The sequence below is a fragment of the Strongylocentrotus purpuratus genome, unplaced genomic scaffold (assembly GCF_000002235.5).
Source record: "Strongylocentrotus purpuratus isolate Spur 01 unplaced genomic scaffold, Spur_5.0 spur5_scaffold_6, whole genome shotgun sequence".
In the NCBI taxonomy this organism is placed as follows: domain Eukaryota; kingdom Metazoa; phylum Echinodermata; class Echinoidea; order Camarodonta; family Strongylocentrotidae; genus Strongylocentrotus; species Strongylocentrotus purpuratus.
The window spans coordinates 4338810-4455643 of NW_022145612.1; the positions used below are offsets into that span (position 1 = coordinate 4338810).

General features: G+C 35.3%; 6 protein-coding genes across 8 annotated transcripts; 3 read left to right on the top strand and 3 right to left on the bottom strand.

Annotated features, from left to right (window-relative positions):
• Nucleotides 1-12553: 12553 nt before the first annotated feature.
• LOC105443737 lies at nucleotides 12554-16294 on the bottom strand. The gene is made up of 3 exons (XM_011677290.2): nucleotides 16281-16294; nucleotides 14546-15850; nucleotides 12554-14378 (listed from the first exon to the last, which is right to left on the bottom strand). Exons 1-3 carry the CDS (start codon nucleotides 16292-16294, stop codon nucleotides 12554-12556), a joined length of 3144 nt encoding a protein of 1047 aa, XP_011675592.2.
• A 2583-nt stretch (nucleotides 16295-18877) lies between these two features.
• On the top strand, nucleotides 18878-29347 carry LOC579894 (DAZ-associated protein 2). 2 transcript variants are annotated; one of them, XM_003726107.3, is made up of 4 exons: nucleotides 18878-19072; nucleotides 22973-23196; nucleotides 23889-24005; nucleotides 26285-29347. In XM_003726107.3, exons 1-4 carry the CDS (start codon nucleotides 19063-19065, stop codon nucleotides 26411-26413), a joined length of 480 nt encoding a protein of 159 aa, XP_003726155.1. In that variant the 5' UTR covers nucleotides 18878-19062; the 3' UTR covers nucleotides 26414-29347. The 2 variants fall into 2 exon arrangements, with proteins under 2 accessions (XP_003726155.1, XP_011673611.1); XM_011675309.2 differs by lacking the exon at nucleotides 18878-19072 and adding an exon at nucleotides 21626-21757.
• An 802-nt stretch (nucleotides 29348-30149) lies between these two features.
• Nucleotides 30150-38222, bottom strand: LOC763100 (D-ribitol-5-phosphate cytidylyltransferase). The gene is made up of 8 exons (XM_011675310.2): nucleotides 37827-38222; nucleotides 36219-36495; nucleotides 35583-35732; nucleotides 34830-34934; nucleotides 34309-34354; nucleotides 33859-34016; nucleotides 33011-33229; nucleotides 30150-32532 (listed from the first exon to the last, which is right to left on the bottom strand). The coding sequence occupies exons 1-8, from the start codon at nucleotides 37982-37984 to the stop codon at nucleotides 32428-32430; spliced, it is 1218 nt and encodes a 405-aa protein (XP_011673612.2). The 5' UTR covers nucleotides 37985-38222; the 3' UTR covers nucleotides 30150-32427.
• A 2284-nt stretch (nucleotides 38223-40506) lies between these two features.
• LOC763089 (hepatoma-derived growth factor-related protein 2) lies at nucleotides 40507-50357 on the top strand (the record flags this gene model as incomplete). Its single annotated transcript, XM_030972708.1, has 10 exons — nucleotides 40507-40615; nucleotides 42441-42538; nucleotides 43126-43202; nucleotides 43927-44065; nucleotides 46653-46829; nucleotides 47239-47292; nucleotides 47812-47931; nucleotides 48586-48796; nucleotides 49228-49318; nucleotides 49784-50357. Coding segments are annotated over exons 2-10 (1521 nt in total), but the record flags the coding sequence as incomplete, so codon positions are not given.
• LOC115918281 (glutamic acid-rich protein-like) lies at nucleotides 50335-58407 on the top strand. The gene is made up of 8 exons (XM_030972360.1): nucleotides 50335-50456; nucleotides 50803-50867; nucleotides 51481-51503; nucleotides 52426-52490; nucleotides 52847-52954; nucleotides 53206-53365; nucleotides 54120-55446; nucleotides 55908-58407. The coding sequence occupies exons 1-8, from the start codon at nucleotides 50358-50360 to the stop codon at nucleotides 55963-55965; spliced, it is 1905 nt and encodes a 634-aa protein (XP_030828220.1). The 5' UTR covers nucleotides 50335-50357; the 3' UTR covers nucleotides 55966-58407.
• A 3383-nt stretch (nucleotides 58408-61790) lies between these two features.
• On the bottom strand, nucleotides 61791-115818 carry LOC100894133 (multiple epidermal growth factor-like domains protein 11). Of its 2 annotated transcripts, XM_030972358.1 has the most exons (29): nucleotides 115449-115818; nucleotides 111549-111747; nucleotides 110182-110283; nucleotides 104478-104578; nucleotides 102462-102554; nucleotides 97919-98029; nucleotides 96553-96688; nucleotides 87057-87177; nucleotides 85974-86212; nucleotides 81479-81519; nucleotides 80982-81051; nucleotides 78965-79147; nucleotides 77924-78036; nucleotides 75225-75388; nucleotides 74573-74678; nucleotides 73895-74041; nucleotides 72550-72687; nucleotides 71953-72081; nucleotides 71239-71367; nucleotides 70506-70640; nucleotides 69976-70104; nucleotides 69374-69502; nucleotides 68751-68879; nucleotides 68164-68320; nucleotides 67566-67777; nucleotides 66454-66543; nucleotides 64555-64680; nucleotides 63770-63958; nucleotides 61791-63239 (listed from the first exon to the last, which is right to left on the bottom strand). In XM_030972358.1, the coding sequence occupies exons 2-29, from the start codon at nucleotides 111680-111682 to the stop codon at nucleotides 63028-63030; spliced, it is 3765 nt and encodes a 1254-aa protein (XP_030828218.1). In that variant the 5' UTR covers nucleotides 111683-111747; nucleotides 115449-115818; the 3' UTR covers nucleotides 61791-63027. The 2 variants fall into 2 exon arrangements, with proteins under 2 accessions (XP_030828218.1, XP_030828219.1); XM_030972359.1 differs by lacking the exon at nucleotides 66454-66543 and having other exon boundaries at nucleotides 115449-115817.
• Nucleotides 115819-116834: the final 1016 nt, after the last annotated feature.

Genomic DNA, 116834 nt, shown 5'->3' on the forward strand with positions numbered 1-116834 from the left:
TTTTAGTCCAGGAAATCTTTAAGAAGATATCCTTACCCATAGGGATCATCTTATCCATAGGTATAGGTCTTTGTCAGACCTAAATAGGAAACCACGAGATGACCTGATGATGAACAAAATCCGCGTTGAGACTTAAAGCTTAATCATAATGAAACAAGTAGCATATGGGTAAGCATGGCCAAACAAATCTCATCTACCATCTCCTCATTAATCAATTTTCCTGCGTACACTGTCTACATTATAAATAATTTGTGCTAGCCGGTAGAGTTCATTGTCTCATCGGGATCTGCACCTTCCAATCCCGATCTCATCCCTAAACCAATTCCCAGAAGATACAGGAAGGTACGTCACACTCTTCACTGATGGATACTCTCACCCAGAGGAAGGTTACCTTGGTAGAATAATCTCCTTTTGATCTCTGCAGTATTTCGAATCAGACATCTTCTTCAGGAGCGCTTTGGACTTTGATGTACTCTGGACATTTTTGACCGTTACGGTAGCATTCATTCTGGGGTTTTTTTCTCGGTGTAAATGAAAATGATAGCTATAAAACATCTTAACACCATAACCGAGGGACCACGCATCGTTTTTGAAAGTGCGGAGGCTGACCAGGGTCGGCCCAGATGATATTTCCGGGGCGATGGTGGTGGTGGGAGGGGTGGGGTGGCACCAGGGGCTCCAATGGCTTCTGTTGCAAATAAACGCCAGCGATTTTCTTCCGGGGGATGCGGACAATGTAACGTAGTTGCTTAACCGGGAAATTAAATGTTGCAATCTGTAGTTTAAATTTGCTTAGCTCACAGGCAATTTTAAGTCCATTTCGCCGTCTTCCAAATTGGGTTAGGCAGCTTTAAATCTTTCAGTGAAAAGCTTCATATTATATTCTAAACTGTTAAAAACATTATCATAGAACGGAAATAGTATATGATATTCGGGTTAAATTAGTGAATTTAGGTGATTAGCTGTAAAATCCTGTTTTTCGTGTAATCAAATTGTTATAGATACAGTATTGTAATATAATGTTGTGTGATATTGAACATTCTGACAAAGTATTTCACCAGAGAGCAGAAATGGGGGGGGGGGGGGGTTAAGTATAATGACACCTTGCATAAATAGTTGAATACAAATTTATAAAAGACTTGCAATAAATTATTACATGAATGCATTCTGAAATCAACAAGGAGATCAGTTGCATCCTTTTAAAACAAATTTCGATCTTTTTTTTTTGGTCATGATGTATCACGTTCAATAGGAAAACACGATAAAATCCTTGGAAGTACTATGATGGTTAACTTCAGGCACTACGCAGACATTGGTCGCACTGGAAGGGGAAAACAGTTATAGTTATTTAAGGCACCGTTGTTCTTATTTTATTACACGAGATGTAATGAAAGTAATCAATTTCCTTTCTTCCCTCGAGACAATTGGCTCGTTATATCATTCCCGTAATTTTAGGATTGCATTTTAAAGAAAAATCATAATATCTGTAAGGATTGCAGATTGTCATCTCCTTTTATCTAAATAAAATAATCACATTCCTAGGATAAGTGAGACAAATTCAGGTTGCGAAGCATTTTATCCGATTATGTCATGCGAAAATATCCCATGAGACCTAGGAAAAATATGTTTGTCTTTTCGATGCATTTGTCTGACTTATTAAACCTTCTTTCAAAGCTTTTTGGTATTATGTGGAAAACTTGTTCTTTAATATCCTTGTTTTGCAACGGATATTAAAACGTAGGCATAAATGTTAAAAGTAAAAGAATAAAGATTTTCGGTAACACTTTTCACCTTCGCGTTTTGTTTGAAGGCAGTGTTATTATATTATCACATTGCCTATCGCAATGGGTCTTCATCATATTGGGGTTTTTTTGTGACTTTTTGAGGGAATACATGAATGGGCTTTTACTGCAAAAAAGACCCCATAAAATGTAATTTACATTGGCAGTACAGGGAATAATGAGCAAATTTATGTTCTTATTAAACATCACCCACCATAGCTAAGATGTAGTTCTAAAATAAACACGACCTCTGCCTTATCATCAATGAAATGCATTTAAAAAAAAATCTAATGACACAAATTGTTAGTTACATTTAACATTAACAAGATGATCCTTCTGCACATTCAGGTTGCAGGTAATGTACTAGTGTGCACTTTAAAGACATTAAAGAAGCTCCCAGTCTGAACGATTCCAAAAATCAATAGCAAAATTTCCCCTTAGCCGATATCAATTACCAAGAAGTGAACTCTTGGAAAAAGTGGAAAGTCCTTTTTTTCTTCGTTTCCTCCTTATTATAATCCTGTATTTCCCTTGTTTTTCGATCTTCAAGGATATGCTACATTTCATTTCTCTGTTGTATCGAACTTGCATTGCTTTCTGTTGGATTACACTCCGTTCCATACAGGCCTTTTCATATAGGTCATAACTTTTTATTCCTTCTATTTATTCATTTCCTTGATATTGTTATAATTAAGATTAATGTGTAAGAATAACACTAGATAGATTCCTAAAATTGATTGTATCTTTCCTAACACAATCATGTAAGGTATGTCAACCGGTCATGACGATGTACGGTACGCCAGAACGCGTCGGGTGTGGCATATTAAAGGTGATAGGGATTATGTTAAAGATAGATTCTCAACAAAAGAATGCAAAATAAAGATGTTGAAGAGGTTTTGTGAATCTTTCATTCATGTATTCATTCATTTATCCATCGATCCAGTCAGGATAGTAATCCATACGCGTGCCCCTCTTTCGTGATCTTCGCACCGATCGGTAACGTTCAAATGTCTTGTAAACCAGCATGGATCATCATCTTCCCATGGCTGACGTAATACATTAAAAACAAAGCCTTTGAAACTATCTCATTTTTGTGAAAGCAGAAAACTTAGAAACACATAATGGTGAAAGTTTGAAATAAATCGGACAAATAACGATAAAGTTATGAATGTTTGAAATATGAAATTACTACTTCATGACAATCTGTTCAAATCACTCATTGTCAATTTAGTCTTTGGATTGTGATGTAGTCGTAAGAAGCTCGTCCCTTTGTCGTGGTCTACAAAAACATCATTCATTTTCTCTTTATCTACTTCAGTTTATAATGATTAGCATATTAGTATAGGTACTTTAAAAGAAAAGACTCTTCTGGGTTATTATTTCTTAAAAATGACATTTTTTTAGTAATTTGTGTGTTGGACCATGGTTAGAACAACTTGGAAAGTCTTCCGCTATTAACAGCATCCCGGTGACATTTCCGATTCAGCCATTTTGACGTTCCCGTATGTACAGTATTAAAATAGTGAATAAAAGATTTAAACTATCATACATTTCTTATTGTTTGTTCAATTTTGTTCAAACTATCACCAATCTGCTTCTCTATATTTTCTGCTTTATTTCAGAGCAATTTGCTATGAAGGTTGGATTTTCAACAGTAAGCTAATACACCGTTGATTGGTGCCTATTTTTTTAGGGGGGTCAAGTGGAGTCTGGCTTACTGTGGCATGTAACAATTTGTTTCTACCTCTATACTTTATATTTCTCGCAGTAGCATCCACTTTCATAAGCTATATAGGCCAATCTTATTTTCATTTCATTACACACACGCGAAACATACATACTCACACGCACATGCCCCCACGCACCCTCACACAACCGCTTACACTTACGCACACACCATTTTATTACACACACACGCACGCCCACACACCTCACACAAGTGCCTACACTTACGCACACACCATTCTTGACAACATATCATTTTGACATAAAGACTCTCAATGAAAAATAAGTTATAGAAATATTAAGGCCAATCTTAAATCTTCAATTGAATGTTCACCCACAAACCCTCAAACGCATATATAAAATTTAGAATGATAAAATGACAAATAATGATAAATAATTTTAATGTTAAAGGATTCAAAAGTATTGCATATTATGATCGAGCAGGGAGATATATATGAAATCAATTTAAGGAGTTACTAAAGAGAAACACGATGTTGCTATGACGTCTATGAACTGTCCACATTTTCTTTCTGAACTCTCAATCTCCATTCCTCCTTCTAGTCATCTGTAAATCAAACTAACGAGTTTTCACTACGAGCGTTAATCATCTCTGAACATAGTTTCCATTTGCCATGGTAACTTTTGCATGTTCAATGAATCAAACACTTAGAATATGGCTTATTGTTCCGGTAGCCTCTATTCGGGCGCTTCTAGAAGGAGTTAATGAATATGCATGTTTGTTACGTCATATCCGATATAATAAAAATTTATGTACTGTTCTACGCGCGTGTACGTATGTGCAGAATAAAGCCAAATTAGTTTTTAGAAGTATATATTGAATTTATTTTTTATTCATTTTTCCTGGAAGGATAACATGTTTTACGCGGTCAATTTCCCCTCCTGCCGCCCGCCTACCTGTATATGCCCGATGACAGTGAAGTGTAATAAGGCATAATTATAGCTAGTGTTGTTACTGCAGGTCATTGTGCTGTGCGCTCAAGAAAGAAACCAAGATGGTTCTATAGACAGATAGAAAAAGAAAATTGTGGGGGAAGAGAGTGGGAGAAAAAAATGAAGAGAATTTAATAATAATGTAGAAATAGGCATAATAGCATTTTCAGTGCGAGAATGACAGATGTACTAAAAAAGAAAAATATTTGAAAAAATAAGCACTATATTGGAATATGATGAAATTCATCTGTCCGGGTAATCGGCTTGCTGTGAGCTTGTTTGCGTGTGTGTGTGTGTGTGTGTGTGTGCGCGCAGCGATTTTTGTTCTTCTTCTTTTTAAACTATGATATTACAGCTAGCACTATTACGTATAACATGAAAATGAGCAATTACAACAACAAATAACAACTCCATAACAGTAAGAAAACATAAATGGCCATTAAAATTTACACTTCCTGTTAATCATAAATTTATGAACTTATCAATTTCAATTTTCAGCAACCATCGATAAATATTTATCCATTGCATATATATGTGTGTGTGTGTGTGTGTGTGTGTGCGTGTGTGTGTGTGTGCGTGCGTGTGTGCGCGTGTGTGTCTGAGGATGAATGGATTATATTCATTAATAAATGATGAGTGTCCCATATGGAAGCGACGTGTGAATCACAAGATGCAACTGCGGTAACATATCGGGTTTCGACGCGTTGGCGAAAGCTTGAAGAAACTGATTTCCCGTAAATCAGGCCATGAGCCATTTTATTTGTCTTGTTAGGCAAATATATCTGAAAATGGATCTGCAAATTATGGCTATAGCCATGATATGTCTATACGGTGGATGGAGATAATCAGCTAGAGTGTGTTTACACAGAGCACAAAAGACGTGTATTGCAACTCTAAACGAATATAACAGAACCACTAATCCCGTTAGAAAATTCCGTTTCCATTATAAATTACGTGTGGAAACCTTGAAACCAAAACAATATGTGTAAAAGAAAACAGAAAATTCAGTCACTCAGTCGCGCGTGTCTTAATATATGTAATTTATTTAATAAAGAGTAGGAATCGAAGGAATTGGAAAATCAAAATATATCTCGATATCTTCATCGTCATACAAGTTCAATACACCTTTTGTTTTCCTTCTGAAACTCAATTCCCGTTCAATGCCCCAGCTATAGATCAATCAAATAAACCTGTGGTTATATTGGAGTTAAAAGAGAAATTACATGCCTTCGCGGTCTAAAAATACACTTCGTAACATTCTTAAAGTGTCTTCTCATTTCCATGGTGGTATTTGGATAGATGATAGTCTTATTATCTAGATCCAAATGAAACAAAATTGTGATCTACTGGAAAGACCTGGGTTGTTACGTTTTGAACCAAGCCTCGGTTTCTTTCATTTGAGTCATTGATTTAATTTAAGTCTCATTCATATATATTTTTGTTCTTTTTAAAGATCCATCATTTAACCTCTCAATAATTCCACCTATCATGGTAATGGATATTGTGTGCTTGGATAATGTTTGCAAAATTGTCTATCACTCAACTAATCATCATTAGTGCCTTGAGTGACTTTTTGAAAATGCACTATACAAATCTATAGCGTTATCATAACGTAATGCCTTATGACGATTGTCTCCATTATACAGCTGTAGAATATCATGATCAATGTAAAATCAAGGGAAACAGTCCACCATCAAATCATTTTGATATCACACAGACACGGGCTATATTATAAACAGCAACATTTGTTATGTACACGCTTGTTTCAAAATATTCACAACCATGTCGCACTATAACATGTTACAGTATCATTAAAATGTATCTTAAAAGTCTTTTAGGTCCTTTAAAGAAAATTAATTAAGACATTATCCTTGTTTTATCCATAAAATCTTCCAGTGTAGTCTATTTAGCACCAAAGAAATCATTGCACAATTAAGTGTTAAATTTCATCATTTAAAAAAAAAATTCTAGGCAAGTTGGTATCATCCCTACATATAAAGCGATTTAAGTTACAGATGCCATCACTCTCCTAACGCTTTAAGCAAATATATCACCCTGCTAAATAAAACAGATTTGTTGCTTGGGGATGAGGAACACTATAATCATGAAATATGGAGTGTAAAGGCAGGCATAATAAATCAAATTGATGGCAATATATACTAATCTAAGTAGAATGGCAAAGTCAGATGCATCCTTTAATGGGTGTACAGCTTTTTTAAGACTGCCAGGGAGAGAATAAAGTGACCATTAAGCTTGTGTTTTACACTGGTAATGGTCAACAGAGGTCTACTTTAGATAACAAATTGACCACTCATACATCCACTTTAGGTGATTGTTTGCAGTGCATCACCTGTGGCATTTTAAAAGGCCCTGACAGTGGCAAGTTAGAGAGATAGAAATGGTACAATAAAATAAATCTTGCTGGGCACTTGACCTTTAACTCTACTTCTGTGACCTGAAGAGCAAATTAGAATCGATCTATACAAGCAAGGTGTCATATACATTTGTTTGAATGTTCATGTCACATGTCCAAGTACACGTATAACACAAATTGTGTATGTAAGTGATTCCCAATTAATTATCAAAATGTCTAACTACCTTTAAACCTCTCGTTATTTAAATAAAATCATGCAAAGTAGTGAAATTAATTGATACTCCTTGGAACAAGAAAGGTATTAATGGTGTTTTGTTGGGGTGCGAGGGAATATATGAAGACCTTGATAGATTGATACAATGAATCACATATAAGCCTTATCCTCCTGATTTCAGTATTGAGCCTATTTATTATTCAAACATATCTATATACAGATTACAAGAACTGAAACCAGTAAAATTTTAGGTTGAAGTGTATCAAGTACATCTTCTTGAAGATACAGAAATTTAATGTTCAAGCTCAAAGCACTAGAAATAAACCAAGAAGTTCATCATTGGGAAAAAGATATTTGCCCAAGTCCATGGAGTGTTTCAGCTTTTAAGATTTGCACATGATATACAACGGAAGTTAGGATGTGGTTTGGCTTGGCTTGGCTAAGCACCCGGATAACATTCAATGTATTCAGTGGTTACAAGTAACATTAATCATCCTATCATTCTACTGACTTTCTTTAGAATACATTTTGACAGGATAAAGATAAATTTAGTTCTGGTCATGCAAGTGCACTGTAAAAAAAAAAAGTTCATATATTTATTGGAAATTCCAGTTGTATAGTATAAAGGATAATACTGAGGTCTGTAAAAACCCAAATGATAAAGGAATTCACTTCATCTTGCAAATAATCAAATGTAGAAAAGTTATTGAACACAAATATCAGTACATGGACATCACATAAGTGACAATAAAATTTGTACGTTAGATTAAAACTATCTAGCCATTTTTTATATTTTACTCTAAGGGTGTTTTAAAGAGAGTCTTTTTATGTGACTTTGCTACAATTGTTTTTTTACATAAAAGCGAATGTATTATGGCAATGCTTCAGATTACAAATAATGTTCTACTTTTAATCGAATACAACCTTCTATTAAGCTGTTAATGGCAATAGAAATTAGTGTTTTGAAAAACATAAATTTATCAACAGGAAAAATACAAGAAGTGATCATGACGACCATGATACAATAGAGCAAGATGAATGGACACATCCAAATATACTTTGGTGAGATTATTATGAAGTATTACAAAAAAAAGGCTAATAAATAGGCCTGGATTTCTTACTACTAAACCAGTGAGCCAATTTTGTTAAGTTTTCTTCAAACACGTGTGCAGTGTGACGTCTTTATTTCAAAGTCATGCAAGTCTGATCTACATTTATGTTAAAAGCCAGTGATTTTGAAATAAGGTTAAAATCCTGCCAAATGACATTTATTTTATTTTTAAAAAATATCATTATTTCGAGTACCTTCAATCCAGAGAGTACACACATTGGGCAGGTTCTAGGGGTCAATTACAGTAAAAATTTGATAAATGATGGTTTGAAGGCATATTTTTCTTGAAAGACAAGGAGCTTATTTGATTGTTAAGTTTGTACTATGAATTGGAAACAAGTTCGTCAAGTGGGATGAGGAAAATTATTTAAAAATAGTATTCATAACCACTCCAGGATAACCCTTGGAAAAAGGTGTGTACATCATGTATATGGTAGCATTTCTCCCGTGGCTTCTTATACTGATATAAATCTGTTGGGGCCTAAAATCCCTCCTACACATACACACTCGCCCACACATATAAAAATCAATGTTTACTTAACATCCTTTCGGGTCCTACTTCCCAAGGGCCTTTGAAGCGCTATGTCACTTTAGATCTCAAGGAAAATCTAAATCCGTAGCAAGTATAATATTAGCAATGAATTCTTGGGCTAAAACAGTAAAAACGTAATTTTAAAAAGAAAGTAGGGCAAAATAGACCTAATTATAGTTATACATCTACTGTAGATCGAGACAAGAGAATGACAAAAATATGTATATATATATATATATATATAGTCTTTTTGAGAAATATTTTTCACATATCGATTCTGAACATTTTGCTATGTAAGTATGCAACCAATTATCCGACAAGATGACCACATATTTTTCAATTAATCTCAAAAGCTGTTCTTCCCTTTTTCTTTCTAATGACAAATGAACCTTGTATTGCTATTACATGTAACAGGCGATGATACTTGAAACAAGTGAACTCAAAACTGACCAAACATCATGCAGTTACAATGTACATTTATAAGTTATCTTATAGAATCTCTGGCTCAATGTCCTACAACTAATCCTTTCTATCGTAGTAAAGTTTTTAAAAAAATATATAAAAAAAAAAAGTTAGATTTGCAAGCAATACAACGGAACAATGGATGTTTGTAAATATTCAAACTTTATGGAGCTTCATCTATAAGAAACAATATGTTTAATAGGATATAATTTTGGTCCCCTTGCATGTACAGTTGTTGGTTGTTATTGTCATGTTGCTTAATTGATTGTTATTCCCACTAAAAACTGTGGACGAATCTGAGTGTAATGGCACAGAACTATAGTAGCTATGGATGACCAGAAAATACCAGTTTCCCGGCAATATATTTTCATGGGATTAGGGTATCATTATTTTCATCAATAGAGGAACTCGTCAGAAAAATGGCACAGCAATGGCGTCTTAATGTAATCAATTTCTTAGGCATTGGACTCCATTGACAATGGAGTAGACACAATGGACGGAACAGTTTATGATGATTTGATGATGAAAGGGAGGACGACATGACAAGAAGAGAGTAACGAGTAGGAAGAGAGAGAACTTTAGAAATACCAACAGTGATATTGACAGCAGATGGCAGCATATAAGAACAAGCTCTTGTAGACTTGGATGACGACATTTTGGTAACTGGGATCTCATCAGTTATACTCAATAATATTTTATTTTTTTGTAAACATGACATAACAACTATGTGACGAGTTCTGCTTTATCCTGATATTTCCAACCCATATAAGATGAGGTGGTAGACTGAGATATTTTAGATAAAACGCTTTGAGCATGTTTATGTAAAGGCGCTATATAAATATCAATATTTATGTATGTATGTAAAACACATCTACTAAACACCCTTCGTTTCTTCCTAAAGCACTTGCAACTAAATTGGTGCCTATTTTTATGTTCTTTAAACATGCTAGCAAGGAAAAGATTATGATTACTGGGCATCCTAGTATACATCTTTACATCTAGCTTTAACTTACGCCCTGGAGAGGCCAGAATGAACGCTACCAGTAAAAAAAAAATCTCACAATGTATTCTGGATGAACATGAGATACGTTGTCATTACAAAAAGAACATTGTTGAATTAAGTTAAAATCGAAAGGTTGTCTATGTCTTTTTTCTCTTCTGCTTTCCTGTTTTTCACTTTTCTTTTTTCCTTTTTCAAGAGATCGGTGACACGAATCAAGAAGACGCAGAAATAAATCATCATAATTATCACTATCTTTTTTTTTTTTTTGGGGGGGGGGGTTAAATGAAAAGAGAAATGATAAACTTGTAATCATAAATACACGCAAGGGGCATAAAAAGTAGACTCAATATAGATCATGCACTACTACAAAGGGAAATGTATGCCTGAATGAACAAAGAACTGTAAAAAAGACGACATCTGTAATCACAGAGAGTAACGGAGGAATGGAAGGATACAGGATCTCATTCTTAGTGATTCTTGAATAAAAAACAGAAAAATAACTTCTTTGTCAAAAAAGCGAGCTCTGAAAACAAACAACAAATATAAAATTCAATGCAAGCAATTGTTTCTACCTCATATGCTACCATCATCATAACAGATAATGCAGATTTCAAGAAAATGGTAAGGTTGGTGGAGAGAAAGATATCAACATAATATAATTAGACACTATACAAGCAGAGAAGTAGAAAAAGAACAACAGACTGCCATGTGTAGGCAGAAGCTTTCTGTCACAGAAAGCTGCAAATTTCACCCCAAAATTGAAATACATGTGGCATTGATAACCCATAATGTGCTACTGTAACAACTGTAGAGGGAGAGAACCTTAATCAAGCGTTATTCACCCTGACATGGAATGCTTCTTCACTACACGAGATAGCTTTGAACGTTCAACTTGGCGCCATAAAAACATGGAAGTAAAAATGAAGAGTAAAGAGGATCTGTAGATGAAGATTGTGTACATGGAACTTGATGGATCATACCATCATACGGCCCACACTGTCTTGAATGTCTGAGTGTACATTTTAAGCAACTGAACAACAAAGCCCTCTGCATCTGGTAGTGTCCGTGTCAGATGGTCCAGGGAAGATAGCAGGGATAGTTAGATAAGCTGCCAGAATTGTCAGGAAAAAATAGAGAGATGCTTAAAACCAGTAGGTGCTAAGGATGCCGAGTCGATCTCTCTACATCAATTATCAGATGCAAGTGAAGTGGAATATGACACAATTTCCTACTTTCAAATGCTTAATGTCAAGAGAGCCAAGATGTTCTTTTCTAATGAGCAAATCTAGGGTGACACTATTCGAAGATATCTCAATTCCAAGAATGGAGTTAATATTAGTATGTGTTGCAATCGGAGTGAACATGATGCTGAAAAGGGAACTTGAGATACCAGTGAAGAGGACCTACTCATAGTATGACAGTACTGGGTTTCATTATGAGATGAGATATCAAGGTTTCAGACTTTTGTTAGCAATCGTTTGGCAGTAATTCATGATGGATCCACGCCACACCATGTTATGTATGTTGAGTCATCACTGAATCCTACTGATATTTGATTAAAGCCCCACTAATTCTTCTAGCTACCTCTCAATGCCTAAGCGGTGCACGTTGGTCCCCCATGTTCCCTTTTTGTTATATTAATTAAGAGCTGAGTTTGTGAGATAGCCACCTGTCAGTGACCACGCAGGATGGTTGGTCTGATCCCCCCTGGCCGAACTAGTACAGACGGGCTTTAAGAGGAACGGAATTGAAGAAGTTTTTTTTAATCGAAAACATGGAAGGAAGGTCCTGATTTCCTTCAAGCAATGAAGAATGACTTGCAAGGAGGGCTGCCACACAAGCTGGATATACAATATCTAGAAGTGAAAAAGGCAAGCAAAGCAGCCCAAGTAGCCAGCCAAGGGGAAGCTTCTAACACTATTATGAGGTGAATTGAATTATCATGATCTACACATCTGATGTTCCTGATTTAGATGAATGCATATTCCCTGTTTGATAAAAAGCCTAAGGGATTTTATTGTGCCCGAATTTCATACACAACTTCTAACCCCTGTCATCCCTATTTAATGGGGAAAAAAATCTACATATTTTGGACAAGTCTTTTTAAACTTAAACTACAGAATGCACATATTTTCAAAATCATTATATTTCACTTTTAGCAATGTAGTATAAACGACAATCCAGCCCCCCCCCCCCACACACACACACTCTCACACACACTTGGTACTTGGTTGGGTAATCCCTTTGGCAGCTCACTCAGGAAGCTATACTGGGATGGTAGGTGAGGCAAGTGACTACAAGGAGTGTCATGAATTGCTGGAATGGTGTGTGGACAAAGCACTTGTCAATTTACAGTAAAATATGCTAAGTCCAGTGCAAGTAAAAACCAAGCTATTAAGCTTATATGATGTGAGAACCAATGGGGGGCTGCATCGTTCTGATGGAGGGTAGAGCAGCCTCCTGGAAGTTGGTTATTCCTGTTGCATTGACTGCAGAGCCTGGCAGATGGTTCCAGATCCTTATTGCTCTTGGGTAGTATGAGAACTTGAAGGAGTCGATAGTTGCAACAGGAATTACATACTTCAGGTTGTGGTCATGTCTTCCGAAGTATGTAGCGGGGATAACAATAGTTGGTGCAGGTATGGAGACAAGTCGGTGATGGATCTTGTAGAGAAGGGTGCATTGGTCGAGGATTCGACGTGTGTGAAGCGTGTCCCACCCTAGAGCTGCCACAAGAGCTGATGGTGATGTGGTGTATCTGTAGTCACGGTACACAAAGCGAGCCGCTGTTCTTTGTACTTGCTCTAGCATTTTTGTGACCGTGACGCTGTGTGGGTTCCAAGCCTCCGAGGCATACTCCAATTGGGGGCGCACTAAGGCTGTGTAGGCCCTGGACTTTACATCCCTGGTACAGGGTGAGAGAGTCCTGCGAAGAAGACCTAGAGTACGGCTTGCTTTATGCCGGATGGTTTGGCAGTGCTTGTTCCAACGGAGATCAGCAGCAACCGTTACTCCAAGGTACTTGTACTCTTTCACTCTCGGAATCAGTCCATTTGACAGGTGGTATTCTCGGATGCTGGGAGTACGCTTCCGTGTGATGGTGAGGATAGCGCACTTTTTCACGTTGAAGTCCATCATCCAGTTTGAAGACCACCTGGACAGCTGTTGGAGATCGTCCTTTAGGATTTGATGGTCCTCAGGGCATCGAATCTCACGATAGAGGGTGCTGTCATCTGCGAAGAGACGCATTGTGGACTGGATGTTGTCTTGGATATCGTTGATATACAACAGGAAGAGGGTAGGGCCGATGACGGATCCCTGGGGGACTCCAGATGTTACATCCCTCCATGTTGATTTGGATCCATCAACTACAACTGCCTGCTGTCTATCAGTGAGGAGAGACATTATCCACTGGAGTGAGTCACCACTTATTCCATAGTACTGAAGTTTGGTTGACAGGAGAAGGTGTGGTACTCGATCAAACGCCTTCTTGAAGTCCAAGAAGATTATATCAGCTTGGCTACGCTGCTGTAGGATGGAGGACCAGTCGTGGACGGCTGTTGTCAATTGAGTGGTTGTTGACAACCCTCGTCGGAAGCCATGCTGTGCATCAGTGAGGATATTATTCACTGCAACATGCTTCGACACATGGCTCAGGATGATGTGTTCCATGACTTTGCAGCAAACGCAGGTAAGTGAGATCGGTCTGTAGTTGGAGGGGTCACACTTTTCTCCCGACTTGTGAATAGGGGTAACCAGTGCTTGTTTCCATTGGGCTGGAACGATGCCACTGTTGTAGCTTTGTTGAAACAGGAAGGACAGTGGAGAAGCAATCTCGCGAGCTACCAACTTTAGGAGCTTGGGTGGAAGTTCATCAGGTCCGCTGGCCTTTGAAGGGTCCAGTTGTTGGAGGCGTTTCTCGACACCAGTCCTGTGAACATGCAGGTGACCAATAGTTGGAAAAGGAGAAGGTCCTTTCTGTACAAGAGGTTGGAGCTGGTGAGGAGTGAAGACAGACTGGAAGTAGTCGTTCAGTGTCTCTGCCTTGTCTAATGCTGAGGCGCATAGTTTAGATGGAGTACGCAAGGTAGGAATACCAATGTTTTCAGAACGACATGTCTTGATGTAAGACCAGAAAGACTTTGGGTTGTCCTTAAGGCTTGCCCCAGTGATGTTGTTGACGTACTCACAACGTGCTCTGTGCACATTCTTGGCAACTTGGTTCCTGAATATTATTGTCGGTAGGCTGTCCAAGCTGTGGAGCAAGACTGGCTGTGTGCCTTCTTGAATAGGCTATCTCTCTTCCTCATCTGGCGTTTCAAAGGAGGAGTAATCCAAGGAAGATGTTTCCTTCCTTTGCTCATTTTGGAAGGAATAAGCTCAGACAAACACCTGTTCAAGAAGTTGACAATGATAGACCAGTTTGTCTCCACTGATCTTCTTTCTGGATCTGATTGGAGGAATTCCGTCGCAAATTCGGCTGCTGCATCTCTCAGTTGCTGTTCGTCAGCTTTGTGGAACTGGTAGATCTTCCTCAGGGGCTTGACAGAGATCTTTGGATTTGCAGCAAGAGTAAAAGTGACGATGTTGTGGTCTGATATCCCAGACTTTACGCACACATTCTCAACCAGGGCGGGATTTGACGTCACAACTAGATCCAGGATGTTGTTGGATGAAGGTCGGGTGACTTCCCTGACTGTTTGAGACAAGGAGTTGTGCAAAAGGATATCCAACAGCTTCTGGTGACAAGTAGAAGTGGCTGGATTTGTAGTCGACTGGTCATCCCAGTTGATGTCTGGGTGATTAAAGTCGCCGGCTATCAAGATGTTAGGGTGGCTGCGCCGGTGCCTTGTCATAATCTTGGACAATGACTGGTGCAAGCCTTCAAGACCTTGTTGTCTGTTGTTGGGGGGGCAGTAGTAGCTACCAATATACAGTGGCTTGGCATTTGCAAGTTGCACGTTGCACCACTGTATCTCACAGTCTGAGTCAAACTCTGGACATTCAGTGACAATTAGCGTGTCGATGATTGCTATGAAAACACCACCTCCATGGATGTTTCTGTCCTTACGGTAGATGGAGTAATTGCTTGGGAAGATCGAGTATGATGATAAGCTGTCATCCAGTTTTGATTCACAACCAAAAACAAAATCAGGAGTGTGGTGAGCAATAGCTGCATGGAAGCTTGATTTTTTAGCATTCCCCTTAAGACCATTGCAGTTTACAACCATCACTTTAAATGCCTTTTTGCGATTTCTTGATGGAGGGTGAAATCGTGGTTGACGACATCCCCCAGGGCTCGATGTAGGCGTAGAGGTTAGAGGGTTGATGGAGGGAAGGATTTCTTCATTACTGGAGTCGTGGTGAAGGGGTGAGAAACGATTGGTCTGTGAGAGGTTAAGACCTTGCAGCGAGCTGCTTGACCCTATGTTGGTAGAGGAACACTGGCAGCACACCCAAGCGAAGCTCCTGGACTTCTTCGTCAAGATATCATAGGAGTCTGGGGAGATACCGACACATGAGATGTGGCACCAGCAGTCGCAGTGATCGCATAAGAGAGCAGGGTCGTTGTCTCTCACTTCATCCCCACAGATGGCACATGGAAATGTCTCAGGAGCACTAGTTGATGGACCAGGGTTGGTTTCAACTTGTCCGCTGAGGAGAAGTAGGATGGTTAGGTGGCTCAAAGAAGTCGACCTGAAGTCAAGTGGACAAAGCTTTGTATTTCGATTCCACTTATTACAGGATGATGTAAAAAGTAACAGTTTGCAGTTATCAATATCTGCAGTGTAAGTACGCCTTCTAGTAGGCTGGTGTAGTGATCTTGGTTCACACAGCGTTGCGTGTAGATCGAAGAAGGGTAAAGAAGCTGATCTATGGTCTGCAATCTGCGTGTACAGGTTTCCACTCTTCAATAGTTTAAGTGCACACACTATTGAGAGTATTGCTAGAAGGAGTGGATGTGATCTAGAAGAAGAGGGTGGTAAGAAGTAATTCTTCATGATGGCGTTTGCAAGTCGAACGGTGATGAATACCGGTGATTAAATTTGGCAGGACAGTATTCAATATTCAATACGTATTCAGAACAAACAAAGGGAAGTCAGAAAAGCTCAGCAGTCTCACTCACTCAGCTACACCCATTTTATGTAGGTTAGCTATTAGTAGTAGTAGACCGTAAGCTAAATCATCTGGTAAATGATTTAAATCCCAGTGAGTAATTGCTTCTATATCATAAGAATAATATAAGCATAATTCAGTCAGAAAATATACATTACAGTTATTGTTGCCTGTAGTGTAGGTATGAAGAAGGCTGGGCAAAATAAGCAAACTCAGGATCCTCCATATGGGACTACAGGTGTGTGTTCAAATTCCTTGGCAGAAAATGGCTGTAAAACTATCACAATATTCTACCTCCAGAAGGTATCAAAGAACAAAATAATCATATCAAAAGCTTGAAGATATGTTCAAAAAGCAAAATCAGGTAAATAAAATACACGATCTGCAGTTAAAAGTGTAAGATTAAGTGGATTTTATATCACAAAACCAGACCATGTCTGCTCCCTGTAGCCATCATCGAACACCAATAACACACAAATACAACAACAACAAAAAACCTATTTTGAAATTAGTCAATGGGATGTTAAGTTAAAGGGATAGTTGAGTTCTGGTTCAATGGTTATTGCTCTTATTCTTATCTATGACATTTCTAGTGCCCTTTTAGAACCTAAAATTGCTATGAAGGTAATTTTAGATCCCAAAATGTGTGAAATTTAGCCAATACGAGCATACCAATTCAGCTCCCCTTAAAAAAAAACACGGTGACCGTTAATTAATAATTTGATTAAAAATAACAAAACATGGGCCGGCTGGTTGTGCGTAATATAATCAACACGAAAATGCCAACAAAAAAATCCCAAATCGACATTGCTGAAATACGACGTAAAAGGTGTTATTTCTTTTTTTTTTCAACGGTTTTTTTCAAATTTTTCAAAAAATCTAATATTTGTGGTGGTACACAAGTATTAGAAATCGCTATATTTCAACCGTCTCTGAACCAATTTTGATCAAACAAAGATGATTTTGTCATTTAAATATTATGTTCTTTCAGATTTGACACTCAGTTTTTCATTATCTCACAAAAAAGTTATTTTGTGTAGCGCCCTCTGCAACAGAATTCAACTATCCCTTAAGTGATCCTTTGAGTTTGAGTTTGAGTTTGAGTTTTAGTTTGAGTTTATTAACAACAAAAATAATAACAATCAAAACATAATTTATCAAGCATGATTACATAAAATATAACAATATAACACAAGATCGATAACATAACACATGAATAATATAAATATTGTTTTACAAAGTATGTCGTATATAAATGGAATAAAATAGTATGTGTACACTTTTGTTGTTAAAGGGGGTACCAGAAGTTAGCACAAGTGCCAGTCGAGTCTGGTTCCCTGTCTTTGGCAAGAATTTTAAAACTATTTTTTTTTTTACTATACTACATTATATACATGTAACATAAACTATATAAGTAAACAAAGAAATAGAATAGTCATTTAGAAATATTCCTTACTTAATATACATGGAGGTCAAACGTGTGTCGACTTCTGTATCAATACCAAACATACAGTAAAAAATAAAAAATATATCATTATCTAGTGATATTTTTAGAAATTCTCTAATCTGAGATTTCTTTTTGCCATTTTAAGAAGTCTTAACTTTTGTTTAACTCAAAGTATTTAGATGTTTCGTTTTATCCTGAGATATTCGAGTTCAAATAAACCCAAAACTTTCTCAATGAGGAATGTATTATTATTAAAGACAACTCAGGAGACAACAATCTCAAATAGAAGAGGACCAAAAATCAAAGATCTGGAAGATTTTTTTTCTTCATGGATGATGATTTAGATGACTCAAGTCCATCGACCGAATCTGTACCCTATATAATAAATAATTACAAAAATTTAAAAAATGGAAAGACAATTCTTTTTGTGATGTCTCAACCTGCTATCATCATATTAAAAGTTTCAATATGACGTTGTATAATATCTATTATGCCCATGCAATGAGAATAAACATTGATACCTTATGGACTGGTATGGAATAAAGCATAGGAGAAACATGGTAGCCCAATCATCTAATGGCTGCCCTTTGCCAGCTCAAGTCTACTGTAAACCAAAAACGTTTGCATGTGTTCCCTTGTTTAAGCTCTGAAGTCCTTGCCAGCCATCTTCAAGATGAATACTGAATATTACCACACACGAAAAAACAGTCACAAATTTGGAAAGCGTAGCGGTGCAGTGGTTTGTGTTGGATTATCATATTCAATTGTTTTTTTTTAATGATCTAGGAAAAAAGACAGATGAAAGTAAAATGCAAACAAGTCTGAAATTGTTGATGTAGAATTATCACTTGTGGCATTCGTTCTATTCCTTGGTTCTAACATGGAGTTACTAAAGGTAGTACGTAGCTTACTCCGTGGTTCTAAGTATATAGGTATATAGGGAGTTGGAATTTCAACTCCCTGTTCTAACCATGGTATCTTTATCTCTGACGTCTGACACCAGGCTTATTTGCATACTATTCAAGGTATTGGCGTCATACACGCATTGAGACCTGTGTAAATACAATTATGTAACTCTTTTTTCCTCCCTCTCTCACCACCGATCAATAATGCATTTCAATTGAGATACCGCTTACTATACGAAGTGGACTCTGTACTGATCTTACCAGTAGGCCTATTGGACCATTATATGCAAATGCTGGCACAGTATATTATCATTTGTAGTTATCCATTTACAGAAGGCAGTCATTTTGTTGTCAAACATCACACCCTATCTTGCTTGGATAAGCATTATACTAGTTATAGCTGTTTCGTTGTAGCTTGATTTTAGAGAGAAAATTCAACCATGTCGCAAGGTAAATATTGGAAAGTTACTGATATATATATATTTCTGTGTGTATGTACATGATGTACGACACAATAGTTGTATGCTTGATGGTGCTCTATGTGATTGTTGTTGGTCATATGTTCATAAATATTTAGATATCAAATTACTATTGAGGTGAGTTAGGAATGAAACGAAGTATGAAATAATCGTTTTCGAAGGACATCAACGTTGTTGTTCCATATACGACCTTCGCTTGAATGCGTATACCCGCACAGATTTGGATGTTTTGAAAAACATGCATATAATCGAGAGCTAGCATGAGTGATTTTTGCATAATAGAAATGGCCTTTGGCGTTTCATGTCTGTAAAATCGTAAGGGTTAGTTATAATTTAATCTTCCAAAATTGCTCGTGACATGTCCTATATTATACATAAGGGGTTATTAGTTTTGTCTAACGAAATCGTAGTGAAGACGTTAATTATATCACACTGATGGACAGTATATATATTTTTTTTTATATATGTATGTTTAAAATATGATATAAAAATAAATAAATCAAATCAAATCAAATCAAATACACAGGACGTCTAAATTGTCTGAACAGCAGGGGCCTACCATCAAAATTTCACTCATAAAACATTGTGCAAAAATGATGGGAAATAAAAAGGACACCGTCTGTATCAGAAATGTGGAGAAAGGCAGGTTGAATATGAATGTTCTCCTTGTTTTATTTTAGTTTTCCAGATGTATATTTTAAAAATATGGAAATTGTGCACACTCGTTAAAGTTTTCTACGGAACGGGGAGTATATTATATAGATTATGGGCGATGTTGTTATACCGCCCTCCCTCACACGCACAATATTACGTGTGAAACTGGTCAAAAATGTAATTTAGTAGGGATACTAATAAACAAAAATTATAGATACATCGTATAAGATCTACATAATATACCTTCTGTACTATAGCGTGATTCACATGGCCACGAAACACAAGAATGCTGGGCGGTGGTCAAATATTTTGGTCTTTATTATATTATGAAATACCTTGGACAATTACTTTCAGTTAAACTTCCTGATACAATGATACAATAAATTAATGAGGAATACAATTTGAAGAATAACTAGTCATGCCAAGCTGTATATTCTGCACATTTTAAAAGATTGACAGAGTGGGACATTACCTAACTTTTTGGACGTTTAACACAAGTCATGATTAAACTTTTTTGAGAAAAATCGAACAAAAACAAAATTGCGGTCGATATACAAATGGAGTAGAATCCTTCCTGATAAGTAATAATACATGATTGTGTGTTTTGTTTAGATAATGGAGTCACGGACACACTTTTAAAATCTCATATAGTTTGCATGCACAAACCCTGGTCTCGGTCGTGTGAGTAACAGTCTGTACAGTAAGACTATAGGCTGACAACACACTACATACATGTAAGGACTGTTTTAGTTGACTGACACACCCAGACTATAGAAAGTGCATGCAAAATAGCTACACCCCTCCCCCCCCCCCCCCCCCCCGTCCTCGGTCAAATCTCATCCAACACCTTTGTTAATTTTTAAGATAATAGACGTTTAGTAAGCTAAAATAGCAACATTGCTTTTTTGTCGATGTTATTTACCTTTTGATTTGTTGAGGTTTTTTTAATAATATACTATGCTCCTATTGTGTTTTGTTTATTTCGTGATAATAACAATATTTCTAATTTTGTCGGCTGTGTAACTTGCTGCGAGGACAGTATTGTTTTTAAAGAATTTTCCTTTGTTATATGTTGAGGTTTGGTTCCTGGTTTAGCGTATCTTGATTACTTTCGCTTTGTTTTGTTTGTTTGCTTTCGGATGAGAATCTAGCTTTGTCAGGATTTGGATTTTAATTTTAATTTTAATTATGTAAATCCCCTCAGGTTCCCACAACTGCCCTTATTAATCGATTTTATAAAAGCTATTGTTTTTTCAATTTTTCAATGTTTAAAACAAGAAAGAAAGAAATGACGGTCTCACAGGAAGGCCTATACTGCCGAGCGCACTTTGAACAACGAAAATACATTAATTTTTATAACTCCTTTTCATTCACAGATCGAGTTTGACATTCATGTAAGACATTCATGACAATAAATAAAGGTCCCCCCCCCCCCCCCCTTTCCATGATCCGCCTCTGTTTTTGACCGCTGATTTCTCCGATTGTCTTTGCCTTTCTTTTTAGTGGTGGTGACTAAACAACCTGCTGCCAATGAAGTTATCTGGAAAAATTTCGATTTCTGTGATGTTAGTGACGTCATTTAGCACATTGTACCTTGCACTAAATTTAGAACATTCCGTCAGTACTGTAATGTAGTCTTATTTTCCAAACCTCTATCGATAGCGTTAACACAAATGAAAGGAATTATTTATGCTTGATAAATAAATTTGAGTATACATACATTGTAAAGAGAGGAGAACTATCTTTACAAAGAAAAACAAAATATAATGATGAAAATAATCGACATCGAGAGAAAAATTAATAAAGTCTTATTCCCATGGTATGGTTCTAAAACTACGATACCATTTCATGTAAACAAAAGGTGGATCCCTATCTTCGATCGTACGTGTGCATAAAAAGGCTACGCGCTGTGTATGCAAGATCAGATCACGGCGACTTTCCCACTTTTCTCTAATTATAAAGCATTTAGTGTTGATAGCAATAATGCCTTTCGGGAAGAAGAGTAAGTAACCAATGTGTTTGATAACTGACATTTTCTGGCGTCAATTTGACATATTTGAGAGATTCATGGGAGAAAACGATGCGATGATGATGTTTCTATTTTATACGGTTTACCGAGGCCTAACTTACCTAATCCTGTCATATAATTTATTTCTAATGTGTGAGAGTACGCTGTGCAATGTCTAGCTACATGTACGTACCTGCGCGGTGTGTGGGTGAATTTGTGATGTGTGATTATTTTGTACTCGGACGCTATGGTTGTGAATGAATTTGATCCTAATATACTCTGTCGTTGTTGTAATAAGGATCATCTTCAATGAATATGGGGCCCGTTCCTAGAAACCGTCAGTCTAACTTCTTGACTATCCCATTGAAACGTGTGTTATAGAATTAATACGCGTTTCAATGGGATAGTCGAGAAGTTAGACTTATGACGGTTTCTAAGAACGGGCCCCTGGTAGATTGGTACCAGATGTTCCAAACATGGCGAATTGACAAATGAAATTGTACTTTGATTAACATTGAGATATGAGACAACTAGTTGATGCATGTTCTTGATAAGAAGTAGCAATAGATCTACAGTAAATACTCATTGGTCCATATTCCAATAATTCATTTTTTTTAAAACCTGATCAGGGGAAAAATCACGTTAAGCAAATGTGATTTATCCCAGATTTACATGTATCAGACGTACTTCCTTCGCACTTCGTTAAACCAGATTTTAAATGAAAGCCTAAACCCACTCCAGCAAAGAATAGTCATACTCGTAGAGAGTCAATGCTAATGTGTATTGACTTCTAGCACTGCACTACGTGTTAATAGCCAGGATAGTAATGCAGCTATATGTGCCTAAACCCAGTATCGGGATGTAAATCTTCAAGGTATATATGAACCATTGTGTTAGTATATCGCACCTATCATTCTGAAAATGATTTTGTTGAATTATTCATGAAGATGTAGAATGATTGAGACCTGTCCTTTTCTTCTTCTTCTTCTTCCAGTATAGTACAGTCCGCCGTTGGCGTATTATCGTACCTTGTGTTTGTCAAGTGCCGAGTGTACAGTGCAAGTAAAAAGGCTCTACAAGAATTTTGGGTGATAAATGTTGGCTTCTAGTTGTGAGTTTGTGATATGTCTAAAATAAGCACCATAATCCTGATGGCATAACATTGACCATTCTGATTATTACTGTTCTCTTTTTTCTTTCTTTCTTCAGAAAAGGATGGCAAGAAGCCCTACCCCGTCCAGCAGGCTGCGTACCCCACACAGCAAGCAGCTTACCCACAGGGGGCGGCCTATCCTGCCCAGCAGCCCTACAACCCTCAGATAGCTCCAGTTAATCAGCAGCACATGTATTCTGCCCCACCTCCAGGTGCTGGCGGATATGCTGGAGCCCCTCCCCCATATTCTGCAGCAGGAGCACCTCCCCCAGCAGCACAGGTAAGTTCTCCAAATGACTCATATGAGATGTTTACAAGTCTCCTTTGATGGAGTCTAAAGCTTAATTCAGGGTAATAATACATGGCAAATCATATTAACATTTTGTCACAGCAAAATAAAATAGTTTTACATGAATATACATGTAAAATGCTAGTCGAGATTAACGTAAAGAACAGCTGAATGTTCAGTTTACATTTATATCCAGCAAAGGCTCAGAAGTTTAGGCCTACCCTATGATCATTGTGTTAATATGATGGTGTTGCATATCAAGTCTGTCACATTATTGAAATTTGTCACACAATATGCAGTAAATCATTTGAAAGTCCAGGGCCCTCAATTATAAAGAATTGCGCTTGATCCAAATGAATCACAAGTCCTCAAGTAATTTGTAATTTGACAGTTTCCTATATCTTAAGTACATACCGGTAGTTGCGATCGATTATACTCAATATTAGTTTGCAGGTTTACTGACATGTTCAAATTTTATGCTTACTTTTTAATAAAACGTTGTTCTAAGCAAGCCAAAAGCTTGCCCAAGACTTGCCCTACATAGCAACAAGTAATCTAGCCCTTGGGAAAGAAACATCCATAAATTGTTATATATTGGTAAAGCGGTCTATATATTTGTTCAAATTACTTTTTGACCATTTTATATACATGTATTTGTGTATTCTTCCTTTTATTAACTGCAGGCTGGTTACCCACAAGCCCCTGTCTACTATCAACCACCCCAACCACAGACGGTAGTAGTCAATGGCGGATATGATGCTGGTGCAAGATTTAACTCAAGAAATCCTCCTTCGATTCCAGTGAGTTGATTTGCCATCTTTTTTATTGGTTTGTTTTGTTTTGTTTGTTGTTGTTGTTGTCAATTTTAACTTTTACCATACTGTGCAAGCTCATGTAATTTTTAAAACAGGCCTTAACTGGTCATTTATTGAAATGCAATGTACAGTATGTTTACACTACCCAAAGATACTGATACTGAGCCTCCAATGACCCCATATGACCCTGTTTTATATGCACATTAATATGGTACAGTGTTAAAAGGTACCAATTTAGATATCTAGTATCTACATGTACAATACCAGTATATAAAAGGACAAACTATTATTATTATTATTATTATATATGTTTTGGTCTGGTTACAATGCTTCCCGTGTCCTTGAGTTAATAATTTACGTACATGTTTACACTGCTTTTGGTGTGAACATGATAAGAGGAGGAAGTACATGTATATCAAATTGTGAATAGTAATGAAGGTGCTTGAACATGTACAATGTGGTTACAGAAGTCAAGTTTAAAAGTTATTTAATTCTCCAAGGTGTAATTTTTCAGTATCTGATGTTCTTATGAGATAAAATTTTACAAAGTATGAACAGAGTTTTACTTGTTCAGTTCAATTCTGCTTTTGGTATTAATTGCTCAAAAGTTTTGTCAGGAGTAGAGCTAATAAATACCTATTAGCCCTTGGAAAGTTGACATTCATCAACTTTTTAGCTACACATAGTGTTCAACTACATACAGTAGACAGTTGTGCACACAGTTTCATAAGGCTGATACATGTACATTTAATGTTTTGTGTGCTGTTGACAAGGAAGGAATTTGATTTGCAATCTGCAATCTTTTGTTACAAATATGCCTTTAATTTGTTTAAAAAAAAAAAAAAATGATTTAAAATGTTAATCCTGGTATTTTAAACTTAGACAATTTTAAGTTACCGGTAAGGTGATTTAAATTTACATGTAGGTAACTTAAGTAATTTAGGCATACATGTTTTTTTGAATAACTCAAAATCGTACTTGCTCAAACTTCCTCGTACAGTATTCCATATGGAATTCCTTATATTACGTGTCCATTCCATGCTTGTAAGGGTATACCTGTTTAAAAAAGTGTTGGTTTCAGTTTACTCAGGGCTGTCAACCCTCCCGCATTTGGAGGGAGTCTCACGCCACCACGCCTTCCTCCCGCTCTCCCACCAATGATGTTGAATCTCCCGGTTTATGAAAAAACCCCCCCCCCCCCCCCCCCCCTCCCCTCCCGCCGCTTATTAAGCAGCTGGCTGAGTCGTTGCGAAATTCCAAAAAAAAAAAAATTTCCCTCCAAGCAGTTGACAGTCCTGGTTTACTTCATATGCTTTATAGCCAACAGACTGTATTTCATGTATTTCATTGCTGTATGCACAGGAGTAGTTATTACAGGAATGTGTGAAAAAGACATTAATATTTTCATCTGTCTAGAAGACAGTTATGAAAATTGTTTAAAATATACCATTCATCAATCATAGTTTTCTCTTGATGCGAGCGGCTCTATGTTGTTTACGACTTACGAGCTTCGAATATTACCTTTATAAGGATATATTGGGCTTTAAATACACTCTTATTAAAAATTAAAATGACTTGGTCTTGTTGGTTAGACAAGCTAATGCACATGTACATGTACAGTGTATACACTTGCATATAATAGGGTGACTTGGGTTCTGTACATGCTGTTTTATGTTATCCTTTATTTCTTTCATATTAGCTTAATCATTAACCTATAGTTTGATTGTATACTTACATAAAAGCTACAATGTATACAGATTTTAGTCTTTTTTTAGGTGTTGGTACATATTAAAAAGAAAGTTACTAGGAGAACAAACTCATGCAGGGGGTGGGGGGGGGGGGGTGAAAGACAAGGACCTTGGGTGAATTTTTTTTAAAGAGGGGAGGTTTTTTTTAAACCAAACTTTCCAAACTATTTGCCAAATCATTTAAAAGCAGGCAAGGGTTTAGAACTGTTGTTTACTTGTAAAAAGTCTTCATAATTGTGTTAACACTATCACAGAGGTGCAAATACAAGGGGGTGTCGTCACCCTCAACAATTAAAAAAAGGACAATTCTACTGTAGCAACCATCCTGTCATTTTTGATACTTTACTACACTCTCATCAACTGTTTCCTAAAAAAGGGTAATTCTAAACTCTGTACTGTAAAAATCAGCACTCAATTTTAAAAAGGGATTAAAATGAAAACTAAATTAAAATAAAAGTCTATTTGAGATGCATTGTCAATGAAGGTTAAAGCGTCTTCCTTTTCTTCCCATTACAGCCTCCTCCACCAGGTTGTGCCCCCAATGCTGCCCAGATGGCCTCCGGAACCGGGCAGAATGTCGTCATGGGTCAAAAACCATCCAACTGGGTCACAGGAGGATCAGATGGGGGCTACACATTGTGGTAAATGTCATGTAATCAGCTCACTATTGTCACCTAACGTTATCACAGGATGATGGACTGCACTGAGTTAATGCACAGGAATATGATACGGATATGATTTACATGTACATATTTTAAAGCATGGATACATTGTGTGAATATCTTTTTTAAAAGGGTACATCTCTTAGATTAACACTGGAGCCTTGTCTTATGAATCATAATAATGTAATAAGAAATGTGTTATGTTTATGCAAATCTACATTTTTGTTGTAATGGATTGATGATTTGTAAGACAAGGCTATGTTTCTTGTGCTTGAATTCTGTAAATATTATATATACAGTGTATAAATGATTATAACAACCGTATCCTTATTTTATATGTATTTGCCTTCAATACTTCTTTGAAAGACATGTAATATGAGATCAGCCTTTATGTGATTTGATACAATTCACTGGTTGAGAATAGAAAAGTCTGCATGTCAAAGTAGGTTTGTCATATTTGTAGAATTAGATATTCTTAAGTCCATGAATTTTTCACACCAACATATTGAAACACATTTTTGCTCGTACCATATTAAATTCAACTATAGATGATGTTTCTTTTTTATACACCTTTGAAATTTCTGCCTGTTGATAAATATTTCTTTAAAAAACACCTACCAGGTAATTACTTGCATTTGTAGTTACATGTATTGAATACTTGCTTTAGAGGAATGTGTATTCATGGCTATGTGGGCCAGTGGTGTGTTTACAATACAAAATGGACAACTTGTACTTTGGTCATTCAAATTCTGTGTAAACATCATCACAATGGAAGTGCACTGATGCAGAAATAGCAGCGACATGCAAGTACGCGCTAATGGTAATTGGATGATTGGATAAAAGCTATATCCATCTACCCGTACATGTACATGTACGTATGCCTGCCTACATAGCAGTGCTTATGCAGTGCATTGGACCTCGATCATAATTCTTGATTAAGATAATGGCTTTGAAACATGTTGTCTGTTGTAATATCAGTCTACCGGGTAATGCACCTGCATGTAGATTTTCATACAGATCCACTTGAGGTTAGCTTTTATTGGTTTCTAAAATAAAGAGGGGGGGGGGGGGACCCAGCTTTTTGAATTGTTAATTGCATGTGAAATATTTCTTTGAATTTCTTTACTCTTAAAATATCATAATGTAAAATGTAAAGTAGACAACTCTTGATGTGCAGATTTTAATTTCTTCTATATAGTACTACATTGATATATTGTATTTCAATTTCTATATTTCCCATCCATGGTAGAGGATACTGTTTTGGGAGTGATATTTTTATGCTTGAAAGAGTATCATCAGTTTAAATACAATGTGGGTTAATCTCTTGCATTTTGTACATGTTTATGTACTTTTTACAGTATGATTAAATTACTATCATTTACCCTATATGTATTTCACGCTGATATTTATGTACATTCCTGTTTTTGTGTCGGGCAAAATATTTTATTTCTTCAGATTGTGAAATTTGATACAAAACTACGTAGAATTTAATTTTTTTCTTCACTTTTTCACACGTTTTAACAGAAAAAGTATATTTTAAATGTTTATTTACATGTATTGTATGTTTATGTAATGGTACATGTACCTGTACTCTATGTACATTTGATAAAATTTAGATATTCTGTGATGATTATTGCATACTGTGCATGAAACTACATGTATGAAGTACAAATTATTCAACTCCTTACCTGATTGTGCTTTAAATGGTCACCAGGTACCCAATACTTTGATGACAAATTCTGATTACATGCTGCTGTGGTGTCTTACAATGTATGTGACAGACAGATTATGTCAGTTTGGCATATTGTCAAAGTGGCAGGAAATTGAATTTGCAGGAACCATGAACCCTAACAAACTTTCAAAATCTGGATGCCTTAAACAACAAGAAAAAGATATTGCAAAACTCTGTGAAATGTTTCACTACTTTTGAAAGGAGAGTTGTCTGTATCTATAAAAAGTTATGATCACATTGGGTTTCCTAATTATTGAGACACACATCTCGTTTGGACCGAAAATCAGTCTATTCAGTTGTACAAATTTCTTGGCGGAGTGTCAAAAGAAAAATTATGTTAAAAAAAAACCTCCTCCAAACATACAGATTTTTCTGTCTAAATTGAAAAATACTTCTGTATATCCTTGAGTAATCATTTTCAGATTACAAAATTCATCATTGTAACATTCACAAATTTCAGGAAGTGATGGAGAAGCCTATTGTTATTGGTTGATTTTTTCAAAATTCTTTGTGATCATTTTTAAAGATGTTGTGCATTCTCTATTATTATGCTATATTTGACCTCATTTTGTCAACCTTGCAGCAAGATGCTTGTTGTGCAGTGATTATATAAGCTAGTCAATTATTAATGAGGGGAGCATTTCCACCAATGTCAATTGGAGACATGTATTTAAACACTTGTTTGCAGCATGCATGAACTCATTTAAGGAAATGAGGTCACAGGTATAAATTTAACAGATTAAGAGTAGTCACAAGATTAAAAATTCATTAGGAACCTGATGGGTGTTTTGGATAGCGTAAGAGTCTACTGACATTTGACAAATCAATCAACAACACATATTTTGGTTATATGAGGTTAGTTAGAGTGCAATTTTTGAAAACTTTTTTATAGAGCAAAATAAATGAACAAAAGGTGTCTTTCCTTAATGGGTGCTTTTTGATAAATGTAAAATAGATTCAAACTTTTTCTGTTCACCTGGATACATATTTAGCATTTTGTCTAAATGATATATATATTGTACTAATGTTTAACCAACATGTATTAAAGTGTACTATACTACACATGGCTGGTATATAGGGTGAAGCATATAATACTTTAAAATAGGGAAGAACAATCACGGTTTCTTGTAATTGTGTGATAGTCTAAATGTGATGAATAATAAATGGTTTTTTATACACTATGAATTACGTTTCCTGTATCTAATTTTAGAAGGTAATTTCTTGTTAACTGTGGGTGAGTCATTCGAGCACGGCAAAGAGTTGTGTCAAGCACACCAGACAAAGAGTAAGAGAGAGAGAGAGAGGAGGTGAGAGAGAGCATGATAAAAAGAAAGCAAGATAGAAGAGAGAGAGAGGGATGGGGTGGGAGCCAGTAAATGGAATAGAGGGGAGTGAGGCATGTTTGTGTCTCTGTCTGGTGAAAATGAAGTTAATACAGATGGATAAAGTGAAAGTGAAAAAAAAATATCCATGCCGTAGCATTAACTCCGTTTCATTGAAGGTCAGCCATGCATCAGGTTTTTTGTCAACTCTGTTCGTTGCAACGGCAGGCAGCCAGTAAAAACGAACTCGTTTGATCAAATTATAGCAATGCAAGCATTTTTTTAAACAAACAGAACTCTGTTATTCCTAGCTCATTTTTCCTGATTGAGGTGTCATATGAAAGGGGAGAAATTGAACTTTCTAGAAATGTGATTTTCCCTTTAAAATTCAGATACCGCCCGCCAAATGACTTTTTGCTTTCATCTCTTTAAATTGCTTTTAATCACTCATGCGTGAAATATGCATCACATGAGTTGCATCAAATGAAAGATGAGGATCTAAGCTTTCCAAATATGTGTCATTTATTAATTGTAATTGTGATTAAGTTATGATAAAACATTGATAGTTCTCGGTTTCGTTTTTTCTGGGACGCACTGTATAATAGGACAAGAGGGATGGGATATAGGCTATAACACTTGACTGAATAATTTATGACTTACATGTAATAGTAATTCAATGGTTTTTATTCTACATCAAAATAAATACAAAGTTTATGGTTAAATATAGCAATACAAAACAAATGAGGAATTCATATGAATACAAGTACATGATTTTTTTAAATACATTAGATCACTGAAGCAAGATTGTTGCCATCTTTGTTCAAAAGGTATAAATTAGTACCACAAATGGGAATGCATTTGGATAAAGAAGTACTTCCTCCTGATATATTGCATGCATGGAACCCTAGAAAGTTTTACAATAAAAATTTTTTTTTTTTTAAATCAGACCAAAAGAATTCTTCAAAGCTACGTATCCAAAAGTTAATAGACAAAAGGAAGGGTAAAAATTAAAATTATTCCAAAGATAATTTGGCATATCGAGTCTATTACACATTTTTGTTGTGGGGGGGGGGGTGGCTATAGAGCAACATCTTAAGATGTTACATGTATTACCAAATAACTTAAATGATCCTTCTTTAGCAATCCAACAGTCTTCCCTTATTAACTTTATTTCATGTTATTGTGATCGTTGTTGATATTAACTTGTTAATTAATCCAAACATAACTTGTCAGTAACAAGTAAATGCTGGAACCAATATCAGTAGCTCATTCACCACACAGATGTTTATCAATAACATAAACAAATGTTAAATCCAGTAAAATCATTTTTATAATACTACCCATAGTACTGATCTACAATTCAGATCTTCTGGTGATATACCTCAATGGTAGATTAAACCCTGATTAAACACAGTATTTCCCTGGAACACAACAAGTACTTGCTATACATATAAATACCTGGAATAAAATAGAAGCATACCACAAGAAATATATAATATGAATGCAATATGAATACAAATACAAGCTGGCAACATACAATTAACAACTAAATTATTCAAACCCCTTTTAAATGTGATATTTTTGTGTTTTTCGTTACCAATGAATGAAAGATTGACTGGTTGAATTAGGGCCTTTGTTAAATACTTGTAGATGTAACTTTTAATAGGTCATTCTTAAGAAAAATAAATCGGGACAAATTGGTTTTTCACATACTAAACTATACTTAAATATTACAAAAATTTGGTAAAGGTATGAATAATTCAGTTGTCGACTGTATCAGACTGCAACAAAATGTATATCTCCGCCTATTGATATGCACTGTATGAAAGAAGTTTTGTGCAAATTGCTAGTAATACTATATGTATAATCGTCTGAATGTTAAGAGAATGTAGCATTACCAAGAATAGGGCACTGTGTTGAAAGGGAAACTAATGAAGAGTCTCAATACTATTCTATGGAAATATGAGCTCTTTCAATTTCCATGTGATGCTATCAATAACATCATACATGATTTCCTTTTACAGGAATTATCTAATTTCTCATATTACAAATAATTCTCTACAGCATATCCTCCAAGTTTTGAGCACTACAAAGTCTTTTGTACACTTAATCTCAAACCCTGTATTTGTAGCACATACTATGCAATCAATTTTTGGCAAGATAAAATTAATGAACATTAATCAGTCATGCTGTGTATATACAAGTAGAAAAATAGCACCATGTATGTATTCAGGACTTCAATCATGACAAGTAACTATAAATGTAAGTTTTTACTGCATAAATTCTTAACAGGCATGATAGAGCCAAGAAGAATTCTCTATTACTGTTGTTAAAGCACATTAAATAAAGTCATCCATCTTCAATATCTGCATCACAATACAACATACTGGTATTCAATTTATCATTTCTATTTAAACGAAGAGTGACACAATCTGGGAGCCTACAACGATAATCATTATACTTCAGTCATAATTTGCATGTGAGACTATATCATTCAAGTATAATCCTAATGTCCAAGTCGGAAATGAGGGTGATATGATCACATTAAGGGTAATGTACATTGTAGTCTAATATCATGCTTAAATGAACCATCCTATATAATTTTTGATATTCATTCAAAGTTTCAAGATGCACTTTATCAAAGGCAAAATTTCTGGGATTTGAGAAAGATAATATGCTCTTTTAAAGCCCACTGTTACAGCAAGTGCTTCTTTGTGCAATAGATGCCCAATAATAATGTATGTTGTCATAAAAATAATGCGTTACCAGATGGTTATCTCCAATGAACATTAAAAACGTAATGTTTCAACCAAACGATTGATAGTGCAGATGATACTTGTACCATTGTAGGTGACAGAATATTACATATTAAATCATTTCATATAACAAGAACTACTTGCATCGATGGAAGATTCTGATGGATAGGATATCACTTTAGCAATGTTATACTATGAATGTTTGACCAGACATTAGCTCATCTTGTCTCACTACCAGGTTGGCCGTAAGTTCACAAGCTCTTTCCATCCTCTCTTTCTCAACTGGCGAACTCTGAACATTGGAAGAATAAAAGAGGAACAAAGGATTCCATTACCATTAAAAATGGTTAACAGACCATGAATGAAATGATACAAGCAGACAAAACAAAGAAAAAATAATACTTTCAGAAATTATAAACTATTTAAACTGAGGCACAGTCATTTCTGAAAATGTCAATACTGGCTAAAATGATAACTATTCCTTCTTTGTCTGAGGAAGCAAAATTAATCAGGTAATATTTTACCAATCATATGCTGTCTAATCAATAAAGCACTTGTCTCCCAGTGCTCAACATCCTTAATCTCTCTTCCTTGAAGCAGTAAAGCTCTGGAACAAATCTACCTCAAGTCATTTCATAATTCCTGATTAAGCTACAATTCTACACACCACTCTTATCAAACCCAAAGTTATACTTCCATTTATAGTTCCCAGTGCACCATCCAGAAGTGATAAAGACAAGGTACATAATAACAAACGGAAATATAAGTACCTTTGTTTCTAAGATGACACAGTAGACACAAATATCCCTGCATCTCTGGTCTAATCTAAGCTCTCTGAATCTGGTCATAAGATCATCTCTCACCATCTTCTCTTCTGTTGGCACGGTAACCAGTAGAGTGAGAGAGCCTTTGAGAGGATGTAGTTGTTGTTTTAATCTCTCAAGGACGGTTGCTACATCTAACAAACATTGATCAGTGGTAGGAGCATCCTTTAACAAGAACAACACAAAAATATAATAATATTATACCTTTTTTCATTTTTTTTGTATAGTGCATATCACATTAGGATATAATGTCTCTATGCACTTCCAAGGTATATTGGATATTATCACCCTGGCTTTAGCTCCAGCAACTCTAGCACTCAGTGTATTAAAAACATAAATCCTACCACACTTGGGTCAAGAGTGGTGATTGTAGGTTAATGTCTTGCAAATGGACATTAGTGCTGCAGCAGGGATTCAAATTCTTTACTTTGTGGTTCACAGTCCGGAGTCTTATCCACTAGACCAAAACACCTCTACTATTTTCCCTTAAGAATTTTTGTGTGCTATCAACTACATTAAATTTTTTGGTTCATTGTAAAGGAAATGATATTATCATTATTATGTACTTCTTTTTATTACTATATCACACAGTTCAGCATATTTAATAATACCTATTGAAAATTTGCAATCGTTGAGGTCTCCTTAAATTCTCAAAATAGGCAGAATCTCGTGGAAAAGAACATTTCAAGAGCAAATGTCTTCTCAAGGCATTTCAAAACAAATGCCAGGTAGTAAGATAAAGCAGATATCTAAAGTGAAACAAGCATGGTAATGAAGACTTCAGGGACACTCACCGCAATGACAATGACAGCATTTACACCAGATGGAAGAGTTGTAAGAGATGAGCATTTTGATAAGAGAGTCAATCTCTTTTTCTTTACTTGCTCTTCCAGTACACCAATAACATCATTACCTGTCTGGTCTGAAAGGATTGCCAGCCTTGCAAGTCTCTCTGGAAGAAAATTGTAACAGCAGAATTAATTTATGAAACTAAACATTGGTCAAGTTACAGTTATTTCCAGAAGTAATAGCAATGGGTTCTTCCAATTCACAATGATGAAGAGATCAGCCATATATATTTTTTGAATGGGTGAAAATATATTGAGAGCACAGTCTGAAAAAACATTTGGTTTCTGAACATTCATGATAATTCGCTATGTATGTCAATCAAATGTCATTCTTGTCATTCAAGGAAAATGTAAAAAATATGTATATAAAAAAGGAGCAAAAAAGAACATCCTTACCCCTTGCAAACTGTTCAGCAGCACAGATATCCCTTCTATATGTGACCTTTAAATGGACAAAAAACATTCACACCTAAAATTATTAAAAAATGAAAAACACAGGACAAATTACTTAAAAAGGAAATTAATAGACAAAGCTAGTATGAAGTATGAAGAGTAATTCAACCCAATTCAACCTGTACATATATCAATGTCATAACTGTGTCTTTGATGTTTTGAATAAAATGTTGCCTCACTTCTTTTAATCAAAGTAAGTTCATTAGTTCAGTCAGTTTCAAAAACAATAAAAGTATGAAACTGTAAAAAAATACTACTGAACAGGTAAACAATTACAATCAAAAAATGTTTACCCACAAATCTGCCTAACTTTCTTGGGGCTCAGATTATCTGACTGTTTAGATTTACGGAAGAATCCACCACTGATGCAAAATTCAATTGAATTATATTACTGGAAACTATTAATCACTTGGGTAACTTTCTAAACTCCCCCATCCCCTTCTCTCTTAATTTTTCCTTCTTACCTTCCAAACTTCATCTTTTGTTTCTAAGAGTTTGGCCCTCACACCTGCATATTCCAGCGCTAGATGAAGAACCTCTGTGCCATGATCCAGGTCATGCTTGGAGATCTATCGAGTATGGGTTGATTATATTTCCTCAATATCAAAATGCATATGGTGGCTTCATTTGTTATTCAAACATCATAATTATCCTAAACAAGGATGTATGGTTAACATTTTTCCACCAGACATATATAACTTTCTAGGAATATGTAAAGAAATACATATTCCAAGAACAACAACATTATGATATCCTGTGCAGATTCTTTTAACATAGTGGAATTACTACATGCTAAAGTTAACAGACAATATTTCTCATTCAATTCACAGATATATATATTTGATAAGCACCAAAAAAAAAAATAGTCATAATTTATTTTTTATAATTTTTTTTTTTTAATCGGGAGGATAAGGATGGTGATCGTAAGGTCGGGAGTTGGGGTGAATTATCGGGAGCCTCCCGATGAAATTGGGAGGGTTGGCATCTCTGGACCAATAGTATCTGAAAAATTTAAGGAATAAACTTCAATTTTTAGTATTGTTACATTTTGTTTGATTTGTTGTGGGCATGGGCTTCATTACACAAAACTGACATGCATGATAATTGTAACACATGTACAAATGATTCAATGGGATGTTGGCGAACTTGTCTTTATCAGGGTTTTGTGAAAGAATGCCCTGGTGTCCATCTAGTCGGGGCCACAGTCAAATCTTTACCTTGTCATATGCTGTGACTATAGTTTGATATGAGAAAGCCTGAGGAGTGTGACTGTTGCAATGTTTAGATCGGACCAAGGAATAATCCAGAATGCCATCTTCTTGGGTTGCTAGCGTTGTTGAAACCAAAGGACATACTACCCCTGCAGCCTGAATAAAACAAACAGGAAAGCAAAAGGATGGTCAAGTCATTATTGAGAGTTATAGGCCACCTTGTTTGATATATCAATGGGGAATCAGGATTAAAAGGTAACTTCAAATTTCGTTAAATTGACACCATAGAAATGTGAATACATCAACAGAATTTATATAAAAATCTATAATATCAAATTCCAATTTTACACATTTGATTTTTTGGTGGTAAACCACCCCGAGATGACAATATATTTTGATATTTGTTTAATATTGAAATGTTTCTGCATCAAGTTAAGCTGATTTTCTATCACTTTCACAACTTGAAGGTGAGGAAAGAAGAGTGTATGCATGAGAGAGAGAGAGAGAGAGAGGAAGACAGAGAAAAGAGAGAGGAAGACAGAGAAAAGAGAGAGAAGAAAGAGAGAGAGAGAGAGAGAGAGAGATAAAGAAAGATAATAAGAGAAGGAAAAAAGTGCAATGGGAAATACTAAAATAACAAACCCCTTGTTTGTGAGCAGCCTCAGCAATTCTTTGTAGAGTTTCCTCAGCTACAAACGGTCTTACAGCATCATGGACAATGACAATTACATCACTGGCATTGCATCTTGCATTCTGGACCCTCTCTCGGACATACTGCACACAGATCTTGATAGACTGGTGACGAGTTTGCCCTCCCACAACAAGGTGCACATTTTGTATGCGGTACAACTTAATGAGGTCCTGCAGATATGGTAACCAGTCTTCAGAGACCGCTACCACTGTTTCAGCAATCCATGGCCTAATTGAGGAGAATGGTAAAACCAAATTACCTGTTTTTTAATTTTTTATCATATTGATAAACTCAATACCTATGTATTATTACTTGCTTGTCACAAATTTTAATATTTCTTTTTGAGTTGTAAACATTAGACTAGGATAGACCCTTTCACTAAAGGCATAGTCCATTCCAAAAATAATTTGCTTTTAATAGATGCAGAAAAACAAGAGAAACAGAATCGAACAAAAGTAAAATCAGATAATTGATAAGGAAGTTACAATTGTTTTTTAAAGTATGAAAAACTAAGAATTTAGAAAATCACTACACAAATTGCCAATTTGATTATCAGTTTGTGACATCATTGCTTCACTATTTATCAATTGCTTTGTATATATTCATCCCATTAATTTCCCTTTTTATCCCCCAACCTTTTATGCCCAGGTTTATATGATTTGTATCATATTGCATGCATGACATTTCACAAAATCTTTCATGAACTGTGAAGAATTGATGCTATTTTCTATATCTAGCAGATCTCTATGAATAGTTTATCAAAATTACAATTTTCATTTCATGATTAATTTAACTGAAAAATTACTCTATACTTATAGTGCATCCACACAGAAACATATTACTTGCAATATAACTTGGAAACTGGTGTGAGGAAATAAGATTTTAGGGAGGAAATAAGATTTTCGGGGGGAAATTGGAAATTTAGATTGTCAACTTAAAGAAAACAGTTATTGGATAGTGAGGTAATGACGTCACAGACTCATGAATGAGTTGTCAATTTGTCTTATGATTTTCAAAAATTTCATGTCATTAAAAATTCATAACTTTCTTAAAAACCTATCCAATTTTGCTCAAACTTTTTTGATTGGTTGGTCTGCTTTAATTGAAAGTAAGTAATTTTTTGGAGTGGACTTGCCCTTTACCAAGTTACTGTTTAACTTTGCACAAATGTAGCTAGCTTTTCACAGTTAAATACTGGGCTTGTCCTAATGTTCACTTGGCCCTAGTAATGTTATAACATAACAACTAACATTGTTGCTAACATGGAAAATCAAAACACCAAAGTCTTCGGAATACAATCTCTGATGATGATAAACTTAAAGCTTCAATCTCTGATATCGACTACCTCTTGCTCTACTGACCGCCTCGACTGAGTCTGATATCATACTCCCGTTCGCAGTCTGATTTTAGATTTTAACGACAAGGCCACGCCCGGGTACAAACACCACCGGCCAACGGGGAGCTTCGGGGTAATGACAATGCCTGTAGCCGGTAGCGTTAGAACTTTGATAGCAAACATAAACAATGTTTAAAAGTTAATTAATGAAATGTGACTTTACCTCTGAAAATTCCAGAGACTGTGAAGGATAAGTGGATATCCAGCAATTTCACAAAACTGTTTAGGTGTTTTAAGGCCAGTTCGTTCCCCTGTACCTGCGGCAGGAAGAATAGCAAAGACTTTTTTCTTCTCAGAGATTAGATCTATTGCCTCATTCATAATTGGTGTTTTGCTTCCAGCTAGCGCGCCAGCTAGCTGCTATACTGTGCATGCCTGATCTGACCGACCATCGCTAGCGCTAGCCGACCAGCCAACCAACCGCGCTCCCGATATAGGTGCTGTACAATATCGTACCGTACGATGCTGCCATGCAGATCAAGTAGGGGTAGCGCGCGCTATTAAAGTGCAAGCTAAATCAAGGAGCTTGTTCGACATAATAAGAGAGAACCAGTTGCCAATTTGACAAATAGTCATTCAGCGATGATCAAGTAAAAATCGTGTATTCTTCTTAGCTTGCAGTAATCTTATAAGGGCCTATCATGAAAATAAACTAAAGATTGCAAGCAGCTAATTTTTTTGTTAACAAGAGATTAGCCTGATTGACAAAAAAAATAATAATTATGTGATTTTCCTTCATTCTGACCGTTACTGGCATGAACTTTTATCCTTCCCCTCACTCTGTCATCCCTTTTCCCTATCTAAACTTTATTGCTACTTTCCAAATTTCCTTTTCTTTTCTTCAATTCTGGTCTTTCCTCTCTATTTCTATTTCGTGACTCCCATCCCCTCTCTCTATGCTCTGTGTCTGTCTGTCTGTCTGTCTGTCTCTGCTCTCTCTCTGCCTCTGCCTTTTTCTCTTTCTCCCTAGTTGTCTCTCCTTCCTCTGTTTCTCTCTCCGGCTTTCTGTCTCTCCCTCCTCCTCTCCATCTCTTTCTCTTCTGATGATGTTTTACAGTACAACATTTTTTAATTACTCTGCTATTCTTACTGTGACCAATAATACCGAAGAACTTCTAACTATCTCATGTGCAATCCCGGCCCCCCCACTCCGGGGTCTGAATGACCGCATGCGTGTTACCAAAATGTCCGGTAAAGGGGTACTTTTCGTGCGACAAAGTCTGGCCCGAGAAATGTAAACAAAGGGGTGTATTTGACTTTTCACCCAGAGATTTCTTTATAAAGGGGGTGTTTTTTTTTTCTCTCATCTCTTTGGACTCCTGAGAAATTATTCTGAATTTAGGGGGGTACATTGAGCATTTTTCTGTATTTAGGGTGGTCTCCAAGGCAGGAAAAGCCCCCGAAAAGCCCGCGAAAGGGGGGTTCAGAAATGTTGGCAGTCCTCAGATAGGGGGTGCTTTCAAAAAGAGGGAACAAGCATACGCGTACCCTAAATAAAACTGATTGGGGGGGGCCGGGTGTGCACTATCCTTATACAAGTACTCATGGGATGTCAGGTGCGTACGCAAGGGGGGGGGGGTGGGGGTGGGGGTTGAACCCGGCCCCCTTGAACTTTTTTTATGTGTGTGTTTTGGAGGAAACCCCCCCCCCCCTTTTGTTTTGTTTTATATTTAAAAAAATAATAATTTAAAAAAAAAAAATTGTGGTAATGGATGACCCAAAAAGCTGACCTTCCCCCTCCCAACGAAACAAAATATTGATCGGTCAATTTTTTAGACTAAAAAAATAAATAAAAATATGTCCTCTTAGCCCCGCTTATTCAGCAGCTTGCTGAGGTGTTGCGAAATTTTTGAAACCCCCCCAAAAAATTAAAATGTGCTCTTTTTTTTTTTTTTTTTTTTGGTCTCGAAATTTGAAAATTTGACATTCGGTTCGTTGGGGGGGGGGGGGGGTAAGGTCAGCTTTTTTAGGTCAGCCATGGGAATATTTTTTTTAATTTTTTTTAAAAATAAATTTAAAAAAAAAAAATCCAAAGGGGGGGGGGGTTTTAGGGGGTTATGGGGGGGGGGGTTTACACACAGAAAAATACCAAAAAGGGGGGGGGGGTTAACCCCCCCTTCCCCCCTATGTACGCGCCTGTCTGACATGCTAGCAATATTGATATTTTCTATCTTTTTTGTTTTAGCTTTGATGTCTTGATGTAATCATTTATTTATTTTGATATATTTTTCCCATTTGCTATGTTTTTCTGTATATATTATATAAACATATGTTTTGTAATGCTTTTAAAAAAATATGTTTGTAAGTGTTTGATGTGATCGACTTGCATAATTAGTCTTTGGACTTTTTGACGAGATTGAATAAAACCTAATTTGAATTGAATTGAATTGAACTGAGTGAGTAAAGGTTAGAAATAAATATGTACACTCAGCCCTGGTACACTCAAGAACCATGATTTTTTGTGAAACCAGGGCTTCCTGGTGAAACATTATCAATGTATTTCTTTCTTTCTATCTTTGACTTTCTCATTTGTTGCCCCTTCATTTATTGCTTATTTTATATTTGACTGGTCAGATTGTCATATCTCTTTCTCTCTCTCTCTTCTGCTGTATGTAAAACTCTATAATAAATCATTCAATTATAAGTAATGCCTTATGCCTTAAAGGATTTATTCAGCATATCGCTTACTGGAATACATATTAGATTTGTGATGATATACTTTTACCGTTTTACGGCTACGTCTACGGATATGACCAGTAGGAAATTATCATAAATCGTTATAAATCATTTAAATCAGACACGTACAGTTCTGTGTGTGTGCTGTGTGTTTTGCAGGCGGATTTTTTGTTGACTAGCTTCAGTTCATCCTGTAAAATGGCGCCCTTCGTGCAGGCTTGAATTTACTCACACGCAACGCAGGTGCAGACATCGAGATCTAAAGGCTGTTATTTGGTAAGGACATTTCTTTCAATTATAAGTTATAGAGTGCAGTGTATGTCAATTCATTGAGTTCACGTTCTTTTCCCTATGATCATAGTTTCATGTTTGTGAGTGTGACTGTGACTCAATGTGAGTGTGACACTGAATGACTGACTTGAGTCCAGTCCTGACTCCCTGAGCTGAGCTGACAAAGTGACAGTGTGACTGTGTCACTATCAGTGTGTGACTTTGACTGTGACTGAGTAGACCTAGTCTAGATCTAGACCGAATTTTCCGTCTCTTTCGTTCGTTAGCCTCTTATTGGGGTAGGGTCGGCCGGCTCTCTCTTTAGAGACGGAAACCGTCTAGGCCTATACACATTCCCTTGTCTGATAACGCCACGGCCATTTCAGGTCGTAGCGTTTTGCCCCCAAAATCCCCCAAAATGTTATTTTACCTCGTGGATGTTATATTGTAAATTAGGCCTAGGCTATAATAATTCAGTTCCACTTACCAACTTGACTGAAATAATCCGTTTAATGGTCCCTTTTAAGGAAATTATGGGTCAAAATCGACATCCATGTTGAAAATCTTGCAAGCCGTGTTAAACTCTCGCTGCCGGAGTCATCTAAATCAATCTCATCCCTTCTAGTCTACGCCAAAGGCAAAATGATTATGAAGGAAAAACTGTGCGCCATCTACACGTTCGTAATGGCGTTATCACAGTGTATAGTGTATAGACGGTTTCCGTCTCTAAAGAGAGAGCCGGCCGACCCTACCCCAATAAGAGGCTAACGAACGAAAGAGACGGAAAATTCGGTCTAGTCTAGATCTAGGTCTGTTTTAATTTTTTTTAACATGATAATTGATATTGTAAAAACTTAAAAACAAGATCAAACTCCTAGAATCTAACTAATAATGGTAAGCGGCAAGAGCTATGATGAGAATGAGGATCGTCCGCATAAACGAGGATATCCTTGAAAACGCAGAAAATGCAGAAATTGCGTACCCAAAATTAGATCTAAGTTTTTAAGGATCAATTTTTTTTTTTTCTTTGGCGCTCTGTTGGTTTCGGGTGCCCGATCCGCGCGCTGGCAATGTGATAACAGATTCCGCATAATAATATCCCCCTAATGATATCTCTGTCTACCTTTAGATCTAGACCTACTATGGGTTGTCCTGTCCGTCTTCCCGAGGATTTATCGCTCGTAACGTGAAAGTCTCTGTACAGAGTCAATGTGAAGTGCATTAGTTTATCGATAACTCGTGGATTGGAAATGAGGATCATCCTTATTCTTTTCTGTCCGCCGCGTTCATGAAGACGATCCTCGTTTATGCAGACGATACTTATTTTTGGACCAGCGCCCCTACTGATGATGAAGATTGATGTGAAAAAAAATTAAACATAAATTTAAACATAAAGTGCGTAGATAGTGTGACCCGAAGCTTGCAAACTGTCCTAAGTTAGGACTAGGAGTTGGCTAGGGCCTAGTTCAATCAATGGAATTGACTATGCTTTCTACTTGTACAATTCAAAGCACTTTGAAATTGGCTACATAGGTCTACACAAAAATAGGTGTTTTTGCATTGCCAATTTGATATTTACAATATTCAATAATAATGATTAGTGAAATAAGGCATGCCCATGCACGCAGGGAGTTTTCTAAATTAAGCAAACTCTGTGCTTACGCCTTTGTACATTTAACTAACTGCTATTATCTGGATAGATTGTGAATTTGATAAATCTGAGACTCACATTATAAATACTGAGTTTTTTTTCTCTACTGATTTGCCCTTTTTTTCAATGAAAGAATAAAACTGTGATGTTAAAACTTGACTTTCTCGATTGTTTTGTCAGAATAGAATACGCAGACCAAGATGTCTCGTCCCAAGTTTTATGAGCCAGGAGACAAGGTGTTTGCCAAGATGAAAGGGTGGCCATTTTGGCCTGCAAGGGTAAGAAAACATTTTTTTCCCCCTTTTTTGCCCAGATACGTTTATTTTTTTCAGATACATTTTTGTTTAATCTCTTTTCTTTCCCAGTGAAAGGAACAGGAGAAATTTCCTAAGTAGGCAAATAAGATATCAATGTAAAAATTATGAATTACAGAGTTGAAATCTTTATATTTTTAAACAAGTACAGTTGGAAAATCAAATTGATTGAAAGCATTTCCTCAATGATCTGTGAAAAGTTTATTTAACTCCTTATTCACTATCGATTGAAAGCCAAAACTGTGAAAGTGTTTGGAGTGTAATAATACGTATTAACATTTGAGAAAGGTCAACTGAGGCTGCCACTGATTATTTCATTAGTCTACGAAAGCAGCCAAAGTTTAATGATCACATTTAAGCATACCAGAATCCACCATTTAAGATTTGTAGGGAGTGGTGGTATATTTTTTATTAATTTTCTTCTAAAATTCTGAAGGATAGTTTCATTAATCATCTTTGCTTTTGTAAGTCCATTAGAAATATAAACCTAATGATATGCATTTTTAGGTGTCTTATTTGTTAAATTTTATTTTATGTCTATTTTGTTTCAGGTTGATGATGTCCCGGAAGGCGGGGTCAAGCCACCCCCAAACAAGTATCCAATTTTCTTCTTCGGCACTCATGAAAGGTACAAAGGAGTTCTACTGTACTGAGAAAAAGACATTTTCACAGTCTATTTGCTAGCATGCCCATCATCAATGACAAGAATTCATGTAAAATCCTTGTTCAATTTGCAAACTTTTTATTAATAAAGAGTATGGAGATAAATGGACGTGTTTTTTTAATGCTTAAAAATGAATATATTTTTTTTAAGAACACTTTTTACAATACATCACTTTACGATGTCATTGTTCCTGTTCATTTTCCTTGTTAGTGTTTACAGGTTATGTACAAGATATTGTGTTTCTAACTATTTCCGTTCTTTCTTTTTAAGCTGATTAAAAAAATATATATATTTTTTTTTTTTTTGGGGGGGAGGGGGTAGGTATTGAATTAATTAAAGAAGTTCATAAATTGATGAAGTATCTTGCTGTTCTTATTCTTTCAGTATAAAATTATTAATTAGATTTAACAGATGTACTGGTATTTGTAACAATATGCAAAATGTTTTTTTGACAATTTTCTTTTGAATAACCCAATATGGAATAACCCAATATGGAATGTTCTTACAATAGACTAAGAAACAATAAGATGCATTAGAAGACACGAAAATTAGAGAATATTTAAGATATTTTTTATTGTTTACATAATTTATTACTTTATTGCACTCTGGACCATTACAAATTCTTTTATTTCAGATTATCCATGTTCGTAAATTAATCACAAGGACTTTGAACATGTTCTTATTTCAGTGCTTTCATGGGAGTCAAGGACCTCTATCCATACAAGGATTTTAAAGAGAAGTTTGGCAAGCCTCACAAACGTTACGAAGCCTTCAACATCGGCTTATGGGAGATAGAAAACAATGCACATGTCAAGTATCATGGAGTAGTGAGTATTATCTATCAATTTAAACTATTCATAACTATAGCAACTGTAGCAGCCACATTTATTCATTTGGTAAAATGAAATTTTAAAGAAAAGCTCTCTCCGAAATAGTTTTGAATGCATGTCTTATTTCAAAAATGTTTATTTAGAAAAATGTCGGTATTTCTTCTTTGCCTTCAGTTTCAGATCATATTAAAAGTTAATTCAGCAGAATGACATAATGAATGAATATGATATCAAACTTTACAATTTAAAGGTGCGGTCTGTTGCCCAAAATGGGGGGGGGGGGGGGGGGCAACAGATGCCATTTGTCATCGCTGACCAAAAAATGTATGTACTCCCCAAAAACATTTGTCAATAAATATGTCATGTGTGAAATGTGATGATATTTAACTTTGTGCCACATTAAGTGCTTTTACAAAATACTGAACAGAGTGCTGATAAAACAAAAAGAAGCAAATAATCAGTTTGGAACAACAACATGTACATACAGCACTCGGCACTAAACATAGTAATGATCATATATCATATACAAAGATTGGGCATATTCATAAAAATATTCTAAAAGATGAGGACATAATAATAGTAATGGCATTATATCACCTGCCCTGTTAAGAGCCAGATAGGTTTTGCGGACCTGCCAACCAATACGATTCAGTTGTATTTTGTACGAATTTTAGAAGCAAATATGACAGTACAATTTTTTTTTTTAATTTTAGTTTTGTGTGTATGTGTGTGCCATTTTCAATGGCAAAATGCCCATTCTGTCCTGTAAAGTATCACACCAGTCGTGACGAAATCATGCATATTCAACCAATGATCCATAAAAAAAATTCTTCCTGTATGTAGGAACTGTAAGAGGCATTGATCCACGTAACAGTCCGTGTTTATTTTTAAGAATACATCTTTTGTCAGTAAAATACAACTTTGGGGATTAAAGAATACAGTTTTTGAACTCCAGAGGTTGGCAGGTGTGGTGATGATAACACAGAGTTAACACCTCTCTGACTCACGGTAGCAATATGAACATGACCAGGGTGCTACAAGAATTTTTTTCACCACTTGCCCTGTCGGGCAAGTGGGTTTTCAATTTACTTGCCCAAACAATATTTCCACTTGCCCAAAACTTTAAAGCGAAAAAGGACTCGAGGTTAAAGCATTTATTATCTCGTAATGATAAGTTAGTGTTTTAGATAGCAAATTAATGCACATACATGTACAGTGTAACTGTACTGAATAATAACCTAATATGTCAAAGAAAATGGTCAACAAAGGATGGTTGAAGGTTTAAAAAACGCATTTTATTGATTCTCCATAAATAATCAGATTCACATGAATCTCGGCAAGGTAGAATGGTTCAAGCAGGTTTAAGTTTTTAATATTCAGTCATGTAAAAAAGCATAATGACCCTGTTGTAAAAAATATGATACAAACATGTCATTAATGGTAGCCACATGTACCATGGTGCAACATCACATGTGTGTCTGTGCAAGCCGCTGTCATTTGGAAACGTAGGCTAATTTTCAGCTGTTAATAATTTGGGTCAACTCTTCCATCAAGAAACGTCATGTAAATAATGGGTAATCAACTATTTTAAATAAAGTACGGACATTTTTATTTCATCATTCACTGCTATAAATATCATGCCAAAATTTGTAAATTCTTACTAAATAATAATATTGAAGATATTTTACGATAAATCTCGGATAAGTATGCGAAAACTAGACTAAACAACGTCGCTAAAACCATGAAAACAAAACAACAACGGCTTATATTCTGGGGGTCTCGATACTATTATCAAAATGACTCGCTCGGTCGGATCTTGAGACCGCAGTAATAAATTGAAAACGAGACAAAAACATTCATCTGATTTATATGAGCAGCGAGTTTTAAATAATATGTTCACAATCATTAACAGTCATTATGAATAAATATCAAACATTTGACTTTTTGTACTTACTAGAAAATCCCTGTTGTTTATTCCATTCCGATTCGCACGTGTTCATTTCCCTAGAATAATGACGTCATATTTGGCGTGATTCAACCAATCGGCAATCAGAGAATAGCAAAGGCCTGTCGGTGCGGCCTGCAGAGCTAGAGAGAGAGAGCGCGAATAAGCTCGCAGCTGGTACGATCGCGCTAGCTGTCTCTAGCTAGCTCACGGCCGGCCGTGCGTGGAGGCGGAGCGGCATTCATGGCTTGAAGTGTCACTGTTGCATGCGCGCTGAGCTAGCTGAGCTGGCTAGCTGTCTGTGAAGTTTTTTCGAAATCGGAACGATCGCTTTTTTGCTTCTGGATTTTGACGACGGGTAAGAAGTTGACGGGTGAATGGTAGAGTTCTTGGACACTAGGAAATTACTGTAAAAGTATCACTTGCCCGAATCGGGCAAGTGATAATTTGATTTACTTGCCCGACGGCTCAATTTGGTTGCCCCGGGACGTCGGGCAAGCGGGTTTGTCGCGCCCTGCATGACTTAATTATGATGGGAAGAGTTTGGTTTTTAGTTTCTCTTTGAAAATTTCCTCTGTATTAAAACATAGGCAGAGATATTGTAAATATTAATGAGTAATTGTTTGTTGTAATACCCAGCACCCTGGATCCTCTACCGATGAAGAAGCAGCAGAGGGAGCAGTCAAGACTGAAGAAGAGATGGAGCCAGAGGATGAGCAGGAGGAAGAGGTTGAGCAGGAGGAGGAGCAGGAGGAGGATTCTGATGCAGGCTTGGTCATAGATGAAGGGAGCAAGAAACCAAAGCCAAAGCCCAAGGTGAGACATACAAAGACCTACATTTCTGCAAACAGGAGTTAGTAGTATTAGTATGTAGGGCTCCATATTCCTTTAAATATGATAGGTACCGCTATGTTTTTAATGGTAGTGCCTATACTGTTTGTAGTCCGGAGCAAGCTGCTGTAATATGACATTGAATGTGAATGAATGCATTAAATGAGGGTATTTTGTAAATCAGATTGTATTCATGTGTTGATGTGTTTGTTTATGGTAACTTGGCCAAATGATGAAGTATGAATAGTATTCCAATGGCACAATCTTTTAAATTGTCTATTCAATCTTAATTTTTTTTTTTTTTTTTTTTTAATGGTAAGACAAAACGAAACAGCATTGTGGTATTCTTGATGCATACTTATTTATTATTTTGTTATGTTTTATATTTCTGTAGGAAAAGAAAAAGGCTCAACCAAGAAAACGAAAGGCCAGTGGGGAGACTAGCAAGGTAGGTGATGATTTAAGCTAGTATCTTATAATCAGTCATACATATTGTATACACAAGTTTTCTGCTATGAATTACGATGCTTGTAGTGGATTTTAGCATGTCTTTCAAGAGGCTAAAGTACAACTGATTCCGTAGTCTCTGCCATGAGTATCCCTTCTCATTTGTGTTTTTGTAGAGGGTAATATGCTCCAGCTATACAGCTAAAGGAAAGGAAAATAGTTCTTTTCTAGACGTTAAACAGCAATCAATTTCCATTCATTGAGCATTTGATATATAAAGAAATAGGCAATGATAGTGGAACATAGTACTATAGAACACAGCCATTACAATATGTGTTCCTACACTTTCTTTGTAAGTTACATGTGTTTGTTTACTCACAGCAGGCATGGTTGTGATATGAATGAGAGCCCATTGTACTTGGAAATCTGGGTATGTTTTATGATGTAATGACATGAAAAGTATCATTATTAATAAACAGCATCAATAATGAATCAATTTTTTTTCTTCAATTCTTGACAGGCCAAGCCCAAGAAGTCTCGCAAATCAACAAGTAGTGTGAAAGCTGAACCCATAGCAGATGAAGAAAGAGGAGACACTGATTATGATGATACTCCATCAGAAAATGAAAGTAGCGGAGAGGTAGGTTAATTTCCATGGAAAACTGATACTACAGTGATAAAGATGATTGATTACTTTGTAAGACAGCTGAGCAAAATGTGAAACATTAAAGTGTACCTTGAATGCTCAAGGCAACTTTTATGTTTATTTGGTGGCCATTTGCATCTGAAATTGTGATCATACTTGTCGTGACTGACGTAAGATTCATAGAGGTAGAGGTACTAGGGGTATATAATAGCACTGGATCCTCTCATTATGGTTCTGCCTCATTACAATTCATTATAATTTTCATCATCATTGTCCAGGAATGTTTTCACATGGCCCTACGTTTTTTTCTTAGCCATATAAAGGTAAATATGTTGAGACTGTCATGGTTGAAAGCTGAATTCAAGTGTATGTGCACATGCCCCATATTTTGTTGTACCTTTTAACTTCAATTTACACTCAATCATATTGCCTTAACTTTTGGAAATACAAATACCCATGATTGCCCAATGGTTAAAGACTGATATCGTCTTTGCTCTTCCGCAACTTCACTGCATTCACAGAACATGTTAAATGAGAAATGGTCTGTTGTTTCCTTGTTTAACTCAGAAAAATAGAATTAATATGAAACTAGACAGATTAATTGTAAAATCATGAGAATTGCCATTTCTTTTGCTGTTGTTGCAATAGGAATTCGCACCTAAGAAAAAAAAAGACAGACGGTCAGAAGGTAAAGGCCGCAAAAGTTCAAATTCTCAAGAGGACTCCGACGACGATGATGATGATGATAAAGATGAAGCCAAATCAGCCAAAGACTCTGATGAAGAGGAAGAAGGTGATGACTTTGAGGAGGCTAAGAAGAGCAGAAAGAAAACACCAGCCAAGAAACAAACTCCAAAAGGTGAGACTAAAAGGTTTAACTTTGCATTAATTGTAGTCTTACTTTGTAGTACACTATATGCTTTTCAGAATTTTTTTTTTTTTGTTTGTACAAAAACAGTATCTAATCGTTGTTCATCAGATATTGCATAAACATGTGTGACTTTGAAGTGTGTGGACTATGCTAGTATAAGACAGTTTGACATCTTTTAAATAAGTTATTTATGAAATATTATTTTGTTAGATATATTCTGGGTGTTCTGGCCCTACTTCATACTTAGTTTTGAAAAAGTAAGGGAGGGAAAAAATGCTGTGTTTTTTTTAATGAAAAAAAAGTTGCAGAATTTTATCATAAACATCGATTTCTATTGTAAATGCATTGTAAAAACATGAGTCAATCATTAAAAACAATAGTAAATTGCAGTCATTATGTATATCTTTTTATACTTGCAGAAAAGAAACCTAGAGCAACTCCCAAATCAAGTGCCAAAAAGAAGTCAGCTGCTAAGCCAGCCTTAGATTCACCGAGTGACACATTATCAAGGTAGGTACATATATATAAGACAGTCACAAATGGTATCCAAGATTGTTCCATCAAATGGAGACATTGTTTTAGACAGATCTGAGGGATTTAATTGATTTAGCTGTGAAAATTATTTGCTTGAAACTTTCTCTCGATCAATCAATCAAACAGTTATCAATCAAACAGTTGTTTGTTGATTTTTGTTTTATTTTGCTTTGATATGTTGTTTTTTCCAGAGAGTATTGCACACATAAAAACACTTGATGAGGTTTATTTCTTATAGTTTCCTTTGTTTTGTAGTATTACATTAAAGCAAGGTTCAACACTAATTTCATGTTTGGAGGCTTATTTCTTGGATGTGCAAAATTGTGTGGTCATGCATTATGGAATCATTGCTTAAATATGTGGGTTATTGTGAGGTTTAGAAGGTTATCTCTACCCCATGGGACACCTGTTGTTATGTGTTCTTTTGTTCTTGGTTCACAGTAGTGACAGCGAACCTGACTTCCATTCATCGTGGAAGAAAAAAGATGAAGAAAAGAAGAGGAAGATTGAAGAAATGAAGAAAAAACAAGAACAAGAGCAGATGAAGCAGATGAGAGAAAGAGAACGTATAGATGAAAAGAAAGAAAAACTGGAGAAAGCCAAAAAGAAAGAGGAGAAAAAGAAGAGGAAGTCCTCTGAAAGTGAAGAAAAGATGAAGGCCGAGAGAGAAGAAATGAAAGAAGAAGAGGACGTGAAAAAAGAGCCAGAGTCAAGTGATGATGAAATCAAAGAAGAAGCAACCCCGCAGAGAAAAGAGAAGAGCGGAGGAAAGTCAAAGGATGTGGTGGAGTCTGATGATGAGGAAGAGGAAGAGGAAAAGAAAGATCAACAACATGAAGGAGATGATGACAAGGATGAAGGTTCAAAAGCTGACAAAATGAAGCGAAAAGAAGAGAAGGAAAAAGAGAAAGAGCGGAAGCGGTTGGAAAGAGAAAAGAGGAAAGAGGAGGAAAAGGAGAAGAAAAAGGGAGAAAAGTTAAAGAAGAAGCAAGATGAAAAGAGGAAAGAACTGGAGATGAAGAAGAAACGAGAAGAGGCTAAAAGAAAAGAAGAGGAGAAAAGGAAAGCTGAAGGCAAGAGGAAACAAGAGGAAATGAAGAGAAAACAAGAAGAGGTGGGTGAAAATCTATTTTGCATCCATCATTTAGATATCGTGAATCTTACTTTTCTTTTAATCCCAAATTAAAGATTTTTTCCCACATATAATTTGCTTTAAATTGTAAGCAAGATATATTGCAAGTTTTTTGGGGGGGAATTTGCTCTTATTATCTTTTCCTTTTGACCATGTGTGTCGTGTAAGAGTTTTGCAAATGTCATAGCTTTTGTTTTTGTCAAATTTGTCAAATTTGTTTACTCTTTAAAATAATGAAGCTTTGAGAATGGAATGTAATAATTGAAATATATTATGTTATTATTATATGCATTATTTAATTAAATTATTTATGTATTTATTGTTGCAGAAGAGGAAAAAAGAAATAGCTGCCTTCAAAGCAAAAGAAAGTGAACAGAAGAAAGTAAAAGAAGGGTGAGAAAAACATTGTATTTAAAAAGTTCGATAATTTTCTAACAGATCCTCAATAATTCAATTCTAGGATTTATTTGATTTCAGTGTAGTGGATGTGTATTATCCACTTGCCACCTATTTCTGATTTTAGTGTTTCAATATTAGTTTTGAGAAGAATCTTATAAATCGTCCCTATTTTCACAAAGTGACGGTAGTGAATGAAAATCGCATACAATTTGCGTGCGGATTTTCCTCACTACCGTCACTTCGTGAAAATAGGAACAAAATGTTAAAGATCAGGTTGCTGTATTGTCTATTGTATTCATATGAAAATGACGAGTTAATTGTGTGAATGTCAGCCATTAGATGACTCAAAAGTTCCTTTGTACTTGATCACCTCTGATTGTAGTGGTATTATTGTCTTTTTTGTCCTTCTAAGTATGAGTTACAAGAACATAAAAGTGATAATGGTATTTAGTTTAGAGAAGCTTGTATGTAAATTGTGCATAAAAGGAATTCTAAATTATTGAAAGTGTTGTCTTGAAAATACGATAGTATCTTTAAGCTGAATATAATGATGTGAAGAATTCAAATATGTTTGTATTTTTTTTCTTTCCTTATTTTCCTTTTACAGATTTTTAAAAGACAAGTACAAAGGTAAGTTATTTTCACATCTGGTGATAATAGTTATTGTGGTAGGGGATGTGTTGATTATACTTTACATATTTGCATTTTCTTAAACTATTGTACTTTTTTCTTTTCTTTTGCATAGAGTAATTTAGAAAACAAGTAAGAATATAAACTGTAGTCTATATGAAATATGTATTATAAGTAATTATTTAAAAGGTTTTGTGATAGATACCATATATGAGGGCATGATTGAGTGGGATTGGGTATGTTCTTTATTCTCTCTCTCTCGCTCTCTCTCTCTCGCTCTCTCTCTCTCTCTCTCTCTTTCTGTCCCTCCCTCCCTGGAGTGAGGGGATACTTGTAAGCAAATTGATTCAAAATGGTATTTCTACCATTAATGGTGTAAAGTTTGTATTCATACTGATTTGAAATTAATACCAATCAATCAATTGATACCAGTTTGTTAACATTGATGTGCCCTATAATAAAAATACATACATGAACGAATGGTTCCTCTGGCTTTCTCTAAAATAATGCTTATGTTATAGCCCCTCCTAAAGTGTTGGGAGCCCCAAATTCGCCAAAAATTAGATGGCAAAATTTCACTTAAATTGTATCATAATTTGAAAGAGGATGTCATTTAAGACACACTTCTGCAAAGATTTCCCCCCACCCCCCCCCCCCCCCCCCCCAAAAAAAAAAAATTGTTTGAAGATATATATTGATAAAAGAATACATAATTTGGGTTTTCTGTTGTACGCAGAAAACCTAAATTTTGTATTCTTTCATCAATATTCGACTTCAAACACATTTGTTTTGAAAATCCTTGCTGAGATGTGTCTTAAATGACATCCTCTTTCACAAAATGACACAATTTTAAGTAAAATTTTGCCATCAAATTTTTAGGGCTTTAAGATTTATATAAAGTAAATGTATTTTTCTATTTCAGAAACTGAAGAAAAGATTGAAAATTTCCATGTGAACCTCAAGCAATCACTTGCCCTTGATAATCCAGTAAGTATTATTACTCTTTATTTGAACTTTGAAGTCATATTGATAATACAATACTATGCTGTATATGTAAAGTTTGAAATATTGTTTGAAAGTGTAAACAGAGGTTTTTTGAAAATACAAACGTGAGTTCTCTCCTCAGTGATGTTTATTTTCAAAGAGAGTTGGTTTCAGTTGGACTCAATATGGCATGAATTCTCTTGTTTTGTATTTGCCATACTGTGTCCAACTAGAACCACATTGGCAAAATTCTGTATATTTATGGCTTTGGTTTGAATATGTGCTTAAATCCATCGTTGATTTTTTCACAACGTGTAATTGCTTATCACTTCTCCTTCTGATATTAATTTTCATTTTAGGAGCCAGCTCGTAGCTTGCAGATTATGGCAAACATTGACCAGATAATGGATCGCCTAACCCCTAGTCTTCTCAAGAAACATGTTGACTTTGTGCAGACAATAAAGAAGGTAATGGATATGTTTTTCTGTTACTTTACAGGGAAGAGGGTATATCAGAATAGTTTTTATTGAGGAGTAATCAGCATTATCTTTGGTGACATAGTCTCATAATGGATGCCACCCTATGAATTTGCTATATTTTTGTCAAGCTTGGCAATTTTTTTGCATTATTGATGTCAATTGAAAGGCTGTGCAAAAGGTGGTTGTATAAAATAAGTCAACACATCACAGTGACCTTCAAATCATGTTTGGTTTTGTAGGTGCGTAAGTTCAAGTCCAGTGATGCGGTACGCAAGAAGGCGGAGTATCTCTATAACAAACTGAAGCTTGTGTTTCTGATGCAAGATTCTGAGAGTGCAGCCCTTCTCAAGAGAGAGATGGAGAATGAAGCAAAGAAAGTTGCCGAAACACCCAAATCAGGTATGTCAGTGATAGCTAGCCTCTCATAACTGAAATACTTCTCTATATGATATGTACCATTCAACCGGGCAGTTTTTATGCCTCCACAACAAAGTAGCTTGTGATCACATTATCATTAGAACCAATGGACGGATTACCATCAAACTCGGGACATTTATGTATTCTGCAGAGCCAATGAACTGATTAGATTTTGGGGTCATGAGGTCAAAGCCATGGGGCTCATTATGTATGCAAAAATAGCTTGTGATCGCATTATTATTAAAACTGATGGACAGATTACCATCAAACTCAAGACATGGAGGTATCTTGATGAGCCAATGAACTAGTTGGATTTTGGGGTCATGAGGTCAAAGGTCAAAGGGTCAAACATGTATATGAAAGTGGCTTGTAATCCCGATATTCTGAGAACCTGTTAATGGATTACAATCAAACTTGAATTTTAAAAATTGCACCATTTCCGACTGCGGGCAGTCGAAGATCTATTTTGTTTACTAATAAGTTAACATGTTACAAAAAGTAAGAAAGATTGCAATGGATAAAACATACATGACATATGTGTCATAACCATTACTTTGAAAGAATAGGAAGTTAAAAACATGAGAGCACCTTAAACTTGGCAGTTTATATTCCTCCTTTGATGTTTCTCTTGAAGCTTTAAGATAGTAGAAAATTGGAAAGCTGACGTTATACGTTTTTACTTGATCAGTAGCATTTTATATATCTATCGTTCTCTGTATTCATTTCTTTCTGACAGATGACAAAGAGAACAGACTAAATGAAGCAGTGGCTGATGTGAAGACAGGAGAAAAAGATGAAGTGAATGACAAAGAAACAAAGCAAACCCAGGAAAACGGTGACATGGACACTAGTGAACTTACAAAAAGCAAATCAGAAGAACATACCTTACAAACAGATGATGTAGACAAAGAATTGGTTCAGAATGAATCTGTGAACTCCACTGAAACTGATGGAAAGGATGAATATGTTGACATTGTACCACCTGAAGCATCACCTACTCAAGGAGAAGATGTTTCAGAGCAAAAAGAAACTGACAAGGAAGCAGCTGTAACTGAGGAACCACCTGTAGAAGTTGTAGAAGATATAGATGATAAGCAGGAAGAGAAAGAGGAGAAAGAAGAGAAGGAAAGAAAGAGGAGTGAATCTCCGGAAAATGCTTTTGGACGTGATATTTTTTCAGGATCTAGCTTGGCAAGAGATTTGCTGAAGCGCGCTGCAGAGGAGGGATTAGTGAAGTTAGATGGGGAGAAATCAGATGAAGTGGAATTGGAGGAGGGTGAGGTTGAAGAGAAGGAGGAAGGTGAAATGGGAGACGATGATATGGCTTTAGCGACTCCTGATCAGGATAGCGATGACATGGAGCTTGGAACTCCGGAAGAACCGGCTGTTGAAAAAGAGGAGAAGCAGCCAGAAGAAACAGAGGAAGATCCAGAAGAAGAGTCAAGGTTAGGAGAAGATTGGTGGGAGCGGGCGCGGTCATTGCTCCAGTCACGGCAAGGATTTGAAACCATCGACCAGAGCAGAGCGAACAAGGACGCAAAGAAGAGGAGTGGGCCTAGTACCCCTCCTAGGCCCAGCACAGACTCCTCAAGCAAAAAGGGTGAGAGCCATCGACAAAGATGGGAAGGCTCACGAACAGCATCTTCCAAGCATAAGGCACAACCCTCCAGATCGGTACCTGTAGAATATGGCAGTGCAAATAGGAGAGGGACAGACAGCATCCCTCCAGAATATGGCAAAGCTTTGAGAAATAAAGCAGACTCTGGTGACGACGACGATGATGATGTTCCTCCAGAATATGGACAAGCAAACAGGCATCAAAGTGCCGTTGAAGACGATGACGAGGTCGATGATGATGACGTTCCTCCGGAGTATGGCAAAGCTCTACGCCAGCAATCCAATTCAAAGTCTTCCACCTTGGAGAAGGCACCTGTTTCAGTGCCTCAGGATGGTCAGAGAATACCTGTCCTAGGTGCTCCTACCTACCCTGTGGTACCACACCGGCCAATCCCACCTCATGGTGATGACATGGACATCTCTGATGGTGAACAAGAACAAGAAAGGTGAGAACACTAAGAACACTCTTAATGCTTTTAAGCTTTTGAATACCAAGCCCAATAGAACTTACTCTTGGGTTTTACAACGCAGACAAAAATTTGCTTGATTTTCTACACTAACCAAATTCTGAATGTCAACCATGGACCAAACAGTGTAACTAACCCTAAATCTAACCTAAAACTCCACCTGCAATCCTGATCCTGAATGGAGATCTTTGATGAAATATAGCCCATAACAAATGTCATGTTTTCATCAGGGTTAATGGAAGAACAGTGTTATACCAACAAAAATCATCTTAAGTGGATGAAACTTGTTAAATTGAAGACTACTTTGTTTGATGAATGTTAAAAGAAAACTCTGTCCATATAGTCCATATATATACCTGTAATTCTGAACATTTCGTAATCACTTCATTGTTTATACATCATGTTTATGCTTCTGCTTTGTTCTCATTTTATGACATTAGGCCAAAGGACAAAGACCATGCATTTAGTGATGACTGCATGGACACAGATTCAGATTGATGGTCAAACCCTGCTGCAATGGCTAATACCTGCACAGAAAGGCCACCACCTGTTTAGAGAGGCCAATATTACAGACCCGGGACTATAGGTAACAGACATTGGCCTGTGAAATTGAGATCATCTCATTTCGTGGTTTGCTTGTTTATATGAAGGCATTCTTGCAGCATTCTTATCGTTCTATTTAAGCAGCTTTTTATTTCATCAAGGTCTTGTAAATCATCATGTGTTGGTTCAAAGTGTATGTCCCTGTGATGTAGAATGTATTCATATGTACACCCAAGGTTCCTTGCAGATCTTTGTTTACATTTGGTCAAACTTGAGTGAACTGGTTGTGCAGCCATTCCAGAGTAATGATATGGAAAAACAAATCTTGTTGGCATATTAAAAGTATGTACGTATTGACATACAAAAATGAGTACCAATTGTGTTATCAACTGGCAAAAACCATGCACATATTTGGTATTTATAGTCACTGAAATGTTACAAGAAGGTAGTAAGTATCTGCTTGATAAAAAGAAGGAAAGTAAGGCTGTACATTAGATGACCTTTAATACATTGAACTCTTGACATCAAGTTTGTAGAAGTTAAATCAGAGATCTATAAAAAAAAAAAATAAGGAAAGGAAGGCAGATTGAGATGACCTTTACTACATTGAACTCTTGACATCAAGTTTGTGAAAGTTAAATCAGAGATTCTTTATGCATTCTTCACTTGTTCTGGGTCATCTTGAAAGTTAGGTCAATGTGAAGCATCTTTGAAAGATTGATTTGAATTTGAAGTATGGAATAATGTATTCATACAAAATTGCAAATAACCTCTAATTTTCTACCCAAATCTTCATATCAGAAAGATTTTAAAAAAAATCATATGATGGTAATATTGCAAACATTTTATGATGATTTAATGATGTTGAGTGAATACCACACTGTGTATGAGTAAGGAATGTGCCATTTATTTCAAGGCAATTATTTGAATGGCAGAATCCATACTTCTCTCAATTTAACAAGAGTCACTATTCAGTGGAAGCTTCTGATATGTAGTTGGTTTATTTGTAAAGATCTCCCAGTGAAATCTGTCATTCTGACTTCATTTAGCGTGCCAAAATTGTGTATTGATAGAAGCAGCATTGCGATCCCATAAATATATATCCTAGGCTTGGTTTAGCATCTATACTGTGCTTGTAATATGGCATACAGGAATGAATTGCAACATCAGCCATCAAAAGAATGTATAATAATAATAATATTATAGCGCTTAATGCATCAGCGATGTATCACAGATCACAGATTGGAAAGTAAATACTAAGATTATTTCATTACTAAACGAATCGAGTACCACAACCTGTTACATAACCAATGAATTATGTCTGTGCCCTAGATATTTTTGTGATTTAAAAGCAATGATGCTTCCTATGGTGAAAGATAGCATGCTTGCTTTAAAGTCTGGATGGTAAAGAGTTTAATACAGCATACAGATGTTACTTTGCCATAGGAAGATATTCAAGGAAGTTTTGTCATTGATTGCCTTACTTACATTTTGTCTGTTTGGAGTCACAAGGGCATTAACTCCTACTTGAACACATAGTTATACTCCTTGTAGCTCCAAGCAGACAATTTCAGAATAAGGCTTCGTTCAGATATAAGATGATAGACCACGGTGGCTCGTTTTTGTCATGATGGCGCAAGTGTAATAAACTTCACACTTTTGTATCTTATAACACATAGCTCAGCGAATTCACGTAGGACCTTTGTTGCGCACATTTGCCATCCATTACATTATTTCTTTCTCATAGTGGTTTACTGCTGCATATCTAAACAAACCTTAATGTGTGTCATGTAGGTTGCGGTAAGAATGATAATGTAATGATTAATTTCTAAGCCAAAGTTTGGTGATCATCTTTATTTGTTGACTGGATTTTGTGATGAACAGCTCTATTGTTCTGTCATTATTGACTCTTTAAAAATGAACAACCATAGCAGAATATTTTTTGTTAAAAGACACATGTTCTTGCAATATTTTCTCCAGGTCAATTTATTCTTGAGAAACCAAATAATAGCCTCCTCCGTGGAGCACTGCTATACCTAATCTAAAGTTATCATACATTTATACTTCATAATATTGACAAAATAAAGCATGTAGTAAATGTAGCCGGAGCATATGTCAGATGAGTGATACGTTCTTGTTCTATTCATGACTAAGTTATAAAATGTTACCATCATTCAAATTCAAGAAACTTTTTTTGTGTGCCAAGGTGCTTAAATTCATTGTTGTAAAAGCTATTGAATGTAATAAGATTGAAATAATTGTATTGCTTTTTGCATACAAGTTACTATTATCTTCTTTTTTCCAGATTGACTTTGTATAAAATACAATCAAATCATCACAGGACTGTACAGAAGACTTTGAATGTTGTAATAAAATGACTTGTGTATATATCAACTATATCTCTGTTTTATTATTATTTATTTAGTTTGTTTTGTCTGTCTTATTTCATTTATTAATACCTATCTATTCAATAGTTTCTTTACGGGCAGGGCAATTTTCTTATTTCATCGTTGTTGATACATCTTGTACAGTTCTGTATACCAGCTGGTTGTTGCCACGGCTGAGGGAAATCAAATATAAAGAGCTTTTTACTATATCATTTTGTGATTATGGTTTGAAAACACATCAAAACATACTAGATATTCAATTAAAAGGTATAACAATATATAAATCCATTGGAAGGACAATTTAATTCAATTTTATTTCTTGACCATTGGGATATGATCATGTTTGATACAAGCACAAACATTTAGTATTTCAAAAATACATGCATTTATTTGAAAATATTTAGTTTGATATGGTGAACTTTTAAAACCTACAGTGAACTTCATGTTCAGAAAATAGCCAATACATGGGGGTAATGCAGGAGAAATGAAGTAAAGATAGGAGAGAGTGAGAGAGAGACGAGATGGCAAAAGTAAAGTGACAGGGAGAGAAAGATATAAAGAGGATCAAAGACAACAGAGTAAAGTGAAGACTGAAAAGAATGGAAGGTAAAAAGAGGAAGAAAGTGGGTGAGAAAGAAAGGGAAAAGTGACGGATGATAAACAGAGTGGGAAAGATAAAAAGGTGATGAATTCAAAACGGAGGAAAGAGACAGGGAGGGGAGGGATAGGGAGATGGGGAGAAATGAAGAAAAAGAATAGAAATGTGAGGATGGGGAAGGGCTAACGGTATTGAACAAATTAGAGCCAATTACAGACTGAATAATTCAACACAAAGTCAATGCAATATGAATACAAATATTTTATTTACAATTACCACATTAACATCGTAATGAAATTTACAGACTTAAAATATCAGATTTACAGGCAAGTTAAAATTGCACCGTACTGGACTATTACTTTTCTCGACAGAACACTTAAAAAATGCATGGATCCATGCATTTCCTTATCAATATATTAAAACATTATCTTATTTTAATCTGTTTTCTTCTTGGAAATATTTACAAACAATCCCATGATAACTGATTGATAACTATCCCTCCACTTCATTTGACTGTAATTTATCATTTTGTTCACTTTTTTCATGTTTTGTGGAAATAAATTCATTTCAATTCAATTCAATTTTTTAAAATTCAATAAAAGGACTTGTGCCATGAGAAGTGTTTCTTGCATTGCAATAAAGCCACTTCAATTGCATTCATTTGATATCAAAACAGTCAATTCATTGAAGTACAATGCTTTCCAATAATGTTGGATAATCCAAGCAATTTATTTCAACATAATATAAAAATGACTTCCTTCCATATAATCACTATTTTTCCGTCATTTTTAACAAATTGAAAGAGATAAAGTTGAAGACATTATGGTACTAGGTACCAACTCTTGGTAATTTTAGGGATCGATTTGATGAATGAAATTAATTACCGAACATAATAATGATAAAATCACATTTAAAGTAACAGAAATATCTCCAGGAACTGAAAAGCATTTCACACTACATACAGAAAACAGAATATTTGGCAAAACAATGGATTATTAGTATGTATCTCTAAAGAATTCAATAATAAAATAAAAAATATACAGATGAAGGTAGAAATCATGGAAGAGAACATTAGTATCAAAAAGTAATAGAATTGGTTTAAACTTGTTTACAATATTTCAGAATCAATTGTTATCACAAATATTAAGGAAAATATAATTTTTTTTCAAAAAATAGGAATAAAAAAAATGCAAAAAGGAAAAGACACATTCATGTATCTTACAGTAATGATGATTTGTAACCCCCACCCCCCAAAAAAAGGTCAAAGAATAAATCTACATCAAGTTGTAAACATGAGACAATTCAAGGTCAATTGGCTAAAGCTACCGTATGTCAATGTTTATTTGCTCTTTTTTAAAGCATCTTAATGCTATCAAATTTAAAACTTTGACTGACTAACTGATAAATCTTCTATGGCTACTTGAATGTCTTTCACCTATTTGGTTGTAAATCTTTTATCTATTTAAAAGCGCAAGATGATTTATATTTCAGAGTCCAATATAAACATGGTCACTGTAACAAAAACTTCTGTGGAAGTGAAGTCTTTGTGGTCTGGAATCCTCAATATCATTCAAAATAAGTTGAAAAGTCAGCATAATCGATTTAGAAAAGGAAGACAATTACATCTTATCAAGCATTAACCCAAAATATTATCCAACTGCAGATACTTTTCTAGCATATACTGCTATATGACACCAACTAAAAGCTAATTCATTCCCCAGGGGGGGGGGGGGGTTCTTTCTTTTCTTCATTGGTAATTTTCAGTTTGCTTTGCCAGCAACTTATTTATGTTACAATTTACACTTGTTTACATAATTACAATAGAGCATGATTATATACAGAGTAATGATAAATATTCACAATCATGAAAAAGGAATTCATTCCAAGAGTTGATTTACATACATGGTACATCATATACAAAATGATTACGTTAATAAAATAGTGTACTAACTACTATATTATAACCTTGTCTAAACGTATATATATATTATACATCACCATCTAACATTTTTCATCTTTGCTTTGGTAGGCAGATAAATAAATCAGATATTTGACAAGAGCTTTCATCTACTCCATATTATCCTAGTCATACCAATGAGACCGACACCAGATCAAGCATAAGCCCAACCTGATGACCACAAATTGGTGGGTTTAGAGTTGGTTTGGCGGGCCGGTCGGGTGACTAGGGTACATGTAAAACCTAAGAAAACACAAGATATGGCATTGCATGGTAAACACACTTGTTTGCATTCTTTACTTCACTTGAAAACAAAGGACAACACTTATACAAAAGCAACAAGCAGACATATAGACAAAAATCTCACATTTAGTTCGATTTGTTGGCAAGTTATCAGGCAAAACAAAAATAAAGATTGCAATAACTTATACATATTGAAAGAAACAAGTGGCTATTGGAAGAAAGAGAAGCAAAAGAGTCATAAATCCTGTATTAGAAGGCAGCCAACGAGCAAACAATAAACTACAATAAATACACAGTTAATCTCATTTTCCCCCATTTCAGTGGAAGCATATTCTATGAAGTTCTAAAGAGATGAGTTGCATTATTTTCTTTAAAATATCAGAAAAGGGTTCACTATTCACTATAAATGAAAAATACCATTTTATATCCTTCAAGGCATACTACTGTCTGCAAGAAGAGTGGTAAGGCATTGGAGGTCTTAGCAAGAGACCTATGTCCAACTCCCAGGAGAGAAATATTTACAACCTTCCAGTTGTTCCAAAGTATGACACTATGGAGAGTCTTGCTTAAATTTACTACCCAACCATTTTTTTTGTCCATTTTCTTTCAAAATGCTTAAGCTTTGAGAAACTGGGTATACACTAAAGAAGGAAATATTGCCATGTCACATGGAGAAGCAAAGTAAATCTACATGAGCAAGGTCTTCATACATGTTCTGTAGTTTCATTCACTCCTTCCCATCAATCACTTTATTGTGCAAACTGCATACCCACTTTCATACATGTAAGTAGCTAAAATGTACTTATTTACTAATTATCAAAGTGCCTATTCTGCTTACAAAGGCAGTTAGTTTTAAGTACACTGCTGTTAACTTATCTCAAGGTCAAGTGATTCTCTGCACATTTTAACTTCTTCTCATGAACAATATCATCTGTCAGTTTTTAGTTAGTAAAATTGCAACCTAAACACATGTATATCAGAGTCCTACTTAAAGAGCTTACTTGTATATATACACGCTTTTTATAAAAGTCTCTCTGGCATAATCAGCATTTGGAGGTTATATAAATGTGGATTAAGTACACATCTATTGCAAATGACAAGTGTGAGAATGAAACCTACTATACAGTTTAACTTGATGTGAAGTCTATGCAATGATTTTACACTGGAGGGTTTCAAGTCTACCTGGAATCTTGAATGTAAATACAAATGAATGCCAACTGCATACACACACTTCATTAAAAATACTGCACGTGTAAATCTGGTTTGTTCAAGTTCTTAATGTTGCTTTTATCAAACAAACAAGGCACATCTATTTCATTTAATGATGAATCTAGTGCATTCTGCTGTATTCCATTAGTTATATATTCTTAAAATGTTAACAATATGCTTTCACAATGATTGATGCAACCATTAAGCATATTTTCCTCATTGATATAAATAACTTCTGTGTACTGTTGGTAAAAGAATGTATTACATTCATACTGAGCCAGTTAAACTAAAGGAAAAACCAGATATTAACCTTTTCCATATTTGATTAAAGTAGATTTAGATCTGGAATAATCATGAAATAGTTCATCTTGATTAGGAGGATTAATTCCTGACTTATTTGGGATTCTGATCACCTATATGTTTCTTCTCTCCAGTTACCTTTAAGCAGCATAAAATCCCTTGGCTTGAGAAATTCCTTGGGAGTGGACAAATGCTATAAGGTTAGTAGAAAGCTGAACTACATGCTAACAGCTACATACTTCTAGTTCACAACTTGCTTCATCGTAAGTTCAGAGACCTACAAGTACAGGAATGAGTTTCTAGAGATTGCCCTACAGAAACGCCTATGAATTAAGAGCAGCTTGTGATCTCTTGCCGATCTCAATGAACTCGTCTTCTTCAAAGGAAGTAGTGGGTAGTGAGCCAGAGAGACCTGTATACTTGATATCTACCCCTCTAGGCGTGTTGTCATACATGACGTGAGACTGGTCTGGGACAGGGCTAGGAAGTGTCCTACTCTGGCTAAAGGAGTCTTCCATGGATGATAAAAGTGGTTCTGTGAAGAAAAAGGAGACAAGAAAATAATATAAAGATGAAGATTATTTCTCACAACCAGGTTATTCTCTAAAAATGAACACAGATTCAAACCTTACAGATATTGCACTTAAACTTAAATATGCTTAAAATTGTTCTTCACGATATAGTTTAATAAATGAAGCAATATTCACATTAACACTTCAGTCTTACATATATTGGTCAAACATGCACAGCAAAAGAAAACTATGGGGAAATTCAGAAGCCCGTCATGTTTTACAGTATTATGTTTTTCATTACTACATGACTTTGTAGCAATGGTCTATTGATTTGCTGATTGATTTCCATATCCAAATAACCCAACACTAGCGTTTCAGGCTTGGTTAACGTGTATGTCAAGTTCAACAAAATAAAAACTTTCATCACAATCTTATTTATTTTGCTAAACTTGACCTAAACAGAGATTAAACCCAATATTGATTTTAAATGTTTAGTGGCATCCAGGCCTAAGATTCCTATGACCCTCCAGAGCTAGAGTAGAGAATACGCTACCTTCACATGGTAATGCTGGTGTATTTCTGGGTATACTGGAGTAGTTATCTGGTACTGGTGGTAATGGTTGAGAGGCTTTCCTAGCCTGAGCTAGCATATCATCTATATCAGCATAGATGTTCTCCGTTGAGTCTCCAGGACTGGAATAACGTTTCAGATTCGGGCTGCTGTTCTTAGCCTTCTTAAAAACTGAAGTGAGTAAAACAAATTCGAAAAAAAATGTAGAAGTAAGTATCAAGTCAAGTTAAGGATGTTATGTTCTGGAGTTTGAACTATATACCAATAATGAAAAATTAACAACTACAAATGTTGGGAAATACAAGATTGAGTACAGGTCAGCGAGCCTCCCTTGAGCAATTTAATATGAGGGGGAAATGAACACCTAAAAGTCATACTGACATCTTCATTTTAAACCATACATCTTCTAAAGTCATATCATGGATTTGCTCTTTACTGAAATGCAATTATATCCTCTGATAATATATCTAACTGCTGCCATCTCACACTATTTCAAGAAATGAAAATGGGGTTCATGTTATTGCCTCACTATTTTTGAAGTTAGCAGAACAATTTGAGCATATTTTTAAGGACTATTTCAAATGCCAAAGACATGATAACAGCATGGCAACAAGGGTCTATAGTTTGCTAAACTTGATAATAGGAAAGGAAAAGAGAGCCAGAGTATTACTTAAACATTCATTACATGACTTTTTTTCTCTTCTCTATTAACTACAAGGAGAGTTTACAGCTATTATGAGAAATGATGTATGGAGGACTATACTTACTTTGCGATTTTCCATGTTGTATTTTATTGGGTTCTTTGCCATCAAACTGGTTGATGTTAGTTCTAAGGGGTGGTACAGGTGGCGGAATACACTCATAAGAGTTAGTAGCTTTTTCACAGTTAGAGTCTACAACAGGAAAGGAGATATGATATAGTGCGCAAATGTTATTATTACTATATTGTTTGCTATGGTGCTTACATAAGATACAGCATATTGAAAACTAGAGTAGATATATATTGCTACAAAAGTTGGTGTTAAAGTATAGATTTGGTCAATTAGATTTTTCATATTCTAAAACTTGCACACTTCACTGAAAACGGTTATAATTATTTTGCTTTTAAAGTAATAGAAATATCTTCAGGGACTTGTCAGCATTTTATGTATTACACACAAAGTATATATAACAGTGACATATGCTTGTTGTTTTACTCTCATAGTTAGATCTGTGTAATAACATACATTGTAGATTGCACACAATCATGTTGACAATTAAATTACCAAAGAAACATACAGAATCATAGCTGAAACTTTGGCTCCAGTAACTTGTTCATTTATTTCAACTCATAGTGGGATTTGATAGCTATTAATAAGTTTTCATTCAATCTCTGAAACATAGTAGTTTCAATATCAGTTACAATTAATGGCTGAATACATGCATGCCAATGGAGGCAAATTGATACAATCTACCCTTTCTAATCTATTATTAAATTAGATTCACACAAAAGCATTAATTTTCAACTTTTACAATCGGCAGATTAAATGTGCCACTCTTCACTTTACAGGGAACTATGACATATCTGTGTGGTTGTTTATAAAAACATTTGTGCATCTTTGTTATCATGAATAAAGAAAAATTATTAAAAAACAATATATTTTGTGGCAATTCTGTAGCAAATTTGTTGAAATAATTTATTTAAAAAAAAAGAAATTTGATTTGAAAAATGTTGCAAACTGTTCCTCTGGGGAAAAAATGAAAAAGATTGATCATGCATTTATTATGTGTCTGTGAACAAAATGATGCTGATGCTGATGGTGATGGTGCTGGTGCTGGTGGTGATGACAGTGATGATTGTGATATATGCTTGTGACAATGACTGAATAAAGATGTATTGCCTTAATTTATTGCAAAAAAAAAATTGTCAGGAAGTATACATCATAAAATCTTCAATTGTATTAGAATGAAAAAAACATTAAAAAGTATATAATCTAAAAGTTACTCTACATATTACAAATCAAGCTTTACTAAACATATAACAGTACAGTTACAATAAATCTTTAGAAACGCTATATGCTTTCGGTTTATTAAATCGGGTAGTTCTAAATCGGGTAATTTCATTGCATATTAAAATCCATTCTTTACTAGAACAAGTATCTGTCCATAGTTCTTATCTAATTGCTTAGAACAATGCATTACAAATTTTATGACACTGATGCTTTTTGGAAAAATCAAAATCAACAAAAGTAGAAAGATAAATTACATTAATCATCAAGTGAGATGAATGAGAGAGGAAATATGAGGGCAAACAAAGGTGAATGTATGAACATGAAACATTTCATAATCAGTTTGCATTTCATGCTATATTCCTCTCTGCAGTTGAACTAGGTCAGGTAGTGCAAGTAACACTTATTTTCTTTCAAATGCTTTTTCAGGTGCACACATAATTGGGCAACTATATCATTTGAATTTTCAAAGGCAATCTATGTTTGATCAATAGGGGATAGGGAACTTCTGGTTGTTGAATGATGCTATGCATATTCTAGAGCATTAGTACAAAACACACACATACATGGTATATGTTTCAGGTGTGTACAAATCAATATATCTCAATGAATATGTATTTTGGGAGCAGTGTGTTAGCTTTAATTTTTGCCTGCAGAATATCGATTTGGATTGTTTACCATCTTCATAGTCTCCCTCCTCACCCCGTCCTGGGGGTAGAGGGGGCGGGATCGCTGTTTCATACGTGTTGTCAACCTTGTCTTCAGTGGCTAAACAGCACACAACAATTACATACAAATTAAAGTTGATGTTTTTAAAATGGAATTTCATTCCTATTTTTTGTTGATATTTTGGTAATACAAAGGACTTTTTTAAAAGTCAACCAGAAATTTTTACAAACCCCACCAACTTCCCTTTTCTACACAGACTTACGCATGATATTTGAAAGTCTGAACACAGTTTGTTTATGTTGCTTTCTTGGCATGTATCATCATGCTATTATCTAATAGACCTAACTAATTCCCTGTAACTCCCACACTAAAAGGAAAAATAAAAAGGGAACTAAGTAAGATCTTTGATGAAAGACATCAGCATAAACTAATTACTTATACCAAACACCAGTGGATTTCAGGCTATATGAGTATGAGTTTGGAACATTTCCAAACAAATCCATTTAGCCTGAAATAGCTTCCATTCATCAACCAAACTGACCTTTGGCATCAAGCCAATTGTTTGCAAAACAATTCTGATTGTCTTAATATCTCAACAACTAAAGGATACTTTAATTTTTTTAAACAAAAAAATGGTGGCTTTTTCTGCAGCATCAGGGGCAATTCTTCCTATATTGCAGCATATATTTAGGCATTGGCAAATTGTGGCACGTAAAGAAGCATTCAGAATGCAATTGAGAAGGTGGTAAAAAAAAATTGTTATTTCATTTGTAGTATACTCTATTGAATCAATTAGGCACAAATTGATACTAACAATTGTTATTCAGATAGGTCAGATTATTATTTCAGAAGCACCAACTTACGTACAATTATTCCTTTTGCGTTCTGGATGAATCTTTTCAAGCCACTTGTGCTAAGCTACCTTGCACCATCACCAAATTGCTCTCTGTTTTATCATATGTTTGGAGCCAGAAGAGTTTTAACTCATAAACAAACTTATAATGCCCTTCTGGCTCTCAACAAATGATGTAATCTCATCTCAGTATCCCAATAACTTAGGATATCATTTTAATTGTGAAAGATCAGCATTTAGGTTAGGTTAGCTTAACCAGCAAACTTACCAAATGATTTTCCTCCTATGGCGCCCCCAGCCATGTCATCATCTTCAATATTCTTCACCGGCGCCATGAATAGAGGATTCACGTTCTGGAGTTTGAGTTTATTTTGACCTTTGGCCCCTAGCGGGGAGTCTCTGGCTGGGGGTAGGTTATGAGCGTTTCCATTGGATACGACAGTGGGACCAGAGGAGTTCATCATGTCACCTCTTGAATATCTAGAAGAGTAGAGAAATAGGAGTACAATTTCCCTTATCATTTATTACCCACTAAATGATTATAATCTAACCCATTATAAACAATTTAATATTTTTCATTCATCAAAACAATACCATTTTATTCTAGACACAATATATTTTCAAATTCCACTCCATACATACAGACACTAATGTGATATGAATTACACCAAAAAATTATGAATATTTTTATCGCTTATCATTAGTAGGCCTTTCTTCAATATGATGTGAAATTAACTTAAATTTAAATAATTTTCTGTAGACAAGATATAGTTTGCAATATATGAGTAATAAGCCGTATGGCTATTGAAAATAGAGAGAGAATCTGGTTTACTATAGTATTGTACGAAGTGAGATAATCTACTCACGAGATAGCGAATCCATAATCTGGTTTTCCTCTGTATCTTCTCCTCCAGAGGAAGACTAACATGAGGAGGATGATGAGGATGAAGATGATGATGCCCATGATGATACCAATCATTGGTCCTCCAGACATGAGACCAGTCTGTTGGTTCTTAATTCCAGCTGTAAGGAATAGAATCATATTTTGTTGAAATGATGAGAATATTCATTCCTTATTGCTGGGTGACATGTAATTCATTATCTCATCTGTTTAGTACAGTGTATTCCTCATTTTCCACTGCTTTACTGATGCATAATATATTCATTCATAGCTAATGTTTGACTATTTCCTGTCTAAACATAAAGGGTAACATGGATGTCTCATCTATTTAATGAATTGTGTTTTCTGTTTCATTTTTTTTTTAAATTCCACAGCTATACAATTTCATATTTACTATAGACCTCTCAGACATTCAAGAATAAGTATGGTATTGAAAAAATCTTGAGGATGAAGACTTACTAGTAATATTTTAGATAAAAGTAGCAACTATCAAAGCTTTTTTGAGCCATTTGCAAATAGGTCTTGACAAAGAAACTGAATGCTTGTACTCACCAATGTTACATTGTCCACCATAGACATTATCAGGACATACACAGCCTCTGACTGAATCACAAACATAGTTAGAATTGAGACAGCTGCATGTCTCCTTGCAGTTTGATCCATAGAACCCTGGCCCACACACTGGAAGAGACAAAGAAAACAAGTAATATCATTTGTTACTTATTTCTGCTCTTTATTATGGTGTAAATTATTATATTTTGAAATAAAAGTTATTGCAATTGAGAAAAAATATTTTCCCTTCTTATTTTATTGTCATCATTACATTAGTAGCCAACCATATTTATCTTCCAGTCTCAAATTTGAAATATTTACATTCTTATGTCATGGATAAGTTGCATCCCTCCCCAATTCCTATCCCACTTCACAAAAACAAAATGAAAATCCCATATAGAATTATTTTCCTCTCCCCTATCTAGACAATGAAATTCAGTATTATGTATATTATCTTTATTATCAACAAAATATGGGCCTATCAATGTTTTGTATCATATTTTCTGTTTTTGTAATCTTTGTATGAACCCGTTATTTATATGTGAGCAAACAAATGTCCATTGGACAAATAAATAAATGATATGAACACATGAATCCCTGTAATATTTAAATGAGATACTTACCTTGTTTACATTCTTTGCCATAGAAACCAGGTGGACACAAACACTGCCCACTCACATGATCACATTCAGATCTACCTGGACAGGAACATGTGTTGTTACAGAACATACCATAGTGGCTTGGCGGGCATTCTGTTACAAAACAAAAGTATAATAGCCTTAACAGTAATAATGGTAAATCAAAATACTATGATCCATTCTGGGATGGTTGTAAATTAATGTAGTAGAGCAATGCAAGATGCTGAACATAATCATGAAATTAATATTTTTTTAAGTGACTTTGCAAATTTGTGAATATCTGGACATAATTAAGCTGTGAATCTTACGACAACAGCAAACGTTTTCATTCCTTGCACATTTTAATAATTCACAACCATTTGTCTTTGTAACATTAATAATCCTTTTGAACACGCTTGGTACAGTTGTATAACTTATCAACAACATTGTGAGCATAAAAGGAAATCTTGAAAGCAGCCTTGAATCAAACTTTCATTCATAATCACTTTTTTATTCCTAGGAAATCTGAACTTTAATGATATGATAACTCTAACTGAATATATTAGGGGGACAAAGAATTCAATAAAAAGAGTGGTAACCCATCTTACTTAGTTCACATGTATCTCCTATCCATCCAGGTGAGCAGCGGCATTGTCCTGTTACAGGATTACAGGCTGACTGATGCTGACACTTGCAGTCAAACTGACAGTTAATTCCATACGTTCCTGGCACACACACTGCAATAAAAACAATATGGTGTAAATAAATGTCAAATTTCTAACAAAAATATCCAAAGTCTGCAAATTTACAGAAAGGTATTGATTAACCATAAGTATATATAGATTTACTTGCTTTCTTAGCAGTAAGATTAAAAAATGACTTTTTTTTGGGGGGGGGGGGAAGGGGGGGGGACAAGTTTTTTCATGTTATTTTTATAAGAATTATCAATTACTATCATCAATGGATAATATTATATATTTCGAGGCAGTGAACCAATTGACTTGCCGACCTTAAGTTCTCCATGAGATTGTCAAGTTTCACCAAATTGTCAAGTTTGTAATTTTTCTAGTAGGCTATTGTGGACATTTTGGACCATATATATCAAACAATTTTAGAAAAAAAATCATTAGTAACTCACATTGTCCACAACGATGTCCTCTATAGCCAATGCTGCAGTCACAGTGTCCATTGAGAGGACTACAAGATGCTGTACCTTCTTCATTACATTCACATACGAGGCTACAGCCTTCTCCATAATTTCCTTTTGGGCAACCTGAAACAAGGATGAAGGTGAGGATTAAAGTAAAGTCTCTTCTCTACATAAATTGTATATTATACAATTGGTATAAATTTACTTATTAATTCTGAATAATAGCAACTGAATTATTGCAAAATTAAATTGCACAGTGTAGATGGATGGTGTATATTTGAAAGAAACTACACTCAAGATAGCTTTTATGAAAAGGTGAATATTATGGATGATTCCTAAACTCTTCAAATCAGGGAATCTACAGGGTACTAAACACTGACCTCAAAAAATACAAAATATCATGAGCACAGTATGTTGACAATAACAATAAAAGAAAACAGCTCTCGTTCCTTTCAGTGTCTTATATATCTTATGGTAACAAAGGAAGAGTCTTTCTTGTTGCAATTCAAAATGGGTCCATATCATGTGAAGACAGATATCATAGATTGATGTTTGTGTATGATTAAACCAAAGGAAAAGAGGACAATCGATAGCAGACTTGTAACTTAAGATGTTGCAAACTTGTAAGCGCTACAAGGGTTGGGAGGACACTGCTTCGGCTGCATGAAATCAGTATTGTACAGAACCATACCTCTAGAAGAAATGGTATCCTTAAACTTACTCTCTGTACACCTTGGTCCACCGAATCCAATGGGACACATACACTCTCCATCATAAGGTTCACAGGTCGCTCCTTGTGCACAGTCACAGGAGAAGGCACAGCCATAGCCGTAGCGACCTTCAGGACATTCTGGACAAACACAAAGTTATAACATTATTGGGACAAAATATTTCAAGAGGTTGTATATAACACATGCTCCTTCAATAATTGCTTTGAAGTCAACTTCCTACACTAAACAAATCTGGACCTTTAACACTGAACACAACACTGGACATGTACTATACCAAACTCTATACCTAATCTAAAACCCTATTGCAACCCTAGACCTGTTCCTACAGTTTTTACGGAATAAACAACTGTCAGAGAACCATTCCAGATCGTTATCGTGATCCAAAGGTGTTGCAGAACCATATGGATTCTTTAGACCGGCCAATCTATTCATTCTCATGAACAGAAATGTGCTTGAGTATTCTGGGAGATAAAAACTTACCTTGCTGCTATATTCAGGTTGATCTTTGAAACTGCAAGAAATATAGATCTAGGCCTCTTGTCTATCATTTAAACCCTGATACAGCAGTATACCATTTCAAAACAGCCATCATACTGATTAGTGACAATGTTGTACATAAAATACTGTTACATATGACACAAAACAGCTAACATTAATGCATCTTGAAGGACATCACATATCAAAGATAAATTCAAAGAACTTACTTTGGCTACAATCAGGTCCGATCCATCCAGCTAAGCATTCACATTGTCCTGTTACTGGATTACAGGTAGAGTTCTTACTGCACATACATTCCTGTGAGCATCCAACACCATAAAATCCTGATGGGCAAGCTATACAGAGAGAAATCAAAATTGTACAATAATTATGGTGGGTTGATCAAGATTTTATAGTTTTCTTGCGCTGTGCATGTATACCAAAAACAATTTTTTTTAAAATTCAGTCTCAAATATGACATTATCAACTTATTTCCACAGCTTTGCAAAACTATTTGGTAAGAAATAATAAGATATTCTAGTACTATATAAACATGCTTCATTTATGAATAAAAGTAGATGAACTCAATCAAGGATTAAATGCCAACACTTTTCTAGAGATTACCCAATCTAGAATCTCCCACTAAACAAAAAACAAGGCTCTTCTTTCTGGCCCTAACTATAGATCATACTGTGCTCAAAATAAACAATAATTAAATGTTAAATGTATTTTATATTTATTGAACCTAATGACTATGGTAACTGGGTGATCCCTGTATTAAGCCAATGAGAATACAAGAGGTCTGTAGCCATGGGTTAACCTACGTCTATCACAGTTGACTCCTTGGTAGCCAGGGAGACAGGTGCAGCTCCCATCTCTTGGATGACAAGTGGCGTTACCATTCATACATGTACCAGGACAGGGGTAACCACACTCATAACCATACGTGCCTTCTGTACAGACTGCAGGATAGAAAATCATCAAATGAGAACGGAAGTTAAATGAAAGTCATATCACAGAATGAATTGCCTCACTTTTGTAAAGGCATCAAACAGTGCAAGAACCGTAAGATCTATGTGAAAACTTTGAAAGATCCATTCAATATTTGAAATAGTATTTACACAATGTTTCTCAAAATTGTGATGGGCAGAAAAATAAAAAAGTATCCCCCCCCCCCCTTCTGAACCAAAGTGAAATATTTCTTCCTTAGTTTAGTGCCAACCACTTTTGTTATCTATTATCCTCTGCCGAAAATGGAACTATAGAATCAGGTATAACAAAAGCAAGCACAATATTCTTAAACCAAATAAATAATGATCACTTTTGCTTGAACTTTCCAAAGTGTGTTGTAACACTGATAAACATTTTCATGCTTAATTCAATAAAAAATCTCATAATACCTTAAATGATTCAAGATATTTACATAACAACTTTACTAGTTCACAATACTCTCATGTGAACCCCAATGGACATAGACAATTACCATTATTTTTTAAGGCTATAATTTGGGGCTAGTTTCTGTACATCCCCTCCCCTATAGACCTTCTGAGGTTAAAACTACCTCCATAATTTAAGATAAAGGTGAGTTCTGGTGATGCGATTGCATTGTGAAAGAAAAGGTGTGGAATGGATCAGAAACCGTTGATCATGTAGCATGTAAGTATTGGTGTGCACTGCAAGGTTCTGGAGTCAACAAAATCATAATAAATTTGGCCGAGTCTTGGTAAAGTAACAAGCACTGTACACAGAAAGCTATATATGGGACAACACACATGGTGTCGGGGCTAGTACTACCTTGATTTCCTTGTCTTTCTATGCTCATTACTCAGCCAATATACATTTTCTTCCAAAATTGTTTAGCACATGTCATTTATTTGTAATCTTGAACATTCAGTGTAAGTTTCGTTTGATTGTGTGAGAATTAATTTTCTTTTTTTTACCAGAACTGGAGTTTATCTTTTAGGACATTTGCATGATCAATGACACTATTCCTCTTACATAATTCAAAAAAATCCCCGGTGAATCATAGAGGTCATATACAGTTAACATTCAAAGGTTAAATACAATGACAGGGGGCAGATTCTGTTTCTCCTTCCCTGTCACTTTTGAGGTTAAGTATAACTCAATTAGTTAGGACAATCATGACCACTTTGGATAGTGATAACTTACCTAATTCACAATACTCTCCTGTGAATCCAGGAGGACACAGACAGGTCCCATTCAAAGGATGGCATGAACCCTCGTTGAGGCAATTACAGGTCTGGGAACAGCTAGGTCCCCAGAAATCATTGGGACAAGAACTGGAGCACAATACACCTATTGAGAAAGAATAATGCAATCATTGAAGAAGAAAGAAAAATAGAAAATAGCCTCATCCAATATAAGACATCTTACAAAATATTCTTTTAGAAATTTTCAATTGTCGGGTCGTGTAGCGAAGTGTTGTAGCACAATAAGACAGATCCGGAACACAAAGGGCATAATAAGTTGTGATGTCAGTGAATTAAAAGCTGGAGTTTGACAAAATTGAATACCAGCTCTATATCATAAAAGATATGGTTCTACCTCTATGCCATAAAATCATGATTTTCAACAATTATGCATTCCGAGGCATCTTTTCATGTAACCAACAATATAAAATAATATCAAACCAACTAAAAACAAATAAACATGTCTTCTTTCATTTACAATCAACACTCCCACTAAAAAATTCTTCAAATCTATATAATCATAATCATAATCTATAAATCATAATCCATGAAGGAGTAGAGCCTTTGATCATAGATTGATCTGTCATATTGTGAGATAAGAGGTAATGGGGTATTATGTGACTGTATGCCTTCATACCTGTGTAATTAATGTCACATTGACAGAGACCATCTACATTAGAACATGTTGAGGAGTGTTCACAGTAGTTGCAATTATTGATGCATTCAGGTCCAAATTTCATCGGCTGGAAGAAAAGAAAGAAGTTAAATGAATTGAGAGCTTATCATGATAAAGTAAACAGGATCTTTTAGGGGGAAAATGGCATGTAGTGATTTTAAAATGTCATTCTGGTATTTCTATATAATCAAGTGTCTCACTTCTTAACCTGACATCACTTAAACAGAATCACTATACCTACTGATAGAGCAGAATGAACAGAACTTAGGATTACCAAAATATATTCGGTCTTGTGTATAATATAATTAAATTGTTTATTGTCACTTAGTTGTGATATCCAAGGAACAAGAAAATTTAAGTTTTATATTGAAATATACAACATAAGACTTCAAGAACAATACTTGAATATTTTGAAATAACAAGGCAGGACTGCGGATGGCAGTATACATTTATTAAAATGTTATGTGATTCTTAAAATATTTGTTTTCTTCAGAGCAGTGAGCATTGTCAATCGAAGTATCAAAATGCCTATACATGAAACCACATTCTAACAAAACAAATACGCTGTTATTATTTATCATTCCACTAGTGCCTCCATGCATGTACTACTCACATTGCAAGCTCTAAGACACGTGGGTTGTAACCATCCGGGGGTGCATTCACACTGTCCAGTCACTGCATCACAAGATGCTCCGTTCCCACAGTCACATAACCTGCTGCATCCATCACCATAGAAACCATTCTCACATGGAAGATTACAGTGAACCCCTTGCCAACCTGGAGAGAAAGAGACACAGGGGAAGAGAAAGTCAGAGAGAGTGAGACAGAAAGAAAGTGAGAAACAAGAGAGGGGGAGAGACAAAGAGGGAACAAAGAAAGAGAGAGATATAGAGAGAGAAAGAGAAAGAAATAGAGAAATAAAACACGAATTTGTTTAAAATTAAATTTTCCTTTTCAGTACGAACTGTAATATATCCAAGAAGGATTCCTTTATTGCCTGTTATGCATAATTTTTCCATGAAATATTATACAAATATTGACTGCTCATGAGGATGATGGTGGGAAATATCACTCCCAAGGTAGTGTTTACACCGGCCCTTCTATCATCCCGAGGCGAAGCCTCATTTCATTTTATATTCAACCCAATAGCCACGGTCAACATCAAATGCAAATCTATCCTTTGGAATCGAGACAGTAGAAACCTAGAAGATAAGCATATATCCACAGCAGAAATAACATGGTCTAAAAGTGTTGGTGAGCCTTCTAGATAATCCTTTGATTGGTTAATATAACCAGAGTCATTGTGGTGAAGTGAGGTGACAGAAAAAGGCCTTCATGCTAGCTTTAATCAAATCCCAATTTTCCAGCACACTCATTCACAGTGACCTTTTAGATGAACAGAAGACTTGTACATTAAACTTCACATTCACATACAATGTGGCAATAAAACTGCCTAAGAATGAAAGCTGCAGCAAAAAATTAGAGAAGCATGCTTTCCATTTCTGTGTCCTACATTATACACACAAATATGTATATGGGCATTAAATAATATTTACAACAAAAGCAAAAAGAAAAGCATATATCCACCAAGACAGAGATGTGTTTCCATTGTGCAATGAGGAAGCACCTTAAAGTAATCCATCAGATGAACGTAATATGTTTGTCTTCTTGCAGATAGGGTATCATTTATATTCCTCTTTCACCTGTTCAAATATGTAAGGACATCACACAATGTGAGAAAAGACGTCCTTCAAGACATAGAAAGGTCTCCATATTGCACAGAGGAAGCACCTCAAAATAAACCATCAGATGTTCTTAGGACTTCCAGGGATAGTATATCTTTTACATCCCTCTCGCCTGCTCAAATATGATTTTGTATCAGATAGTTCCTATGCTCTAGGGTTACCACTTAACATGTAAACAGACCTCTGTCAAGAAATACAACGTGTCAGTTGAACCGTTCATCCATTATGAGTGGGATATATCTTATTTTGCTAGCAATGGCCTAGCTTGCATGTGATTTGTATCTTAGGCATGTAGAAAGACTCAATGGAATCAACTCTACATGTAGAAACACTTTGAGAATTAAGTCACAGAAAACAGGAATATATTACAATTATCAAAAGCTGACACATGAGCATTCTGACCTTCAAGAATAATTAAGAATGAATTGTTCATGGACAAATATAGCACCAAACCACCAAATTCACTCTAAATCATTAAGCTTCTGAAGGTGGTGGGTAGGAGGAAGGGATATTTTCCTCCAAACATTTCATCAATCAACATTATCTCTAGAGCTTATCTTACACTGCTAGTATCACTCCTGTCTGAACCCAGCTCTAGCATTTTTATAATTTTCTGTCTGTCTCAACAAGTAAGTTGTAGAATCCTAGACAATTGATGAGTAAGATACTTCTGTGGGCCCAAAGCAAACAGCAGGTCATGAAGATTAACGTGATACTCATCTTACCAGGTAACATTTGTAGTGACTAAGCAGACACAAGGGTAGGTAGACATAGGATACTTAATTATCAATGCCTCTGTTGGAATCCTTGGCATCCACATTCATTTGAAAGATTCACACGCGAATGGCCTTAATGTTCTTCTCAAATGTTTGGCATGTTTAAAATTCAAAGTATCGCTCTTCATATGAAGACTTGATATGTCCTGATACACTGTATTGCATCATCTTAAAATCACATTAAAGCTTTAAATCCAAAGACCATCTGGCTGCTTATATCATTAGAAAAAAACTTCACTTCACTGTTCAGTTATGAAGTTGTTGTACATCAGTTTTGCACAAAGCTATTACTTAAGGCTTCAGTAAACTACTTTTTTCTCATGGGAAAAGAAATCATCTAACTATTCTGTTACGTAATAGTTGTACATCAGTTTTTTTCTTTGCAAAAAAAGTATCGCTAGCTTCAGTGAGAAAAATAGCTTTTTTTCATTGTGAAAAAAATCAACTATTCTAAAGGTGTCACTGGATTTTATTTCTCTGAGAAATTTTTTTTGCTCCAGAAGCAGACTGAAATAGCTCATTCACATGTAAAGGAAGGGCTAATTAACATCAATATAGGACTGAACAATCCATTTAAAACCCTGGACCAAATCTGCTTCCAAATTGACTTCTTCCAAATTGTCTCTCTTTGATCATCACCTGTTGAGAATCAGAAGGGCACTAGCTAATATTTTACAAAGAGTTAACACCCTTCTGGCTCTTGCCGAGATATGCAAGCTAATCAAAACATACGGCAAGAAACGAACAGAAGATGAGGTATAGATAGAGTGTTAAGAGCAGGAGACACCTACCTGGGGCGCAGATACAGTCCCCGTCTATATGATGACAGGTGGCTCCGTTCTGACAGTTACACGTTGCCTGGCAACCGTGGCCGTAGCTACCAACAGGACACGTCTCGTTACAGCTGATTAATGGAAAGGGAGGGAATACAACGAAAGAACGGAATTCATGAAATTTCTTGAGAACAGAGTAGTAGGAAATGTCATTAGAGATATTTGTTGGTAATTTAGGAATATGTGGGTGTGCAGATATTGCAGATTATTCCACAAACCATGTATTAGTCACAAAATAGGAAGGGTTTAAAAACAATATTGAATGCAGTGTTTGATTAATATGAATGAGTGTTTGAGTAGGAGTTGACATATCTTGGGAGATTGTAGACAAAGATAAGCATGATACAAGGATGGGGAGAGGAAGTAGGATATATAGGTACTGAAAGGAAGGGATGAACCTCTTGAAAGATTGCCAAGGCCATCAGGATAGAAGTATGAAAGATATGAACTACATGTATACGGTCTAAAATCTTTAGAAGTATGAAAAAAAGAAAGTTCTGCACATAGTCAGTAAAACCTCATGTTTCTAAGTCTTCAGAAAACAATTGATATTGGTATAACACTAGCTCATCTCCAATAGACTCCAACCCAAGCTGCCTAACACTTAGTATTCAATGGGTTAAGATATCGTCCCTATTTTCATGAAGTGACGGTAGTGAATGAAAATCGCATACAATTTGCGTGCGGATTTTACTCACTACCATCACTACGTGAAAATAGGAACGATATGTGTGAGAATTTACAACAGAAATAAAAAGCTCTGTAAAACTGACACCAAGACCCACACTTTCCATTTCTTCAAATTCTCCCCCTATAACAAAAAATTATGATACTGAAGAAAAATTCTATTCAAATGTAATCATGAATTTCATACTTGTGTAATAACAGAAGATAATCCTACACATGGAAGGATATATCTCTTAAAACAATTAGTTTGTCAAAACAATTTTTTAAAATGTTTAACCAATTTGATGTCAATAAAAGTATACCGGTACTCACATTTTCCCCAGCCATCCAGGCGCACAGGTGCAAACTCCATCTACAGTGTTACAATGAGCTCCATTCTGACATTCACATATCTGATAGCATCCATCGCCATAGGAACCAAGAGGGCAAGTGAAGTCACATTCTGAACCAACATAGCCAGTGTTACACTTACATTGTCCAGTAATGGGGTGACAACTGTAAATGAGAAGGAAGAAGAAGCATTTGGTTGCCTATCAAAGATGTAGATGTTAGCCAGGTAGGCCTACATGTATATCAAATACATACAAACCTGTCTTACTATAGCCACATCTCTATTGAGGCCAGCTGATTATAATTGCCCCAAACTGTCTCCCTCTGGGAAGAATTGTGTGTTGTAGGTGTAGAAGTTCACCTATCTTAAGACGCCGGCCGTTTTTCATATGATCCTTTGGTGGACTTAATAAACATATTTGACTGCTATAATACATTCCATATTTTGGGCGTACTCTTTTGGAAGAAAATTCAATAAACGTTATTTTCATTGGTCATTAATATTAAAAAACACCATCTATGAACCAAAATTCCGGTAAACAACAACTACAAAAATTTTCCTGGAAAAACTTGCTGTGTTCATGATATGGACCAATCTTCTTCTTTGATAGATTAAATTTTGGTAGTGATTATGTTTGTTAACAATTATGTGTAACTGGTAAAAATTTCCATCACTTCAAATCTACCTTTGCAGATGATGTTTACCAGGGCCTTGTCTTAAAAGTTGAGATTTTTAAATCAATCTCAAGTTAAACATGTAATCATGTGCAAATAAATAGGCAATCGTCATGTATGAAAAGATTTGAGGACTTGCAATTTGCTTTGGATCAATCACCACTGTTCTTTAGATGAGGCCTTTACATATCTTACAATCAGCATGGGCCTCCTCTTTTATTACAATTCTCCTTGAACGCCTGCCTACGCAGAGATTGAACAATCGAAACAATGTGATTAGACACTGTTGTGTAGATAGAGGAAGCTGTTTCTTCCGGTTAATAGAGGCATTCTGCCCTTCTGAAACATGAATCATTCTATGTTAGGACTATAACAGCACATTCATACCAGATTTAACATTAATGTTTGGTCAATCCAATTTGGAAATATGAAATTCTGGTGGTCTAATTTAAGGTTGTCTTCGGAACATATCAATCTTCCATAAACATGCGTCTATCAGTATCAGGGCATTTTGTGAAAGATAAGATTAATAATAATAATAATACACAACATTTATTAGGCGCTTAATACGTGTGTCTCTAAGCGCACCATTGTCTGACTAAAAATTATTAACCAAAACTTATAATAAACACACAAATTATAAATCTGTTCTTTATTCAATAAATCATACATATATTATAATAATAATGAATACAAATGAGATCTAACATACATTAGGTCAAACATAAGATCAAACAAAGAAGGAATAAGACGGTGTGCACCTCCTTTGATTACTTGGATATTTTATCACGTCGTAAATTCAAGCACTTCAGGGTCTACATGCTACAAAAACAGTTACCGGTATATATTCATGATAATGTCTCTAATAACATTGCATGCATGCAAACATTCATTTCCCAAGTCAAACAAGTGCTCATAATCATTGGCTGGTAGCCAAATGAGCACTTAGCAATCTAGATGGTAAGTTCATATTGAACACTGCTCATGTCTGAACCCACCGACCAAAGATACAACTACTTCTTGAATTAAGTAAGCCTCATTCACACAAGACCTGGTAAACCACCTGAACAAATTCTAATTTAACCTAAACATTTCTCTAACTTACAACACAAAGATATGTCGGTACATGCAGGGGCCTTTGTTGCTTGCAGCCATATGTATTGTTTTTTCTTTCTTTCATCCTCAGTAATTTCTGATCATTTACACATAAAATTATTTTACTTTGCTGGGGGAGTTGTATTTAGACAGTTTAGCACATATCATATGTGAACGCGCCTGTAGGGAGGTATTGTATGTAGATCAAGTTATCTCTGATGGGACCTACCTCAAGGAGTGCTCTACATTGCAACTACAGAGACTGGAGCAGTTATTTCCATACTTCCATGGGGGACACACTGAAAACAAAGGGAAAGAGAGAGGTGATTTAAAACAACATTTCAGATTTTAATAAGCACAGAAACACGTTACTATCAGTTATGTTTACTGTATGCATTGTAAATTCCCAGGGTCCCCAAAAGTCAACTCTCTCTCAAATAAAACTATTACATAACCAGGAAGGAAACAGTTGTGTATGACTGTAGCATCTTCTTTCCCTCTGGTCGTTCCACTCAGTTATTAACATGGATGCCACAAGGACAAATGTATAAATCTCTTTAAAGCTCAATGGCAAAGAACTGCACTGAATCCCTGGGAGTATAAATCATGTTTTTGAAGCTTAAATTAATAAGTAGCAATCAATCTAATAAATATATATTATCTCTGCCCTCATTATCTAGGTAAGTTTGTGAAGACAAACAGTTTACAAAATAGTTCAGTACTTACCACTCTCTCCACAGTACTTTCCAAGGAAGCCCTCTTGACAGCTGTAATAAATAAAATACAAAATACATTAATATTGGTAATATGTAATTTATTTATTTCAAGTCAAGGGAACTAAAGATAAATGGGAGAGAAAGAGAAAGAGAGGGGAAGGGAGAGAGGGGAAGGGAGAGAGGGGAAGGGAGAGAGGAGAAGGGAGAGAGGGGAAGGGAGAGAGGGGAAGGGAGAGAGGGGAAGGGAGAGAGGGGAAGGGAGAGAGGAAGGGGAGAGGGGAGGGAGAGAGGAAGGGAGAGAGGAAAGGAGAGAGGAAAGGAGAGAGGAAAGGAGAGAGGAAGGGAGAGAGGAAAGGAGAGAGGAAATGAGAGAGGAAAGGAGAGAGGTAGGGAGAGAGAGAGAGAGGAAAGATCATAAAGAGAAAAGAGTAAGAACAGTGAGAATCGAGAGAGAGAAGGGAGAAGAGATAGAAGAGAAAAGATATAGTAGAGAACGAGTGAAAGGAAAAGAGAGAAACAGAGAGTGTGCAAAGACAGCAGAGTGAGCAAGAGAAACTGAAAGATGTCAGGACTGAGAGTTCAGTATATTTATAGAATGATCAAATTTGTAGACAGAAAAATCATGAAATTAGATAAGTTGGCATAGAATTAAAAAGAGGGCAAAAAAGTGAGTAATAGCGACTTATATGGTAAATGTAGGTAGAAAGATGAGAGAATGGTGGGTGCCTGACGTAGACAACATCCCAGCATCCAAGCATCCCAAGTGCTGTCAAAATGAGAGCATATCAAGGACATACTCGTACATTGTTACATAGATATGTGGTTGACCTAGATATGAATGCTGACTGAAGACCGGACTCATTCCTCTCACAAAAACACTTTCGTTGAAGAAATATGAAATATTGATGGCTGAAAACATGTTTGCGGTTGTGTATGGTACATTATGAGAATTTCCCCTTAATCTCAAGAGGGGAAATGATGTCATTTTAAGAGAAGCAGATTTGTGTTAAATCTGTGCCAAAGAATACTTCCATAGTTTACTTTCCTTCCTCAGACTAACTTTTCTTCACCATTTTCAATACTAAATTCAAGTAGATTATTTTTATGAACTATTGACTTTAATAACACAATCACCATCATTTCAGTTTGTTCAATAGTAAGATAGAGATTTTCTTTAAACATAATCAAATAGACCGAAGAATTAGTTCTGAAGTACCTACTGTAAATCATTAATAAAAAAAATGTGATTTCCAATATTTAAAGATACCACAATAATGGATTAACATAAACTTTTCATTGGAAGGAATTTCCACTACCGGTTCATAAACATCCATTGAAACAAATAGTAAACACCAAATTGGTTAAAATATCTTGTCAGCACATTATTTTTCGTGACCACATGAATACACTGATGAATAAATGTGTCCTAAACTACAGTATATGTATACATAACAAAAATAGGGATATATAACTCATCTGCAAGCAAGTGTTTAGAAATATAATCATCATTCCATCCCTAAAGCTTAGGCTCCATTACCATGCTACCGATCTAAGCTTTATGAACGCCAGGCACAGACTGTAATAGATAATGTGCAATGATGCACAGGAGCACCCTTATGGTTGATCAGCCTTCCACCTTTACGGAAAGGAAATTTTAAATCACACGTAAGTCCGAATGTCATCAGGAGAACCCTGTAGAGCCAGATAATCTTGCTGACTAAAAATGGAGTCATGTAAAAAGAGTCAGGATCACGGCTTATAGTCTTAGTGGTTCTAGCATTATACATATATATACAGGTATGTGTAGGAACATGCAGGCAAGTCAATAGCATTAATCTTATTTACTGCTATGTGACTGCAAAAAAATAGCTCTGTATCAACTATTCTGTGGATTTGGTAATCTGGTAAGCATATTTATTCAAATGAGGGTGAGCAGCTAGTGCACAAGTTAAAAACTGGCATTACTACATTACACTACATTGTCTTGTAATAAATTCTATGAATATACTTGATATGGCTCAAAGTACTATCACTGTTATGCAAAGAAAAGCAGACATTTATTGTGTAGCTGTCTTTTGTTATATCCATCTACTACTACTAATCTTCACACAATTCTTGCCTATCAAAGAGCAGAGTAGAGGAACTCTCAACTGTAATTTCCTTTCCCCTCTAACTATTCTGTAACTTTCGACCTTTAACAAATATCTGGATCCCATTATTTAATATCTTAGCTTCCTTAGACTGATTCTCATTGATATTCTCGGAATGGTCTTGGACTGTGAATGTTGAAAGAGATTCCTAATTCATATTTGCAGTTTGACCAATATTTTGTACAGCACAATTACAAGTACTGATGGAATATTCTAGATAACAAGTTTTCTTTTTCATGTGCAAGCATAAAATACTATTTGGTGATCATACAGTAATTACAAAGAATGTCTATAATTGAGTCCTTCACTGGAGAATTGGTTTGATAATATTGACACTGCATATGGTAAAATAAATTACAAGCCATTTCCTGCAATCAAATTACTTTTGATATTTCCTTAATGTGGAGATCATCATTAATTATCATTATGTGATTCCTTTTGCCATGAAGAAATATATAACAGTATACAATTTGCATGTAAAGCCAAGTTTAAACCATTGTAAATTAACAAACCAACATTCAGAAAGATTTTAGAAAGATTTTAGAAACAAGTTTGAAGTTTCCATCAATAAAATAATTAGGTTTAAAAACTGTGCACTAGACAGAAATAAAAAAATTGAGGATATGTTGTCATGGTATTTTCCCTAGGAAACAAAAACATAACTTCCTGAAACTTTTTATCAAAGATTTCTTGTGTGCAAGTTGGGGATTTCAAGAGAAAGATTGGCAGAAATAGGAGACGAGAAGAAATGTGCTCTTGACATCCATACAAATGTTTTTTTCCATAAGAATATGTTCCTTGTGGTTCTGTTTTTATGTAGTTCACCTGATGCCTAGATGTAGCATTTTCAGCTGTCTTTATTGTCATCTTGAGACCTTAAAGCAGCGTCTTTACAGATGTGTCAACACAAAAAGCAGAAGGAAGCGGTAATCAAAGCCGCATCCACCGAGTAGTGAATATAGGAAGTGTGCAAGCGCCGCAGAGGTTAAGAATCTTGATCGGAATATCATCTGTGAACTGTCACATCCCACTGAACAAAGTCATTAGGAATACATCAAGGGCTAACTTTAAACCAACATGGCTCGTTGATGAGTACATTAGCTATACGTGATGAGCTACAAAGAGCCAATGAATTGACTCATTTTCTGGCTCGGTGGACTCGGAGTGATGTCTGATGATAAGATGCTTCTCAAACACACAGATGGAATAAAATCATGACAAATTCATGCCATTACCATTTACGTAAAATGTCTAATCTAATATCAGTTTGATCATTTTCTAAATTTTACAAGAAATATGATTCATTTTCCAAGTAATTAAGTCACAAGGGATTATTTAAGCAACGTAAAGGACAATATTCAATTATCAAAGAGGGCGACTTAAAGTCCACCAATATAAATCACAAATTGTGAGTTTAAGCCTCCATGGTACTTTAAAGCCAATTTATAGACCCTATTAACTGGATTGCATAGAGACTTCTAGACACATACACCCACATCAAGTCTGCTTCAATTTCCAAAATTTCACAGCCATGCATGCTGCACTCCATTAGCTGGCAAAAATTGGCTTTAGACAAAAAAAGAACTAAAAATCAACAATACCCTTGGGATTGTGAGAGGAAGCATATTGATCTGACAGTTTACCTTATGATCCTATCACACTCACGCGCTACTTCCGTCAACAAGTGGACACTTCTGACGTATCGCTCTCTTCAAACTTGGGCTATACATATCTTAGCTATATATTTTGCAACAGATTTAGATGCATGATCATCCTCTGAAGGAATGACATTTTGGGGAGAAGAAAGTATTCAGGGAGGGTAACTCACAGTTAGAGAAATATATTGAATAAAAAAATAATTACATTTCCATTCTTTCTTTCAATCACACACTTCAGCCTAAATGAATTTTTCAAATTTCACGCTGCATACTGTTTGAACAAAGTGTGATAAACATGCTCTGCTCTACACTGATCTGTCAAAACAGATGTCTCAAGGCAAAGTACGCATGAGATCAAGATATTCTCTGATCAATGTCACAATCCTTTGTTCTTAGGATGTACAAGCAGGTGTTTTATAACAAAGCAACATCTTTGAAAAAAGATGTCATGGCAACTGTTTACAGTGTATCAAAAGATAAACTAACAAATGCGCCATTTATGTAGTTTTTATACAGAAGTCTGAAAACTTTGAAAAACTTTAAACATGCTTCTTGAAACCTACAACTGTGCTAAAGCCAACAAGACGTAAGTCTCAACAAGAGAGGTGAAAGGACCTCAAATCAGACAACAGCATCAAACTAACATCCATGTTGTTCCTTGCTCACAATTTTAAGAATTAAATTAGTTTCTGCTTACCTGCAGCTGCCATCGACCGAAGAACAGCGTCCGTCGTTCTGGCACTGGCACTGCAGATTGCAGTTGACTCCATAGGTTCCTGACATGCACTGCAGTTCACATTGGTCCCCTTGGAACCCCTCAGGGCATTGACACGTGCCATTGACAGGGTTACAGGAGGCACCATTGAAGCAGGTACAACGGCTCCTGCAATCCTGGCCATACCGGCCCCTGTGACAAGGCACAGCGCACACTTCACCCTACAGAGCAAACAGTTACAATTAATGTACACAGTAAGGAGATGATTGAATGTGTTACTCTACTTTAAAACTGGAGTACAGCTGTAACACTATCTCAGTTGAAAATGAATCAACCACAGCACATTTGGTATCAAAATGAAATACAAAAGTTTGAAATTCAATAAATCACAGAATACATGTAAATAATATGGAGCATAACTCTCACTTGTAAAAAAGATTCAACTAGATCACAGTATCAAAAATATATATATTTATCACGATGGAATAACAAGTTTAAAATTCATCTATTATACAAGTAATACAGGGTCTACACTACAATTCTTTTACTTGCTGTTTGTTCATATCTTTACTTATATTCTAACAGTTAACCAGAGTTGGTGAAGCTCTTGTTTTGATCAATTTAATTTCAGGCAATGCCAAAATCTACCCATGTACACAGATTTTTTACATGTACATATATATTATTTGTCTCTTTCAGCAGTACTAGTCCACTTTTATATCAATCCGATTACTGGGATTAACTAAATTAAAGACAAATCAGAACAAACAAGTTTATAAAATATGTCTCCAACATTATTTTGTAGGCCTCAAATCATTTATGTTCTACAGTTCTGGAGAAGAAAAGAAAAAAAATCTTCTTTCCATTTGAATGTTACACAATTAATTGGATACTCTACTCTTTATCATGATGCAACAAGGGACATAATGTAGACAAATATAAGAGCAGAAAAGGTCTCTCTTGTAATTAGGGACATACCGTGTTAAACATTAAACATTAAACATTGGTATATACTTTTCTTTCCCATGAAATTTCCTTAAATTATACTGCTAGATTTCTTCATACCTTCCATCCTGGTTTACATGTACATTTGCCTGTAGCTGGGTTGCAGACACCATTGTTCTGACATTGACATTGGTTGACACAGTTTGGTCCATGTGTACCCTGGGGACAATAATCATGGCACCTGCATCAATAGAAAAGGTTCAAATGCAAATCATTACCAGTGACATTTAGCCTGCAGAATCACATTATATACAAAGAAACTTTGTATAGTGTCTGGCTTCTGCAATATTCCAATAAATACATCTCTTGGTAAATATGCCAAACCAAGACTAAAACTCACCTTGTATAATTCTTCAGATTCGTTAATAATTGTGCAATGAGTGTAGAAGTCTAGCCCTTTTCCAAATTATCTAAGAATATTATCAGGCAAAATATGCAAACTTAATAGTATTTTTTGTTCCAAAATTCACACATAACTCCTTGCATATTATTACCACAATTTTGCATAATTTTGAACGAGGAAAAAAAAACGCAGACATGGGGAAAGCCTGTCATTATGATAAAGTCTAATAGATATTGACCTAGGTAAAAGATTTCCATGTTTAAAATAATAATCATGTTTGATCTTAAAAGATCTAAGTACATGACTTTGTTGTATTTTCACACTTTACATTTCAATTTCAATTTCATGTACATTGTAAATTCAATATTTAGTACTAAGTACTATTTAGTATATATTAAGTACTTGGATTGATACCATCATAATATTTACTTTTTGTACATCTGTTACACCTATTGTTCAGCATGTTAAAAAGTTTAAGGTTAAATGTTGGTGACTCAAATGCAACCACAAAAAAGTCTTTTACAATTCAGCTCTTTTTTTTTAATGGACAGAATAACATTGCGCAAGATAGTAACAAATCCCGGGGGATAGCAATTACCAGGCAAGACAGGAAATAGACACGGAAATTAAAGTTGTTTATATGCATAGCCTCATATAAACAGTTGAAAGTTTAAACTAAAACACACATATTACTTGTGTAATCAATATCATTTTATTGATACAAGTACTCATAGAATATCTGTCTGGTAAGAGCCTAAAGGGCGTTCAGTCTGTACTAAATGACAGGAGTTATCGCCCTTCTAGCTCCGAACAGATGATACATCTAAGCAAAATGTTAAATGTTAAGAATATATAGTGGGTACTTTTGCCTACTCCAAACTTTCACTTAAACAACAATGATCTTGTCTAGGAAATTTTCTAAGCAAACGATAAACTGTTATTACTATTTCGTTGAAAAGGAAAGTCTTATATCCTAGTAATTGATCACTTAGTTTAATTGATTCAAGAGCATATCACAGGTCAGATTTCATGTAACAATGGAAGAAAATTTCTAAACTATTAATGTGAAAGTAAAAAATAAGAAAGAAAAAAGTAAGAGTTTGCTCTTAGGATAGGAAGGAAGTTTCGGAAGGTGGATGCCACAAGTAGAAAAACTTCCACCACTTGAACATTTCCTGTATTACATGTAGGATTTAGTAAAGTATATACAGTTTGGCGTTGAAACAAAGGGAATCCCAAGAACAAATTTTGTATTTTTTGTGTGATTTTCCCCCCTGGAATGATAATGATAGACTCTTGATGAAGGGAATTACTGCAGATCATATTAATGTATTTCTTAAATGTTATATTAAGTATATTAAGTATATTAAGTATACTGTCCATTAACCCTAACCCTAAATGAATATTTGTGTGCTATACTTATATTTAAGAACGAAAAAAGTCTGCTTCCTGAAAACTTATCCGATATGTTTACAACAAACAGTACAATACATAACCATAATACTAGAAATAAGAAGAAATATCACCGATGGTGTGTTAATACAAATTTTGCATCATATTCTTGCAGACATCATGCACCTGAAATTTGGAACTTGCTTCCAACTAATATAACTTCTCATTTTACAACAGTTTTAAACGTAATCTCAAAAGTTTCTTGATTGCGCATGACTCTCACTGAATGTATTTATCTAGCTTGTTACCCCTCTCTCTTTCTCTCTCTCTCTCTCTCTCTCTCTCTCTCTCTTTCTTTCTTCCCCTTTGCTATCTTCTGACTTTTTCATCCTACCATGTTGTATATCATGTACTGGGTTTGTGCCGGTTGTTCTGAATGATACTATCCGAAACTTTACTTGCTACTTGTTTTCTTACTATGTTTATTATATCTAATTTGATAGGAAGCTGTCCAGACAAAACCTTTTCTTGGTTTTTTTTTACAGCTGGGCCTTATTCTGTTTTGTATTAATTCATTTCACATGTATATACTATCCCAATTTATGTATTATATTGTACATGAAATTGTATGTTTTTACTTTGTAAAAATGTTTTTAAAGATGGAATTCAATAAACTGAACTGAACTGAACTGATTTCATCTAAAATAACAATCACAAGATTTAACTATATTACGACCATACAACAAGTTTTCACCATTCCATTTTTTTTTAAAGGCAAAATGTGTGGTGGTGCCCCATATGAAGCACATGGAATAAGGCAATACTGAAGAACTTTTAAAAATTATTTCAAGTATCAGTAAAAATGCTTTACAAACAATATGTTTTGAATTATATCTTCATGTAGTAAAGCCTTACTAAGGACCTGTAATATACATGTATGTATTTGTATTAACCGTAACCGTGTGCATAAAGCTATGTTAAGGCGCTCAATCTTGTCTTGCATAGCTTTAATTTGAAAGGATCCTCAACAGAAGGTAGACTGATTTAATACATGATTCATCCCCTCCGACTGTCTATAGTCATTGAAGAGTTTTAGAACAAATGTGAGAAACAGGCTGAGATGAATGGAAACTTCAGACTCAATCGGCTTCTCTACCCCTTCCACTCTTCATATTAGAGTGAAATGCCATACAGACAGCCGCCAACTTAGAGATAAAAATATTCTGCCTCAAAGTAATTCATGTTTATTTGGAATTTAGGTATATGAGGCTTGAGGAACAGCGAACAGGTGACAAGATGATGTGTGAACTGAGCTGCAATGTGGAAGTGTCCTATTGCTCTAACTTCATTTAATTGCCATGATAACAGACATCCATACAAATGATAAAACAATCTGCGCATCAATTTGAGGATTAAAATCTTTTCAATAATCAATCTGTAAAGTTGAACCCTACTTGTAGATGATATTTACAAAGCTACATTAAATGCAGCACAAAGGCATGAACAAAACTGCTCCAAAATCTAAGTAGGGCATAGCTCTTAGATATATCTCACCAAGGTGTCTTTTAACTCACAAAGTTCATTTCATTTCCATAGGGATAGTGAGTGAGCCAACAATATTTCCTTCTTTGCGTAAGATTAGATAAGATTTCTAGGACTCGGAAAGAGGGGAAGGACATTTTGACACAAGAAGAATGCTTTGTTTCACTATTTCATAAATTGCTAGGGAAAGTGAATCATCACGTTGAAACAGAACAACCAAGGAAATTCATAAACTAAACAACTCCAGGGCAACATCAACATGGTACCATAAAACAATGTGTAAAGAAAGATTGATGGATAATAAATTTTAGTGCAGGAAATTATTCCCTCCCATTTGTGCACCTTTCACTTTTCTTTCATAGACCAGTCAGGTGCTCGGGGAAACCCAAGCTTCTGAGAGGGTTCTTGGAAGAAGTTTATAAAGTTAGAAGACAAACTTGGAACAATGGACTATACCCTGAGAAAATCGGGGATATCTAACAAAAATCACAAGATATCATGCTTAACTCTCGATCATCATGTGAAGCTTGATGAAACTAGGGAACATATATGAAATGTTTAAAAGTCACCTTTTGCAACAAACAGATCGTTTTAATATTTATCTTTTTATTCTTCAAAGATAAGCAGTTAGAAGAATTCCAATGAAGTATTTTTTTATGCTTATTCTACTGTATCATATACATTCAATATCAAATACGGTACATTCAAGAAGATTGCACAAATGATTGCACTTTTCTGATAGATAAGTTAGAATGGCATAATGTTAAAGATAATACAAAGTTTTGGGAAATTTTGAAAATTAGGTGGATAGTCATTCTATACAATTTTGATATATTTGGATGCCCCTTTGGATGTATTTTAAGCACTAGAAAATTTAGCCCCTAAAACACTTATGCTTTCGAGATAAATTGAATAGAAAAATTTACCAGTGCTCCCGGTAAATTTTGATGAATTTCAAAAAGCGCCTACAGCCGTACAAATGGTAGCTGCAACCATGAAAATCTCAGAAGATGTGGTTGTGATATATAATTTCTAAACGGGAATAGCTAATCGGTCGATTTTAGTCGAGAAACATTGTTTTATAGCTTAATTAATATATTGACCTTGAGAGGGAGCTATACAACATAAAGAGTTTATTATGTTATTTTCATAACTTTAGACTCGATTTCATCCGCGACAACGATCGCTGAATATTGTAGGATCGCATATGCTTCCAATATGTTAATTTGAACCAAATTCATGACTTCATACCAAAACTTTGTACTACCTGTAACTGGATTAACAATCATTTGATTTATCACATATAACATATATTTCACATTCCCATATGTTATATGATGTTTGAGAGTCTACTACATGATATGACATGTCCCTCATATATATATATGCCCCACATATGTTATGTCCTTGACTCATAGATCAAAGAATGTCACTGGTTTGGTACAGATATTTATCAAATTTCATGACAGGATGGCCATATGACCTGACACGACACAAAACTTTCACTTCATCAGCCTGGGAAAAACCATGGGGTTATGGAAAAACCCAGGATAAACCCAGGATAAACCCAGTTGTTGTGTAATATGAGTCCGCAAGGGAACTGGTCTCTGGCAACATGTTTCACAATACGCAGGTATGTACATATATGTCATGTCATCTGACCTAGCACAATATCTAGTATCTTCAGATGTTCACATCACAACACAAAGTAGCTTAAACCTAACATCTGTATAAAAATGAATGCAGAAAACTTCAGATTTTATTAATCTATATCCGGATAAATCTCTGATGTGAATATTGCACCCTCTTTGGTTTTAGTGTTCATTCAATACACATGAACTGTGTTTGTACATCAAAAGATCTCTCAAGAGCCCATGAGTTGAAAGCCCAAAGTAGTGACGATATTTGGACTAAAATTTATACTATCCCTATTCTTTTGCATAATGCTCCCTACATCTTAAAATCTTAACCATACCTGCAAACATCAGAACAATATCATATTTCAATATTAACAGGAATATAACCAAGGGGTGCAGAATGTGCCAGGCTTCCTTTATGTACCAGGTAATATCCCTTTAAGAAACCCCCCGAGTAACAATCAATTACAGAAGGAGAAATGGATACTGGCAGCGTTCCCAGGTAATTTCTTATAAAACCCCTCAGTACATGAAATTATGCTGTGCGAATTGTTATACATTCAATTGTCGTTCACGTTTAATTGTTGATGAAATATCAATTTAGCTTTTATGAACACTAATGAATCTTAACCCTGCATGGTGACACCCGTCCTGATTTAATTTCGAAGTAAAAAAACTGCTTTGAGGTATTGAAACACAAAAATCATGACAGTAACTGTGAATTCAAAAGGCGTGACCATCCATCATTGCAGCTATAAAAGTATCATAAGATTCGCATCAATATTCCTCCGATACCTGATATCATTTTTCTCCTTCAAGATGGTATTGTTTCTATGATGACCATGCAGTTATTGACATGTCATTTCCCAAGCACCACATTAAATGCAATAGTCAGGTTCACACCACAATCCATTTCAGTTTAATCAAAGTTATTAACCAAGAGTGTGATAACTATATGTATGAGCGCAGCAGGGGGACCTCACTTGAAGTCATGTGCCATGTTAGCTTGAGGTTACCCAACTTGTACGGCTAGTACTTTTTAACTTTGAATCCTCATTATTTTGGTCCCAGGTGAACCCTTATCGTGGTTTTAGTGGATCGTTGTTTGGTCCCATGTGAAGTTACCTATGTACGTCTCCTAATCAATGTTGACAAAATCATACAATCTCTGACTAATCTTTTTCAAATGTTACTCCTGAAGGGACCTATGTGAGTCATGATATTCTGCTGCATATCTAACAATCATGCGTTCATGATTTCTCCTCAAATTTCCTCTTCTCATTCATAACTAGAACCATGAATAAAGGTCTTACATGTACATGCAATGTTTTTGTTTCGGGTAATTCCTACTCTCTAGATTAAACTCTGTACCTCAACCCATTTCCTCCTGTAAAAGGAAGGAATTTTCCGATACAGATTTAGGGCATGTACCAATATGCAAATCATATGAAGGCAATGTCTATTTCAATTGCTTGATGAAAAACTTATGACACTTTAAAATATATATATATATATATCTGTTATAACATGTAAATTTGTTATTTTTTTTGTATTTCATCATGCAAATGTTGTTTTTATTATTATTATTTGTCCATGATGAAATAAGCTCAAAATTCAACGGCTATAATTAATTGCTCAGGAATGAGACAGAGAAATTACCAATTAGGAGGAAAATTAAATGGGGTCCAAGGGGGCTATGCCACTTTACGGGGTTAGGGTAAGGAAAGAAGAAAAAAAATTGGTCTTGAAATCTCGATAATCTGCGAAAATCCACCGATCAGCCGAGGAATCTCATCCCTGATTGCTTGATGTGAAATATTCCACCATTAATAGCAACTTTGGTTCATTTGAAATTTTGTGGTGAATCTATAACATTCCCTGTATAGAGTTTCATTGTACCATCATATTCTATTCCTAGGTTAAAAGCCTCCACCCAAAAGTGAACTCTGCTGCTTACGTCACTCTCTATACACCACCCACTGTTCAACCCAAAGACACTTTTCCTCATATTACCCTTCCAAAAACTGATGCATCCACAGCTCTGTCTGGAAGGCCATTTCCTGGCAACATTTTGCCCAAATTGGCAAAAATCTAAATCGAGCATCCTTTACCTCAAAACCAGGCGTTATACGTGACTAGGATGTATATGTGAACATAAGAAGGTTAGAGGCAGACAATGATGCAGACATTGGCGGAGCATGGACTCCATAAAGCTCTTTCACATACTGGAAGCTAAACAAATGGAACTGATAGTGATCCTTCGCATATGAAACTAAAATGATTTGTTTGTACGGATCATTTTACATGGTGCTCCTGCCATGTATCGCCTGTTAGAGGATGATGTGAATTAGAATTTGTAGATTTCTTTTTCGCACATCTATCCCCTCACTAGGTTAAATTTTACCTTTCTCCTTATTTTTCTTTCATCAATTTTCATCTACATAAAAAATTCCATCTAAATCAATGTACATTATGAAGAAAATGACACTGACATGTTTATGTTCATAGTAACTATACTTTCTTTAGAAGAAGACTATATTTAGGAGTCAGCTTCTTGGTACATATGATCTAACACGTTTCATCTGGATGTGGGTCAAATGTGATGGTGACAGATGCAAATGAAAATATCCTCTGCAGCATGCCCTTTTAGGAAAATAGCAACATCCCATTGCATTCATTTAGTTTAAAATTATGGTAGCAGTTACAGTTGATTGCCAATATTTCACTAATTGACCGAGATACACAACTAAATGATCTGCTTGTCACCTCATAATCTGCTTGTCACAATATTACAAGCTGCATCTGTCCTATTCATATGTTTCATGTTTCACCTGCCATTTATATGACAGTCTAGACAACAAAAATATACATTTACTTCTGAAAAATGTAAGTAGAAAGATTATCCCTTCAAGAGTGACTGTTGAATCAAACCAACAGTTGTGTATTTTTGGAAAGAAGTTTCTTTTAAATGATTCATAACTGCAAAAATGGGTCATCTGATATTGTATTTTCATATGGAAAAATTGGCAGAATTCCAATCTAGGAATGAGTATCAAATAATACTAAATAATCAAGTTCACCTTTTGGGGCATCACATAATACCTAATGCCAATGATAATCTCAAAAGTTAGAACAAGCCAATAGAGTAAGGGGCCTAGTTTGTATAGAGGATGCTCACATATCAGAGACATAGTTCATGCTGTCAAACTTCTACACTCATCTAGAATTCTGGGGTTAAAGGCCTGTTTTCATTATCCCCAGCAACATACCCAGTATAATGCTGATCCAGAAAAATAAATCTAATCACAACTAGCTCAAACTAATTAGCAGTAAAGACACAAATATAGAATATTTCAAATTTTGTGCCTAAAATATCTTCAAGCTATCAATCCGAACTTGAGCTTGTTCATCAAAAAGCCCACTATTTGGCCAATTTACAGACAAATAGCTTGATCTAATTTGAAGTGACGACAAATCTCAAGCAAACTAGGGCTTGTTCATGAAATAGACTGCAGGTTTTGCTCAAATTGGGCTATCAATGATGAAACTTCTTCCTCTCCAAAAGACTACAGTCCCTTCTGTGTAACGGTTCTAGCCCATGAACAGAGTATTTTTCCCTGAACCCCAGCTTGCATCAAGAGGGGAGAGGCGCACTAGCTTACACACAACACAGCAACAATCATTTCTGTCTGCCATGCGTGGGATTTGAACCCACGCATATGACAATAACCATATTGAGAGTCAGACAAGCATTCAATCGCCTCCTCAAAACCGTAACTTTAAAATCTATTTTCTCAAGAACCACTGATCAGTCAAATATCTCAACTAGAGCTTGTTTAGGCTAATGGAAAAGCACCCATCAAGAACTCCATGGCTATACATGGCTGGGTAAACTAGTCAGTTGCTGTCTGCCATCCATTATGGTTAGGAAATGTCCCCTGATTGATAATAGAGCACATCAGTCTCATAAGGCCGGGCTAGCTGTGTGTAATGCTTTATTACTGTCTCCCAGGGGCCTCTAGAGAGAGGCCAAGGTGGAAGCTCGAGACACATATCATTTTCAAATTTATATAAACAGTAAAAAATTGCAATATAAACAAAATTATTACAGAAAATATTAGCCTCATTTCTAAAACTCTTTGTTTGTTTGTTTAGTCATATCTTTTATATCAGAGTGAATTTGACTATTTACTTTAGACATACTACAAATGGCTATGTCAGTGTTTTACACTGATTTCTCACAATTTTTTGTTCTTTAAAAATATATTTTGGAATACTTGTGGATACAATCAACCAGAGCATGGAAATCTTTCCTGATATGTACTGTATACATGTATGTCGTTCAGAGACATTTTCAAACACAATTAAAAGTTTTCTTAAGAAGTGGTCCATTTATTAATTAAAAAATTACTTATTGCTTCGTTGTCTATAAATCTCCATGGAGACAGAAGGACTAAGTACAATCAGTTTAACTGCTTGTGAAGAAATTATTCCTAAACTTGTCATACCTTGCGATCAATGCAAATTATAACCCTGACTACCAAAAGATCAAACGAAAATAGATCAATCTCATGAAACAAAATATAAATGCGTAAGTATATGCTAGACATAAAATATGAAATTTGTTAATAGATGTACTTACAGAGGCAGTCGATATCCAGGAGGGCAAGAGCATGCACCTGTTACAGAGTCACATCTACCCCCGTTCTCACACTGACACTGCAAGAGGCACCCTGGGCCATAGGTGTTAGCTGGACATGGGTCAGAACAGCTAGGACCTACAAGTGGGAATAAGATGATGATAAGCACTTCTACAAAATCATGTATGCAAATCAAATTAATGGACATATATATATGTATCTGTTTGAACATGCAACAGAAGTGTCAGCTGAAGTTTGGTATAAAGACCACAGCATCACCTTAGTATTACTGTATGATACCTCCAGAACCAGAATAATAAAATAATTGAAATTAGATGAGATATAATATTTTACAAAATATATATTCTTCCTAACTGCTGTCCTGAGCTGTCAAATTGTAATTTTAGGATACTGTAAGCCTTCCAGTTAGAGAAAAGGCCTGATCTGCAGCAGATCATTGAGACAACATACAGGTGGCACAAGCAGCAAATATCTGTAAGCAAAATAAACATATCTTTCCTACTGCAAGGCTTAAGTAACATGCAATTTTTAAAAGAACGTTGGGGACTTCAGTTGGATACAATAATCCATATTTAAAATGCCATATCTAGTCCTCTTGTATTAAATTTCCAATTTTAGTTCACAGTTATAGTCAAATCATAAGGTTTGCAATGGTCATCAGCCCAGTGTCAGTCTACAACGGAAGTAAACTCATTACAAAACAATATACATGTACCAGTACCTGCTAAAATCTTATGATTCATATTTAAATTAAATTTCACTCAATTGGATGGAGCTTCATCACCACTGTCACCATCTCATTAACATTCAACATAGAGCAATTTATTAATAATGCATTCTCATTGCATGCATGCTATACTCTGGGGAGTGCTCTATTATTAATGACGGTAATTTAGTTTGAAAAGCCCAGTAGGACCTGGTTGCATCAAATGAGACGTACTGAACTTGAGGTGTGAGGTGTGAGGCTCACCCCTGGTGGGCTGGCAGACACGTAGTATCTGAGGAATAACCTAAATAACCTTTGATATAAGCGCTACTTAACAATGGCATATTATTATTATTATTAAATTTCATGTTTTCTTTAGTGTCAGCAATATTTTGAGAGCCAGTTTATGTAATAAAATCATTTATGACTGTGTGTACACAGTGTAAGTATTGCCTTCTTTTTTTGCATTTGCCAAACTCCATTCTTATTAGAGCATTTAACTTCAATTTACTCAAGTAATACTCTGCACAATTTGATTTTTAAATATAGTTATGATTAAAAAAGAAATATACACAGTATGCATCAATAGTAACTATTAGTTTAAGGTCATTGTTATTTCTGATTGTTTCTAAATGGGTTACCTGAGAATCCTGCTTGACAGGAACAGCTTCCGTCCATAGGGTCACATGATGCTCCGTTAGAGCACCCACAAAGATTAAGACAGTTACTGCCCCACCTCTGATCTGGGCAAGCTGGTAAAAGATAAAACAATAAGATGTTCTTACAATGGGCAGAACAATTGAAAATTGAGATATTAATAGAGTTAGATTACTGCTGATATGATTAATATTGACCCAACAAACTTTTATCTCGGTACAATTTCTTCTTTTTTATTCATTTTCATTTTCATCAAGTAACATGAGGAAATTACAACAAATTTTGTTAAAGTCAGTTTGATGCACTGATACAAATGAAAGTAGGGAAACAGTGAGAAAGAAACAGAGAAAATTCCCCAAAATTAAGAAAAAGATTAAGAAAAAGATAGAGAGGAGAATCTATATGGTTTGATTATTTTAAAAGTGCATGCAATATTTAAAAAATGCATTGAAGGTGTACATTGTACACATACTTTATGACACAAGAAGATCTCTACTATCTTTGTCTACATCATGGCCATTAGCATCCATATTTGGTCAATTATATTTCAGCCTATGTAGATAAAGATGGTTATTGCCTGACCCATATCTGAAAACACTGATATAAATAAATAAAGGGATCCGGTATCAGATAAGCAAAATAAACAGCATCTTAAAACTATGTCAGGTCACCGGAAAACCTTTCACTGCAGGAATGACCATCACGTGTATAAAAAAAAAAACATGTATAAGAACGTTTTACTGTCCAAAAAAAATATGCCCAATTTCTGTATTTTCAAGGTTAACCAAAAACAATGATTCACTCCGAGTGATCACTGATTTAAACAAAAAACTCTGATAGAATTGCCTGAATAGAAACTTTCACAATTTTTTTGTATGATTGAACATGAAGGCTTTGAATTGTGGTTAACAAATTCTAATACAGGAATAACAAGAACACTCTTTTGCCTTATCTAAAAAAAAGTGGTGCTTTATATTTTCCTTTATTTAGATTTCAAATAAGGTAGCCTACATGTAGCTTCTGTATGTAGGCTCAGTGAGAAAATAAAAACTTAGTGGGTGACCATCCTTGAAGTTCCTTAATGCCATCTACAGTAGGTGTATGTCACACAAGGGAAATTAATAAATCCATGTTAGTCGTATGGCATTGACACTAATTTTGGTGGATTGTCAAGTTTATGATGAAACAAGCTTAGCAGAGTCAGGCACATTTTCATAAAATCCTATCCATTGTGTGATTCATTTGTCTATTTTCATCCCATCTAATCTCTAAGCCTACCCTCTCCCACCAGCTTAAATCACCGTTTGTTGGCACGTTTGTTGGCTGTGTCTCATGTTCTAGCAGTGAACCACCATGTACAGTCACAGATCACGCTATGAATCATAATGAGTTTTACATATCATACACAATGTCAATGTAGTACATATCAAGTATGCAGGGCTTGAAACTAATAGATGCATGGTAAATATGGGCCCCTAAATTTCTTCTCCAGACCCTAAAATTTCACATTTTTAACAGGACCAATATGCAAACCCTACAAAATTCAATACAGACCCATAGTGACAAAAATTAAGTCTGTAGCCTAGATATATTGTCATGCGGCTGACAAAACTGCATTAGCACGCATGCATGCCATACAGAATTTGTTTGGTAAATCACTTAGCGCTTTTTATCATACAATTTTTCAACATGACTGAATTTCTCCACTTATGGATTAAAGAAGTATAAATGCATGGTAACTACCGCCACGTACAGTACTTTGATTAGTTTCATTCAAAATAAGTTAACATACATCTACCATGTCAGTCAACTATTGTGTCAAGGAACTACATGTATGATACCATCAACCACTAAAGCCAGGAATATAAACAATTAACATCAAAATGAATTTATATTTAGAACACTTTGGTTCAATGACCAAAATTTCATCAGTATGTTTTGTCTTTTTATTAACCCTCGATTCATCCTGTTAATTAATTCTGATTCATTTGCCTCTACTGCATTTACCACTTTCTCAGAATCCTGAGATGAATTTTTAAAACACTCTCCCCTATAGTCAAATTTGTTTTCTATAAAGGTCATGAAATATATAAGAAATTCCACCCTTGAAGCAATAACATCTGGGCATGTACCTCAAATATTTATCAATTTTCCACTACATGTGTCTTAGTATTGATATTCATCTTATTTGACAAAGTTTTTAAAGTCTATACACAATTTTAAGATCTTTGTCAATTTTAATATTGGAATATTTTAGCAGAAAGAGTACCTGAATAATATGTTCTGTCCAATTCAAATTCTTCAAATATTTGTATTACAGAAACTGTATAATTCAACAACCGTACAAAAAATGTGTGTATAACTGTAGATATTATCTTTCTGAATTGGTTGATGCCTAACCCATCCTTCCAATTACTTCCAACCTACGCAAATAACCACATACATACACAAATTCAAGTCATGTCCATATTTGGGGAAAACAGGTTTTCATATGGTGAAAATTCTTTAATGCAGATGGCCAATTTGACTCTTCACTTTCACTTCTCCACTTGTCTGCATGTTCATGTATGACCCTGATCATCAATGCAGGATGACAAAGTCAAACTCTCTTGAAAATTAAGGCCTATAGTCTCGCCTAACTGAAACAGACAACTATTCTTGAAGACTTGTGCTAATATCAAATATCTAAGACACAAGTTTGGGGTTATCTTTATAACCAATAAACAGAAAGAAAACTGTACTTTCTCTCCAAAAAAAATTAGAAAGGCTTTGGTTATTTTACACATGTCTTCCCCAAAATGCACTCAAAAGATAAAGAAATATACAAGATTCAAATTTCTCATTTAACATAGTTAAAAGATGATATCATGTGCTGAGGCTTTCTTATATGTTAAGCTGTTCGATATGAATTAATTTTGATAGTTTCAACCACTTTTATTTTTTACTAATGAAAAGTTGAATACTAGGGCCTACCGTTAATCTAGTTTTTTTCAGTTAGATGGGACTAGACCCTAAGACTAACGCATCATTTCTTTTGACTCATCTCTTGTCAAAATATGATTGATGACTTTGGAGTCTGGTGAGGCAGAATATATGATGACCAGATTGTATTATTAATGGTCCCAAGAAAATATCTTCCCCATGAATATCACACATTCCTTCACTCTTGCTAACCATATCATCCTCTTTAGGTGGATCAGTTTGGATAACTTGGATTTAGCTCTCAGATTTGGGTGCTATTGGCTCACTGATTGACCAATCTAGGCCTACAGATCGAGTGTTGAAATATTACTTTATTAACCCAAGAAAGAATAAACAAGTATTAAAACAGAGTAATTTTCATAAAGACAACACAAATAATACAAAACAAATCGTTAAGTGTTGGAAAATTGACACTGAAAGTAATAAGTAAAATATCAGACTCTTTCTGAATATGTAGAAATTTCCTACATAAAAACACTATCAACAACAGTTTCTGTTCCAGTACAGTATAACAGATCTCTCCAACAATACCTCCTCCTATTAAACAGGTCTGTCTTACTGCATGCAACACTACATGTCTGTCATGGTTACACATAATATTGATGAAAGGTTGCGAGGTGTATAGACATGGGGTGTTTGAATGTTGTTATGATTGCCTACATGCAGTAACCCCTTAAAGCACCTCATCACAAATGTAATTACAAAGTGACTGTCTATTTCTGAGATAAGGTGAAATGAAATTTTAAAATGTCATATTCTAACATTAAAATGAACATAACAAATGAAAAAAACTAATGTCTAATGTTTTTGTTATTTTGTATCTTTTTCCTTTCGCTTTTTATACTCGTACACAGGTCTAGTCTACTCAAGTACTAATTCAGTAATCCCACAACTTGGTCAATATATGTCACCTTTAAATTATCAAAGGGATAATCAGTCTAAACTTGACTTTAGACCAAGCTTTCAAAAAACACAGCATCAAGTTTAAGTTTTAGCAGATGGGCCTTAGGGTATTACTTTAACAGTCACTATGAAAGCAATAAATAGATAATGAGTGACCTTTAAATTTGTTTTCTTTGACCTTTAAATTTTTTTTCTAGATAGATATTCAGTACAAGAAGATATACATGTAGAAGGTACCCTCAAGCCTGCTTCATAGTTGATACACTTCCAAACAGCAACAAAAACACTTGATAGTACATGTAGGATTTCATACAGAGGTAAGATTTGCTGGAGATAAGATAGATCTGATTTAATTAATGAGAGATTTTCCCCTTGTACATTCATGGGATTCAATTTTTCACATGACATGTACTTTTTTCTTCCCATTTTAACACAAGTCTCTTTAAACATCAATACAATACAGTATGCGTAAATATGGTATTCGCCATCTGCCTGGTTTATATCATTAGTTTTTTTCTTTTTCTATGATCTCACAATAGACAACTTACACATTTTACATACTCTAAACAAAATAACCCAAATAAAAAAGAGCTTTCTGAATGGATTTTGAAAACGTATTTTGCTGATATACAGTGTACTTACTACTTTCACATGTATCTCCCCTGTATCCAGCCCCACATGTGCAGACCTCTGGAGCAGAACATGTGCCATGGACACAAGGATTGGAACAAATGGCTGGAAAAAAACATTGAGTAACCAAGATAAAGGTCTTTATACAAACAATAGAGATTCATTTCAAATTTGATTTGATTTATACATTTCTACATCTCAAAGAAATAATATGGAAAAGAGAGCAACAGAATATCAGAAAGTTCTTCACTAATATGATAGATTTGGGGAGTAAAGAGAGAGCAATTGTCATTGTCTGTGCATGCATGCAATGATTATACAATTACATTTTCTTTATGGTTAATGGTGAAACAATCAAATATCTTTATGTAATCTTAAATCTCCAGCTATTGTGTATCTTACATCAGCTGATGAAGAGTTCTGGCAGAATACATTTTAATTACTGAACATATGAAATTGTAGGATATAACTTTCAACCCCTTTGAATTACAAACCCATTTCCTAAACCATTAAAACTAAAATGGAAAAAATTGCAATGTCATGACTTTCACGCTATTATGAATAGTGTCAAAAATCCTTTTTATTGATTGATTACATTTCCTCAAGATTTCTTTAAGGAAATATAGGGTTGAATTACTCTCAATTAGAGATCACTCCAACCTTTGGGAGTACACAGCCATTCAGGAAATTATACTTCTAACAATATTATCTGAGTAGAACATTAAAAGAAATAAACCTGACCTTTCCATGATGTCAATAAGAGTTATTGATGTCACATATCTGGTTACTTTCCTTCTTTACAAATATCTTATTACATAAACACCAAGGAATACAATGGCCTTGGAATGCCTTGTCAAGACCATATCATTTTTATTTAGGAATATATGAAGGCAAAGTACTGTTGATTGTCATATTGACATGAGGATGTAATTTGACATTCTTTTATCTTGAATAGCTAGCAAATTATGAGTATCAATTCAGCATGTAAACATGGCAATTTAATCTTATTATCACTATGTGCAACTCAATACAAAACAGCACTTGTACTTTACATTTCGAACTTCAATTGAACAGGACAATATCTCTATTAAAAAAATAACCTTTGGTTTAAAACTTAAATTTTTTAACAACTGTTGTTTTAGGTTTTTATTGGCGCATATTATTCATTTGTGAATATTTATGCCTTGTCCATGCATGTAGTAGTCTGACTTACAGACCCAAAGTTACATGATTTTTAAGACTTAGAAATATATCCTATTACATGTAGCTGAATCCTTGAAAAAATTAATGAATTTTTTATCCAGAGAATAATTATATCAGGAGATGACTATTTCATTCAAGGCTGTTCAACAAAGATTTGATTTTTTTATCGCAGCGAGCGTCTGGGTATCGATGTCTGCACTCTGCAGACTATTTGTGGTGTCTTTAAAAAGACGTGGACCATCTCCGATGGTGAAAATAAATGAATAATTCCCGAGTCGCTTGCACAGTCATGCTAATACTGCCCTTCTTGTGAATTGGAAAGCATCAAAGTCAATGAAAAGGTGATTCTGTTTAGTACCATATGGCATAAGTCTTTTAATCCATTTTTTTCTTCATGAAAATGAAAAATCTCTTAATATAACTATTGACTAGTTGTAGTGATACAAGATATAAACTTCAACCTGTAGACATAAATCAACATATTCTATTTATTGATGGAAAAAAGGCTTGCATCATACCGGATAACTGCATAGAATTGACCAAAACTTAGGATGCAGATGTGCATACATGTACATGTAACTCAAGAAGAGAAAAAAGAGCCCTGGAGAAATAAATCATACTAAAAAGCAAGGGTTTATCATGTTCTATTTAAGGAATAATCATTAACTGGCTCCTCTCTCAGTTTTTTCAAATTTTGCCTCAAGAAATCTGTGGCTACTGAAATTTTAATTTTGTAAAGCTCTTGTATGACTAATAGCATGATACCCCCAAACCATCCTACATGTAGGTAGGTATGTTAATTCTTGAATAGAAGGCTCGACTCACGTATGCACATATTGTCTGTCTGATGGTACCCACTACAGCACAGTCTCAGCTTGCGATAGCGAGTCCTCACTTCTTGACGATACCGAACCCTGTACCTCGTCCTGTGAAACAAAAAGACATGAGGTTAACATTCATGTTTACAATCATTAATATGTATATAATTTTTCTTCTTTTTTGTCACAAATACTGCTATTGCATAGCTTTGGTACACAAGTTAGAAAATGTGGATGTTCCTTTTTTTTCCTTTTTCTTTCTTTCTTTCTTTCAGCTTTTCAAGTCAAGAATCTTTCAAATTCTGAATTTTGATGACGCTTTAATTATTTGTTTATTGGAGAATTCTTGAAATATATATAACAAAGTCCTAGATCTGCACCTGTTCACAAATGTACATATTGTTGATAATCATTCTTTGCAGGCATTTCACATGTTCTGTTATTTCTCAATATAAAAACATTATATCTGGAAATGTAGGCTTCTTCCCTCAAATACTGTCACAATAAACACATCAAACACAAGCAGACTGTGAACCAATACACACAACTCTACTAAGGGCAGGTCATGTTAAAAGTCTGTCCCAAGAGTCTTATGACAAATTTTCCATCTCATTTTATACTAATCTTCAACTTGTATTGCTAAACTGGAAGTGCCTGAGTATCAGAATTTTTATCATCTACAGATGCAAAATACTGTAGCCTCTGTATTATCTTTTACAGTTTTAATCATATGATCTCCTTGGTAATAATTTAATCACATATCACATTGCGTTATTATTTTCAAAAGCACTCTCAATAGGCTTTCATGGATAATTCTATTTTTTTTGTAACACTTTCAGAGATTTTAACCACATAAAACAGACCTACAACGCACAGGAACATACCAGTATGCATAAAACATGTGTATTGATATTGAGTGCTGTTGAACTGCATTGCTGAAGGTCTCAGCATGTTTCTTTATTTTCTAACCCATTTATTCTATTCTTTATATCTATAACCCTGTAAAATTGTCTGTTCTCAAATGCCTAGTCATTTATAACAAATACCCGGAAATGGTATGTTATCACAAGTAACTATCATATAATAGTGATGATATTTCCAGTTGAATGCAAAACTTAAAAAAATAAATGAAACAGAGTGAAACCGTTTTTAAACGGATATCCTATCACCTCATGTCTAGCAGGATTTGTGGGAGTTTGGAAAGAAAAATTATAGAGTTCACTGGCACTTCCATTTCCTTCCTTCATTATTCTAAGCCTGGATTTTCCTGATAAGGGTTCCTTTGTAATGAACCTGGGCCATTCCCATACATGAATATCTGACTTTCTGTAAAACAAGAAACAAGAAATTTAATTATAATAAGATTTAGTTTGATTATACAGATTCACATTCATGTAGTTTTGATGCCATGAAATAACTAAATCAAAGTCATTGAAAATCTAACATTTTGGCAATTCACTATTCTTGCCCCCGAAACAGAAAAATTTAGCTTCATGTGGTTAACCTTTTTATTTGTGCACTACTTTGTAGTAGATTGTGGCCTACAAAATACATGTCCATACCAGTATGTCGGCTGGTAGAACTGTGATGGCTATTAATTGTGAGATTACTGAATACTAAAATCATAATGTGACAAAACTATTAACTCAGAAAATGAGATCAATCCTTTTTATATATCATCTTAAATGATTGTGCTCTCTTATTTCACCCTACATCATTCAGTATGACAGCTTACAGCACATTTGTATGTCTCTAGAGAACTCTGTATGTTAGTGTACAGACTGATCTGCATGTACAAGAATATGAGTGGACCTAAGGACCGACTTTGTTGACAAACTTCACCTCTCAGCACGTATGCACTACCAGTGGTTTGAACTCTCTCAGACTCTTAACTCGAAGTTCAAGGCTAAGAAGCCTTTACATTGTGACGTCATGTCTATAATCTAGTTTCCATATATGCCTGTATTAAAGGAAGATGAGGACACGATGAGATGCACTTCTCCATGTGCAATGTTGGATAAATTATAATGCATTTCAACCCCAAAATATATATATATATATATCCTGTTTCAATCATACATCATGAGGCATCAATTTCTTAGCAGTCAGGTAAAATAACAACCAATAACCAATACAGTATCTCTTGGATGTCTATTTTCCTCTTATACTATAGTACCATATCACAGTTATATTAAGAAGCTATACAGTATATTCAAATTTACTTAAACTGTCACTGAAGCATACGTGTACATTGTAGATAAAAGTAAGAAGTACACTTTCTGTATTACATTGTATGTATACATGTACATGGTTCTACAGCTAGGAAAAAAATAAGGAGGGACAAGTAAATAACAAATCAAAACAATCTTCTTTTTAAGGCCCCACCACAAGCAATTTGCTTCTAAGGGTGTCCTTTACCGTATTATGTTTACTATGTTTCTCATTTGTATGTACATGTTTCATTTTATGGTTAAATAAACTTTACTTTACTTACTAGTATGTCACAATGAGTAAAAATGTTGTTAAAGGAAAAATTCCATTCAATTTATCAATCAAACTTTGTCTACAGTTTATTTACAAGTCCCTGCATGTACATATAAAACAGTATACAAATTGCAATGTGCAAGAATATGTCAATTTCTACCATCCCCAAAAGAAGACGGCCGTAGCCTGTATCATCAACATTGTCAATATCACTATGCAACGGAGTAATCAACTAATATTAGGTTTGATTACTCCAGAGTCCAGAAGCCATTACTCATAGTGACTTGGTAATGAGCCAGCCCAGAAGAGGTTCAATTTTGCCTTCACTCTCTATTAATGAAGACAAGTTAATGAATATAACTACATGTAGACTTCAATGTTAAGCAGGCAACAAATTGAAGTGCATGCTCCTGTAAATTTACACCAGGGGCTGTTGAACTGGGAGTGGGTTGTATTCTGCAGCCCCCCCCCCCCCCCATATTTGTGAGGTAGACTCATACATTATTTGTTTGAAGTGTACATCCTCATTTCCTCCTCAACAATCATAAAAACTAGACAGCTCCTATATATTTATATACTGTCATAAAACCATCATAAAATACATATATTTATGAAGCCTCATTTAAGCACTGTGTTAACGTCAAATGTTTCTCGATAGTGATTTGGTAAATGATCACACATCCCAAAGGAAAAGATACCATAAGGTATCTGTACAAGGCACTGTATGTTATCAATATGTTTATAATGGTGTCAGATTAGGTCATTGATAGCCGTACAATAATCCCCAATAGCAAACACTCCCTGAAACATGATCAAAGGATATCTACTTTAGTTAACATTGTCGCAGGACTGTGACAGTTATTTCCAGCATTATAACTGAATACTGGAATCTGTACTATCTTGTTTATATATTTGAAGGAGGAAACAATTATGTTGCATTATATATACACGTAAAAGGAAGCACAGTGGAAAATAATATTCTCTTTCCAATAGTCTTCCATATATAGTAACATACTACATCTGCCAATCTTCCAGAACCAAAAAAATGGAATCCTTCAAGGCCAGAATATGAATATGGTACATTGTATTTTGTATGCTTAAATTACAGAGTTTTCAGGAGAAAAGAGGAGTATGGGGTGACATGATGTTGACGGCCCCAAAAACAGATAACATTCCTACGAAAAAGGAATGGATGGCAGTTCTGTCACATGGACATATATACATGTACATGACATTCACAGTACCAGTACCGGTATTACTATAATTTTTTTTAATCAACCAACCTTTGAGACAAAGTATTAACATGTACGGTACATGTTACATTTTAGGGGTGTTTTTTTTTTAGATGCATGAAGCTTGCATTTCAGTGCAATGTGCTAAACTGCTAACACATCAAACATACCAATATATGTACCGTATGTACAACCATGTACCCAGTACCTATAGATACAATGTACTAAATGCCCGCTTTGCATTCTAGTTTCTCATTTGTTCCCAATATGTATACAGAATCCTCATTCTATTGGCTCTTTTCAGGGTGTATCTTTAGGAGAATAGCATTTTAATAAAGTTACTAGACCAATGGCCTATTAGAAGACATAAAAGATGAATAGAGATGGTATGCACATTGTGTGCACATGTCGTCCGGGTAAACATTAGAATCGCTCGGTCGCATTCAATTTGTATGATGAGTCATGTATGCATTGAATCTCCTTCAAATGGTTTGGAACCTTCATCCATCTACATGTAGTCTTTATTGTGATTGACCTTCCATGCATACATGCAAATCTATGTGTTTATGATAATTAGATTTCAAGAGAGATAAATTGAATGGCAACACTATCTGGTGAAAAGAAAAATAATTTTGAGAAGAAAATGTTGAAATATATTTTACTGGTCATATCAAAACAGGAAGTACAAGAAGAAAATTGGGGAAAAAAAGGGGGGAAAAAATCAGACATATATATGCCAAATGTCTGCTATTAGAGAACCAAAGGGGTGACGCTTCATACTTGAACACAGGAGAAACATCTGTGTGGCTCTCAATGGAGACAGACCAAACATGATGATGAACATATGTATGAAATAAAAGAGCTTTTATTTCTTACAAGTGTTGGAGTCAGACAAAACATTTCCTTTTTATAATTTTTCCAATCTGAACGTCTGGTTTCTATTTGCTCATAGTTGTCATTCATGACTGGGCAGGGTACCCATTATAATGGCAATAATACCATCACCACTTCAATTTCCGCCTTTCTTTTGTTTCGAACTTGGCCTCAATTCTAAATTCTTTGCATTCCTGATTTCCTGAGCAAATATTTTGATCTACACATTTACTACAAGGATAGTAAATATTTCCTTTCATTCACAGTTTTTGATAGACCAAACAATTTAACCTGTTGCATACGACATCCTTCTCATCATCAATCAGTGTGTGATATGTACATGTCTGTGTAGTACAGGGTACAAGTACATTTCATACTAAAAGTGAATTTCAACTACAACAATTCAATACTTTGATAACAAATACTGTAGATGATATATAATTGCTCAATTGTCAGTTTGGTGGAACTGCATGAAGGAAAATGATATCATTCCACTAGGCTTGTAAAACTTGTAATTTCCATATTCACCAGGTTTGAAATGTTTATGTTATGAGGTAGTTCCTGGTGCTCCACTTTTGATACCCAGGATATAGTCTTAAAGTCAATCGGTCACACCCAGGCATATCAGGAGCATTGCTAAAGAATGTAGAACCCTCAACCTCACAAGTGCATGTATAAACCACTAAATAATACCACAAAACCTCAGATAGTCACATTCTGATATTCTATGATGTGTGTCTTCTCTTATTATCTTTCTCTCCTTTCTGTTGACAATTATCATTATCATTAATATCTTGTAAAAAGGTGTAGTTCAGGGACAAAATCTCTAGAGGACAACTACTTGTAGATCATGTGAGATATGCACAGATACTGTAAGATTAATTAATTCATCAATAATTGGTTGGGAAAATGAGGGTGAGGGTTGAATAACTTTTTCATTGAGATGTACACCCTGTAGATAAATTAACCTGAATTTACATTTATAATAAATTAAAGAAAATTACACAAAATGGGGCAATTTATTCCTCGTGTTTGTTTTTGAATTTTGATAGTTATCACTACATCTTAAATGACAACCATGTATTGTCACACAATCATTTTCTTATGATCTCTTAATCTCACCTTCTCCTGGTACACTTGAACCAGTTTGTGATGTCTGTACATCTGGTATAGTAAATCTGATCAAACGGCTCACTGTAGGATGCTGTCATAGTCTGGAAATAACTGTCAAAAGAAATCAAAACATATATTGAGAACCGAGTTAAGATTTTGCAACATGTAAATTAGAGGAATCAAAAATGAAAGTGATGTGTAATGTCAATCCTGGGTTCTTCCCTGTCAATCAAGGGTCGTAATCAGATCTTTTTCCCATACAATTGCATTACATTCATATTTCACAGAAATGTGAAAGTACACATACATCTTCAGGGTCAAAATGTTACCAATAATATGTATCAACGTTTTAAACACATGTCACCAAATACACATGTTGAGCATCTTCCTGTTGCAGCTCAGTAGCTCAACAATTTATTTGTTTCATATCAAGTACATGCATGTACTGCTGTGATGCACTTGACAAAGTTGTCAAGAGCTGAGTGAGTACTGAGTACAGTAATAGGTATGGTAATCAGTGACTAAATGTTCCTACTGCTAAATGCTAAAAGTGGGCGACTAACAGGTAAGCAGAAGACATCTGTCATAGATGAATTGGTGCCAATGATTATTACATGGAATAGGATGATATTACACAGCATGGGGTCTGAAGACAAAACTTGACTCACACATCACTCACTCATGCCATTAACTCATGGTCTAATATTAGACCTCTTATAGATCATGAACTTTATAATGTGCCACTGAAGGTACTAAAGAGATCCTTTTCTTGGCTCTTGCTCGGAGCAAGAGGAGGGCAGGGCCAGCCAGGAGGGATAAGACCCAGACAGGACAGGAAGAGGAATGGGGGTAAAACAGCCAGCCCTGGGGAGGCGTTGAAGGGAAATAGGGAGATTAGCAGCCAATACCAAAGAGCTACCGTAACTTAAAAACTGGGATGCCAGAGCAATTTAGCAGAGGAAAAGTACTGGTCACTTTACACCACTAATAATTATAATTTATCAGCATTCAACTACGGTAATCAAATGAATATTTTGTAATTAAAATGGATCAATTTATATAACACTATATACAGTAGGCCTGCATTTACAGTAAATGCACATACTGTACTTAATATATCATAATATTTCATACAAATATTATCATCTCCTTCACTTCAGAGACATGATTATCAAGGTTTTAGACGAGCAATAAAAATACATGTATAGGTATCCAATGCTGCTAATTCATATAACTCTCCATTGCAAACCTTGAAAATTGAGAAGAAAAAAAATCATGAGAAAAATACAAAAATGTTTTGATCCCTAAATTTGTTATCCCTATCTTTGTGAATCCTTCAAATATCCACATCCAGGGTCAAATGGGAAGATACGCACCTCTCTGTTCTTGTACAGACATGGCTACCATCCACATCCAATGACAGGCTAGCATCTCCTGTCGTAAAATACAAGGCTGTCAGAACCAGCAGCACCGCTGAGCCCCTCCACATGATACTATTCCATAACTCCATTAGAAGAGCCGTGGCGGCGTGATCCGATTTCTAACCAAATTGAATCTGACTGTTCCTACAGCCACCTGCGAGAGAAGAAATGAGAAGGGAGAATGTAGAGGTCACGTTATTCTTCTGGGGTTATACTTTCACTAAGAAATGGAATGCATGAGTCATTTATCAACCTATCGGGCACATGCACAAGTGCGAAATTGATTAACCTACAAAATGGAGATAAAGTAGGCTATCTTGTAATTTAATAGCTATTTTGGAATAGGCTAGTTATGAAATTATGTAGAATAGGCCTGAGTCAAACCGTTTAACCGACGGTTATCCGACCGCATTCATCAAAACCGTTTAGCATATCTCGCTCCGGTTAACCGTTATTTGCATACATTTTGGAATGTGCTAATAGCCGATGATAAAGATAATCAAAGAAACCGCAGTGTAATGTTACACCCTGGCCGCTGCGCGCCAGCTTTCTGGCAGCAGTAATCCCCATGAATGAATTTGTAAACAATAAAACAACCAGCCCCCTTCTCTCTTTTCTCACCCTCTTTATTCCCTTCTCTCTGCAATGTGTTCATCGCTCATGTACCTTTTCTTATTACTGCACTCTCAGCTCACAACTTTCTAAATGTTTACACATTCGATGGTCAGTTTCTCTCACATCCCTTCTCCCCCGAGTCTCTCTCTCTCTCCCTCTCTCTCTCAATATTAATATCCATCCCTTGCCGACTCGCCCCCTAAAATAATGTTCATATATAAATAAAATACAAAAATATTGATAACAATAATAATTGAAGTTTTAGAAATATCAATCAACAAAGTCTTGGATATTGTGAGTAATTTAAGTTTTTGATCATTCTTCAATTCAGCCGATTAACACAGCCACCCTTTCTGTCTAGTCTCACTTGTCTTTACTTCTTCACTCTCTTATGTCCCTGCCTGGTCCATGCAGGGACATGCAGGGACATGCTAGCCCATGCATGCTCTCTCAGTCACACACACATGTACACACAAACCTCCGGTGCCCAAATACACTGTACATACACACAGATGGAGGGCTCATGCTTGTCCATGCACACATGTGGGCGTGGCTTCTTGACCTCCCACTGAACTGGGTACGGTGAAAGCACGCGCGGTCACCAACCTGTAATTTATGCTGGTATCAAACTCCACCCACATAGCTAGAGAACCTTCCTGATTGGTCACTAACTTGGATCAGCTCATTGCAGGGTGTGTCTTGGGTGTGTGTGATACACACTTCCACATAATTTCATATGGCAATGATACATGCAGGGAGCTCTCTCCCTGACCATGTGCAAACATTGCATTGCAAAGGCATATATAAACACGTCACAGATCAGCTATCTTCACAGAGTAACTTTGCAAGGTTAATCATGATATCAAATTCAGATCAGGAATAATAAGACATGTTTTATGTTGTTTATTACTGGTCTCTGTTTATCAGGATGACCCAATTTGTGCCATAGTCCGGGGCTGGGAATGCTCAGCCCAACAGTCTGAAGACCAGCAGGGTTCCGAGCTACAGCACTATTACAAATACTGTATTTTCACTTTTTCAGATTATTATTAAACGGTTAAACGAAACCGCCCGTATACTTTTAACGGTTAACCGTTTAGCACAAAAACCGTAATGACTCAGGCTTAATGTAGAAGGCTTGCATGTTTACAATATAATATTTACTGCTCTATAATAAATTTAAGAGATGTATGGAAAAAATCAGGATACAATGGGAAGGATATTAAAGATAGCAAAGTTACCATCATTACTATTCTCTTCAGAATTATTCTGCTATTGTGACAAATACATGGGAGTATAAAACCTTCCACTAACAATGTACAGTAACATGCTATTTAAGGGTAAAGACTTGTATTTTCAATTCTCCCCATTCCCTCCCCATACATGGTGCCTAATACAACAAATGGTGGTTCTTTGTCTATGTCATGCCTTACCACTTGACCAGTAAAATCTCAAACCTACTACACTGTAAATATTGATTGCAGGATGTCCAGATGTTACATCAAACAAAATGGATGATTCATATAAGGTATTGAATATTCAATGAAAGGGCATGAAATATGAAAATTGAAAAAAAAGCAAGCAAAGGACATGTTACATTTTCATAACATCACTTTAATTATTAGGCCAAGCTCATACAATGCAAGCCTACATGCACAGTACACAAATGCCATCGTAACTGGTCATACAGTCATGGCATTTGGGTGAGAGGCCCATTTGCCCAAGTTATAGCAATTTGTGATCATGTTTTATAATTCTTTTATTACTCACTTAAATATTTGTGATCATTGAATCATTTATGATCAAGTAAATAATAATTTCTGATTGTTTTATTCATCATTCTATTACATTCATTTTTAATTGAAATTTTCAAAGTTAAACCATGTTAGTTGTCATAATATTAACTTTGTATGTTAAACTCAGGAACACTGTACTGTAGCATATAGGTATATACCCATTATTTGTTTTTATAATGATTCATCCTTGTTAAATGAATACATTACCTTGCCCCACTTTTATCAAAAGCCTAAATATTTGATGTCAAGATGATATTGACTTCTTGAGTATGGTTCAAGGTTATATTTGATCCCTTCCACACTAATGTTTGGAGTCATATAAGGGCATCAACTATCGACAAGGGTATTAAATATACTAACACACAGTCAATGCCCTTCTGGCTCTGAACACAAGAGAAATTATGTTAGGACTTTGAAGTTAAGATATCACAGTGATGTAAATATTGTTACTGTATGAAGCATTTCAGAAATATATCAAATGAGCATTTATAGGGATTTCCTCAAATTTCATAAATTTACTTCATATATGTAACTGTTTTTTATTGTTTGGGTGTTCTTTTCTTTTCTTCTGAAATGAATTCCTACTATTATTTAGGTTAATGAATATATATTTGTATTATTCATCCATTAGAATAAGACTGGGCCCCTACACGTTTCATTAGGGTTACAGATTAGGCCTATAGGTCTACAAGGTTTATGAATGAGTCTACCATACTTTCTAACCTTTTGATAATTTTTATGATTTTATCCACACTATATCGCTCATTCATGTGATCAGACTGACAGTCATAATCAAAATAATGTTTAAAAACGAAAGAAAAAGGAAGAAAAAATAGAAAGTTGATATTCTTTTTATATCTCCTTTCTCTTTCTCTTTCTCTCTGTATATCCAAATCAGTCATCCCAAAAAACAATATCTACTGTACTGGTACCTTTGCCTGGAAAGAGGCTTCAAAGTTCAGCAGGTGTTGCACAAGTTATGTAAGATGAGCGAAATTGAACTCTTTGTGAAACCAGCACATTTGTTTGGAGTGTGTAAAAAAATCAAAAACACCATTCTCACAAGACAGTAATCAGCATATGTAGTGATTTCCCCCTTGGAAAAGTGGTGAGAGAAATGTGCAAAAATGAAATACAACATAGAGCCTACCACTTAAAAATAACACCTTGTTTTTGGAAAAACTAAATAACCATATCTATATTACACATCAGTTAAAACTAGTGGTCGAAATGTATATTTACATTTATAAGATAAAATGAAATATGATATTGACATCAGTATCATTTCATATCTTCATCAAGTCCTAGTTAATTGGAGGCCTTTTAGGCTAGATCATACCTTCGTGAAACAGATTATACTTGTACATATTCAGGTTTCAATAAGGGGGTAACTTAAATCATAAAACAAAATATAAATACAGTTTTCTGAGTGGGATTACGTTACCTGGCTAAGCTGAAAGTGATACCAAAACTCCCCGCCGTTCACTCCAGCTAAATGCACCGGTGTTAGCTCCTGTCAGTAATGTCCAGTAATAGTAATACACTGTACCGATGAAATAGTATGAGGACTTCTAAGAAGGCGGGGTGGGTACGAAGCCGGCGATCGTTTTAGCAACCTGGCAGGTGACCAATCCGGGATGAAATTTCGCCGTTTGGATTAAAACAGAAGAACGTTTATGATATCAACACCATGATAATAAAGATAAAAGCAGAAACATCTCAATCTTCATTAGAAAAAACTAACCAATCGGTATATTTTTTGATAGAGTATACTCCGAATGCATGAGGATGTTCAATCTGAGCAAATGTAATGTTTACAAACAGAGCGGGAGGCGGGAGCGGCGCGGCATGGTATTCTTGCGTGGGAACAAGGCATGCAGCTTTCCATACACACCCCGGCCGTAAAAGCAATCATGACGTAAAGGTAACCTTATCCTAAGGTAGGTATGAACGATGAGCAAAGCAACATTTTTGTTTTGAAATTTGCTTAGAATAATTTATTTGTTTGTAAATTACTTAAATAATTAATGAATTATTTTTAAAATCTAAATTTGATAATAAATACTCTAAAATCTCTCTATTAAGATAATAACATTATTACAACATCCCTATTTTTTAAATAGACTCGTCCATCGTCTCATTCTTTTTCGGCGAATACTACCAGTGAATCAGATTTACTCATGCATACTTTCTAACGGTATGTTCACGCTTGAGTAATTACACGGTCAATCAATGAATGGGATTATGAGATAAAAACTTCCTATTTGTTTACAAATACAAACACTGTTGTTGGATAGCTGAACTAGATTTTGAGTGAAAGGGATTTGTGTGGTCTCGTCTGCTATTCTTAGGACCTCATTCAAAAGACTACAATCTTTAAAATTCTCCGATTGATTCACTACTACTACTAGATCTAGTACGAGGAGGTCAGCGATTTGTAAAATCTATTGCACGTCTCTGGTCAGAAGTTCTTTTTCCTTTTTACCCATCTACCCTTTCTAAACGATACTTACAGTTCTGAGTAGAGGTCGACCTTACATTTACATCATATTGTTCTGCTAGATCAATGTTTATATTACAAATTCTCTGCATTGTCTACTCAAATAGAGTAGGCCTATACAATTCCTGGCCCACTTTTTATATTAATTTAGTTTTTCATGATGTTGAAAATTTAGACTTGAAAATGAGATGAGGAAACAATGTCGATCATCCTCGTTTCAAACATATAATAATAATAATAATAATAATAATATAGAGTATATTTGTAATGCGCCAACTCCACATGAATAATGTGTTCGAGGCGCATGGAGAAGAAAATCCGGACGCCTCC

Bases quoted from the DNA above. Each gene is read 5' to 3' on its own strand.
- LOC105443737 (XM_011677290.2), bottom strand. The intron at 14,379-14,545 runs GTGTTTGTCTGA...AATAATATTCAG, and splicing joins ATTGTCAACTTCTTGAACAG to GAACCAAGTTGCCAAGAATG.
- LOC579894 (XM_011675309.2), top strand. The intron at 23,197-23,888 runs GTAAGTTCTCCA...TATTAACTGCAG, and splicing joins CACCTCCCCCAGCAGCACAG to GCTGGTTACCCACAAGCCCC. The intron at 24,006-26,284 runs GTGAGTTGATTT...TTCCCATTACAG, and splicing joins GAAATCCTCCTTCGATTCCA to CCTCCTCCACCAGGTTGTGC.
- LOC763100 (XM_011675310.2), bottom strand. From the start codon at position 37,984: ATGAATGAGGCAATAGATCTAATCTCTGAGAAGAAAAAAGTCTTTGCT. The intron at 34,355-34,829 runs GTAAGAAGGAAA...GTCCATTTAAAG, and splicing joins CAAAAGATGAAGTTTGGAAG to GTCACATATAGAAGGGATAT. The intron at 34,017-34,308 runs GTAAGGATGTTC...ATTTTCTTCCAG, and splicing joins TGCTGAACAGTTTGCAAGGG to AGAGACTTGCAAGGCTGGCA.
- LOC115918281 (XM_030972360.1), top strand. From the start codon at position 50,358: ATGAAGAAGAAACGAGAAGAGGCTAAAAGAAAAGAAGAGGAGAAAAGG. The intron at 50,868-51,480 runs GTGAGAAAAACA...TTCCTTTTACAG, and splicing joins CAGAAGAAAGTAAAAGAAGG to ATTTTTAAAAGACAAGTACA. The intron at 52,955-53,205 runs GTAATGGATATG...TTGGTTTTGTAG, and splicing joins TTGTGCAGACAATAAAGAAG to GTGCGTAAGTTCAAGTCCAG.
- LOC100894133 (XM_030972358.1), bottom strand. From the start codon at position 111,682: ATGGAGTTATGGAATAGTATCATGTGGAGGGGCTCAGCGGTGCTGCTG. The intron at 87,178-96,552 runs GTAAGTACATCT...CTATTGATGCAG, and splicing joins CCTGGATATCGACTGCCTCT to GTGCCATGATTATTGTCCCC. The intron at 69,503-69,975 runs GTAAGATGGGTT...GTTTTGTAACAG, and splicing joins AGGAGATACATGTGAACTAA to AATGCCCGCCAAGCCACTAT.